This window comes from Camarhynchus parvulus, chromosome 7 (assembly GCF_901933205.1).
Source record: "Camarhynchus parvulus chromosome 7, STF_HiC, whole genome shotgun sequence".
NCBI classification, from domain to species: Eukaryota; Metazoa; Chordata; class Aves; order Passeriformes; family Thraupidae; genus Camarhynchus; species Camarhynchus parvulus.
The window spans coordinates 23,834,529-23,978,707 of record NC_044577.1 but is presented as its reverse complement, the minus strand read 5'-3'; the positions used below and the strand labels follow the sequence as shown (position 1 = coordinate 23,978,707).

The 144,179-nt window shown below is 44.7% G+C and overlaps 1 protein-coding gene across 12 annotated transcripts; it reads right to left on the bottom strand.

Moving 5' to 3' along the window:
* Nucleotides 1–54,747: 54,747 nt before the first annotated feature.
* On the bottom strand, nucleotides 54,748–143,497 carry BIN1 (bridging integrator 1). 12 transcript variants are annotated; one of them, XM_030951876.1, is made up of 19 exons: nucleotides 143,280–143,497; nucleotides 106,187–106,267; nucleotides 101,613–101,667; nucleotides 101,079–101,173; nucleotides 99,158–99,253; nucleotides 95,221–95,328; nucleotides 92,452–92,544; nucleotides 87,376–87,461; nucleotides 85,870–85,945; nucleotides 83,777–83,859; nucleotides 81,017–81,061; nucleotides 76,216–76,366; nucleotides 71,835–71,963; nucleotides 68,883–68,990; nucleotides 67,300–67,323; nucleotides 63,182–63,274; nucleotides 62,312–62,422; nucleotides 61,429–61,530; nucleotides 54,748–58,431 (listed from the first exon to the last, which is right to left on the bottom strand). In XM_030951876.1, the coding sequence occupies exons 1-19, from the start codon at nucleotides 143,361–143,363 to the stop codon at nucleotides 58,324–58,326; spliced, it is 1,728 nt and encodes a 575-aa protein (XP_030807736.1). In that variant the 5' UTR covers nucleotides 143,364–143,497; the 3' UTR covers nucleotides 54,748–58,323. The 12 variants fall into 12 exon arrangements, with proteins under 12 accessions (XP_030807736.1, XP_030807738.1, XP_030807737.1 ...); XM_030951878.1 differs by lacking the exon at nucleotides 92,452–92,544 and having other exon boundaries at nucleotides 143,280–143,496; XM_030951877.1 differs by lacking the exon at nucleotides 81,017–81,061 and having other exon boundaries at nucleotides 143,280–143,495.
* Nucleotides 143,498–144,179: the final 682 nt, after the last annotated feature.

Genomic DNA, 144,179 nt, shown 5'->3' with positions numbered 1-144,179 from the left:
AGGATAGAGTTGAACTCAGGCAGCAGGATGTGCCTGTGACCTGCCCTCAGTGTATCAACCTCTTCTGTACCAGACTGGCAAATCTCACTCACTGTCCTGAGATGGTTTGTGAGAACTGATAGGAGCAATCCTTTTCCACATCAACAGAGATTCCACAAAGCCAGGCAAGATGCACTGCATCTTACCTGCTGCTAACTCCAATTTTTAAACACCAGGTCCCCCCAAAAATAAAAAAAAATGTTTGAGACATTCTTGTTGATTTGATCCACACATGCCAGAGCAGCTGTGTGTGGGCACACCATGCCTCTCAGATCATTGCAAACTAATTAAGGGCTTTCTTCACCACGTGGGTAATTTTTATTCAAAATGCATTGATTCATTGAAGAATTTGGCTCAGACACAATAAATTCCTTACTCCTGGGTAAGGAGGCTGTTGTATATCTCAGCCTTGGCTTCTGATCCTTTCCACTAGAGTTTCAGTGTCTGATTATCCTCAGGTTGCATTACAAATTCTTGCTCTTAGACAAAGCTGTGCTAGAGAAGATAGACGAAAAGTGGGGTTTCTAGAGGGAATAGCAGCAATTATGTCTAATTTTTCAAAAGCTTTCTACATTCAAGGAAATCAGTTTTGAACTTCCCTGGAAGTCAAGCTTCCAAAAACCAAGGCCCAAGCTAATAAGAAAGATTAATACCACGTAATACTGAAAATTCCAATGGAATGTCATGTCATCTTGTCCAACTCCCTGCATAATGCAAATGAGATAATTCCATCTAGTACTTAGAGTGGCATCAAAGCACAGTGCCCAAAAGGCAGCTTGCCCTGATTTGACAACTTCAAAAGAAACCAAATCCATACAAGACTGAAAAATTCCCCTCTGTTATTTCAGAGAAAGATGGGAGATGTAGACTGAATTCAGCTTCATCCTATGCTTCAATTATTTGCTTGTCACACTTCACTGCTGCTCAGTTTAGCCAAGGGATTTGGCTAATTTCTTCCAGGAGGAGGAAGTCAAGGTCAACAGATTATTTATTTGCAAATATCCATAAAATCAACTGCCTCAAAGTGTGCTTATCTCCTTTTGTCCCTGTAAGAGGAGCTAATTTGCCTTCTTTCTTATTTTTACTAACATACAAGCACTAGAAATTAGACTAAAATGAAGAGCTAGACAAGACCTGTATATTTCTACAGCATCACCCATCTCTTGACCACTTCCATCTTGGACCCATACCAGTCACCTGGTTATTTTAACACAGAAACGTAAGAAGTTCTTCATCCAGACGGCAGCCTCACCTTACAGGGATCTAACTAGGAGTCCCAACGACTGTCCACATCTTCAGTTCTGAAGGGCAGTCATTTATACCAATGAGCTCAAGAACACAACATTCAGTTCCTTTACATTTTGCACATCCTAGCGAAATGCTTCATTCCTGAAGGCACACATTTCCTCAATTAAACGTGAAAGCTGTTCAAGCCCAAAGATGACCCTTAATTATGGCTTTGAATGCACTTGTTAGAATTACCTCCTTGCTCATCTTGGGAAAGTATAATAAGAAGTAACATGATAATATGCAGTGCTGCAGTTTTGGAGTAATTGCCTAGTATGCATGAACTCTGTGAGGCCTTTTCCAATTACATTTGTAGCTTGCTAATGTTTGGGGATTTTCCAGGATAAATTACGTTAATTGTGTTCCTTGGATCTGTTTTCCACAAAAAGCCCAATAAACAGCAAGAAGAGGGAGGGAGAGAATTAAGTGGCAGAGTTAATTAGATTAGGCTTGTGCTGTAGTGTAGCAGGAAGATTCCACTAAATCCTATAATAGGCCCTAATGAGGATTTTATCATGCTTGTTAAACGGGTCATTTAGTTGTGTGACGGGGCCGCTGAGTGCAATGCAAAAAAACTGGTTAATAAAAAAAAAAGTCTTTTAATTGCACACACAGGCAAAGCAGTGTCAAAAGAATCCAGCCAAATGGAATAGCCTCCAACCAAACACAGGAAAAGCTTTGCAGTTCCTGAAGTGGTGAACATGTACTGTGATTAGGCCACTTAATTTTCCTTGACTGACATAAAAATTAATGCTTCATGAGTGATTCACACTGGGGAACTTTAATAATCCAGATTTATCAAAATAGAAATTAGATTTTTCTTCTTTATTTGCTGTCTTGTTTTGTTGTTTGCTTTTTTTTTACAGAATGTACAAAAATGAATGTAGATCTGATTGTTGTTGAACCATCTGTACCTGTCCCTCTTGTTAGTGTTTGCAGAAATATCCATAACAGAGTCACTGACTGTTCTCACTAAGCTTTTTCCAGTGATGGGGTGAGACAATCTTAGCATTTTGTTTTCAGGCAGCAGACACCACACAGAAAAATGAGAGTCCTGGGAAATGCACTCCATAGGGAATTCTTCCTTTTCACTTTAATTTTTCATTCTAAGACAAAGGTCCTAGATGTCCTGCTTAGTACTGGGCACAAGAACCCATATATGCCCTGAATTTGCCAAGGGATGTGAACACCTATACTCTGTTGTTTTTCTGTTTTCTCACCCCTGAGACCAACTAAAAAACACTAACCTTAACCATGCAGACACACTTTGAGGCTATGTTTAATAAGCAAGAAGCAAATCTAGACAATCAGCTAAAAGAATGAAGGATACCATTTGATCCACCTGCTTGTCAAGGTTCACTAATTCAAAATGAGACTCATGATAGGAGCTTAAAGGCCTCCTGTCTCCTGGAAGCCTGTAAATGCTTGTTCACTACAAGCTGCTTTCTTGGGTGACCTGTGCCCTGCATGTCTTCAGAGGCAGAGTACATCTCATCCCTATGAGCTGGTAATTCAGCCCCAAGCTCACATAAACAATAAGGGAAGATGTCTCCTTTGTCTTTCTCTAGCCTTTGATTGCTCTTCCAATGATCCCAGAGATGTTCTCATGTGTTCATGACTTCCTTCAGCATTCAACTCAAGCAGCACATCAACTCCCCAGCTCACTGCCAGCCTGTCAGGGCTGCATCTCTGACACTTCCTTTCTTGTACTTGAAAACATCCATTTGTTTTCCCAAATGCCAGCAGGGTTTGATTTATATCAATCTCCGCGGCGTGTGGCAGGGACCAGGTGGTGACTGAGCAGAAGACCATCGTGGCTCCCACCAGTCCAGCAAGGGACAGCCATTACCCCGAGCAGCCCCTGGTGACAGAGCAGCTGCTGCACCTCCAGCACAGCTTGGTGGCACCCCAGAGGCACCAGTACAGGACAGCAGGTCATCCATAAACGCCTCTTCCAGCACCCCGTGCTCTGTGCCTCAACAGCCAGACATCTGCTGGGGAAAATGAACACAAGAAGTTCGACTCTTCCCTGCTTATTCATTCTACACCAGCAATTTTTCAGCTTCTTTCGGTTTGCAGGGGTCTAATGGCAGCATGTGAACCCCCCTGCAGGGATTCAAGCCAATCAACTGCTAATCAACTTTATTTTCTTAGTTCCCATTTCAGGAATGTTATATATGCTCTAGGAGACCCAGAACTAGCTACAGGTGGAATATTGCTGTCCTGATCACTTTCTAATAACATAACAAAGAAAATAAAAGTAAAAATACCTGTCCAATAAGACATGACAGTACCAGCCCACACACACTATTGGCATTGTAACTGTATATGTGTCTGAGCTTGTTTAAAAGTTTTATTTGTGACAAATAGAATCCTTATAGAGCAGCTACTAGAATTTGCTAAATTTATTGCAGCAGCTTTATCTTCCTTCCTGGAGTCCTTCTTACAACAACCCTGTGCCACAGAAGCTCCCCAAAACTATGTAAACATTAAGAAGCTTTCACTGCTTTGCAAGATTTATATCATCATTGTATTAAGTTCATATGTATCATTCTATTATCCTTTTTGTATGCTTAGTCTGTAAACACTGAATTCCCTTCTCTGTGTTTCTCCAGAGACAATGGAGACACTTGACACAATGGAGCCTGATCTATATCTGGATTTCCTCTGCACTACAACCATGAAAATGTTAAAATGATGTTATCTTTTAGAAGTAGTTGCATTGTGGGCCACTCTGGGGCATCTGAAGCTCTTACAGATAAGGTGACTCCTGGATAAATAAACTAGCACTGCAGTTTGGCTTCCTTGCTTCTTTTTCTTGAGTTTTCAGAGCTATGTTCAGCCATATTACTATGGGCCAATCCTCCTGTCCATCAAGATATCTGAACAACCACATCAATTAATGTGTAAAGTGATCCCTGTTGCTCACAACCAGGGTCCAATGTGCAACCTGTCAGTGATCCTCAAAAAGCTCCAGCTCCTTCCTGCTCACAGTCTATTTCCTCAGAGTCACATCAGCGAGCACAGGGATGCTGAAGACCTGGGTGAGATAGCAGGTTAAAATCACACTGGTGGTCAAAGTCACAGCAATGCCAACCAGACTAGTAGGCCAATGTGCTCTGAAAAGAGACTTGAGAGACTCTTACGTTCACCAGGGCCTGCTGAAATGGTTAAAGCCAAGCACAGGCTCTGTTGCCATATCAATAACCATGCTACATCTCTCATACTACAAGATACAGCTGCTTGTCATGGCTGGATAGCATTTTGCCCTTAATGTTTCATTGCATTTCACATTGCACAACTCAATCTGCTACTTCCAGCTTGCAGAATTAAGTTCACTTTACTGAATCAATTTGCCAAGGAAAGACTTCTGGTTTCCTTCATCTACTCGTCAAAATTATCTGTCTATGGGTGCACCCACATCTATGACAACATCCCTCAGATACACAGCTGTGACTAATAACACAGGAAAGACCAGGAAACACAAACTACCAATGTGACCTACAAAGAATATTCAAACAGTGGATGCCAAACTGCTTAGAAGGCAGGGGAGAAGATTTGGAAGTGGTATTCAGATAAGTCACCCAGGCAGAGAAAGCCTCTTGACTTTAGAACTAGCTCTGCTTTGAAAAGGAGACTGTTCACCCAACAGCTGCCCAACTCTGTGCTATAACATCCCCTTGAACTCATTAGAGCAAAAACAGTGGGTGTAAACGTCAGCAATGGAGATTTAAATTAGACATCAGGAGAATTAAGAACTAGGAAGCTGAGGCAAGTGTGATGACTCTTGCAGAAGGGTTTTATGAACCATGTAAAAAAAACATCATCCTAGAACAGCCTCTGGGGTGGAGGGATAGGATTAGATGATCTATTGAGTCTCTGCTATACATCTGGTATCTGTGATTTGACATGTTTCCTAACAATAGCTGGACAAGTAGGATGTACATTAAAGGAGTGTACTGCTTCACAGCAGAGCAGACTTCCCTTCCAATCAATGAGGCTCCCAGAGAGCAAAGTGCTGAAATAAACTCAAAATATTTTAATTGGCAACTTCCTTTGTTTAAACAATAAAGAAGTCATGTGGGTCACTTCTGTTGTGGAGCAGCACAGACTGTCTGTCAGGCACAGGCAAGACTTGTATAACAACGGGATGGAAAATGCTGGCTTTATGTTCTCTGCTATTATACTTGTGACCTGGACTTCTCCCTGTTCTTCCTTTTTTTTTCTCTCTCTCTCTTGTTTTTTTCCTCCTAATATCAAGCCCTGAAAACATCACAACTTGCCAAGTTCTCTTCCTACAGACAGCTGAAGCTGCTGATTGCAATCCCATCAGTAAAATGCAGACCTGCCCCTCATCTCTCCTGTACCATTCCTGTCTTTCCCTTGCAGTTAATGAAGTGTCTCACGCTGCGGAGGGAGTAGTTTGTGGGCCCAACTTTCACCAAGATACTTACAATGCTATGCTCACAGCAAGGAATTAGAGCCAAAGCTCTCTAAAAATCAAAGGAAGGAAGAACTACCCACTGTTTTATAACCTGGGCAGGCAGTGGGCTGCAGAGACAAAGTGTCTGGGGATGGCTCTGTTGCATGGATTGCTCTGGACGTTGCTGTCTCCCCCGAGACACTGTTTGTTTGCTTAGCCCCTGATGCAGCACAGCAAGCCCACGCTCCAAGATTCATCTCTTTGCTTTTTGTCAAAAGGTCAAGAACACTCTGTGGATACAGCATGGCTTTTTCTTGAGAGGCAGAAGAAATGTGCTTCCTAGGAAGAGCAAAATCCTTTGCCATGGGAGTGGTGTTGTGCAAGGAGCTGACCTGCCTTTCAGCTCTGTTGCTGGAGGCTGGGAAAGCTACACTTGTGATACCCAGCAAAGTGAGTGAGCTCCCTGATGTAGCACAACAGCCTGATCACACTCTTTGCTTCTCCAGACTTCAAGTTCCTGTGGTTTGGGAGTGCAAATGTTGTTTTTTCTCCAGAGTGTTGGGTTGGATTGGTTTGGAAGTCTATTTTTTCCAATAAAAAGTTGTACTGAATTAATCTTAAAACTGTGACCTGAATTAAACTGACTTGGGACACTTTCTAAAATTCCCCCAAAAAGTGATCATCAACTTGTAAGGGGAACAACTGCTCTTAGCCTGTCTGGAAAATCCAGTGGTGATGGAGGATGGATGTCTCACAGCAGCATTAGTTTTAGTTACAAGGAACCAGAATTGCTTTCAGACTTTTGTCCACTCAGTCTCACACAGGGAGTCACCTAGGAGAGGAAGAGGTGGGATAATTCCCAGGGATGAATAAATTTTGGATATGCCATGACAGCTCCCTATTTTTATGTTCAGTACTGGCTCCCAGGATCCTTGTCTGTCTCTGCTGATCCTGTCTGCCCCTGCACCTTCTACACAAGTCCAGAGTTTGTACAATATTTGGGCCCATGGCACTGCATCTTACTCAGTAAGAGTACTTATTTAAATACATAACTGAGGAAACTAAAATAAACCAAATTCTGAGGCCCCAGGTGCTCTGGAGATTAATACATGGCTATATTTATGTTAGCACCTGATTTCTCCTGAGATGGAAAACTGGCTCTCATCCCTGTCACAGCTGCCTCTGCTTTCTGTAGGGAGGATTGAAAGGGCCAAACCTCAAATAGGATTTCTAGATCCAGGCTTGCAAACAAAGCAAAACCAACAAACATATGGGATTTTGAAAAAAAAAATATAGAGGAATACTTAATTTCCATTTGCTTTCTATTGTGAAGGGTTCATTTCTAAGTCTTATCTCCAGCTATGAAAACTGAAAGTTATTCAGTCATCCCAAGGTTCACAGTTTAGCTACTTCCTAAGCACCTGTGAAAGGAGGCAAAGTAAAAGGTCATGTGTGCTGCACAGTAACCACACATGCAGAATTTCAAAGCACCTCTTCAGTCTCCATGGGAAATGCTTAGAAATCAACAAATTGCAACTGTTTGGAAATGCTTTTGCTTTCTAAAGCTGTGAGCACCTAATCTATCCTTGTGCTCTTACAGCCATCTACGTGCATGTTTCTGGCAAACACTTCTCAGGTTGAAAGTTTTAAAATCTAACTGGTTGAATGTAACAGAATTTTGTGCTGAAAGTGGCCCCAGCTGTGGAGAGAAAGAGGCAGAATCCTTGCATGCACCCAAGCTGGTGGGGAAAGGATGAATCTTTGCCTTGTGATCACCAGGTCCTAAATGCAGTATAAGAAAAGTGCTCCCAGCCCAAAAAGGCTTTTAATTCTCACTTCTTTCTGTTGGTGTGAATGAGATGTATGTCTCACCTGCCTTAGGCAGACCCTCAGTGCTAAATGTGGACAGCTATTTCCCCACAAACACTTCTGCCATCACATCTCAGCCAGGGCTCATCTGCTGTCCACATTGCTCAGCTGCATCTGCTGCTTCACACAGCTCTGCTCTCCAGAGGTGAACCACTGTTAATATATCCCATTGCTCCTAAAAACATTAATAAGAACACGCACACACATACAGAGAACTCAAGGAATTCATCATATTAATGGACAGCCCCTGAAGCACTGTAAATTCAAGCATATGAATTTCAACATCTTCAGGGGTTTTAATGGCATTTTTCCCTTCTGGTATCTAAGTGTTATAAAACTCTGGGCAAGTCAGGGAACCAGGGACTGAAACTGATTTGAAATAAAAGCAAAATGACTCAGGGGTTTAATTGTCCAGGCTGGGCAAAGTGAAAAAAGTAAATAAGCACTTTGTTATACATGATGGAAAACAAATTGGAGCAAGTCCAATGCTGCAAACTTTCTTCAGGCAAAATTTTCATCAGTTTCACTGGCAGGGGCAGGTATGAGTTCCCAGAGTGGGACTCAGTGACTGGAAATCATCAAAAGTCCCCAGAGCCACAGGGCATTTTTGAACATCAAACTGGAAACAGCCAGAAGGTGGGTGATTTTCAAAGCATTTCACCTATATAAATTTGGGGTTTTTAGAATATCTCCACCAGGGCAATAAAAAGTTTGATGTTGAAGTTGTGCCCCCTCAAATAACATGTAGAGTGGTGTGTGATGTGAAGAATACTGAATTTAGCACCCTACAGTGGGTTGAATAATTTTCATAAAGTACTTCCTTCATGAAAGAAAAGAGTCTGTTTTTTTTCTTTTAATTACAGGTGATATTTTTCACAGGAAAACTTTGTTTCCACTTGATGATCTATTTTTTTTTAGTCAAGAAGAGTCAAATAAGAGGATTTTAGCTTTGCGCTGACATTTCAAAAATGCCAAGAACATCAACATTTGTTCAGATCATAGGTGTCACTATTCATCAATCTGATAGTTCAGAACTGGGATTTTCCAGAGCAAAAGCATTCAACAAAAATTTTATTTTTATCACAGCCCAAAAACACGTTTTCAAAAACTTCTCCCAACCTCCAGATGAAATGACTGCATCCACCACTGGCTGGCCCTGTGTCTCAGAAGTCCCCAGAGTGCCTGGGAGGGGACGCTCCTGCCACAGCCCTCTCCCAGGCACTGGCACTGTGCAGTAGCACCCAATCCACCATGTCTGGGAACAGCACAACACCCTCCTAATGGCTCAACTCTCACCTGAGCTAAGAGCTCTACTCTGCTGAGATCAGGAGACTCACTTTGAGGATTCAGAGGCAATGTGCAACATGCCCTGCCTTTTATTACTGCAGATGGAGCAGCCAGCACAGCCCTATCCATGAGGCTCCCCAGCAATCTGCAGCCTTGACTGCTCCCTGATGCCACCAGGCTGCCACCTCTGCTTGCTTCTCCGCTCAGCTGAGCCCTGCTGCCCATCCACACAAAGGGATGGAGTCAGGAAAAGGGCCCTCCCTGTCTGGCAGTGCTCATCCACCTCTCCAAGGTGTGTGACAGCAGAGCAGACACTACACAACAGTCCATGGCAGTCAAGGAGGGGGTGCCTGGCATCAAGTTCTCCAAAACCACAGGGAAACTGCAGGAAGAGCAAGGAAGCAATTCCCAGTGTTGAACTGGGCAGGCAGAGGAGCTGGAAATTCACCTGGCTTTCCCACCCAACAGTTTCTCTCCCTTCTCCAGGGTGGCTGCACTGAGGACGAAGTACATGATTTCCCCCAGGCCCCTTCACGTGGTGAGGCTGAAAGCTCCTCTGGAATTGGCAGCACAGCTAAAATCTAATCAGGTGCTTCTGTGCAACAGACCCAGAAGCAATTGCAATCAAGCCAATTGCTGCATCTGATTACACATGAAAACCCTCGTGCCGCTAAGTGTTTTGCAGTGCTTAATAAAATGTGCTGGTCTTGCCTCAAATTGCATCAGGCAGGGCTGGCTTGGGGTTTTTTTTTAATATTAAGAATTATGTGAACAGAAAGAAAGAGGAAGAATAGGATGGAATTTGAAAAAGCAACCAGTGAAAGCAAGGTAAAAGAGGCTGAAAATACGCTCATTCCCTCATATGCCTTCATCATAGTGAAATGAGATCTTCAGGATGAACTTCATAGAAACCCCAGCAATCCCAGGTGCCCATAGCTCCTTTGCTGGCCTTGTGACAGATAGTCACCCTGGTTAATCAAAGGCAGTGGTCTAGTTCCCCAGAGAACAGTTTGGGTTTAAAACACTCAAAATCTTGGGTTTGGGGGCACAAACACAAACATCCCTGAAGAAAGGCACTACACAAGCCAAAACGAACAAAACCTGCAGTATTTGTACCACTTCTGTCTGAGTTTCTGTTTTCCCAATTTTCTAGCAATCGTCACAAAGACAGGACAAAAAATCTTAACTCTGAATTTTCCTTCTTAACCCATCGCTTAAAAGTCATGGATTTTGCAATTAGTACACCAGCACAGCCCATCCTATGTTCCCTAAGTCTTGATTTAAAGTGGGCCAACTGGAGACAGAAACTGCATGCCTGTGCAGACACTGGAGAAGTCTTGCCTGCACTGTGCTTAGTCTAAGTGGAAATTCACCATTTCACAGGCCCTGGGAGTCACACATCTCCTTCTCCAGCCAGTCCCACCATGTCCCCATGTCCCACACGTGCAATGCAGCACCACCATCATCCCAGTCAGTGTTCTCAGACCTGTTCTGACCATCAAAGTGCCATCCCTTGGCTCTCTGGGCACCCACTTCCACATCTGTGCAGCTCAGACTTGCTGCCTGGGCCAAGCACCTCCAGCAGTATATGGTTTCTCCTGAGTTCAAAGGAATGTATTTGCCAGACCCACAGAGTTTCAGCTGTTTCCAGGAAATCCCATAGTGAGGGAAGCCCCAAAGAGCCTGTTTGAACATTTGAGAGAAAAAAAGAGTGATGGAGAAGAGGGATTAATGAGCAAAATGACAGCCACACGCATTTTCTTTTATAACATAAATTTTCCCACTGTCAGTTATGGTCTAGGTGTGGCAGAGGAATTTATATTTCTGCAATAATGAGTAAAAGCTTGAAGCTGCCACAAATCCTGGAGCAATAGGCCACTCATCCCTGCTGCACTAAATTTCAGCTATGAAATCCAAAATTTCATAAAGAAGAGATACTCCCCCCTACCACTCTAGCAAAGGCAAAAAGGGAGCAAGGAGTTGCAGTGGGAAAAGAAAGCTCCAGGTCAACAGCGATTCCCACACACACCCAACCTCTGCCAATTGCAGCAGAGACTTGGCTCTGCTTCCTGGTTTTCAGCAAGGGGGCCATTGGTGCTGATGAATTAATAACCTCTGAAAGTCAAACTCATTTCTTGTGATCGCTGGTCAGGGTTTGGCAGAAGTGCTGCAGAAATCTCTGGCTTGAAATGGAACTGCCGCTGCAAGCTGGGACTTGGAGACACCAGTGCACATCTTCTTCCCTTGAGGAAAGACTGAGCTCAGCAGCCAAATTCCAGGGCAGAAAATAGTATCCTAGCACAACTGAAGAAATTAAAGTCATAAAATGTTTCATGATACAATAAAGAATACTGACAGCAGAGAATCATTAAAAACATTATTATTTTATCATAAGGCCAAGATAACCAATAGTCAGAAGCACTATCTTCCTCTTACAATAACTTGGCCTCCAGGAGTGAGAGGAAATCTGAATGCTCTTGCTCTTCCATGCAGTTCTGTAGGCTCACCATATCCAACTTGTCCCTCTGGATTCCTTGCAGAGGCCCCTGTGCCCTCCTTCAAAGTTCACCAAGATACTGAAGGGCGCTTCAGTGGTTTTGGAGTCGCTGTTGAAGTCCATTCCAACCCCAGAGCAAAAGCACCACGAGGGTTAATGCATCCTGAGTGCTGGAAAAAGCACTGCTTAAAACATTCAGCAGAAGGATGAGGCTGTGCATGCCTGCTCAGAGACTCACGTCAGGAATTAAGCCTGCAGTGCTCATTAATAATAATGGGAACTAAATGCTGTATTGCATGTGTCGTGATGGGAACTGACTCCTTCTGGTACAGCATGGAGCTGTCCTAAACAGATGATTTAATTAGTATGTTACAAGTATTGATTGTGGGAAAAAATATGAATTCAACAAATATTGCTAATGAGCTTCTCAACCCAGCAGTATGTCCTGCACACAAACCAGAAGCAGTTGCTAATTTAATAAATGCCATATCCTGATACTGACAGGAAAACCACTCTTAATGGCAAGACCAAAAATAATCTCTGCTTCCCTCAAATCTCTGTTTCAAGTCAGCATTTACAACTGGCCTTTCCATATTCTCATTTTACTGTGTAGGCTTCTCTTTTAAAAGATGTTACTTTTTTAAGCAAGCAGAAAAATGTCCATGTGAGGATTGGGAACAGGCTTCCTGAGAGGGGCCCAGGAGGTAGGTCTCTACTAATCATTGGACTAAAACCAAATATCTACATAATATTCTTTTTGCTCTGGTCTTTTCCTGCATAGAGTTGCTGTGAGCCTGCACAGACCCCTCTGCTAGATATGATGACCAGTTCAGACCCTATGTTATAATAATTTTTTCAGAGAAGTCCTTCTGCAACTCCTCCATTTCATGCTTGTAGTTTCCTTTCTTTCTGTGCTTATTCTCATTCTGCTTCTCATTTAAAGTCTTTGGGGGACTGAACTCTACTGGCTGCTCACTTCTGCTGGTGCAGCACAGGGGGATCAGCAGGATTTTAGCCATCATTCTCCAAAATCTGGCAGTGAAGTGCCCAGCAGGATTCCCATTTGGTCCACAGAATATAAGCAGTACCAGGTCCAACTGCAAGTCATCCTTTGCTATCCATCAGCCAGCCAGACCTGTCCCAGATAACCCTACATCTCTTGATTCAGATTTCTTCCTCCTGATGACTCCTTGCACTACTAGATTTTTGCATCCATCATGACTCAGCTGTTTGAGAGCTCCAAACTGGGAAAAAAAGGAAGGATTCTCTCCAATGAATTTGACCTTCACTTAATAGCTATTCATAAGTATATATATGAACAAAAATTTTCACCTGAATTGCCTGCATTTTTGCAAAAGAGAGATTCCCAAGCTTGTATATATGGTCATTAACTGATGCTTTCCCATCTGCTCTTTGCAGGGAATATGCAGGCTTGTTGATAATATTAGCTGTGGTAGTCAAGGGAAAAATCTCTGACTGTTGTGCATTAGCTTGGCTTTTCTCTGTTCTGGCAAGTTTGACTTATCATTAAACATCCCAGAAATGCCAGCTCTAAAAATCATTTCTACTTTGATATTATTTTCCACCTCTGAGAAATTGCTGCTCTCTTTTGGGGATTTGATTTTTATTAGAAACTTTTTTAAAGGCCAAAAAGCAAGAAATGCATCAACAAAATCAAATGACTCTACCTCCAACTCAAGAAGAGAGCCAAAACCCTTCCACATTTCAGCCACTTTTTTGATGCACGTTTTCCAATCCATCTCACTCTCTCCCTTCTTTATTACATAAGTGTATGAAAAAAAAATTGATTTTTTCTTCTAGTCCAAATTATTATCTGTTATGTTATATGAGAACTTAAGAACAGTCAGTCTGGGTTTAAAAAAACGTCCAGCCCAGTATGCTTCCACAGCACAGGAGGTCAAGCAAGCTTATACAAAACTTTCCCCCATGAGTCATTAGCAGTCATTAGCATTTTCTTTGTGTTGATTAACGCTTGCATGTAATAACTAATTACATATAGTTCACTAAGCTCAAATTCAGTGTTACTTTATGATGAGTAGCTGGTGCTAATCTATACTGGTGTTGAAAGAGCCAAGGGCCCTCTTCCCTGTTCCCATTTATTGAAATGCCAATCCATGTGCACTTACACAGAGATCCTGAGCAGATAACATTACTCACCATTTCCAACCTCCCCAGAGAAGTGTTTTCACTGCAAATGTTCCCAGCCTCGTATAACACTGAGTTGTTCTTGTCCAGCCATGTCTCCAGAGTGAGCTGCTCACTATCAGCCCTGTGCATCTGTAGGCCAGAATCACTCTCATGAATAAATAAGAAGGCATGATCAGTTATCAGGAGCATCAACATGCTGGAGAAGAAAGCTCACTAGGGGAGGGAAAAAGCTTTTATTACTTCTAGATGCCCTTTTGGTCTTATTAGAATGGAAACTGTGGGGCTAGAATGTGGAGATAAAGTGCTGGCAATGGTGGATTTTATTGGAAAAAAAACAATTATATATACACATTGTCAAGCTCCTGTTCCCACCTGGAAATCCTGTGTGGCCTTCAAGCCCTGTTCACAGAGTGTGGCAGCACCAGTTCCAGGAGGGGCTGTTAGCACAGGAATGTCCTCCCACCTTGGTTTGTTGAGGGCCTGGAGTACCACCAAGCCTGGATTTGGGTCCCAGGACTGCAGCCAGTTTGCCTCCTTTTAGCCAATCCAGTACAGAGCTGCCTCTGTCCCTCCTGCCTGCGCAGTGACCAATTCCACTGCACTCAGCTGGACTCCAGACAGAGAACGTGCTAAATAAGCTGCAAAGGATGTAGAGCCTGGCTTTGCATGTGTGTGTTATTCCTACCCACAGGCTGGAACAAACCTTCAAATTTTCCTATCAATTCAGATATTCCAATGCAAGAACTTCAGGCTCAATTGTTCTCTGCAAGCCTTTCCTACAGATCTAAATAAATAATTAAACTATACAACAATTAAGATGTGGAGACTCTGCAGAGACCAGTCCTGGATCATTGCTAAGAGTGCTTAATGATCCTTAAATTCATGAGGAAGAGAGAAGACCTCACTTCTCCCAAGAGCCCATTTTTGCCATTTGGATCAGGTCCAAAGAAAAATATGACAATTTTCTTTCAGGGAAATTTCTGCAGGTTTGAAATTCTGCAGAGAAAACACTGAGATGAAAGGTAGTTAAATGAGGTGTTTGGTTGGCTTTGTCTTTGGCTGAAATTTCTGATGTCTGATAGATTGTGAGTTCCGAAGCCTTTTCCCAAGTCTGGACAATAATAGCAGTGTAATCTTATGTGGACTCAACTGTCTAGCAAAAGCTGTGGTCATGCACTAACACTGAAAAATTCTCCTTAATCTCTTTCAGGTCTCTTCTTTTTACAAAATACATAGAAGCTGGTTATATTTGAGATCTCTACCCTCTGCCAAATTTGGGGACAATTCAATCCTCTTAAAAAATTGATTCAGGTAGAAGATGAGCACATATGCCTACATAGACACAGGAACTATGGTCACACAAGTCAAGGAGAGCACAACAGAGCATTGGTTGATCCAAGATTTTCCTTCAATGCTGATCAATGCCAGCTATTTGAGGAAACATATTGGAACATGACAAGCATTCAATGATATTTCAAGTATTTTTTCAGCCTCCAGGAAATCCTGTTAAAGGTTTTCCCAAACCAAAGGGAATACCTATTAAAGGATTTTTTTTCCCAATAAATTTGTTCACTTATATTTTACATGCATGGAAACTTCTAGCATCTACAGCAACTGCAGCAAGGAACTTCACAGCCTAAGGATGCATTTTGTGAAGATGACTTCCTTTGTTTTCTCTGAGACTGCACCATCACAGTTTCATGCCCCCATATTGAAAAAGGCATGGTGTTGTATTTCATTAGATTTAGAAAAAAAATTAAAAAAATAACCCTGATCTGTACAAGAAAGTACTTGGCCTGCAGGCTACTCCAGAGACCAGCATCAGCATGTCACTAGTCACATTAGATGTTCAAACACACACAAATCTGAAGGCTACTAATACTTATTTTACCCATCCCTCATGTCAAGGTTTCTGAAAAAAAAAAAGAAGAACTGAAACCCTGAAAAGAAAAAGTATAGAAATAAACGTTCTTAGTCCAAACTCTCTTTCTGCAAGCTATCCATCACACTGACAAACATCAAAGATATTTGATTCTGGCTTTGGAGACTTTTGTAAGCTCTTTTCCTATATAAGTAGCTGGGCCATTTTCTCTATGTACAATATATTAATATCATCCAGTGACTACTGCAATCAATGGAAGCCCTCCAGTTCAGCTCAAAATAGTTAATCAGGCTCCAAAAGCTGATCTTTGTTAATCTGCTTTGAAAACCTAAAAATCAAGGCTTATTTTCTCTTTTGAGACCTCTCAACATCTTGAAAAACTACTCAATCAGGCCCTCAGATTACATTATTTATTAATCTGCTTTGCAAACCTAAAATAGAGGAAAAAAATAAGATTATCAATGTCTCAAAGAATGATGAATGCAATTTTCACTGATCCTCTGTGTAGGAAAACTTAGGGCTGCTAATACTGAATATAGGTCAATAAATCATCCTAGTAAGAGTGACCTAATTAACACTCAAGCACTGATTTGAATGCATGAAGCTCATTATCTTCACTTGAGGTTCACTCTCATAGCAAATAAAAAAAATTAAAACTAAAAAACTCATGGAAAACTTTGTGGAAGCAAAGTTTCTGGACAAAATTAAAGGCAAATATTGCTTCTGGTTCCCAGTCTAAGATCCCTCCAGAACAAGAGGAGACAATAGGAAACACTTTCAATGAGTCTGGTGCAGCACCACTGATGACGATTCTGTTTGTCAAAGCACTCATTGTCTGTTTGAAAGGATCCCCAGAGCTCAAAGGACATAAAAGCAGAGTCTGTTGCAGTACCCAAATAGCACCTCTGCAGTGACCTATCCCCATGGAATACACAAGCCCAGGCCTGGCAGGCAGTATTCCAGCCCGCAAGGTCTTTGTCTGGAGGAATCAAATCCATTGCTCTGCCTCCCTGATTGAAGGCCAAAGAAATTTGTATCATCGCCTATGTACCTAAACCCAAAAATCCTTCCTTAAATTTTTGTAATGGCCCAAGACTAAACCTATATATTTTCCTTTTACAACCCCTTCTTCCCCAACACCAATCAGCTGGAATAAGAATTGTCTCATTACTTTAGACTAAAAGTTGAACAGTGAACAAGGGAATATACTATGGCAGATGAACAGAGTAGTATTTCTTCCGAGTATCACATGTCAATTGAGAAAGAAGAAAGCCTGCTCTCTGACAGACAAGGTGGATTCTCTCTGTGGTACAAATGCCCACCATTGCATCCCCAACTATGCATCAGACACAAGTAGCAATAACCCAAGCACAGACACTCACTTGGAAAGAACTGAGTAATTTGGAATAAACTAAGTGCAAGGTAGTTTAGACATACTTAATCTGGAAACTAGGAATTATTTCTAGTAGAGGAAGGAGACAATTTCTGGATAGATGAACAAGACAAATAGAGATTACTGGTTTTGAAGCTGAATGCTGATGTATGACAAAGATTATAGATTGCAAAAACTTAAGTTTCTGCAGCAGACTAGAGCTCTTCTGTAACCTGTAGTCCTGCCTTCACAATGTACTGCTGTGTATAAACTCATGTACTCTTATTCAGTCTTTGGAAAAGGTGTATGAAATTGGGAAATTGAATCCATTTATCTCATTAACTGAAAAAAACCCCTGAAGTGGAATCCCGTTCCACACAGCTCACTTGACTTAATTAACTAAAGCCTGAATCAGTGCTTGTTTGCAAATACTGTCATTCTAAATCAGGAGCCAGAACCAGCAATTGTTCCTTTTCAATTAGAGTCATTGAGGAGGGTACCATTTGATTAGCCTATGGCTTTATTGATTAATTTATCATTTCTTTGTTTGGTATAGATTTTGATTGATTTTCTGTGCTCTTTGCAAATGAGTAGGTTGTCATGGAATACAAAAGCACTACACACACAACCACCACCACAGCTCGCCCGTCTGTTGTTCTCCTGATGCTCTAGTCACTGAAACTGCCTCTTTTTGCTGTCCACCAGCTCTCACTCACAACAGCTGCTGTCTGAATTAATGATTGCCCCTGGGCTACAGCTTCCAAAAAAGTATAGTGTCCTTACTAGAGACACAACAGGACAGAAGAGCAGGTAGTCACAGTGCCCCTTCAGTATGAAATTAAGGTCTGTTTAGACACAGGTCTCATTGTAGCATGACACCAGATTGCTGCAGAGCTATGACATTTTTAGAAATTGCTGATGATGAGCAATAGTTAATATTTTAGGAATAAAGAAGAGATATGATGGCATTATAGGGCAAGACCATACCCATGTGGTCACACCAGCTTGTCCTGTTTGATTTTGGAATGGTAGAAACTCACACTGGCTCTGCAAAAGGAGCCTTGCCTCATGAGTGGATTATGTGTTACAGCCCCTCTATGGAAAATGGATTTGTTGAGACTTTTTAAGGTTTGATAGAAGGTTTAGTCCTTCTTAGGATCAAAAGATGTTACTCCGAAATCATAGCCAGTAGTATCAGATGGACACACAAACAGAAATGAGAGAACCTGTTAAATATAGAATATAGAATGAATATAATGAATAAATCTGAATATAGAATACATGAGCTATTGAAAGGAATTTGATCTTATTGATAAAGGTTCAACAGCTAAGGGACCTAGGTTTAGTTTGTGACTCTTCCTCCTGTGTCTTTAGGAAGTCAATTAATCGTTTGGGGCATATGTTCATCATCAGCAAAAACAGGTATTGCACTCTCACCTCCTGAAAATCATTGTCTTGAAGACAAGTACCTTAATGCTGTGTTCAGGCCCTCATGGATCCATTGTCCTGGTACTTTGTGTTTTCTGAACCAGCAAGTGTTGTTAAATTACTGTTCTGTCCACAACACTGCAAGAAATCAAATCCCAACAGAGAATAGCGAGTCTTTTGTTATCTCCTGCTGCACTATTGGAAAAATTAGAGGGGCTGTGCTAAGAAAAAAATTAAACTGACTGTTGACAAGAAACAAACTGGAACTACTAAGACCAATTAGAAAAAAATAACAAAAAAAAATTGGGGAAGGGGGAAAAACTACAGAATTAACCACTGTGCTTTTAACTGTGTGACAGAAGCAGTGTTCATTAGAGCAGTACCATTAGGAATTGAAAATGGGAATTCTGATTTTGTATATATGTGCCTATATGTACTTCCTATATGTATTCACATATTTATTCACATTTGTACATTAGGATCTCTTCAACTGACAGTCAGGAGTTCTTTAGCTGTCTCTGAAACATAGCTCACTGAGACAGAATGTACTATAAGATAATTTCTTACTAGCAGTGGTTTGAAAATATAGAACAACAGACAGCTTGAAGTGTACCTAATTCATCTGTGATGAAAAGCAGAACAAAGGCAGTATTTCCAGGGTATAGAAAGAGAAAGTATAAATGTGATGCAGATCAAGTGCCTGAACCTTTTTCCATTTACCCCCATAAAAGTTCAGTATTAAATTGAAAGGGTTATACTGAATTTTAACAGCATGGCATAGCCCTGTTCTATTGTTACTTCACTCAAACCTAATAGTAAGCAAACCACAGAGAAACAGAGAGGCACAACTCAGGGTTTCATCCCTGATTAAAAGACTTTGGAGCGTGACAGAAAACACAAAAGCTGCTGGGAAGTTGGATATCCAGATACCATCTTTTAGCGTTTGTCGTTTGGCAGGATTCTGATGTACCCAGGATGATACTTAGAAGCCAGGTGAGTCACCCTTCTAGCCCTTTTCAATAAAAGACTACACAGCAGTGAATGTTCTGTACTGCAGAAACAGAGAAAGTGGGATACTCCCCTTTTCACCTCATGAAATAAACTATCATGTTAACAATCCTGAAACATCGATCTGTGCTGCCTTGCATTGTAGAAACCCCACCAAAAACTAGTTAAGAGCCAAATACCATGCCATCTACTTCAAGATATGTTTCTAAAAGCACTTCATGCTTCTCTTGAGCTAATTCTGTGATCTCATGAAAATAAAGCATTCATCCTTACTCCCAGATACACAAAGGCAGAGGTAGGACCTAAGCAGCCCTTTTTGCCTGACTACTAAAATAGCTCTTTGCTTCCAGGTTTAGAACTGATTCACAACAGAAAAAGTCAGAAAGTCAACAAACACAATTAGATTCAAAGCACAGACAAGCAAATCTTCACTTCAGGCCACATCTCCAAACAGCAGCCAGTTGGCAGAGAGAAGCTCAGCAGGTTAGCCTTGTCCTCTCTGCCCACTTGCCAGAACAAATGGTGCTATTTCAATCTGCCATGGCTGCAGGCAAGAGATTAACTCTCAGGCTGATGAATTGAGAGCAGGACTAAATGGAGCAACCCAGTTTTTCCGTGGGGTTCTCTAATCACAATTCACCACCTAGTAGGAAGAAGTGTAATCTTAGGTTTTTGCAGCCTTTCTGCTGGGTAACATGATTATATTATAAAGCCATAATACAGTGTAATGCTGTATACCTTTATGGAGCCTGAGATGGCTGCAGCATTTTAGCAGCATTGTAATACAAAACCCAACCCACATTGCACACAGAATATATTTAGCCCCTGTTACAGAGAAATTAAGATAAGGCTAAGCTGATCAATAAAGAGTCTACAAAACCTCCCTGCAAAGATGCAATATAAGATGAGCTCAGGATTTGACAGAATCCAAAAGTGCAGGAGAGAAATCCTAAAATTAAAGAGAAATAAGGAGGAGTCATCATTTGTGAGGTGAAGAAAACTATATAGGTGGGCTTAAGGTTGACCAGGACATGGGCAAAGTGAAAAAGGATTTCCAACAGACTGAACTGAAGCTAGAAAAAAAAAGTTGTGGGAATGAGAGGAGAAGGCAGGTATTCAAAGAAAGGGACAGGAATGGTTGAAGTGTAGAGTCAGTAGAGAAAGCCTGAGAAAGCCAATAGAAGAGCAAGAGAAGAAGGATTGAAAAATTTAAAAAGAGACAGGGGAAGTGAATTCCAGTAGAAAAACAGAGAAGAGCTGAAAGAAACAAATAAATGGGTGCAAACAAAAGAACTTCTTTACATCCCAGGAGATGTGGTCCTTTGGGAAAGCCAAGGGAGCATGCTGGGGCTTTCACACCTTAGTTCCTTTTTGGTTCTGGCTTTCAAGAGGTTCTGCCTTTGCTTCATCCATAACCCTAGAGAAAAAAGTAGAAACAGGCATTAAGATGTTAGACATTTTTCCAGTTCATTTTCTCTGGGATAGAACTAGGACTGGAACATTTCTCTGGGACAGGAACATTTCTCTGGGACAGGACCATTGCTCCTCCTAGGGAGGAGCTTCTGACTATCCCAGTCCTCCGACTCAGAGATACCTCCTCCTTTCAAGAAGTCCAAACCCCACAGCCCCAGAGTTCTCTACGATGGAATGCATAGAGCTGGGTAGACCCACAACTCCTCAGATCTGCCTGCTTTGCCTTGTCTGTGATTATATCTCTTTGCCTGGCTCAGAGCAGCTGGCAGGAACAAGCCTGGTGGATATGTTCACATTACTCACTTTTCACCTCACCCCAAACCAAGCTCCTCGCACCCATCCATCAACATCCCCCAGCCTGGAGAGAGGGCAGAGATTCTTCTGTCTGCCTGTTAATAGCAAACAGCACTGGATGAGACGCCTGAACACTCCCTGGTGTTCAAAGGAAAGAATTCTCTCTGGCCTGTCTGACCACCTTTCTGCAGGTTGGCTTTCAGTCGACTTTCTGGCTGCCCTGCTGCGCAGTGCTCACAGAATGAATAAGCCTGTTCTTGCACACAGGTCTTTCATCTCTGTCTAGGCCAGCTGGAAATGAAAGACTGGGCCACAGCGTTCAGCTAAGGTTTCCAAAGCAATTGGCTTCCCATTCCCCATGGATAGACTGAGATTACACCTAGAAGCAGTAATTGCCACAAGTTTGCTATGATCAAGCCAAGGGACTACTGATACATATTCTCCAGCCCCTGCAGTATGTGCAGATTGTGTCTAGAGGCAAACTGCTACCAAATTTAAACCAAGGTCCCCAGACCACACAGCTAAAAGCCTTGTGGTTTTATAATTTATATTTCATACAGAAGCTCCTGAGGGAACAGAGCTGGTTTAATGCCTCCCACCAGCAGCATTCCATAAAGCATGAATGTCCCCCTTGGAAGTATCTCTCACCATCTCACTGCTAAGGGAGGACAAATAGACAGGCTGATGTAGATGTCTGCAGTCTGGGTGGCTAAATGAGCTCCAGTAACTGCAAAATGAACAAACAAAACAAACAAAACAAAACACCAGCAACAAAACCAAACAAATACCACAAACAAACAAAAAAATACACAAAATTCTTTGGAATTAACTCTTACAATCATTATAGTTCTGATTCCACTGGTCTTTACTGTAAGATTTTATCACAAGCCATTTTATAAAGAGGGGGTGGGAGTAAGAGGATTATTTTTGCTTTCATTTCCTTGCCCAAGAAAGGGATCTTTGAGGTGATCTAGAGTAAATGTTGAGGAGAGGGAACGTATATACGCGGAAGGGAATCTTCCACCTTGAGGACTAATCAAACCTCTGTAGAAATTCAGAAACTTTCCAAAAGCCTTTTCCAGTTTTTTGATCACTCCAGAAATCTTGTTTGCAGAAATACACTGCAAGTCTTATCTTTAAATTGGATTGTTATACAAGCTTTTCACTGCCTCTAAACAAAGAAAGATACAGTCCTGTGGCAGTGTGCAATGTACTCAATGTGAAATCTTTGAGCATTAGCAGAACTTGCTCTGCAAAGGCAGATCTTTTGGGAGCTCGTGGGACCACCTGAACTGTCAGTAACCTGGAGCAGCCTGGCAAAACACAGATTCACAATTGCTACTAAGATGGTTTATCACAGTTTTCTATTGAAAGTCTTATAAGCTCAACATACCCATTAGTATGAAAATTGGACTCACTCACATCTGCTCAAAATCAGGCTGGAGCCAAGTTGAAAAGGCATCCTGTGCATTATGCCTCTGCTTAGAAACCAACGCCTATTGGTAAAGTTCATCTTGCAATAGGAAAGAAATAAAAAGAGAAAAACTCCCTCCTCAAAGTCCCTACATGGCCTCTGCCAGTTACACAAACAGTAGCCCCTTCAAAGAGCAAAAAAGTTCATACCTTCTCCTAAGCCAATGCTCAAGAATTGTAGGCTTTAGTTCATATTTGCTTTTCTCTCCTGCATCTTTTTTACAGTTAACATATTAAAATCAGAACTGGAAATGTAACAAACATCTCTTCTCAAACAGAGCAGAGATTTGCGAATATTATCAAAGTCAGTTCATATATTCAAACAAGTCCCTTAAATTTTACTTGGATTATTTGGATCTTGTGTGTGCATCTATATCATCACACTTGAGACACAGGGCCTCACACTTGATTGTAATACTTTTAATGATTTGTCATGGGACCTGGCAGCAAAAAAAATCCTTGTTGTGGTAATTTAAACACCCTTTCCTTTGTTCTTATTCCTGTAACAACTTTATTCCTTACTTCCTACTAAACAAACACAGCCCAGAGATGTTATCCTTACACCAGGACATGGGAGTTTCCAATGCCTCTGAAGTGGCCACGGCCATGAGAAATTGGGAAAGGACTTGAGATAAAGAGGACAGAGACACATTCTTCTCTTTCAGAAGTGCAGTCTCAAGGCCTGGCACACAGCTCAGGTGCTCTGAGATGGGATGGAGCGCTACCAGGGCTTTAGAGGAAGGGGAGGGCTTTGAAATATCTGGGAAAGAAGCGCCTCTGCATTACCAGCGTCAAGCAGAGCACTGTTCTCAGCAGGCTGGTAATGAGATCACACCACATTGAAAGTCAATGAAGACTTTGAAGTTCTGACTTTACAAAGACAAACTGATTCTTACATTTTTTGCCTTATACAAGTAGCAGTTCTGGCAGACACCTGAAAAGAAATGGTAACTAGACGTAAATATAAACAATTACTGTGTTTTACCCCTGTGTTATCCCAGTGGTACTTGGCATTTTAGGAGTTTAAAGTTTAATTACATTTTTGCTTTTGGTACATTGGATAGCCATTCACCTATGAAGAAGAGCATCTGAGAGGGTTTCAAGCTCATTTAAAACACTCAGAAGCAAAAACTGCTGAAGCGTGTGAGGCTGGCTCTGTGTTTTGATGTGCTATAGAATAATGTATGGAATTATTTATACGTTCCCTAAGTGGTGCATTTTTCATTGTGCTTTCAGCTAACTTGCAAACTCCACTGGTCCCATCTCAGGAAAGCTCTCTCTCCACACTTGTTAATGCTTCAAGTAATATGCTGAATTTTTCCTTGCCCCATAGCACTATTGTGGGGAAGGAGATATTTGAAAGTCTGCTCAGATTGCAGTGTTACAAGAAAGGAGGAAAGAGATGATCGAGAACATTTCAGTCACTTCATTGCTCACAGAATTTCTTATTTATTCAGATTACCCACTCCCAGCTTCCTCCAATCACCTTGGTTTCTGATGCCTTTCCTGCTGTTACCTCACGAGACAGGAGCTGGGGACCCTTCATCTTGAATCTCTTTGAATTTATTCATCAGCAAGAACCTCCCATTACATGAAGCTCCAAAGGTCACGTCTACAAGGTCACAATGTGCTCCCCACAAAAATCCTGTCAGGGCAGGCTGTTTTGAGGGACAGAAATGGCCATGTGGAAGTCAGCTTTTGATCTTCACCAGGTGGGCAAGGAGCCAGGGGAATCACCAGAATCCCTGCAGAGGTTTCCTACTTGCCTGGTTACATCCTGAGTTCCACCACCCTCATGTGTTTGCCTCCTCCATCTCTCTCACGCTGTCCTGAACATCCTCCTGCTGCCAGGGGCATGGAGCCCCTGCTGTGCTCAGCTCCACCAGCCTGTGCTCCAGAGCAGGGGAATTGATTTTGCTAACACACGTTTGAAAACACAGCTTCTGCTGCTGTGGTAAATCAACACAGCACCACAGGATCGGAGCAATAAAACACGGAGCAAGCTGGGGGTCTATTTCCTCTGCCTGAAGGGTGCTCCATCATGCCAAGCTATGATTACTACAGCCCCACGCCAGCAATCTCCTCCATTTCTCAGGTCCAGTTTCAGTAGTTTGGTATAGGAGTGCATAGTTGTTTGTTTTAATCTAATCACTATTTATTTTCAGTTACCCAGGAAAATGAGAAAATTTTTCACAATACGCAAAGCCCTGGGTTTCTTTACCTCTGCCTCTGAGTGAGCTGGTTGCAGAAGGACCTGGCCACGCAGGCTCTGATTTGGGGAAAAGATAGAAAATGTGTTCGTGGGAAACAAAAATATAAAAACAGCATAAAGAAGCACAGGGAAATATATGATCAAAGAGAAAATGCTAAATAGATGGCCTAAAATTTCTTGTACATACATGTATACATATATGACTATATTTATATATGTAGTCGCTGTGTACTTATGTATAAAAATACGCATGTATGTATGGAAAATGCCTCCCTCATCACAGGTGGGCTTCTCTAGAAAACCCGTTGTTTTCATTCTAATCTGTGAGGGAAGTAGATAGCCTGGGGTGATTTTTTCAAAGAAAGAAGGGGGAGCATTTGATGACGATGACTCCTACACTGCCTCCTGCCTCTTTCAGTGAGGCTTTTTTCCTCACTCAAAGCTGTCCAAGGGATTCACACATGCACACATACACATATGCTTCTGTCTTCACTCAGATGCTTGAATGATTGTTCTGGCCAGCAGTTACCCTCTCAGTCACAGGGAAAGCTTGTCTTTCACCAGCAAACTTTGTGAGAAGCCTCTGGACTTCCTCACCATTGTTTCAGGTTTTGTTACTTTTTCTTATTTAGCTGCAGAAAATTGTTAAAGAGAAGATATCCAGCTCCCCACAGTGCCTTTCAAAATCATTTCAAATGTACCTTACTGGGCTGAGACAGCTGTTTTTATCTTCTTAGGGAAAAGAAAAAAAGAGAGAGAGAAAGACAGAGAAAGTTCTTTTGCTCTTTTTTTTTTTCCACTCTACAGACTCTCTTTTAAAAGGCACGTGTGTTTCCACTTCTGACCAAGGTTTCACAGCAGGAAGACAGCATCTCTCCTACCACCAGCAGCCTCCAAGCCTCACTCTGCTGCCTCTCCCTTCCACATGGAAAGGCTGCTGAGCTTAAGGCGTTACCTCTGTTTCCCTCTGCAGCAGTCTGTGACAAATCCCAGGCCAGCATCACACCACGTTGCTCCTTGTCACTGCAGAAGAGAGGTCACAAAGACACTTTCATTTCAGGACCACAAAGCCCAGTGCATCATGCACCAGGACCAGTTGTTGTTGACTCTTTGGGAACCTCTCTGGGAAGTCATGGTGCCTGTATCCTGATCCATACATCCCAACCCACACCATGACTCCATGTGCTCCTCAGAGCTGCTTCAGAGGAACAGCCAGGGTAGGGGGAGCACAGTGACCACCTGCACTCCCAAGGTGGACAGTCCTACCAGGTCCTGCCTCAAGGACCCACCAGGTAACAACAAAAAGTTTCTCACAGGAATTCCTTCCTTTGCAGAAGGAATCAGGTTGTCTGCAAGACGGAGTTGAGCGCAGGCCAGCTGGACAGGGCTGGATTAGACTGTGGCAGTACTCGGGCTGCTGAACCTGAAAACATTTACAGAACCAGGAATCTATCACCTCACACAGGGCTACCAGGTTGATGATCAAGCTGTCTCCCTGCTATCCAGCTTTCTTTTCTGAGGACTCACTTATCACTAGCACGGCATGTCCCCAGCTCACACCAGGGAGAAGAAACTCAATAATTATGGTTTCGTCAATTAACCTTTTGGACTCCAGCTCTAATGGGGCTACTGCTGACATCGAGGAAAGGGATAAGGGGTGTTGTGGGATCAAAGCTTGCTAAACCAAGGGCCAGATTAGCAGAATTTTAAGGCATTGGAAAATTATATCAAATATTATTTATAATCATAGCTGTTACAGAGCAGATCCAATGAAAAAAAAAGTCCTTTGACAAAAATAAAGGCAGCTACAAAATAACCTTTCTGAGGCAGTAGCATTCCCATGTAAGAGTCTGAAACCAAATCTATACTGCAATGAAATAGTTTTCTGCAAAACCATGCTGCAGTCCATTGGCTAGGTCATGCTCATGGGCTGAACTGTGACTCTGGGATCTAAAGGCATCAGTCACTTCTGTCAGAGCAGTGTTAGTAGTCATGAAGCAGGAACCAGGGTCTGATCTCTGCAAAGGGACATAGACAAGTTCAGTCAATATATTATTTGCTGTGTCTACACTGACAGCTGGATTGGACCCAAGCCCCCTGGCCACCTTCTGATTTACTGGACCCTTTTAGTAACTGCATTTCTGCTTTAGCTCAGTGGTGAGCCAGAATTAGCAAGTCCTGCTGAGATCCCCAAAGAAGGGTTGTGGTAGGTCAGAGCAGCTGTAGCCATGGGGAGAAAAGGCAGGCTTCTGTCAGCGTCCAGTCAGGGATTGTGGCAGCTCTGTGGGAACATTTTCCAAAGATAAACTCGGTAAACATCTCATTAAGAGCCTTTCCTGTTGGCCATCAGTGGATACTCACTTTCTTGTCTTCTCAGAGAAACTCCTGTACTGGATTGCCATAGGACCAACATCAAGTTCAGCTACGCCATTCCTGCTGAGACCTGTCTTGGTTCATCAAGTCAAAGCCAGCGTGGCCTTCCTGCAGGCTCTCACATCCTCCAGTTTGGAAAGAGACAGCACAGAGTCAAGGCAGCAAGAAAACAGATATGCCTTAGAAAGTCTTCCCCAAGCTTAAGTAAAATACAGCGAGCTGTGAACCCACCCAGGGGACACTCAGACTGAATCACACTCAAAGCTCAGGCTCAAAATCAGGCTGGAGCAGAACATCAGGTTGATGATCAGAACATTATTACACAGCAGCTGGGCTACAATAATTGTACTCCTCCTTAGCTTTGGTAACATCCCAGATAATACAGCATGGCTTATCCCCAGGAAAACGAAAGGTTACATCAAGCTGCTCCAGTCTCAGATTAAAAGCATGTGAGCAGAGGGGCAGTCAGCAGTGCCCACCTGCCTCCCAGTGACATACTGAGCCACCTTAATTTGGAAAATTGTCTAAGCCCCATATTTCATGGTATTTCTTTTAATATGCTGGAGGGTGTTTGTCATGTTAGGCTGTGTAGGTCAGGGCTGTTTAGTGGTCTGTTGTAGAGCACAGTTTGTTAAGGTTCCTGTGCAGGTGCTGGGGAAGATCACAAGCATTACCCATCATGACAGGGACACATGCACCTCTCCTCTCAGCCCATCTCACCAGCCTCTCCAATTGTACAGGAGTGATCCCTGTGCTGTTTTATACGTTTTGAAATCCATTAAGACTGACACTTATGCAAATGTAAGTGTCTCATCCTTATTAAAGGGGGTGTTTAACTCTGAGCTCTTATAAGAATATGTGTGTGCTGTGGCCATCCAGGAGCCTCCCACACCTTCTGCCTACTGAGACAAATGGGGCATTTTGAGCAGCCACCCACCTTCTTGCCTGTGAGACCATGAGCTGTTGGCACAGTGGGCTGAGGAAAGCCAGAGCCATACTGACACCGACGCAGCACAAATCCCTTCATCTGAAAAAAAAAAAAATCAAGCACAAGGAAAGGGCAGAAGAAGCCTGAAAAATTAACATAGGGCCACCTTCCCACCCCTGTCTTTTCATATGAGGAAAGGATGTTCTATCAGGACTGTAAATGGAGCCCCCAGTTGTGAGAGATGCTGAGATGTGCAATTTTCCTTCATGATAGTCATGGAAAGCAAGCTGTCATCCCTTTCCTGGAGTGATTTCCACTTACTTTGCCTACATGTGGCACTTAGGGACGTGGTTGGCAGTGTTAGGATAAAGACTGGACTTCCAACCTAAACTGTTCTATAGCTGTATTTGGTCACATTGCACTGTTCATTAAGAGATCTCAAAAACCTTTTTGAAAGATGGCTCCTGGCACTGACATCCTTGCAGAGAGGGCAAATTGAAGTGTATTGTGGTGAGGGACCTTGCCTGTGGTCCCAAGGATTAGGAGTGATTTGAGATGGTTTTGAAGCCTCAGATTAATTCAGGCTGCATAATCCAGGCTGGTACTAGATAGCTGCTGGCACTGTCAGATCTTGTTCCTGCAAGGAAATAATTATTTGATCATGAGATTTCTCATACACATATATCTGGCATGTACACATGGAATTAGTTATAACTGCTTCAATTCTAAGCCACATGAACTCATTAAAATTCATTCCAATTAATGCCAATGAGCCGAAAACAAACGCCACACCTGCAAGCCAGAGAGAAATCAGCAGTTACAATACTTTACATATGTCACCCTACCTTGGAAGTTTTGCTGGAGCTTTAATGTGCAGGCTGTGAATTGAAAATGAAAATTTCTCTGCTTAGACAGATCTTTACAGCTAAGGAGTTGAGGAGGTTAGGGAAGCCAGTGCACAATTAACCTCATTGGGGCACTCCACATGCAGCTGGTCCAGAACTACCTGCTTGCACAAGTTTGGAACTTTTTCCTTCATCTTACAGCCAAGGAAATTGCAGCACAGAAGGAAAGGCACAACAGCACTAGAATTGTTCCCTTGTGAGTCCCACCTCGAGGAAGAACATGCACACAGGTGTTGACCTGATCAGGGTTGAAGAGGCAGAGTCTGCAGTTCCACTAGCCCATGCTGCTTCATCAGGGAGTATCCTAGACAGGATTATCCTAGAAAATTGTCTGCCAAAAGCAGGGATGTGCTGGTGGTGAGAACAGCCTGACAAGCTGCTGAGGTCCAGCTGCAGCTGCCAGCCTCTGCCCCAGACCTCTATCAATCAATTACAGCCCTCGGGTAGGGAAGAGAGCTTGAAAGCACAAGAGCACACAGGTTATTCCCAACAGCCCAAAACATCACATCCTCTCCCAGCTCTGCCTTTGTGCTAGAGCAGATAGAGCTGAGTCCCCTCCACAAAACCATTTCCCTTCCAAGGGTGCTCCACAGCTCTAGAAAGGTTTGGGGACCTCACTTTAGCCTCATGCACAGGAACATGCAAATTGTAATGACAGCACCGTTTCTTTGTGTCACACAAAATCTAGGGTGATGCAGCTTCTGGGGTAGGAGACCAAAAAACAAAAATAAAAGATAGAAACTTCTGAAATCCATGTGAGCTATTTCCCATGTTTCTGTAATGCAGCAGCACTCCAGAGACACAGTGTGCCTTGCATTTTCTCCCTCTCCTATCTGCAGTGTTGATATTTGCTTTAATGATTTTTTTTTTACATTTCTTCTCTAGGTATTCACTGGGAATTGTCAGCATCTCTTTTTCCCTACCAAGAGTGAATGAACCACAAGTGCATTTTGTATTCAACTTAACAGACTGATTGACTTTAGACTAAGTTTCACTATTTCTCACCTGACTTTCATTACCTAGAATAAGATGGTAAGTCAACCTGAACTGAAAGTAATTAAGGGAGTTTTGGAAGGGGAGGGTAAAAAAATAAAAGAAGAAAAAAAAAATCATTCTCTCTTCAAACACATAATTGTACAGAAATAACAGAAAATGCAAATGACTTATAGATGTGCCAATCTGGCTCATTTGTTGTCACTTTGAAGATAGTAACTACAAAGGGCTAATATTTGTAATCTACTGATGCAGTAGTATTGCTAAAGTGTGGTATTTAGCATCTTCCAAAATCACCTCCTGGGGTGGTCTAAAAGTATCTGAAGGAAGCTCAGACATTCCCCAAAATATCAAATCAGGCAGGATATGGGATAGACTCACATGAGTTAACATTCCAGCTCTTGGACTTCACACAAAGTCAAGTAGAGCCCCTTTGCCAGCATGACTGGCTGCAAGCTCAAGGGTATATGGTTTTAAGAGCTCTGTTCAAGGCCAAAATATTTCAAATGTACCTTGTCCAAACTCGGATCTGCACATGAAAGGCATGATTTCTTGTGTAGCCATTACCAGTATTAGGAGCTTTCAGTATTGGTAGATTAAAAAAGGTATCTCAGAGATCTATAAGGGACATCACAGAATCATGTTAGAAATTATTTAAATGTATTCCAGCCTGCTTTGGACCCAAAAAAACCACCAAACAGACTCATAGGGACAACCTGAGAGCTGAGAATGACACTTTGTAGCTCTAACTACTTCATCCAATAAAATTTCTCTTTTCAACAAGTGCCATTAAAACACTGGTGGCAAACATTTGATGGCAAACCCGAAATTATTTTGGATAAGGATCAGGGAGAGGGCAGAGAGCCAGGCAAGGTACTCTTGTACTCTTTGCCTCTAACCCAATACACATTACACTCCTTCAAAAAATCACTCAATGGTGATTTCAGCCTAGATCTTATGCTGCTTGAACCACAGGAAGAGATAACAGGCTCCATACATGGGCCATCAGTCCCATTAACAGTGAGAGGAAGCAGCAAAGACAAGCGGCAATGAGAGCAAATCCCCAGGAATGAGGCAAGGACCAGCAGAGCAGGAGGAGGAATACATGGCACCAGCTTGTTCAAGTCCTTACCCCGAAGAGCTGATAAATGCCTGCCTTTGAATCACCTTTTGGTCACTCATCTAAATAATGCTTCCCACAGAGCAGAGGGCTCCAGTGAAACTAGAACGAATTTCTGACATGGAAGACTTTGTTCATCTCAGCAGTGCAACAAATGAATTAAAGATAAAAATTGGGCCAGGGCTTTACTTTGGGGCAGGTCAAAAGCACAAAGCACAGAGGTTTTCCTTTCCCCCAAACTTATAGGGTGGCTGCTGTGAGATGTCCATGAAAGCAGTGGATTTCTGGCCACAGTGTTTTACTCATGGTGCATGGACTGGAACCACACTGGATGCGTGTCCATAGTCTTTGGGGACTTTTGGATGAATGACCATGAAAAAATATTTTCTCTTATTTGCAGATAACTGTGCACTGCGGGGATTTATCCTCTAAACAAGATATTTATCCTCTGAATAAGCTTCTCTGTCACATTAAAAATAGTGAGACCACTTAAGACAAAGAGGAATTCAGCTTTGAGTAGCGTGTTTAAGCATCCAACGTCATGAAAGGGGATAATTTATGCATCAAATAAGGAGCTGTCCCTTTGTTCTGTGATGGTGAACAGTGTGAAATTCATCACTGATGCTGCCTCCCAGCAGAAACTGTAGGGAACATGGCTGTGAGTAGAGTGCCCTGGGTAGCTGGAGTCTGCAACTAGCATCCTCTACCAGTTTTCTGTCAGGCTGTGAGACTCCAGCATGTCCCTTGGAAATGTACAAGCAAGAATTTCCACAGATGAGAAACAGGCAGAGGACACAGGTGTAGAGCTGTCTGCTCACCTGGCTTGTTTATAGGCTCCAAGTCTGTGTTTGCTGCTGCTAACCTCATGCCTTCCTGACAGGTGAGGAAGAGTCTGAACCCCTCCCATGCTGCATCTTTCCTCAGTGCCTAAGAAGGAAACGTATCCAATGCCTTGCTTCATCAGGAATGTGTTTTCTTCCGAGTTTCAGCAGAAGAGCAAGATCAGATTTATCAAAGCTGCTGCAATATGGTAAGAGCCCTTTACCCTCATAGCACATCTGGCCTCCAGTGATAACAAAACCATTTATTAAAATTGAGTGTCTCACAATTAAATGGGAGGCCATTATTTAACTCAAGAAAACAAATAGTAATAATCTATCCTAAACCCTACCATACATACCAAATGTATCTATTTCTCTACCATCCATCATTAAAAGTCCTCCTGTCCTCAGGGTCTTTCTAGGGCACAGCTTAAGTTCCAGCTCACATGACAAAGAGCCTTTGGACAGCATGCCACAACACTGGGTGTCCTCTGTGCATTGACAGTGGCCACACAATCCTTTCTCACTACCTGCTAACTTCTAGTGGTGCCAGGTCCAGCTGAGCCAAATAGACATCAGCTGTTCATAGCAGTACTTCTGGAAGCAGTGGGGGTTGAAATTTTTAGCAAAGACTGTCCTTTCCTTCTATCTCTACCGCTGTCCTGTGGCCTAAAGAGGGAAAAAAAAAGCTTAATTCTTTTTTCATTAATTGTTTTTTAATTCACTTGATTCTCTGATCCTGTTCCAGTGCCTTTGCACAGACAGTGCTGTCTGTGCAGCAAAGGTAAGACCAGGAACAGCAAGAAAGGTTTGAATGCCTGACTCAATATCATCATGAATGCTTGACTTGGGAAATCAAACCTGAATGTTCCCACCTGTTTCTGAGATTTTAGCAACCCTTTTCGCTCTAATTGTTTCACTGATGACTGTAATTAAATCAAAGTATGACAATTGTCCCCAGCATTTATTTACCTGGAAGCTGACTGCTTGTGCTTTAGGCCCAAAGAAAGGCTGTTGTGCCCATCAGTTCCTTCAGTATTTAATTTTTTTTCTAGATATCACTCTTGATCTAATAAGAAAATCTATTATCCCCGTCTGCCAATTTTATCTCAAGTATTTATGGTGATTATGTTACTAGGGGTTGTAGAGTTACTTATCTGTCAATATATGCTCACTAATTTATATGTTCATAATATTTTTTTTCATTTACCTACAAGGCTGATTTTTCCGTTTTTCTTTTAAGATCTATTTAGCAATAGATCTTCTTTTATGACAATGTTTCCAAGCCAGGTTTGGTGCAGAACCAGAGATTCCTCCTCCTCATATTCCCTCTAAATTATGCAAGTGGAAGCACAGAACTGCTGCAGAACTACATTTATACAGCTGGTCCCACACACCTCCTGGTGGCTCCTACCTTCAGAGAGCTGACCTGAAGTCCAGCAGTGGGGAGAAACCCACCCCAGATCAGATCCTGCACTTCTGAGCAGGACAGACACAGCTGGCAGCCACAGAGGTCTCCTCACAGAGAGTTATCTTCATAAAGGACAACTTCAGAGTTAAATTCTGGGCTAAACAATTAAAAAAAAAAACAGGCTAAAAAAAAACAGGCTGGAAGCACAGCTGGGGTTAAAGGCAAAGGCAAGATAAGAATTCTGTGAGAATCTGGTAGGGACAAACACAAAGCCTTTAGGATAATAATGGAGGCTCTCCTACCAGATCTACCAGGGATCACCTATTTGACACTATGCAAATCTTATAGAATAAAATCCTGAAATATTAGGTTTATCAAGGTGTAGTCAAAAGGCCTTTCTTTTTTTTTTTTTTTTTTTTTTTACTTTTAGTGCTGTCTCTATCACACAAGAAACCCATGAGATCATAGGCCCTATACAGGCTTGAGCAGAGCCTCTAGCTGGAGTTGTACAGATTAGAAAATGTGTAAGGGAGGGGATATCACCCTTTAAGGGTGCCTGAATTGTGCTCATGCAGGGAAACAGCTCCTGGCTGCTGAGAGCTTTATCTTCCATTCAGCTCCTTCATGCTCCTGGGGAGCTGGTCACCCGTTCCCCACTTGTCCTATTTCACAGTCTGATGGCCAGTTTGGTTATTTTGGGAATGTTTCAGCACCCTTTCAGGTTCTTCCAGCTGAGATAAATAGAGAGAGACTTTAAAGAGAAAAAACAGTTCAACAAAAATTCTGTCCTCTTTATTTTTGTAAACACAAAAGCTCCCCAAACCTTTGATTTGGATTTGCTTTTAGAGGATGCTTGCATGTCTGCAAGGCACTGCTGGAACACCAGAGCTGAGCAGAATGGACCCACATGCTGGGCAATTACGCAGCTGCTAATTCCCACAGACAGAGCCGCCTCTGATCTGGAATGTGCGAGAAGGACAGGAGCTGCCAGCTGCTGTGGGCACATGTGGGAGCTTTGTTCCTGTAACTTCAGAGGAGCCATTTTATCTGGGCACCCCAGCAGCCAGCGAGTGGGGCAGCCCTGTCAAATGCAAACTAGCAATGAGCCATGCCTATGAAAGAGAGATATCATGAGAACCTGCCTTTGGGAATAATGAAAGGCTCGGGCAGGTTGCTGTGCTTGTGCAACCTACCCGGGGCCTGTCAGCTCTGATAACAATGGCAGCCATCAATTCCTGCAAAAATTGCAATAGCATGAATTGGAAATTGTGAAGAACCATTTAGGGTCGAAATGAGATTTTCTTCAGAATGCATTTGTCGGTGTGTTCCCATTCACTTGAAAAGCTCTGGACAGATCAGAACGAACGTGAAGTAGCCAGGGCTGGGGGGGTTTTTTGTTATTATTCCTTCTCCTCCTTACAAAGCAGTTTTAAATGCCAAGAGCTTTCACAAAACAACAGTGGTTTCATAGCTGCCAAAGGGCAATTTGAAAGTGAAAGGTATTCTCTTCAAATTACCTTGGAAAATGATACATGTTATGAAAGGGGTTTACTTTTTGGAGTGTTAAAGAGATACCAAAAATCCAATTTTATTGTCAGATTATGGAGGCAGGCAGTAGGGGACTGTGTAAAATTTCCAGATCTCCTCTTTAGATTCCACAGATGTCTATTTGCCTTTCACTGACACCTACAATGAGGTATCAGAAAGAACTGAAAGGAACAAAAGAGTTGTGGCTGTTTGGAAAATCAGTTTTCTTAGAATATTAACAAAAAGAGTCAGAGCTTACACAAATGTTACCTATTAATAGTGAGGAAAGAACTGCTTGAGACAGTGCTGGTCAAAATCCCTGGAGAGAGAGGAGCTACAAGAAATTTTTGTATTGGTTAAAGGAAGGTTGAGCCTGAAGAGGAAAATAAGTCTGTGACCCTCTTTATCAGCTTTAGATAACAGTATTTAGAATGCAGGTTTTTAATAGGGTTTTCTCCCCACACCCTTTGGTGCATGGAAAGGGGATTTTTGCCTTTTCATTTTTCTGAACAGCATGAGATCTATTATTCCCCAAGGGAAAGAGCAAATCAAGTCAGCCTCCAAAATGTATGTTTTCTACCTTGTAGAATGGATGGATGGAAAATAACAGCACAGGCCTTTGAAAAAGGGAAATTGGGTCTGAAATCTGAATAGGATGAACATAATTGCTGTGTTCAGTGCAGAGGAGAAGGCAAACCTCAGGATTGAATTTTGCCCCAAGATGAGAAGGGAAATATAAACCTGAGGATGGGCTCAGTCCTGCTACACAATAGACTCCTTTTGCTTATTAAGTCCCAGTTCTATTTTCCCTCTTTCTTGTTCTTGAATTGGTTTTTATCCTTTAGAAAAAGATGGATCAGAAGAAAAAGCTACTTTTTGAAGAGCCTAGCACACTTAGTTCCCAGATAGTAGATATTCCTTTCTCTGAAATCACAGAAGAATTCTTTTCTCTTCTGGTCCAGGCTGACCAGTGACAGCTCTGTCCCTGTGGGCAGAGATGATGCTCATGGATCCAAGCCCCAACACGACAGTAATGGATGATGCCCTCTGGCAGCTTCTAGGAGACAAATTCTAACTCAGCTAAGTCAGAGCAGTCAAATCCAGCTCCCACTGGAGTCAGGTGGTCCACACTGTGGTTTAAGTCCCTCAATAATCACCTAGGAGTCAGGTGAAGAGGTAAGACTGGTGAGAACTGGGAAGTCTTTTCCATCTCTGTTTCTTGAGAGCAGAAAGTGACAAGTTGCTTCCTCTTCCCAGAGAGTCCCTTTTCAGGTGGAACCAAATCAGATGGACCCTTCCCAGAGGACTGTCACCTGATTCTCCCAGCTGGGACCTTTTGCCTGTGCTAAGTCACAAGCCCCACTGGGAGCACTTTAAAGCTGGCATCTGTAAGCATACAGAATTTAAGATGCTCAAATATTTGCTTTGCATAACAGGCAAGGAGCCACAGCCTGGGTTAGTGCTGGCTCAGCCCAGAGGAAGCAGGGGCTGAAAGCATACTTACCTCTAACTTTCTCCTCCATCTGTGACCCTTAAAGGAACATCTGAAATACAGGAGCAGAGCTGGATTTGTGATTTCTTTGAGCTCCAAGATTTGCCTTTGAGGGAGAAAGATTGCAGCATGAGCTGCAACAGTGAAACACACTGTGTTCATACAATCCAGGGTATTGCAAAGAACCATCAGGAAGAGAAACAAGCTTCCAACAGCAACTCACTGCATTACTTCTAAGTTGTCCTTTCCTTGCCAACTAAGCTTCTACAAATTCAAGAGCATTCACTGGAGAATTCCTTTATGAATCAGAAAGGCCAAAAGAGAAAAAAAGGGGGGAAATTGTTTCACATTTCCCATTGTTGCTTGCTTTGCTATTGAGGCTTCAAAGCAGGCTTCCAAGCAGGTGGCAGATCTGTGTTTTCTGAGGCTGAAATGTACATGAGTGCACACACACTCTCACAAAATATCAGTCTCTATCTGCCAGCTCCAATGAGCTCTTTCTGCCTGTGTTTTTCAGAGAAGGCTGAAAACCATGTCCCCCAGCCCATGCTGTAGTGAGCTGTTATGCAGCTGAGATAACAGAGTCAGATTAAGGGGGAGTGAAAGCTTTCGGGGAGAATTTGCTACCTTAGAAAGATTTGTGAAGTTTACAAAACCAAACACACCAAAATCAGGAGCTTAGTCCTTTTAGAAAACAAGCCCTAATTTGTTTGTAAATAAAATCTGTGCATGTATGCATACACATGGACATCCTCCCACCACCAGAAGCTCTCATTGTACCTGCTCTTTGAAAGCCAAAATTTGTTACTTCATAACTGCTCCATAAAGTTTCTAAGGAGAAGCACAGCTTGCTTTGGGAATATGGCATTCATGATTCACATTAGGGGCCAAATTATTGCAGCTTTAGGGGCTAGGGGCATTGGGGGGCATTTCCTTGGGTGGAATATTGAAAGCAAGGCAGCTGACCATTTGTGGCAAGCATGGTTTACCAGGATCCTCACCCAGAGAGGGCCTGAGGGCTATTGTTCCTCTGGCTGGTTCTCAGCCTCCCTGACTGCTGCTCCCCACTGGCAGCTGCAACTGGAGCAGTTTTTTCCCTTCATATTTTATCCTCAGACTCTGCTTTTTCATTCTTACCATGTGTAGGCAACTGATGCTTTGCTTTACAGTGAATAACATGTTTTGCAGGTAGAGAAGACAGCCTGGGGGAAAGAGCAGTTGCTTTTTCAACCAGAGTCTTTGAGGAGCATTGGTTTGTAGCTGGTTAAAGCCTTGGGTACCCCCATCACAGGAAAGCCCAAAGACACCCAAACTGAAGAGCTGGATCTTGGTGACACCCACAATGAGTGGCCCTGGGCAGGAGCCAGGGTCCCCTGCTCGTGCCTCTCTGGTGGTACCTGCACACAGCAGTTCCCTTCCAAGACAAGCCTGGGCGTCCTGTGCCGTGCTTTGGTTGTCCCCTTCAGACCATGGAGTGATGCAAATTCTGCTTCCTTCTTCTGCCAGGGGATTTCTATTCATTTTCATCAATATCATAAACCATCTTTCAGTGATTCATTCCTGCTGGAACCAAAAGGTTTAACCCTTCCTCCTGCCCTTGCTTCCCCACCTGTCACCTGGGGTGGCACAGTGATAAAGAATGCATTAGAGCCTGGGACATGCTCACAAGCTAGCAGGATGCAGGAGAAGGCTGGCACATCTCATTTTGGCCAGCTAGGAAAGAAAAGCCTTAAAAACAGCTTGGGGCTCAGCATGTGCTTCCAGAACAGCAAGAGCATGTGCTACACTATTCACCCATCTTTGATATTCCACTTCTATCATCATCACAAAGAAGTAATCGATTAAAAATTAATATCCCAGCTCTGAGATAGCAGTATTACTTCCTAATAAGTTTCTTTCCAGCCGCTGCAAGGCAGTAAATCTGACATGGCATGGTCATAAGAGGAAACATATAATCCTTCACCCTCTTTTTAAATATCTACTCAAAATTCATCCCCATGCCTGTAGAAGTTTCCAGGCATAGGGAACGTTGTCCTTACTTCTTAAGCAATGTAAGGAGCAGTAGTTAACAACAGTTCATTGTAATATTTGTCTTGATGAAACCTTTTGCAGTATTTGGAAACATCATCATCATTAGAGACCTCTCTTCCCCCTGGGGTGTTTAAGCATCACCATCTACTCACTGTCCAACAATTATTTTTGTGTCAACTCCTGTCAGTCTTAGAAGGCTAAAGAGTGAGAAAGGTCTCATACTTTGAATTACTACTAGTAGGACCTCCGTTCAACCACTTTTCTTTAAAATTTCTTCTCCAGAATATTCATGACCCATAACACAGAATTTTATCCCATTACTTATCCCCTGTAAGGTCTTATTATTCTCACAACAAAAAGATGCTGGTAGCTGATACATTCCTGCCCCAAATCCTCATGCTAAGAGCTAGAGCAGGGGTATCATCTCTTATTAACCCAATACCTCCCCAAATCTAGCTTCTGCAGTGCTCAGGCTGAGTCATGTGTCCCACAGAGTCAATGCTCAGCATTCTCAGGCCATTTGCTAAGTACAAGCAGACTCTGTTCAAAGCAGGGTATTTCTAGGCAGAGAGGGGATTTAACAATCAAAGGAGGAAACAGCAGCAGTCAAAAGAAAAAAATATTGACTTGTCCATTGTGAGCTGAAAAGTCTAATAATAACCAATAAAGTTCCTCTTGTTTCCTCTACTCCCTGGCCTAAAATATGTCTGCTTTTCAGATTAACTCATTGCTACTCAGGCTCCCTGCCTTCATTCCTTTAATGTTTAACACAATATATTAAAGCAGAAAACAATGCCCTCAGCTCCATTTCAGGAAGCACTATGAAGTGAAGTATATCATAATCTGCTTCTTTATCTTTTCTCCAAGGGAATCTTTGCTCTCCTTCCCTCATAAACCTTCCTAGTAAACTGGTACTGCTGATTATCTCCTGCTCTCTGTTGGACTGGCTCTGCCATTTGTTTCTATTTAATGTGGGGGTTTTTTTGCTTTGACCTTGTTGTTCTGAAGTTCAGCCCCCAAAGTCCCAACAGCCAATAAACCCCACCAGAGCACTTGGGGTTTGGACTGGGCACATTGTGTGAAGTCTCTGAAGACACCTGCTGGAGACCTTCGCTCACCTCCAGCTTCTGGACAGAGAATGAGATGAGGGACCACACATGGGGACAGACCTGTCCCTTGCACAGTGTGTGCATACATCTGGTGAAATTGTCACAGACATCTTTTATGAAAAATCCTTTCCTTAGGATTTTTCCTCCTGAGAAGCTGAGAGGCCTCAGGAACAAAATGTAAACAATGATTGTCTGCTGCTGTGGAATGCAACAGGTGGATCTGTGATTGGCCCATGTTGGTTGTTTCTAATTAATGGCCAATCACAGTCAGCTGGCTGGGACAGAGGGTCTGGGCCACAAGCCTTTGTTATCATTCTTTCTTTTTCTATTCTTAGCTAGCCTTCTGATGAAATCCCTTCTTCTATTCTTTTAGTATAGTTTTAATATAATGTATATCATAAAATAATAAATCAAGCCTTCTGAAACATGGAGTCAGATCCTCGTCTCTTCCCTCATCCAAGAGCCCCTGTGAACACGGTCACAGTGAAATCCTTCCTCCAGCAGCTCAGCTTCCCCCAGGTGCTCCTGGCAGTGTCTGACAGCCCCAGGAGAAACTGGATTCCATTTCACTCTGGAAAGTGGCAAAGCTGAGAGCAAAGATGACCAAGGGCAGAGGGAGGATCCAGCCTCGCAGGTGGCAGCCAGGCTGCAGCACAGCAGCACAGCAGCACACAGAGCCCCTGTCTCTGAGCCCTCTGCCTAAACCACAGGGCTATTAAGCTAATAGGCATTAGTGTATGATTTTTCCCACGGGAGCATTTATTTCCTTGTGTGGTTAACTGCTTTGTCTTGTATTTCTCACTGTCATTGCTGTGTTGGCATTCTGCAAAACTTCTTACTTGCTGTTCTTTGCCCTTCTCTCATGGGTTTCTGTCTGCACTGGGATTGAGGCAGACTGAGGCTTCTTTCATCTCACCTGCTAAAGTAATGATGTTTGCCATGAGAGAGAGGATTTGATCAGGGAGAAGGAGGGGAAGGATTTAGAAGGAGAAAAACAGTGAAAAGAACACGAAGGAAAAGTAACTCAGGCTGAGAGAAGAGATTGAAAATATTGGTTGATTTGACATCTGATGCTTTGGAGAAATTCTTGGCCATATCTACTAAGCAGGAGGCTTTGTGCTCCCTTTCTGGCAGCAGCAGGAGAGACACAGCAGCAGAGACCTGTGCTGCAGACAGTCAACAAAATATCTCATCCTCCAAAAAAGCAACTGCTGTCCTTGTTCTTAGGGATAAAATGCCCTGCCTGGATTTTTTGGGGTTTGCAAATCCTGGAAAACTGAATTTGGCTCCATTGTACATATTGCTACTTCTCTTTATTTTTTGTGCTTTGCCTTTCCCTAGTTCCAGCCAAAGAGTCTCCATAGCCTCAGTAAAACACCCGTGCTGTTTATGCTTAGGGGAAGTGAACACAGGAACAGAAAGCAAGTCTTCTTTCTGATGGAGCTGTTTCCCTTAGGCAACTCAGGATTTGATTCCACACAGCCATGGAGATACAGAAACCAGATCTGGGGACAAGTGGAGATGTGTCCACCCCTGTGACCTGCCCTGCCCAAGCACTGCTGACACTGCTGTATCAGCACAACCAGCTCATGTATGGTTCAATTTACTTCTTCCCTGTACAAGGAGCAGATCCAAAACACAGCAAGGAGAAAGGAGCTGATGAGAGAAGCCCCCAGCTGGATGAGGAGAAGAAATAATGATTCAAACTCTAGCTAGCTGCCCTGGGCAGTACTAAAGCTCAGGGGAAGCCCTGATGCTGTCTAGAACAAGTGGAGATGCTTTGCTTCCCAATTCACCAAAGCTTCAAGGATATTTCAGGCCTTAAACCTGCCACTTCACCAGGATAGGATGTTACCTCTGAGGCTGGGAGGTATTCATCACCCTGAGTGATGAATAACAGAGAAGATATACACATGTACTCACCTGTATGCTGTGCCACCGAGCAGGATGCCTGTGACAGGACACCTCCCTGCCAGGGCTCCTGAAATTCTCCCCTGCAAAGCTGACAGAAAGACACTGTGAATAGCAGTGGGTGGATTTATGATTCATGTATAGACACATAAATGAATTTCTAAATCTCTTTATACTTCATGAGGGCTGCCTTGTTTCTGTCTGGGAGCCCCTGGACACATATACATGCTCTTAAGCACATGGGCCACAGGTTTCACCTAAAAAGCACAGAGCATCCACACAGCAGATATGTTGTCAAGGAAAAGGTAACAGTACAGCTTAGGTAACTTATGTCAGACTACACTTGAAATCCAGGCAAAACAGGGAAAATTCTAACATCAAACTGAACAATAAAATGCCTAGGAGAAAATGTAATGTCCCATTGCCTTTATATTTCTTTATACAGCTGTGTCTAATTAGGTAGGTGCATAGGTTATATGGGATAAATAGATTTGACAGATAACAAATTGCACAGGAATATAAATGAGACATATTGAGTAGGCAGATTTTACATCATAGATCAGCTGCTTGAAGCTCCTCAAACCCATGAAATTGTGTCAATCATCCCCAGGAGACAGGTCAGTGCTGAGAGCACAAATGAAACAGCAACCAGCACACACGAGGCTGTGTCTGTTCCAGATTCGTGTGCCACTGCTCCCTCTCAGGCAGATGATGTCGGGATGAAGAGCTGTCACTCAAAGGGGACACTTTCCTTTGGGACTAGACAGTGCTAACAATCAATGGGGTGGCATTTTTTAGTGCTCCTTTCCAGTACTTCCTACAGAGGTTACACGTTTTCCTTTCTACCACATACAGCAGAAATGTGTGCTTGGCACACGTGGTCACTTGAAATGCAAAAAATAGAGAAAATAGAAATAACCTTCTCTTTCTACATGGCAGTGATTTAATATTGCCAGATGTGAGCCCAAACTCAGGTTTGCCATAAAGCCACTTGAGTTCCAGCACAGTGTGACTGGAGAAAGAGAGATGTTACCAAACAGGGACTTTTCCAGAGTGCCCTTAATTAAACCCAGCATGGCAGGACACAGACGTCTGCAGTTTGCATCTGTGGACTATTTTGTATGAAACCCCCGATGCTCCTTCTGGGGATACAACTCCCCGTGTGTCAGCAAGAAAATGGAATAAGCGCGGGGAACAGTGCAAACCACAGGGCAACACTGCCACCCTGAGCTGCTCCTGCGGAGCTGCACGACAGCAAGGCAGCAAGGCGTTCAGGTGCCTAAGGCAATGGGATCTTTGTGCAGCCTGGTTTAGGCAGGAGCTCCCACAGCCATGAAGAAAGCTCTCAAACTGCTTTTGGCTTCAGCCAGACAAGCCATCAAAGCGGAATAGATGTATCTCATTCCTAAAGCCCAAGTAATATGTTAACCAGGCATGGCACCCATGGCTGTGCTGTCCTGATAAAAGCCTGTCAGGTGTCAGCTGTGACACCAATCCATCGGTCCAGATTCCCCGTGACAGAGCCATTGCTGAGCCTCCCAGCCTTCCTCACTGGGAGAAATGCTGCAGCTCAAATAAAACACAGCATGGAACGTTTGAAGGACAGAGACTTTGCTTGGCATCATGATATAAAGTCCCCCACCTGGACATTTATCTGCAAACTGCAGCAGTGTTTCAACCCTGACTGTAGGATCTCCTGACTCTCCCCACAGTGAAATTCCTCTTCTTCCAGGGCCACCCTTGAAGCATCCTTCCTTGTTCACAACCTGCCTCCTGCAACCTTCCAATGGCTGAGGGGTTGTGCTGCTCCCAGGGGACCTGGCCACCTCACAGGGACTCTGCTGCTTTCTCACAGGAGCTGAGCCACCTTGAAGGAAGAAATGAGCCCTTTGCATGAGCATGTCAGTAACACAGCAGCCCCCTGAAGTGTTGGTGGAGATACCCGGTCTGCAACGCTCTGTGCAGCACTCAGCATGCTGACTCTTTAACATCAGGCTGAATTTAGGAGAAAAAGGTATGCTGTTCTTTATAATGCACAGGTCAGTGCTATAAATCTGGCTTTTATAAGTGCCTGGTGTGATCAGTGCTTTCACAACCTTTCAGTGTGGCTATAACCAGTGCTGTGGCTTTCACTCACCACAGGGTGTTGCAAATGAAGTACTTTGGTCCAGCAGCCCAGGCACTTTTACATCACGAAAATTTGCTTTGTCACAGAGTCCATTAAGGGGAAATGGTGCTGTGCTGCAAAGCAAGTCTTCTGTACCCCTGTAAAATCACATCAATCTACCAGTCCCACTGCTGGGAGTGACTGCAAACAGGCTGAGGGAGTTCTGCAGAGAGCCAGGGCTATTAAGTGCTATTGACTGGACTTTAAAAAACACAGGGAGTTGCTGGTTCCTTTGAAGTCCATGTTAATAACTATAACACACACACCCCAACTCCTCATCAGAGAAGTTGGCCTTGTCTTCTATTTGCTGCTGAAAGATCTGCCCAGCTGCCATAATGCTCTGCCCTTCTCCATCTGATGGCTGGACCACAATCCTGGGTGTGATCCATCCTCAGACAACAGGACTTTTATGCTCTGAAGAGTGGCTGATACAACTTTCTGCCAATAGTAAGAAAGCAGAAAAGAAATAACAACTCTGGCAGCTGTAGGGCTTTATCCTAATTACAAAACTCTTTTCCCCAGCTGAGATGGGGCCTGTTATCTTTCTTCCATCCCATCCCATGGACCAGTGACACCTGCAAGGCAATTTCCAGCCACAGCAGGAGACAGGATGCAAGAAGCATGCTTCTTGCTGCGGCTCCACAGCCTCCATCCCACTCCAGGTTTTTTCCCCTAAACTCAGAGCCAGGCTGCAACACTGCAGGGCTGAGGTTTTTGTGAGCTATTTCTGCTGAAACAGCAATGCTTTTCCTCAGCAGAAACAGCTCCATGGTGGCAGGATCATAGCAAAAGCCCCAAATGCCACAGCAGCATATCCTACAAGAGCTGTAAAGAAATGGTTTGCAAGCAAGGACTCACCTCTGTCAAAGCCAGCTCCTGAGGCAGCCAGGACCCTGGCTGTAGTGGGAAAGCAAGATCTAAATGTCATAAGGAAGAATTGAGTCTGGAAGAAGCCATAAGAGGAGGGCATTACTTGTTCTCATACCCAACAGATGGTAGCCCATTGCCATGTAGTTTTGAGTTTGAAGAAGCAAAATCACAGTGCTGTCCCTAGTAGCATTGAAAGACACTTTGTCCCTTCTGCAATGGCTGTTATAAGAGACATCTTCCTTCCAGGCTGTCCCAAAAGGAAAATCAACCCCTAAGACATATCATGCTAGCCTACTGTGATACTGGGCTCTTGTGACAGGTTTCCTGCTGAGAAAACATGATGAGAAAACATGGAGATGAGAAGTCCATCTCATTCCATAGGAAGCCCAAGATGTTAGTGATTTCTGACAGAAACTGGACACAGTGGCCATCAAAACCTGTTCAGGGACTAAATAGGACATGGGGTGAGAGACCTATAAACCAGCCTCAGCTGCTGTGCTTTTAAGAGCCCAGAACTCCATGACCTCCTGTGGTTATGAAGAAGTCTGGGGCAAGGCAAGGACCAAAGCCAGTCCTCCTGAAGCCCATTGCAGCTCACCTTCCTATCCTGACCCACCTACCCTTATTTAGAGATGATCATCAATGTTCCAGAGGCAATCCTTTATCAATGGCAAGGACAGCAAATTACACATTTATCTTGTTTACTCTACCCTGGCATTGGGTATTTCTGTAGCTGCCAGCTCTCTGTGACCCGTGACCAACATTCTTGAAAATGGGATTTCTCAGAAGTGTCTTGGCACCTCTGAAAGCAACACACCCATGATTTCAGTAGGATGTAGGCATGGAGGCTTCTCAGTCAGTCCCCACAAATATTTATCTGAATCCTCCAGTACCTAAACACCATAGAAAATTCAGCCCAAACATCAGACTGCAGCCTTCCTCTACGATGTCTGAATAGTTGCATCATTGACATGAAAATGTGCAATTTCCCAGCTGACAGCTGCTTCCACTGCAGCAGTGCCTACGTTTGTGTGAGTGAGTATCAAAGGGGACAGCTCTTGTACATCATCACATTTGGCCAGAAGATAACTAAGCAGCTATCAAAGCTGAGACATGTAACAACACAGATAACAGGAGATGGTTTCAAAGGACAACACAAATCACCCTTTTTCCCCTCATTTTCTTTGCTTATTCTTCCTTTCTTTTTTTCCACTCAAGCAACTGCCTAGTGACTACTTCACATCTCAAGACAGGTGAAACAAGTGGAGCAGCTTTAGGAGTGCTGCTGCTGTGAGATGTTCTCTGGCTACCTGTCCTGCAGAGAAGGGCCACTGAAACATTGCTCTCTTTGCTGCTGTTGTGCCAATGTGTCCCTTCACCTTGAGCCATGGAAAGCCCAATTTTGTTTTCTGCAGCTCAAGATCTTTCTGCTCAGCAAGGGTGATGGCTGGCACCATCCCTTAGCACAAAACCAACCCCATGGTTTTAAAAACCAAGCTGGGTCTAGTCCTTCCTGGAAGGCTGTCATGGTTTGTTGAAGCATCCATGTCCCTAAGATGCAAAAACTGCTTGGATGAACATTACTGTGCAGAGGGAGGGGAGATGCAGGGATGGCTTCAGGAATGGCTGTGCACACATCCTCTGTTACACACACACACAGAGGCTGCAGCTCAGTTGCTACAGGCTCCCCAAAGAATGCTTCAGCCACAACAGCAAACACCTTAGGAGGTTAGGGCTTCTTCAAGCTACATTTAATTCCTTCACTTATAAACCTACACATTAATAAAAAGGGGGTATTGGAAGAACCATTCATCTCCCAGTGCAAGTGTCTCAAGAGAACATAAATGAGGCCTTGCAGGAGTTAAAGAGCACCAGAACAGCAGAAAGTTCAAGTGGAAATGAAAAAAAGTCATTACAGATTAAACTGGCTGTGTAAAGCCCCCAAAGCTTAGAATTAAAAGCTTTTAAAAAGCTTTGCATGGACTCACTGACTCATCAAAATTTAAAGGCAGAATTATTCCAAAGTAGATGCTGACAGACTTTTAACTCAATGATGGAGAAAGAAGTGGAACAGGAAAGGATTTTTAAAAATAAAGAAAAAAATTCCTTTAAAGCTCTGATAGACTTGAGCTGGTCAAGCTGCTGATAGCAGCGCTGCTGAGTGGCTGCAAAACCCATCTTCAGTGTGGAGCATGAGGCAAATGCACAGCTGGGAACTGCACAGGGAATTGCTGCAAAAGGCTTGAGCACACTGGATCCCTCACACTGCCCTCTTCCAAGGCAGGGATCAGATCACTCTGCCCTCTTCCAAGGCAGGGATCAGATCACTCTGCCCTCTTCCAAGGGAGGGATCAGATCACTCTGCCTTCTTCCAAGGCAGGGATCAGTTCACTCTGCCTTCTTCCCAGCAGCTCACCTCTCCAGGGCTCACAGCCACAATGCCTGAGGCAGAGGTCCCAGAAGCTCCTTAATCCAAAGGAGTTCATGCTGCATCCTGTGCTGTATCCACACCTGCATCCAGCAGTCACAGCACCAGGACTGCTGCTGGTTGTGACTCTGAACATTGGCTCTCAGCAATTTTCCCTGTCCTTTCATGCTCTTTAGCCTCATAACTGTGAGGAGTGCTGCATTTCTGGCCTGGATACATATTTCTTGAGATTCAGAAACAGAACTCAGAGAAACAGAAGTACAGACAACCCAACTTTAACACCTCAGAAACCTCCATAGGAAATTTTCTTTTGGGCATCTCGATTCCTATTGAAAAACTTGGGATTTAGCTTAGTCTTTTTCTGGATGTGTTAAGAAGATCACAACAGTTTCACTTTTTTTCCCCTTGAGTTTCTTAACACGCACTAAAACCTACAGGATTCCCTCCTGCTGCTGGAGATAAAAATGGTGCAAGCCCAGGGCTCTGCTTGGGAGTGCTCCATATCTAAGCTAAGTAAAACTGGTTTTCACTTCCACAATAACACTGTGTCATTAAAATCAGGAAACAGATGTTTAAAATAAATATTGAAAAGTTGGAACAGGAAAATACAGAAAACAGGAGTTCTGTGTTTGGCAGACTGGTATCATGCATCAGCTCACTGAAACTGAGATGTAACTTTTAATCCCAATTTGCTTTTAAGGCAAATCTGAAAGTCTCACACTCAGAAATAGAAAAATTTCTTTCTCAGAAATAGAACATCAAACTTTTGTTTTAATTCCAATCCACATTCATCCCTACATCACCTTCATCACCCAGAGCTTATTGTATCAAAACAATAATGGCAGAGGAAGACCCATTCCTGGATTTTGCCCAAATTTCCAGCATTAACAGGCAGTTCTTGAGAAAGCTGCAATTTCTACAAAAGGACTTGGAAAATACACACAGAGCTCTCTGAGTCTGCTGCTATGGCACCTTCGTGTAGCCCAGGTCCTTTGAATTGCACCTAACCCTGCTGCAGATCCCACAAGAAGCCCACATAAGATAATTCTGCTTATAAAGAGCATGAGTATCAAAATTAATCACAGTCAAGCAACAGGCCACAAGAATGAGGAAGTCAAAAACATAGTCTAATTCCAGGCAGAGAAGACTTTCCTGGCTGTCTCACACACTCATCAGGAAGCCATTTGTTTATTCATTATTATTATTATTATTTATGATAAATGAAGTGTGCTGTAAACCCAAGGCCGGAAGAAGCAGTGCAGCTGGAATAAGATGCTCCTCAGATGGCTGCTCTGGGGAGACTGAAATGTTTTTGCAGAGCTAATTGCCTCATAAATTGGTTTTATTCTCCTGGCTGAGGCTAATGTCTTCTTTTAAAGTTAATAAAAAGAACTCAATTTGCTGATTGTTCTGGACTGGTAGTAGCAAAAAGATCTGCTCAGGGACTCTGGAAGGGCCCAGACAATTCCTCAAAGCCATTGCAGCTTGGATGCTAAGTGGTGACAAGCAAGGTGTTCCCTGTCTGCTATTTAATCTGCTTTGCAGTGATGCTGTCACAGTGCGTGCCTTGGGTATCCCCAAAACCGTTTGAGGAGGAGAGATTATAACTGACAGCCTCCTGCAGCAGACTCCAGGGGCTGGGGATTGAGGGAACAGAGCAGGTGTTTGTGCCAGAGAGTGTGTTATCAGCAGGCATGATGTGAGCCCAGGCCCCAGCAGTGCTCCAAGGCACAGCCGCCCCGCGCAGGCTCCTCACACCACACCTTCCATGGCTCAGGGCCACCAGCCCCCGAACCCATCCCTTCCAATGCACCCCTCTGCAGGTCAAAGGCTGAGCAGCCCTGCACAGGTTTGTCAAATGGGGCCTGTAGAGTCACACCTGAAGCTGGCACACCCTGACAAGCCCCATCACAGGCAGGGCTGTGTCCTGCCCCACCACCCCAGAGCCTGGTGCATGTGGAACTGCACCAGCAGGAACATTTTTGCCCTGGTCAGGTAAGAAATGAGCTATTCCCAGCTCTGATGCTTACCTACCCCAACATCCAGAGTGAAGTGTGAGCCCCTCACAGCACATCCTCCCTGCCTTTCCATTTAGGAAGTAAAGGAAATCCCCATCCATGACCATGGCACGTGCAGTGCCTGGATGCTGCACGTGATCATTGCAGACACACCAGCTGCAGCCACCACGCCTATGGGACCTCTTTGATAATCTGAGGTAAATGAGAATGTCACAAACCTACAGCTTCTTACATGGACACACATTTCCCAGGAGTTAAGCAGGGACTGACTCTGGAAAATTTAGCTGAAAACTTCAGCAGAGATCCAAGGAGATGCTTAAAACTTGGTGCCCCTTGGCCCCTCATGCATTGAAAGGATCAAATCCTCTGCTAGTGCTGAGCACAGGGAATTCAGCTCTGATGCTGAGCTTAATTAAATAGAAATATGAAGTAAGAAAGAAGGGCTAATTAGATAGAAATGCAGAGTTAGAGGATGTGAATGCTGATTAACCTAATAATAGACAATGATGCTGTTAAAGGGAGTTAAATGGATTGCTTAATGGATGGAATGATCTATAGTATATAATATATAAAGTACTTAACAGTAAACATTTAATTACCTCTTCAGTTGCATTTTTCTTTACTGTGTGGAGAAAAAGTGCTTCATAAAAGAGTTATTGGATGGGAGTAATTTACAGTCCTGCAAAAACATCTGTATTGTATGGGAAAGAGCAACAGTTTGTCAGAGCCACAGTAGAAAGCCTGAGACAGAGTGAGCTGCCAGATAGGGCAGAACAAGGCAAACTAAATACCTGTCCTCCTGGTATGGTACATCACTGCCTCTGTGGGGCAAGAGGCACAGCCTGCCCTGATGTGCCTCCCCCTGGAAGGAGGGCTTAGGAAGCAGAAGATGGATGTGACACTTCAGGAGATGGCTCCAGGTGAAATTCACTGAGGATTTAGGAAAGTGACCACTTGCCACAGAGGAGCAAAGGCAGCTTCTGCTATGTGCTATGGGGAAAGTTCTTAGAGGGCTGGAAGCATCTCTGGTTTATGTGACCATTAAGTGCAATGCCGTGGCCCAGCCACTAAAACACTGTGACTGCTCCCAGCACAGATGAGCTTTCTTCAGTTTGAGTTTTTCCCAGATTTCCCCAGGGGAGCCAGCCAGAAGTCTGGCATACAGGAGATGTTTTCCAGACCTTTGGGATGTTTCATACTGATACAGAGACTCATGGATGTCACGAGTGCCTCCGTGTGGCCAGCTCCTTCCTAAAGCAGCATCGCCCTCAGCAGCAAATACAGCACTTTCTGCAAAATCAATAGTCAGGTCTCTCCTGGAGGCCTCTAATAGAGATGTACAGATGCAATCCTGGACATTAGAGAGGGGAAATCACTCCAGGAGGCTCTCACAGGTCTCTGAATTGGAGATAGGAGAAATTACAGTCTGTGGCACAGGGGTTTCTGTACCTGCTTCATTTCTGCTGTAATAGGCATCATTGTGACTGTCACAGAACGTGCCCTAAAGGGGCACATGATCATGTCCCTTTGGGACACAGGACAAGGCTTGCACTCCTTACTGGCAGCACAGCAGCAGTCTCAGTCCCATCACATTCATTTCACACCCTGGGCTGTATCACGTTGCTCAAATGATGAAAACATGTACAATTTAATTTCTATACCTTGCACTCCTGCTAGAGCTTTTCTTTCTTCTCTCTCATGGCTAAGCAGCTGGGAGAGAGGCAATCATTTGCACTTGGTGGAACTCAGCCCTCTCCCTGGCAGGGTCACTACTGGAGAGGATTGCCTCCTCATCACTTGGATTTCAAAAAGCAGCCTTGCTTTCATGTCCTCGTTACAGCACGGCTCTGTCATCTCCAATGCCTCATACAGCACAGGTGGCACCTGAATTTCTAAATATTAATTCCTGAGGAAGTGCTGAGACAAGCAGAGTACACGTGAAGTCAGCCTCAGTGAGAGGGAGCACAAGCAGGACGTAAGAGCAGTGCTAGGAAAAGGAAAGCTGATATTAGGTTGAGGTTGTGCCAGAGTTGCCTACCTGATTTTGATAACTAACAAGTTCCCTTACAGATCTATTCCCCCAGCATCCATAAAAACAATCTCACCCCAAACCTCTCAGCAGCACATCAGAACAGCTCACAGAGTCTGCCCATTGCCCCTGGCAGGGGGATATGCCTTGTCCGGCGGGAAGCGATGCCTGTTCCATTACCTGCACCACAGGGCCAAGGAGAGCAGCCTGGCCATTAACTGCCTGTGATGAGCTAATTAATCATGGGCACTTGCTGAATTCCTGTTCCTACACCATTATTAATGGCTCTGTGGATTGGGCTGCACAGCAGAGGCTCCTCCACGTGCTGAAGCAGCAATTCTGCTCTGCAAAGGGCACCAGCTTCACCCAGCCAGCAAACAGGAGAAATTGCTGAGTGCTGCCCCAAACTCTCATCTTCTCCTCCTCACCGTTGTGGACTGACTTCCAGCTGCCCACTGGGGCTCAAACTTCCTGTCACAGGGTCTTCCCAGGTGGCATGGGCTCCTACTGAAGGACAGCCCTGGTACCAGCTTGTCCCTAAATGTGGGCATGTCATGAGGTGACTGACACCAGTCACTGCCAGTTCAGTGCAGCACAGAATGCCCTGGCTTCCACCTTGTCACTCCCAGACACTCCAGCCTCACCTGGTGCCATATGTGTCTCCTCCATTTTACAGGCTTCCTTCTCCAGCTGTGTTGCCAGAGGGAAGCCCAGTCTTCCCTCAGTGTCATGGGGTCCACTGAGGTTGGACCAGGGCCCCTTGAGCCTGATCCTGCTCCAGATGTGCTGCCAGAGCTTATGTGGCCACAGCCTGCACATGGCCAATGACACCAACTGCTGCTTGTTTGGAGCAACAAAACATCACTGGGAATGAATTATGCAGCTGAGCAGAGACTCTGACAATGAATTCTTCACTGCTCCCACTCATCTCTCTTTTCCCCTCCTTCATATTCATATCTCCTTCCCCATTTCCTTCATATTTTTAGGTGATGGCAATGAAACTGTGCGAGGCAGGACAAGCAGAAGCATGAACAGAGCCTCTGGGTCTTGCTCCTGCCCTGAGCTCCCACCTGCAGCAGAGCTGGCCCAGCTCAGCCTCCCAGGAGCCACCACACCAAGGCAGAGCCCGAGTCACCAACTGCAGTGAGAGTTCCAGGGGCACAGCCTTGCTTGTGCCTCTTGCTCTCCCTGTTCCACAAGATGTGACTCTTGGCCATCCCAAGGCCATAGAGGTGAGAGGCTAAAAGGCATTAAACCCTCCAGGCTGTCTGGAAGCAAAGGAATGGTGCTGTCTGGAAGCAAAGGAATGGTGCAAGCACAGCTTAGACAGCTCCCTGAGCTGGCTCCAGGCTCGTGGAGCTTGTGCATCCTAAAGCAGTGGACTCTGGCAGTCCATCCATCAAAGTGTTCACTGGCACCAATTTACAGCTGTGCCAAGCCTGTGTGGAATCAGGCATCTGAGGGAGTGGCCCCAAAACCAGTCAGCTATGAACTGTGAATCCTTCTCACCCTGTCCCTCAATCCCTGTGGCTGCTGGGCACAAACACTCCCTTTCTACCTGCAAAGGGAATGTCCAATTTAAAGAGCAGAACCCAAAGCCAGCCTGGGAACTGAGCTCACACAGGTGTGGCAGCAGGCCAGAGGGAGCTGAGAAAAGTTTGGCCAGGTGGCACAGAGTGCCCTTGCAGTACCATAGTCCCACCAACAGACCTGCCTTAGACAATGAAGGTCACATCACTTTGGGGTCAGTAGCTAATAAAAAGGAAAGATCTCAAATCCTTCCTTACACTACCTTCATTTACTGTCACAATCAACTGGAACACAGATGGCTGCTACAAGAGCTGTAAGGACCTGCTGTTGTAAGGACCAGCATCACCTTCTCCATCCCATGTGATTGTAAGAACTCCCAATGTTAAAGGTGCCTGGACACCGAACATCTATGAAGCTACTCACCTCTGTGGGGAGAAAAATGTTCTGAATTGTTTCAGCTTCCAAATATAAAGGTAGGAAAAAATAGAGAGAAACTGACACAGGATTTAGGATGACACAAATTATATTTCTGAACATCACCAAGGAACAAGATGGGACAAATTCATCTAGTACTTGTGGAACTGGGTATCATAGCTCTAAATACAATGGGAATTGTTCAGCTTTGATTAAACAAAACAAAAATTAATTAAAAAACCACTCAACCCCCAAACATGTTTCAGGTCATTGTGATTAAACTCAGAGACTGAATTAACAGAAGGAAAAGAGATTGCTAATACACTGCCAAAGTCGTTCCCACTTAACTCAGCTAAATAGAAGCAAAAAGCCCAGGACTGCATCTGGCAAGTTTCAAGTAGGGACCTTCTACATGAAATGCAGACTAGGGTCACGATAGCAGAATAAGCTGCAGAAGGAGGTGAAGGAATTATAGCCATAGGACACATCAAAGCACAAGCTTATACAGACCAGTCTTAACAGCTGTAGTTTCTCCATTTAGTTTCATAAGAAAAAATTCCAAAAGAGCCTTTTATTCTTAGCCCCCATGTGTCAACTAGACCTGATGGTTTGTGAGGGCTGATGCCACAGTCCAGCTCCGGGCATCACCCAGGACTCCTTTCCATCAGTTGTGCAAAAAGGTGTGAACCAGAGCATGCAAGCAGAGAGGTGTCTGCACCAGTACCAGGTGTGACAGTACCTGTGTGGCAAGGAGTAGCTTCCCTTTGGTGGCCCAGAGAAGAAAAGCTCTTGCTTGTTTTCCTGGTATCAGCACTATCAAGCTGCGTTGTGTAGAATTTGCTGATGGACATGTTTGTGCATCTTCTGGCTTTGCACTTTTTGGCTGGTGGGACATGCCCCATGCTGCCATCATCCTCAAAGAGCATGGGAGAGGCTGGGAGGTGAGAGGAGCTGGAGAATGGGGCCAGTGCTGAAATCAGAGGTGCCTGTGTTAGATGCACACAGTCCTCCCTTGTCTGTGGGAGATCCATAGGTTTTCCTAGAAAGGGCTGAGAGACACCTCTGCCTCCTTCAGACAAGGACATTCACTGTTTTGGGGCACTGACTGCACAGCATCCAAATACCTGTGGCAGAGCATTGCATCTGTCTGGCACAGAGCAGGAAGCTCAGAACTCAGTGCCACTGGCAGGCAAGAAGCACCTGCTATCAGATTGAACATACATATCTTGGCCATTCATATTTTGTTCTCAGCCCTGCAGAGTTTCTCCCTGGAACTAAGAGGTGAAGGAGTCAGTGCATCAACCCAAAATAAAAAAGACAATGAGTCATCCCTCCATCCTCCTCCATCTCCTTAGCCTTGGGCCTTTTCCCTCCAAGAGGCTACTGCAAAACCTAATTTAACTGGCATCGCAGTTCCAGGGAGAATTTGGAGCCCTCACTCCTGTTCCAAGTCCCCTTTGACTTTGGGCTGTCTGCCTTGGCCAGTCTTAGGGTAGTGGGGCAGGAAAGGGTTCTGCAACAGTGAACAAAGCTTCAGGGATTGTGGCACAATTCACACAAAGCACTACCAGCTTTGAGCAGCTTGAAATGAACCTGCACAACCCCATTTACTGCCTCACCTCAACAGCCAAGCAAAACAAAGGTGATAAAAGCAGACAGCTGAGAATTCCCATGAAAAATAGCACAGAGCATGTGGGAGTCTCACCTGAAACACCATACTCTTCTTCCCCCTGGGACTTTTCCTTAATTCTATCAAATAGATATATTGCTGACATTGCTAAGATAGAAAAAGGGGTAAGAAACAATGCCTTATTTCTTTCTCATCAGTTCGGTAAATATTAATTCCCACTTCATACTAGGATTAGGCTCAAACTGAAGTATCATAAATCTGTAACCAAACTGAAGCCAACAGAGCAAGAATGACTTTTTAAGTCCAGCTACAAAACCAGTCAATGGCACGGGATGAGAGATACTTTTATTTTTCACCCAGTAGAACAATCAAGTGGAAGATTATTAAATGGGGAAAACAGCAGCTTTGATGGGCCAGATACCAAGTAATCCCTGAAATGTGTCCAGTGTATCTGTCAGTGGAGCAGAACTGGGCTTCTTTGGGTTCTCTTCAGTGGATATTTGCAAAAAAATACAGCTTAGAGTTAACTGAAACCAGTCATCAGATTAAGAAAAAAGGCAAAGGCAAAAAGACTATTAACATTAAAACATTTTCTTTCAGCATTTTCAAAACAGAAGGTTTCACATTTTTGCTTCAAAGCAACTTGTTACAGCCCAAGACATAACGTTTGTTAAAATGCAAGCCTAGAAATTAACGTTTCATTTTGGTATGAAAGGATTTGTTTGTTTGTTTCAATTTTTCCCTTTTTCATTCCACTGTGAAAATGGAAAAAAAAAATTGTCTCAGGTCACCCTTACATTTTTTCTCAGATTTTTCAGTTCAGCCTGCAAACTGAAAAACCAGAAGGGCACAGCCTACTTGAGAGTTTACTGTCCCTCTTTCTATTTGAATCAGATCTAAACCAAAGAAAAGGAGAAGTTCATTTCACCAGGTAATACCAACCAGAATCAAGGTATATAGGAGATGTAAAAACACTAAAAATGGGAGGAGCCATGGCTGTGTACAAGGGGCTGAACAACCCAGGAGACAGCTCTCCTGGCTCTAAAGAACACTGCCATCTACAAGTTTCCTGCTCTGCCATCCTACTTTCACATAAGGCAATTTATAAACTGTGGGTCTGATCCTGCATTTTCAGAACCTGACTGAGATGTGCTGACACCACTTATCTGTGAGCAATGCAAGATCCAGGTAACCCACCCTAACCTGCTCTAAGCCAGGGGGCTTGGGGGTTTTGGGGTCGGGGGAAGCAAATGGAGAGAGACACAACACTCTCCCACCAGCAACACTGGAGCATCACTCACGTGACCTGAAAACAACATCCCTTTTTTGCAAAGTGCTACCACTTCTGCAGGGACAATACAGTACTGGATAGTCGCTCTGCAAGCTCAATAAAGTGAAAAGGCCTTACAAGGATCTTTGTTGGGACAGTCATCTGGTTCAAGCACAGCAGAGGACAACAACAGCAAAAAAAAAACCCACAATAAATTAGGTATCAGCACAGCTTTCTAAATGGTCTAGAACAGTTACTACAAGACAAAAATCACAGCTCTGGTAACTTAGAATCTTGTCCTTTTTTTAAAAAAAAACAAAGCTATTATCCACAGGTTTTGCATAAAAATAAACATTTTAAGCTGACAGCATTATGTTAATTGGATCAACCTGCTTTTTTATATATATATAGTTCTATATATATTTAAATGTATATTTTTATATGAATAATCTTTAAAGGAGTAATGGGAGTCACAAATGCATAAAAATAGATATTCTGAAAAACAAAAAAGAGTAATAATAAAGACAACCCTGATGAAAAAGGAAAAAAAAGTCAAACAGGGCAGTATTCTAAAGCAACAGCTCACCATACCATAATCTGTGGAGTCCAGTCCTTCTGTATTGTGAGCAGTTACTCCTAAATACTATTGGGATTTCTAACAGTGATGCAAAATAAATTCTTGCACATTTTTTTCTTTTAAAAAGGAGAAGGGATTTGGGTGTATAGGACAGATTTAATGCCTGTTACATTGCTGTAAATAACCAGCATGGATCATCTCCCAAGCTGAAAGCAGGAGGAACTCCAACAATGCTTGCATCGATAAGAATATATTTGCTAATCAAAATCAGATCTGTTCCTCCAAATTTAGTTGTTGTGTTTGGTTTTTTTTTTTTAAACACAATTTTTGCCCTATGATATTTTTCTGTTGTTCTACAAATAATCCAAGCAGACTGGAAAAGGTGAGATTTTCAGTACTCTGTCAGCATTTGGTGCAGCTTTGACAAAAGCCGTCTCCTACCAGTTTGGAAGATTATTTCAGAGTGATCCTGAGCGTGGCATAACCTCACTGTTAAAAATCCCTTCAGGGCAAAACAATCATGGGGGAGGAGGGGAAGCTGTAAAAAATTAAAATAGCCTGACTTGCTTGCCAGCTGCATCAGTATTCAAGTAAAGTTTATAAAGTACCTTTGTGGGACTTTAGAGTCTTGGAGAGCCAGACTGGCTTATATTAACAAGTGTAATATGCACTTAGAATATGCCTTGTCATCTGCTTGTCTAAACTAAAAAAAAGAAAACAAAATTCAAAAACAAACAGAAGCAAAGGAAAGGTAAAGGAAAGGACTCAGCATCAGTATTAGACTGTAGTGTCTTCTTGACACTGACACTTTGATATTCTTGCCTTCCTTTCTAATGCATTACAATAGCATGAAGTCACACAGCCATTTTAAACAAGCATTTCAAGAGTCCAGTTTTCATAGAGGTTAACTTGATCATCAGCACAGCACTGGAGAAAGCTGATCCAACGATATTTCACTTACAGAACTCTTCAAAGGAAAATAAGAAATACAATTCCACAAAAAAACAACGCCAATGAAAAGCACAGAAAGTAATTTGTTTTTTATCAGTGTTTTCGCTTTGATATTCTTACAGAACAAAAAAAAATTCCCTTATCTCTGTCTTTAAAAGCAAATTTTCTAACCAGTAGATTTTAGAGCTATTTTCCATCTACATGAATCTAAGCTTTTCTGAAACCACCAATAGGTTTGGGTTTTTTTGGGGGGGTGAGGGATGGGGATGTGTGTACTAGAGGATTCCCTCTCCTAAATTTCAGACATCCAAATGGCATCCATTTGTTTTGTCTTGTTTCTCCTCTTGAATTTGTCCATTCCCCTTAGGTTTTCAAAGGCCAACACTACTGTGAGAATTTAGGTGTCCGCATTTGAAAGAACTTTGGACTGAGCACAGCTTCACACATTTCACCTTCAGCATGCCCTTTCCATGTAGTTTCTTCTCTCTTTACATGTATAAAATCACAGTTTATGTAACATTGTTTTAAAGGAAGAAAATAAAATACACACACACACATACATTGTAGTGGTGAACACTATACACTAAATTTTTTTTCAACAGCATAACAGAAAGTTTGGCCTACTGTAGGTTGAAAATGTAGGGAAGGCTGAACTTTTATGGTTGCCATGCAAGCCAGCTTCAAGACAAAACAGATTAACCCACCCAAGAGCAAATGCAGCTCCTACTTTCAAGCCATTCAACAAATACTGCCTTTCCAGGAATCAGACTGACATCTGACAATTCAGTCAATGCAGTACTTGGAGAACCTCACTGAGTTGCTTCTGCATCAGTCCTTTGAATCCAAATACTGTTTAAACCAAAGGGGAAGAGGGTATCTGAATTGCCTTATTATTATTAATATGTATATATTTCAATAATACTTTGAATTTCAATTAACTTTTGAAACCTTGCCCTTTGAGAAGAACACATCCTTTAAGTTGACTTTTTTTTCAGGCTTCTATTCCTTCGTAATTCTCTCTTCATTTCCTCTTGTTGTTCTTTTTCAGTTATCTACCAGAAAACTTGCTTTCTCCAGCAGAAACGCAGCTGGTGGGCTTGGACTTTCACTGCACCCGTTCTGTGAAATTCTCAGGGAAAACCCCTCGGCATTGGTCAAGTTCCTTATGCTGGATCCAGTCAGACTCCTTCACACCCATCAGCCATCCTTCATCCTGGAGGGGAAGACAGAGATCAGATGCTAAGGGACGGATGTGAGCAGGGATTTTTCTTACACATTGCAGGCCAAGGAGGTGTCAAGACATTACCAAAGCCATGCTCTTATTTGGCTTGGAGACAATCCAGGAGGAGTATGGGGGAGAAGGAAAAAATGCTGTTGTTTCCTTTTAAACAGAGAAAAGGCTACATCCCAGCAGAGTTCATACCAAAGCTCCTATCTGACCCACACTGTAAAAAATACAAGTGAACAGAAACATGTCATAATTTACACCCACTGAAACAGGAGAAATTCTGCCAAAAGAGTCTCCAGAGCTACAGGATGGGAATCACCTATCTCACCCTTCACAATGCAAACATGAGGGGTCTAGCATTCTCCATAGCCATAAAAGAGACAGGCACCTCCAGCGTGTAATTCACCCCATTCATCTCAGGCGCAAGTCTTTGGAAAGGATGAATCAGCTCCAGGAGGTGCTCATCCCTGCTCCAGTCAGGGCACCCAGATGACTGGCATTTTAGAGGTGGTTCAGGCATAATTAGTCTTATTTGCTGTGCTGAAATCCTGATATATGGGAACTGGGAGCTGAGGAACCCAACCCATCTTCCCAAAACTCAGCAGTCTGTTTGGTTTGATGCAAAGTGAGGTTAGCAAAACTCCCAAATTTTGGCTACATGTGATTTAGGTCTCTCAATAAGGTCTTCCCTACCCTCCAACCTATACATCTATAAACACAGATGAATTTTTACTCAGGCAAAAGGAACCTTGGTAGAACCTGCTCATGAGCAGAACCAGATTTCCCACCCTCTGCCTGCAGGTTATCTGGCATTGAGATTTCTGCTCCATCCTAGGCACGTGAGGGAGATATTCAAGATATCCAAGGTGGGAGGGCTGCACTGAGCTTGCAGCTCAGGTGTACAACCTCTCTATTCTCTGCATGCCTTGGAGCTGCCACAGTGGTAGCTGCCCTTCCACGCACATCGCCCACTCATTTGCAGTGGGGCAGTCGTGGGTTTAGAGTGCAGCATGAGGCACAGGAGCTGCACAGCCCCCAGAGCCTGCAGGCTCACTCAGCCCTGACTGCTGCATTAGACTGGAACATTCACGAGATGTCATGGGAATGACACGAGATGGGAGCCCATCTGCAGCAGCCAGCTGCAGGGCTGTGGAAGGATTGACATGCCATAAATCAGGAAGACAAACAACAAGGCAGAAGGCACTGGGCCCAAGTGTGTAGAAGGCAGCTCCCAGCTCACAGCACGTCAGGCACAAAAGCTCATCCTTTTGCACACAGTGCTGTGCCATAGAGCACACATGCATCACTCCCACCAACCACATCCTGCAATGAAGGGTCTCCTTGGCTGTAGGGATTAGACATGAGGATCCAGATGGGGCCTTAACAATTTTAAACCAGAATCACTTAAGTGCCAGCTTAGAAGTGTTGCTGCCCTCAACTCTTTCTTCTATCAAGAGAGATGAATCCAGGCCTGGGCACACCCACAAATTGAGACCTAAGCTGCAAAGTAGTGATGGGAATCAGTCCAGCATCCTAAGCTCCCTCCACTCACGTGCACCGTTCATGCACATGTTAACAGCCAGCAATTCCTGGCTGGGTATGGTTGAGGTTAGGGAAATGAGTTGTAGCAGAGGATACACTGTAGAAGGGTTAGAGGGCTTCAGTGCAGCTACAGAGTCATGTTAGCAACACTCGGAGCTCACCCTCTGCAGCTTGGAGAGTCTCGAGTTCATGGCTGTTGCACCCACATCCAGCTAAAGTGCAAACACAGGGCATTGAAAAACTCTGATCCAAAAACACCATCTGCTCCACAAATGCCATCTCCTACCACAGAAACTGGAGGAGCTGACACTCATTTCCCATCCAGAAAGCTTTCTGAGAAAGAAATGTTCACGAATGCTTGTGCAGGGCAGTCCCACCCAGTGGGGAGTCTCACCTCCAGAAGGAATCAGTGCCTGTTCCCCAAAAACGTCTCTTCCTTTAGCTGTGTGGGAACTGTTGGCATTTTATAGCTCCATTTCACAAGCATCAGCATGATCTGCCTCCATCATTCACAAAGCCAACAGCTGGGCCACAAAGAGGATCCACATTTTCTGAGTTAGTGAACTACATCACCTTCCCTTTACCCCTTGTGGAATCCAGATATTATCTGAACTTGGCCAAACACAAAGAGCTGATGACTGCTCAATCGATTTGAAGAATTCTCTTTCTTTTCCAAACAGCAACCTAGAGATGTGAGCATTAATTTTATAAACTCACCATCTCTCTCAGTCAAAGTAGTAAAATTGCTGTAGATTGTCAGCTGAGTTCCCTCAAACACAGAAAGTGAGGAGGACTTACTAAAGGCTTCTAGCTCAAATTAAAGAAAAACATGACCAAGTAAATTCAGGTTGAAGATGAGCAGAAAGACTTGTTCTCTGGAGCTGAGACCTGTTCTAGCCTTTGATTCTGCTGCCATCTCCTGACCAAACACAGTCATTTGGAAACAGCCACTGCTGTGCTGAAGGGCAAGACATCATCCACCAGCTGCTTTCTCAGAGCTCCAACATTTCTCAAAAGAGAAGAAAACATCATAAGGTATGAGTCACTTCTCTCAATGCCACAGTCCGTGCTGTAGTGGTCATAGGGAATATGGATCAAGTTTAGGGGCAGTGAGGAGGCAAACTATGGGCTCTGTTGGGCTCCCTGATCAAGAGAGCCACAGTATTGGCTCAAATGTTTTGATAGGGACAAGAACCCATGGCTACTCCACATGCTTTATGCAGGATAATGTCTCCACTTTCCAGGAACAAGCAGAGTCCTCCCCTCTGTTGCAAGAAGCCAATCTCAAAAGCTCAAGGACAACCAGCTCTCTTGCCAGCTCCCAGCCACAAACTAACGGCTCAGGATTCAGCCAGCCAACTGTTAGTGAAGAAAGAAGCAGCTCAGGAAGCCCCCTTGGCTCCACCTGGCCCATGCTCACACCCTGCCTCCCCCACTCACCTGCTCCTCAGGGTTCTCAAATGGAATCACAAGCACCACGTCCCCAGCCTTCAGCTGCAGCTCGTCAGTGTCGGTGGCCGTGTAATCATGCATGGCCTGGACCTGCAGGGACAGGAGAGCAGCACTTTAAGCACAACAGACTAAAATGCCACCTGAAACCACACTCAGTGTTATGAGCCTCCTGTCATTCTCCAGGATTTTGGCATTCTTTCAGTTTCAGCAGCACTCACAGAAAAAAATGGGAATGACTAAAGTAGGGAAGTGTTCCTATAGTAAGATGCTGTCAATTCCCACTTTCAGGGTATGATACATCTGTGCTTTCTGGCTACCACACTCCCCCTATGGATATTAAATTTGTGGGTTATCCTCACCCAAAATCATTCCTTCCTCCACACCTTTGCTGCAAGTGATCTTGGCATATTCAGAATACCCACCCAACTAGCCTGTCTAGTCCTATACTGTCTGTTAATTCTGACTTTCTAACTTCCCTGAACACAGAGTCCTCTGTTTCTGCTGGTGTTCCCAACTCTTCTCAATTTATCAACTTGCACCAAAGTTTAACTTTTCCTGTCAGGAGCACATTTTATCCACTATCCAGAGTCTGTGACTGACACCACCAAGATACAAAATACACCAGCAGAGAGAATGGATTTTGCTGCACAGTATAGCAAAACCTTTAGATGCTGATCTGCTTACATAATCCTTTGAAACATCTGGAACTGCATGAAGCTGCGCTGTTGGAGAGGAAGGTTTATCTCTTCTTCAACTTCTGTTCGGCCTTTCAGTGTGGCATAGCCCATGGCCATGAGTGAAACCAGTTAATGCCTTACAGAGGAGAAAAAACCCTCACCAGGAATTCAATGCCTCACAGCCACGCACTCACCTTGAACAGAAACCCTGGGGGCATGTCAGCTCTCTCAGATGAAGCACCTCCTTCCACAGTACCATTGACAGCTGCAGGGAAAGTTTCCACAACAACAGCAGGCAAAGAGCTCTGAGAGGCAGCGACAGCCAAGGAAGGGAAAAAAAGACATTGAGAAAAGAGAATCCAAAACTGAAGCTCCAAGTCCGCCCTGGAGGATCCAGACCCCAACCGTCCCATGGCTTCAGTGGGTTTTCCAAGGACACCCCAAGGGACAGCAGAGGCAGCAGTGAGAAGACAGGATTGGTGACTGCTGTCTTTCTCTGCCTAAGGCTGCAGAAAGGCAGGGATGAGTTGTAGGTTTCCTGAGACCATAATGCCCAGCATTTCCCGGTTGCTGTGGTCACAATGCAATCTCATAGAGCCCTCCTGGAACAGACAACTCAAATGTGACAGCCTGTAGGAACAAAGCTGCCATGAAATGGGACCTACTCCTGTCCCCTATAAAGGGCAGTAGTGTCACCAAACAGAGAGGAAGCCTGGATATTCAGGAGACACAGCCAGAGCCCAGAGGACGGGGTAGGTAAAGTAAATGACAAGCAAGAGGGAATACAGCTGACAACACAGCTTAGGACAGCGTGGGCTGACTTCATAACATGGGTGAAGGGACAATTCTTTTACTGAATGTTGCAGCAGAACTTCTCCCTAAGCATTACACAGATAAAATGCAACAACCAAGTCTGGTCCCTGAATAAGAGCATTATAACTCCTTTGGTGGCAGGGATGTGTTTTTCCAAGCAGCCACACAGCTCTTGTCCCAGTCCAGCCTCCCACGTGTGCTGTGTAACAGAGGGATGGAGGAAAGGGATTGCTGTCCCTTGAGGTGTTTACCGATCCTGAGTCAGCTTCAGTTTTAGACGCTTCAGCTCCAGCTGCTGCTTCTGATCCAGCTGCTTCAGCTCCTGCACGGGCTGCTTCTGCAGGCTGCAATACAAAAGTCATCCCAATGGAAAGTTACTCTCATTCCAGCTACACAAGTGCGCAGAAAAGTGCAGCCCAGCCTGCCCAAGTGCTCTGTGCCACTGCCTGAGCCATCTGCTGACTAACAGGTGAGACACTGCAGGGTCTGGCTGCATTTCTGTCTTCTTCTCTGCAACTCATGGAAAACACAACAAAGTCAGAAACCCTCAACTCCAGCCATGCAATAATTCAGAGGAAATCAATGAAACTCCAAAAATTCTATGTGCCTCCTTTCTCTTCACGATCTAAACTGCAGACCTACTTTACACACATACGGTATCTATTATTAGATCTAGATTGCTCACTTGTAAGAGAATACACGTTCTCTTGCATGCCAAAGAACAAGGATCTCTCCATAGTCTACTTCCAAGGATAACAATCACAGAATATTTAAGTACTCACCTACTCCCAGAAACAAAAGAGCATGGTAAGAATGTGTCCAGATACAGCATTTAGTCCAGACCCAGCACCAACATGACATTAGCACTGAATCAAACAGGACACTGTGCTAACTTTCACTCCCTTCAATTTCAGACAGGCCCAAAGACTTGTAAATTTGGATTCTTTCATGAATAGTCTATTACTAAGAATTTTCTATGAATATTCCAAATGGGGCGCATAGCACATTCGTGTTGATGGAAAGTTTCTACTTCACAAAAGCTGCCACCACAAAGGAAATCCAGTATCACCCACAAATCACTGCCTGACAAAAAAAGCCTGGGGACAGGGGTTTCTGTGCACAACAAAAGACCAACTAAACACCTATGAAAGACTTCCAGCAGTTCAAGTTTTTATTCTCCTGACTCCTTTATCTGGAGTCAGATTAACACTCTTTTTAACACAAAATTAAAGATATTCATTTGCCCCTCCCAGAAATTGCAACAATGCAAGAAGTACATTGGATCTGGTAGCACCGAGACTGCAAATCAGCCCCTTGGGAGACTGGCCAGGCAGCATCAGGGAAAACTCCCACCATTTGCCATTTTTAATACATGGGAATACCCAGCTTTAGCATGCCTATAGGCCTCATACATTTGATAAACACATGTTGTCCTGCTTCAGCTGGGATAGTCGATTTTCTTCCTAATAGCTGGTACAGTTTTGGATTTAGGATGAGAATAATGTTGCCAACACTGATGATGTAGTTGCTGTTGAGCAGTGCTCACACCAAGTCAAGGACTTTTCAGGTCCTCATGCTATCCTGCCAGCAAGGAGGCTGGAGGACAAAAGGACATGGGAGGAGACACAGCCAGAACAGCTGACCCCAACTGACCACAGGGATATCCCAAATGCCATCATGCTCAGTGTATAAACTAGGGGAAAAGCTGATCAGGCACCACTGCTCAGGAATAAGCTGGGCATCAGTCAGCTGGTGTTGAGCAACTGTTTTTCATTTACCTCACTTGGATTTTTTGGGGTTTCATGTATCTCTGTTATTTTTCTTTTCATTACAATTATTATTATTTTGTTTGAATTAAGATGGTCTCATCTCAATCCACAAGTTTTATTACTTTTATCCTTCCAACTTTCTCCTCCATCCCACCAATGGGAGGGAAATGAGTGAGTGGTTGTGTGGTGCTTCACTGCCAGTTGGAGTTAAATCAAGACACATGTACCCCTGTATACAATCATATTCAAAACAAGGTATTGTCCAGATTCCTTAATTTTGCAGTTCTCATAGTCCCAACCTTACCAAACCCCAGAGTAAAGCAATCACCATGGTAAACCTTGAATGTACCAGCTGGCTACTAGCCATGCACTAGCACAACATTCCAAGCAGCGTTCTAACAACAGCAGCAATAACAAAGAAATAAATCCTTGATTTAATAAAAAATCCATTACTTTACCTTCAGCTGCTCCAGTGGTGTCATCTAACACATGCTTTCCTCCCCTATCACATCCTTCCTCATGTCTCCCAATCACCATGTCCACAGGCCTATACTGCCAGAAGATATTATAGAGAGCAGAGCTGTTCCCATCCTACAGAGGATTCCCTCAGCAGCTTTGGTAGAGCTAAGGTAAATATATGCATATAAAATGCTACAAAGGATCCTCCTGTTTAATTGGATTCACTCCCAGGTTTTCATTTGGGTTCAGTGAAACTGGAACTGGGACAAATGCCAGGCCAGCTCTATCTGACCAAGCATAAGTTTTATATGGACAAGTGAAAAGGACCTCAAGGTGAGGGTTCAGGGTTTTTTTTCTTAAAGCAGCTAATTTGCAAAAATAGTATGGAACAATCAGAGAAACTGGATCTAAATTAATCCCCTGAATTTCAACAAAGGGCATTTTCACGTCAACTATTAATTTTTCTATTTTATATACCTGTAAGGCATATCCTCAGGCCTAAAAAAGCATTTACAGTCATGGAAAGATAGTACAGGGAGAAGAAGAACAGCTCACTGCTGTTACCAGGTTTAAAAGCTTTGCTTATTTCAACAGCAGCATCATGCACACCAAATGCACATTTCCCAGTCTGCAGAACTAAGCCAGCTCTGCTGCACTCAAGGTTTTATGCAATTGTTAACTTCATGCCCTATGGGACTAAGGAACCCCCAGAAAAGTCTCCTCAACAGCTAAGAACATTTATAACAAAAACACCTCAGAAGACTTCAAGAGGAAGATTCCCCAGCTTTAGGAAGCTCTGCTCTCTGTATATGGTATGCCAAGGTGAGAAATGGTACAGTGAGAACACCTTGACTAGTAGCATTTCCTGGTTGAGCAGATTCTCTTTTGGGTAAAACCAGTCTGCAGGATGAGAGAAGTGGTCAAAAAAACCTTTTACAGCCATGACTGTAAGCACAGCTCAATGAGATGCAGTCATACCTTGCCCCTGCCCATTCACCTGAAAGGAATGAGATTTATCCTAGCTAAACCAGTCTCCTCTTCCCTATGACAGATGGACAATGCACATACAGGGGAACAACAGATGTTAAACACTGACGGCTGATACAACACACAGGGGAAACCTTCTTCCTTGGGGAACCTTCTTCCTTGACATCACCCAAGCTCATGGGAAGGAGAGTGGGGGCACTGTGAGTCCTCAGGCCAGGGCTAGGTCGTGTCCTTCCAAGTATACCTATTCTAGGGGCTGATCTGGCCTTTGGGAATGGAAGGTTGGCAGGACTCAATTCCTCTGCATGAGCCAAGGCCATGAGCTTACTCAGTGAATACAACCAGTTCCAGCAGCAGGCCTGAGAACTCAGATCAAGCATTTTCTGTCCACACTGCTGGCTGCCAGTCCAGGGGGACTCAGAAGTAGTTGTGCTTGAAATATCTCTCTAATATAAGGGACTAATCTGCAGCAACCTGAGATCTGCCCAGACCACATATGTAGAGAGGGCATAAATGCGGATCAGGTTTTTGTTCAGATGCAGGGCATGTGCAGGGTGTCCCTGTCAGCAAGCTCCAAAGCTGAGGCAGATGCTAGGCAAGTCTTGGGCCTGCAGTTAACTTCCAGTGGAGACACAGGGTGAGCAAACTCACATCAGCCTTTCTGAGAACGATGGTCGATGAGCAGCAAACACCACAGACAATTCCAGATGAGGACATATCCAATGGTACAGGCAGTAATGATGATATATTTATGATGGCTGAGATATTTATGCATTGCACACGAGACCAACAGCACACAGAGAGTTCAGGAAATGTGTTGTGGAAAGTGAGGATGACGCCACAGGTGTTAAGTATGAGGTGAAGGTCACAGCATTATGCCAAGGGAAGGATGAGTGGGTTAGCAGGGAAAGGCAATGTGCATGTGCACTGGTAGAATGGTAAGTCTTAGAGTGCCAGACTGACTTGCAAACATGTGGTTGGCCCTGGGGCTTCATACAAGGTGCATAAATGGGTCCAGCAGCACAACGAGCAACTTTGGCTTGGGGTGTGCAGGAAGGAGAAGCAGTGAAGGAAAGGAGACAGGCATGTGAACAGAGCTGGCACTGGCATGTGAACAGACATGATGAGAGACAAAAGCTGTATGAATTTCTTACCTCCCATAAATCCCAAGGTAAAGACTAAGCATGTCAAAGAGCAACAAAAATAAAACATGTTTATACATGATTATTTCAGCAAGTACAAACATTACAGACACTGATCAGACTGAAGCAGACATACACATTCAACAGCACTTATCTCTGCATGTTTTGAAAATATCTGTTAGTACCTGAATTTATACATCCCTGGGAATAAAAGATCTTTAAGGTCCCTTCCAACCCCTTAACATTCTATGATTCTGAGGTGTCTTTGGATTAGTAGTAAAATACCTTAACCACTCTGCCATACTGTCCACCCTATAGGAAATCAATCTGACTGTTTTGATAACTAGGTAGTTTTCACTATTTTTGTGCTTTGGTTACCAGTAGAAATTATTGATTTTTGACTCTCTTTTAATGACTTCTGAAGCTAATAATAATTAGGTTAGAACACTAAATATGCTATTGCTGAGCACTTTTGAAAAACCCGCTTAGAGTAATATTTGTTGCTTACTGGAAGGCTAACAATTTCATTTTAAGTCAAATTTATACTTGTATCCTACGTAAATATAACCAATCATCTAAGTTCTAACTGATGATTCAGAAAAAAAAGGTGGTTTTTTTTTCAAAAAGGCTTATCCTGATATGCAGCTCGTCCTGAAGGCAAGGAGACACAAAATGCCCCTGTATCCATGTAAAATTCCAAAAAAGGATAGCTTTGCCATATTGGTGTGTATCCAATTATGATAACAACTAGTATCTTGCAGATACAGTATTTTAATTTAGGGGAATCAAATGCCTAATGTTTGATTGCTCTGACAAAAGAAGTCTTATTCCTACAAAAATCTGTGCCATACAGACCTACTTAACATGATGATAATGGAGATGTACTATAAACAACCCAATTATGTTAATTACAAATTTTAGTGGCATCCACAGGCAAAAAATAACCACTTCACATATATAAAATGGAAAACCTCAGTGAGGACAGCAACCATATTCAGGATGCACTGCAAAGCCTCCAGTCATGTAGACATAACATGAGGCACAGTCCACCTGCCTCTGACAGAGGACAGGACCAGGTACAGGCCAGAACAGAATTAGGCATCTTCCATTTTGATACCACGCTGTGACAGGCAGGAAGCCGCTTCTCAACTATGAATGCAGGCTGTGTAACACACAGAAAAAGAAGGGCTTCACATCACTTGAATATCCATTTACAGCCTTATTCACCTTAAGTAACTGCAGATTATCAAAGTGTCTGTTAATTAAAAATCCATTTGAGAGCAATTTATAGCAGGAGCACAGAGCTTAGGCTGAATTTCCATCTACAGAATAACAACTTTAATACATACAGCATACAGGGGATGCTGCTCTAGGGAGGGACATACATTAAGTGAATCATCAGAGCAAAGCCCAAGCATCCCGGAAACACCTAGTGCCTGACTGTGGCCAGGCCAGCAGCCACCTGATTCTTCCTGGACTTGCACACCCAGCAGAGAAGACCAAGGTCCCCATCCCCCCACAGCTCAGGTCCATGCTATTGTTCAGGTGGGTGAAAGTCAGTCATGAAGGGAGAAGGAACGGCGAGATGAACCAACCTGGGAGGCGGGTGTGGGGGTCTTCCCCACAGTGGCATCTGGTTTAATGGGATCAAAATCCAGATCCAACAGGCTGGCTCCCTCCTGGAAGGGCCCAGGGGCATCAAACTTGGCAGCAGTGAGGGAGAGAAGTAGTATGAGCATTAGACACATGCGTGTGCATGGTGGAGGGAGGGCGTGTGATATCCCGGAGCTGAGGCTGCAAGCGCAGAAGAAATGGTGGCAGCGCAAACACTGGATGTGAGTCCTGACTGCCTGGTGCCCACAACCACAGGCAGCTCACATGGGGCCCTGCAAACCAAATATGAGCTTTTTCCACAGCATTCATTCATCTTCCGACCTGGCCAAATGAGCTGACATGGCGCGAGCACCTGATCTGCTGTGGTCAAAGGGATCATGGCTACCAATGAGTGAGAAGGTCTGCTCCTCTATATGTATCTATTCCCCACAGCTCATCCAGCTGCCTTTACACTGACTGACCAACTTCCCCAGCTACATATAAGAGCTCCCATCCATGCAACCCATCTCAGGAACAAAAATCCAGGCAGAATACCACTGAAACTGCTGGAAGGGAAGTCTGAGAGACCTCAGAGCTAAGTCCCAAAGCTTATAATTTCCTCCTGCCTTCTGAGTCAGGAACACAAAATACGACAGCTCACCCTAGCTAAGGGATGTGAATCCCCCCCCCACTAAAAAATGCTGCTTCCAATAGTTTTCATTCCTAGGCGTCCCATAAACTTACACATGTAAGTCTTCTAAAAAGCATGCATTTGCAAAGCTTTGCTATTTTATTCAAAGTCATCAGAATAACTCCCTTTGAGTGAATAATGCTCTACCTTGAGACAATGATCCCACATTTGCTGATTACTATTAATAAGAAGTCTACAAAGGACATGAATAATTAGCATTTAAGACTGGACTATCACTTTGGTGGTTTAGATTTAATCTAACCACAAGATACTGCTTTCCACTCAGCTTCAGAGGAAGCTGCTGTCTCTGGGAAGTCAGGAAGATTTGCCCCCTGTTTCCTACAACCTCCCAGCTCACTGGCCCAACTGCTTCAGCTACCTTTTCAATAACAAAATGTGGCTGGTTGGTCTCCACCGTTACATGAAAATCCCACAATGGAAAAGCTTCTGGAAAGTAGCAAGTGACACCCTTTAATGTAAATCCTCTGAATACCACTGACATCACCATCATTTTTGCCTCTTCTAATTTTCTCTTACTCTCATTTTCTTACAGATTTTTCTCTGCCTTATGAAGATGCCTTTTTTGAGATCCAGGAGGATAAGGAACCAAGCTCTCTCATCTCACAATAACGAGCCCTGACCAGCATGCAAAAACCAACTATCATTCTAGTAATTCTAGTTTGTTCTTCCAGCACATCCAAGCCACCCATCAGAGAGGTTACAACCCCAATCTTTAGCTTTGTTTAGTAGTGAAACCCCAAAGGCTGCAGCCAGGGAATAGTCTTACCTGTCATTCAAGACTTGAATGCAAGGGCTAACACTCTTTGCCTTTACCCAAATCTCCCACAAGACAGCCATAGGAGCTAAGACATCTGACAGGAACAGCCCTGGGCAACATACAGAGTGCCAGGGGCTGCTGGGCCCTTGAAGTGAAGATTGTTCTGGAAACCAGAGTCCTCCCTCAGAACTCCCATCTGGTCAAAAGTCACAGCAGATCCCATCCTGGCTCAGAGCACTGATCAGGTGCAGAAGAATATGACTCAGGGCTGGCATTCACATGGAAATACATGATAGAGAGCATGGGGCAGACAGAGCTGTTCATTACAATACAGGAGAAGGAAGCACAGATGATAAAGAGTTGCTCAGCTGCCTGCAGTCCCCACCTTCCAGCAGTGATGTCAAATCATCTCTCCAACTCTGCAAGTTTTATCTACAGCAATTCCAAATCTAACATGGACTTCCTTCCCTCCCCACTTCATCTCTGCCCCACCGCATCTGGGTGGAAGGTGGCAAACCAGAGGCAATGGAGCAGTGTGAGGCAAAGAGAAATGAGGGAATGAGCCACAGATGAGCACTGATAGAGATAGGATTTGTACTTTAACAAGCATTTAGGGAATATATATATACACACATGTGTATATGCATATGTGTATATATGTATTTAAATAAAGTGGATGCAGGTATCTCATGATACAGCCAGAAATCTGGTCAGGCTCCTATATACATAAGGACTGCCATTCTCCTAGATCCAACAGAGAACTTCCCATCTGGGCAGCTTCTCTGGTAGTGACATAAATCAAAGGGCAAGTGAAGAGGAAAATCCATAATGTGAAAACTTTTTCCTTTTTCTGGGCTTCAGAAGGTGCCACTTGACAATACTGACTGACTGTGTCAGCAGACTTAACTAGAGGCACAGTCCTGCCCATCTAACTACATCAACTATCCTTTGCAAAGAGAACTTTGGCAATTCCTTTTGGCCTTTCCTGCGCAGACCTGGGCTTTAAACCACAAAGCCCATGGGTGAAGGCACAGAGGGCACAAAACTGTCTTCTCCAAGAAGTGGCAGAGATGCCAAGGTCAGCAGTTAGGGATGTACGTGAGCAGAAAAAACATGTTTCATCCACACTCAAGATCAGTGGCTTTAGAGAAAGCATAGCACACCATGGGATATGAAGGGAGTCATAATCCACATACACTGCTGCTGAACAAATGCAGCCATTACTTTCTGGTATCTTGACCAGGTGCATTTCTCCTATTCCTGCTATGAATGAAAGCTTTAAAAAGGGCAACCAGCTACTGCCTTTCAGGCACTCTCCTCTTTAAGTCAGCTCCTAAGTAATCCTTTGCCACCTAAGGTCCAATGCTGAGCTTGCTTTCCTCCTTCACCTGACCAGGTTTCATGGCTTGACACCTCCAAAGAGAAGAATGGTCTGAAGGAAGAGTGCAGAGGCAGAGAAAAATCAGGCAGGGCATAGCAGCTAACCTGCGAAGGGGTTGTCACACTTATCTCGGGGACAAAATTGTCATCAAACAGACTGATGATGTTCTCCTGCTTGATCTCCTTGGAGGGGGTGACTTTTGGAGGCGGAGGCACCGGAGGCCCTTTCCTCAACTGCATGCAAGTGAGCACACGGCCACAGCACAGACGGCGACACCCAAAAAAACCAAAGACAGGAACCAGGTTAGTCACAAAAACTGAAGGTGAGGCAAATCACAACCACTGGCACAGAGCAGGGTCCAATCAACTCCATCTGAAGAGAGAGGAGAAGGGGGGAAGGGCTGAACTGAAACAAAACAAAAATCAATAACCACACGCCTCCAGAGAAGGTTTGGCATCATTAGTTACACTTCAGCTATGGGCAAGTTTCCCTCTGCAGAGGAGAAGCGTAACACAGTTAATATGCATTGACAGGACATGCATACATAATTAAAGCATGTGCAACCTTCAAAAGAACCACTGGGAAGGGAGCAGATCAATTACTGAGAACATGATCCAACAGAACAGGCCAGCACTGCCTCCCTTTGCCATACTTACCATACCTTAGAGAATGAGAGAAGAGACTCCGTTTGTCCTACAATGGACAGGTGGCATTGACAGGACAGACTGATCTGCCCAGTTCTGGCTCCCTGGTGCACTGGTTTTCAGTGTGCTGTAAGAAAGGTCTGCAGGAGCTCTTGATGGCATCTCAGCTTTAGGCAAGAACAACTCAAACTCCTGAGAAGCCATGACTGCTGTGAGCCCAACTCTGCTCTCAGTTTCACCAGTGACCACTGACAGCAATGAAGTCATGTCTCTCAAATGGAGATCCCAGTGAATACATAAAACCACCCCACTCTGTAACTCTAACCCATTCTATTACCCCTCATCATGCTAATGATTCAGCCTGACACTGCATCTACAACCCCATGGAAGTCGAGATGGGCCCTGCTTAGATCAACCCATCCACATAACTTTTCATATTTTGCTGTGCACAAGGCTTAAAATTTCTAGATCAAATCAGACCTTGAGGACCTGCTGCTGTGTTGGAATAAACCAGCCATACAAGTTCCCAGCACCACAGCAATGCTTAGCAATGACAACTGAGCTCTACACAGGCTTTAATCAGATTTCTAAGGACATGCTCACTTTTCTACTGGATTAACCTACTTGAGAGAGTGTGATTGTGTATCAAAACACACTTTTTTTTTCCCCTGAATAGTTTGCTAGGGGAAATAATGGAAGCAAGTGTGTTCACTTCCAACTTTTCACTGTTTGCAGAAGGCAGTGTGTCCATATTTTCCTGAGAACAATTCCTTCCTGAAAACCCCCTGCCTTTCCAGTTGCAAGACGGGACCAGGAGCTTCAGGGAAATGCTGTTCTCAGAACAGATCCACCCTCTGCAGAAATGGAAGGCTCCAATTGCTAACTCTCAAGTCAAAAATATCACAGCTCTTTTACTATTTATTCCTCTGATATGGATAGTCAGCCTCCTTCATTTCAATGCAATAGTGTTTTGGAAATCACCACTTCCACACTATTCCAGCATTACTTCCAACAGCAGTCTAAAACCACATTTCAAAGACAAGATGATTGCATACTGATGTTGGGTTATACCCATAAATTCATCATGAACTAACAACAACTTTGTTGCCTAGAATAGAACAAATCCTCTAAAATCCTTCTGCTGACTTCAATCTCACAGAGCTTTATATACCCAAATTCTGCACAGTTGCACGGATTTCAAGTGTCTCATTACAGAGTTTCAGTGGTGTAACTGAGAGCAGAAGTCTGACCTTTTTAAGTTTCACAGATCCCCTCAAGTCTTGTGTCATCATCAAATTATTCTGCAGAGAGCTGAGAGCACTCACTTCTTGCAAAAGACAGAAATAAACTAGTTTTAAAAATTAAATGACAGCAAAAGAGTTTGAGGTTGTTTTGGGTTGTACAGAGAACAGTTCAAAATTTAGTTAGCATTTTATTTGATCACTCCTGGTCCTGTCTTTCTCTCCACAGCCTTTGCTCACACTCTGCATTGGTACTTCAGACGCAAAGAGGCCAGGGAATTGTTCTTGCTCATTGCTTTGTGCTCCATCGTCCCAAAGAGGGTGAGGCCCTTCAGCCTCCCCTGGAGGACCACGGCACAAATCACTTACCCATAGGTCAAAAGTAATGACACCTGTGAAGATTTCAGTGTTAAAGTCGGGCACTTTGCTGTTGAGAGAGCAGACACTTGCGTTCCCAGCTGCCTGGCAAGCTGACACACACTTGGTTTCTAGATTTTATCCACACAGACACCAGGCTCGGCTCTGAGTGTGAAACTCCTGCTCTGGAGCCAGCTCCATCTCTCAGCAGCTGCTGTGAATACAGAGTGGAGCTCTTCTCTTCCCGATGCCTGAGGGAATGAATTAAACACAGGTGGGAGAGAGCTGCCGGGCGGTGGCAGCATTGGCTGCAAATGTCATTTCAGTCTTTGTGGCTCATCCCAGCCAGGGCTGTGCTGGAATATCTCCTGTTTGTTCCTCAAGGGGTGCCTCCATTCCTGCGGGCAGGCAGGCAGCAAGTGAAGGAGAAAGCACTTGCAGGCTGGCAAAAACAAGGGTTGTGTGTGCTATTTAAAGGAAAGGGAAGAAACCACACTCAGCAAGATGAGTCCACAGGCAGGGTGAGTGAAGTCTGTTGTGAACAGCTTAATAAATCTCTAAAAGATTTCTTGTTCCAAATTTTAGTCAAGTTCTGGAAATCTCTGGGGGAAGAGGAAAAAAAAAAAGGAAACCTGCAACAGAAGGGCAATTTTGGATATCCTAGCTTCTCTCCCCCACACACACAGCCTACTCCAAAGGCCCTAACCAGGTTGGTGGTCAGGTTCTGCACTGCTGAGCTTTTCAGAGACCCTGGAGAGGTCCTGAAAAGACACTGCCAGGCATCCACACATCTCACAGGGCTGGAAAAGAAATTTCGCCACACATCCCCTTCCTGTCCCTCAATAATCCTAAAAATAAAATATGCAGCAGAGAGAACAATATAGTGAAAGGCTGTCTAGAAACAGGAGAAAAATTACCCCACAGGCTTGGATTTGGAATCACACTGCTATGCATGGGAACAGCAAAGAAGTTCTGGGTTGCACCCACCTCTTCAGAGGCAGTGGGTTTTCTTACCAGTTTGGCCAGAACCCCTATGAGCTTTAATTCTTCCTGGAAGATTTCTCCTAATGTCCCACTTACTGAGATACAAGGATTGGAACCCAACATAAATTTGGCCTAGTTACTAAGCTTTTCCCTGACTCAGCAACAGAGGGACAAGAGGATGGAGTAAATGTTTTATCTTCCCAAAGTAAAACACACAGATTATATGCGGAGTAGCTGTATCTACTGCTTTGAACATGCTGCTGGATATTTCCTATGTAAGGTTGGCCTAAGGAAGGCCATATGGAAGGTATCAGACTCCATACAATGGACTACCTTCTTCCTGGAACCCACCTAATTTCTTCCTAGCATAAAAATATAATCCTTCTTTTTTTTTTAGCATAATATTGTATCTTGATAATAAAGACAAACATCACCCAATGTACAGATGTTCTCCTTATAGTATTAAGCTTTTTTATTTTAACCTTTCTCAACTATAGAAGTTCTTGAGAAGAAACTGGACTACTCAACTCCACAGGTTAGTTCAAATGTAAAGAACAAACCACCTTGTCCAGCTACAACTCCATCCTCCCTGGATCTTCTTGGCCATCTGTCACAGACATTTCTTTTATGAAAAATCCTCTCTTAGGATTTTCCTGCTGAAGCTGAGAAGTTCAGCAACCAGACATAAACAATAAGTTATCTGCTTCTGTAGAATGCAGCAAGTCAGTTCTGGATTGGCCCAGATTGAGTGTTTAGAAATAATAGCCAATCGAGAACTGAGCACTCTGGGACACAGTCCGAGAGAGCAAAGTTTGTTATCATTCTTTACTTTCTATTCTTAAGTAGCTAGCAGCTTCTAGAAACTCTCCCTTTCTTTTTCTTTTTAGTATAGTTATAATAGATGTATATATCATAACTTAATAAATCAAGCCTTCTGATCATGGAGCCCATCTCGTCTCTTCTTCACCCCGAAAACCTTGTGGCCTACCGGCGACAGCCATCCTATCAGACAGCAAAAAGTATTACTGGCCTTCCCCCTGTGAAACCATTCAAAGACAGTTCTTATAATAGAAAGATGGCAAATAAGCAACTTGCATTCTTAGGGACTTTCTCAGGAACCAGTGGAAGAGAACAACCATCATGTGATATTCTGTGTGCTCAGTAGCAGGATGAGGTCTAAAAAAACAACTGATGGATGCCTTTAACCCACAGAGCTTGTGCCATCAGCAGAGACATGGTCAATGCCATGGGGACACTACCTGAGACGGTGACTTTGGGATGCTTGCCCCAGGTGCTTCCAAAGTGGACGGCTCCAGCTCATGGTTGGCAGTCTTGGTCTCAGGGCTGGTGATGGGAGATCCATCTGGTGGAGGCGAGGGGCTTTTATTTGCTTTCGCTGGGGTGCTGTCACTGAAGGAAGTGGAGAGAGAAAGGGGGAGACAGGGGGAGAGAGAGGGGAAGAAAGAGAGAGAAGTCTGAGCCAGGCCTAGGAGGAGCTGTGCTAACCAGCACATATCAGTGGCCTCCATTATCTCTTTGCTTCACTGCCCAGATACACAATGAAGACACTTGGAGCTCCTGAGAAGCATCTTTGCTGAGTCACTTGCAGTCCAACACACTGCAGCAGCATCACTTTGCAGCAGGCTACTCACTAAATGCCTACAGAACTTATATACTTGCCTCAAACACAGAAAAACAAAGACAGAACAACCAGGCATCCTTCATTTTTCCAGATTTTCATGTAAGTGCCTGATGTTAAATTATAGTCTTTAACACTGGGGAAGCAGCTGGGGAAAGGAGTTCAGTGCTACTCATTTAGTTTTAAATGCCACAGATTGGAATTTTTCTGTGTGGTAGTCTATGGACCTCTACATGGGTTATGACTAATAAATTCACAACACCTGAACTAAGGCTGCAATCACAGAGTATCTTATTCCTTGATGTGGTATGAACTGACTAAGCTAGTAGAGAGGCAAAGTAGCCAGAGGTTTCACAGATCACTCCAGACAGCAAAGGAACAGTGAGGTTCTGGCTAGTAATAGAGATTTCTCTATTATGAAAGGTCTCCCTAGTTGGTCTCTATTCCAAGACTGTTTCTGACACACAGTCAAGAGGGATTCTTCAGGAAATTAAGATGCAAGAAGCATATGCCAATGGCATTTGTTAGTTCACAGCTCGGACAGATTTGGGCAGATTTTTCAAAGGCATGGCAAGAGGCACGTGCCTTTCCCTACAGGCATGCCCTGGCCGGGTGTCAAGTCTCTGCTTCAAAATACAGAGTCATGAGACATTTAGCAAAAAGTTGGTTACCAGAGAATTTCAACTGGAAAATTCACTGCTGGGGGATATTTTGGCAGAAGTGATTACAGTTTGGCAAAACTATACACAGATGAAAATATAATATCACAGCATATTGCAAAAGGGCTGTGCAACCTCATCTACAGGGAGTGATATTTGACTCCAGTAAAAGTCACAGTTCCTGTGAAATTCAAGGCCTTGAGAGAAGCTGAAAGAAAGAGACCCTTTCCTACAACTTGAGACACCAAATCCTGGCATAGAGCCAGCACTAAAGCAAGGAGATCTGATTCTGCAGGGAGATGAAGTAATTACCTTGCTCTGTCCCAAAAGAGCCCAGAGCCTCAGACATGTACATCCACTCACACTTGGATGCCTGAGTTGTGGTGATCACTGGCCAACATGCATGATGGCCTCATTCCTAAACATTTGTTTGCAAGTGGGGGATAGCAAGAGGAAGAAGGGATAGCAAGGCATTTCAACAAACCTCCTCTTACAAGCAAGCATCTCACCCTGCTCAGCATTCCAGCTCTCAAGCTCCCCATCCCATTCCCTCTTCATTCACTTTGACCTCACCCATCCCCGCAACTTTCTCCCCCATATCCACACCCCACACACACATTTCCCCACAAAGCACTTTTTCTCAGGTCCACATGCAGGTTGGACACTTCTGATGACACTGATGCCAAGAGCACACCAACATGATGCAACAAACCCAATGACATTCTCTGCCAGCAGCTCTCAACCAGGGGCACACACACCAATGGAGAAAGAGGGACATGAAGAAGGAAAAGGGAGGAGGAGAGACTAAAGAACATGTATGCCAATTCCTGAAGCTCTTAAGTCTGATTGAACAGTGTCCTTCCTCAGAAGTTCCCAGAAATCACTTCAATACCTGGGGTCTGTAAAGAATTCTGAAAAAATTTACAAAGCTGTGCTACAGATTAAAAGTAGTAACGGTTGGAGGGTGAAGGTAAAGTTCTTATCTAAACAGGAGTCACCAGGAAAAGTCAAAGAACATCCTCTAATGCTAGATTTGGGGGGGGAAAAAGTACATGTTACCTCCCTTGGAGTTGAAAGCACTTCAGAGAAAATGGGGCACACAGTGATCTACATCTAGAGTGCCAGGACTTCCCAAATGCCCAGACTACACTGGGAATACTGGGACCAGCTGGCCTACCAAGACAAGGGTAGACTTTTCCTTCTAGGGACTTGAAAAGGCCAGTTCTGCCAGTGAGAAAGGAGTTCAGGCTTATTTTCTAAAGGCCGTGGAACAGTTTTGGAGTGACTTATTTCCAGTGCCTGGCAGTGACTTAATTTGGAGATATATTGGTAAAAGGCTCCTATGTGAGTCAGCTCCTGCAGGATAAGAGGAAGAATTGGGCTGTGAGGGCCCAACACTAAAGCCTTCATTAAGTCACTACTATTTACAGCTTGTTTGATGTGTTGGCCAGCCCCCCTAGGAAAATGCCAGCGCTAATTTTGGCTGAGTCTTTTTCAGCCCCCTGAGCGGCACCTTCATTCCTGCACTTGTTGCTTGTAACTTTGCTGAATTTAGCCAGTGCAACCAGCATCAAGTGAGATGGTCACCAGGATCCTCTGTCCTTCACACGTCCCCAGGGAGCACACACTGCCCACACAGAGCAGAGTCTTGTCTCCAGCTAACTGTTTGCTCCAGGAACCACAGGAAAAAGCCAGCGTGCAGGGACTTTACCAACTGACCAAATATGATCACCACAGTAAAAGCAAGCCAAAACCACAAGGTCACTGCTCTGTCTTTTTCCTTCCCATGAGCAAATGGGAAGTGATGCCAATTCCAGGAATATCAGGCAACGAAAGGAAAGGGGTGTCAACTTTCTTCTGCAAACAGAGAGCTGGAAAGAGAGCTGGGTCTAATACAGCTGAAGGGAAAGTCAAAATCACCCAGCCTCTTTTTAGTGCTGCTGAGCTCCCACACTCCAAGGTGCTGCCTCATTTGCTCTGGAAGGGCAGAGTAACATCTGCAGATTATTTCCCTTGCACTTGTAACAATCCTACCTCAGAGGATAAAACCTACTTTCCAATATGGTAAAAACAGATCAGTCACATCCTGCCAAGTTCTCAAGTTAAAAAAGAAAAAAAGGTTGGCATCTCAGTTAAGGCTCACACTGGGCCTTTTAGCCAAAGGTAATTAAATTTTTACCTCTAGGGCATACTGGAGAATTATTTGGAAATAAAAAAAAAATAAAATTAAAGGAGTAGGTGGGAGAAAGACGGAAAAAAGAACCTACATACCTAAACCTATGGTGGCACAAATGTACATTCTTACTGCAGATCAAATACTGACTGAGTTCCAGATCCTCTTTCTGTGCACTAGGGATTGCACATTTCTGTGACCCCAGCAGCTGCTCTGGCAGCACAAAACTCCAGCAGAGCCCAGGTCAGGCACCTTTACGGCCAGGTCAGTTGGACTTTACCAAGGCAGAGCAGGAGCCCATGGTGAGTAGAACTCACCAGGGGGAGATTTACTAGCGCTCCTTCTGTTGCATAATCCATCCACTCTCAGGGACTGGAGATATTAGACCTCCTGCCTGGTACAGATACAACACCAGTCCAACCAAGACCAGAGACAGACATCCAGAGAAGCACTCCAGTGAATCCTCCTTTGCCTACAGTAGAAAATCTCAGAATAGTAACAACACAATCTATTGCTTTATTACTTGTATTTGAAGACATAAATATCTAAGTTTGCCATCAGCTTCCTTGTGAAATTACCACTCTTCACTCTCCAACTTCTCACTTTACAAAGAATGCACAGCAGACACAAAGAGAAGGGCTGCATGACTTGCCCTAGTCAGTGGGAAACCAGATCAGGAAAAACAACGACCCCAATCCACCAGCACTTTCTTTTATTGCTGGCAGGACACCATCTTGATGATTATAATTTTTTTTTCTCCCTGTAAGGATCCCATGGAGGAAGTACCAACACAAAAAGTAATAAAAACAAAAATCAGAGGAATTTTCCATGTCATTATGCAGCAGTTCCCACTTTGCTCCAGAGCATGTTCTTGTCAGGGTCCTTGACCTACGGTAACTCCAGGCATTGTAGCAACCCAGATAATCAATGCCATCACTCTTTTAAAGGCAAGATGCAGACATTAGTCTTTATACAAGACAAGGGGCTTTCTATTTCTCCAGTCCTGCACAAAATTTTAAATGGATGGAGCAAGATAGTGAGGATTCTCAAGAACAGATCAAGTAAGGAGCAAAGCTGGAAGTATCCTTCTCCCACCTCATCTTTCTCCCAGTTCCAACAGGTAGATAGGATAGGACTTCTGAGGGTGAAAGACCTGCCTACTGGTTCTCCCTGGCTAGGCAGGGGATGAGAATGCAGCATTTCAGACCTGCTCAAAAGGACAAGCCCACTAGGTAAAACTAGAAGCTGTTAAACACCAAAATCAATTATATTTCCCATGGAAAACCCAGCACTGCATTTTCCATCACACAAAAACAACCGGACAGACAATGCCTGAGTTTTCACACTGCCTTCTTAGATAGGAAAAGAAGCAAGGATTCAAACCAGGCACACAAGCAGTTAATGGGATTATCCAGACACAGAGAGATCTCAGCAGGACCCAGCAGGCCACAAACACATCTTATCATGCACAGGACCCCTCTCCCACCACAGGGTTAACACGTGCCAGGCTGTTAGAGTCCAGCAACAGCCTCTCCAGTTTTAGGAGCTAAATGGAACACGTATCGAAATGCTGCTCTCCATACCAGTACCTGCTCATCTTTTTCCTCAGCCTGGCGAACAGTTTAGTTTTCTTTCTGTTGAGGATGGCACGCAAATCATTTCAGTTACAGGATGGCACAGTCAAACCAGGGAGGAAAAGTTAAGCTTCCAAGTACCCATTTAGCTGGTGCCACAAAACTCACTGTAATTAAGATGACAGGATCTCCTCTCTCTCTCTCTCTCACACACACATGAGTACACACATACACACTTCCCTTCATTACTAGAAAGCTATGGCCTGGTTTGGAGAAAGCAGAAGAAGGTTCTTTATGCCTGTTAAAGATATACATCTATATCTATATATATAAGCAAACTAGAACTTTCCCTGCACTTGGGAATATGGGGGCAGGGTGCAAATGGAGAAGAAGAAAAAGGAAACTGTACAGACCACCAGAGTACTGTAAATGTCCTTTCACAGCTCCTCACTGTCCCCTGTGAATATTGCTGCAAAAGAAATAAGCTCCCCATTCATCTTTTCTTATGTAGTCTGTGCAGTCTTATACATGGAACCTACTCAGCAGCTTTCCTACCATGTCTTTTTCCAGTGCCCAGTCACACCAGGATAATCCCACAGATCTCCTCGGTCTTCTAGGCATCTGAGCCCTGAACATTCCTAACTCTTTCAGAAGCAAATCCCAAACATAGGTCTGAGGTTCCCAGAAATACACCAGCTGTTCTGTGCTACTGTGCTACACTGCCAGCTCCAGATACATCAGCCACAGCAGTATTTCTGTAGGGCCTCACATGAATGCCACAATGATGTGCACAGATAACTGCCTCTCTTCTCACATCTCCTCATTCATTTCCTGCCATTGTATCAATCTCCAGTTCCCTTCCCAGTAGAAACAGGTTAGGGAAGCATCTGCTCCTACTGCAGACCACAATAAGCTGTCAGATGAGTGAGGGCTATTTCCTCCTGCACACTCTCACCCCAGCCCTGCACCACAATGAGAGGCCAGATGTGCAGCAGACACAGAAGTGCCTCACAGCATTTCCTGGTCACTGGAGAGCTGGCAAATCTTTGCTGTCTCCTCCTACAACACCCTGCTCCAGTGTGCTCAGGAGCAAGAGATTCACTCTGGGGCAGGTCTGGCTCCTCAGCTGAGATGCAGAGAGCAGGTGATGAAGCAGGGACAGGGGTCCCTGTGCAAGCACTCAGCTTTGGGTTTTGGGGCCATTTGGTCTCCTAGCCAGCCAAAGGGCACAGAACTGCAGCTGAGACTCCCATTACAGCCCCAGAGCAAGCTAGCAGGCTGGGGGGAGAGGGGGGCAGAAACCGTACAGACATGGGGCAGGAATTGTAAAAACAGGTAATTTGTTCATTGAAAGGTCTTTAAGGCCAGAAACTTTGCCACAACAGCAAGGAACATCTCTGGGCCAGGTTGCCACTGCTGCCTACAATCAGTTCCTCAAGGAATAGAGAAAGGAGGAAAAAGAAGCTGGGCAAAGCAATAGTACAGCCTTCATCTGTCCTGTTACCTCATCATCCTCCTCCAGGGACCCTGGAGGATGCTGCTAACAGAGACAACACGGCCAATGGCAGCAAGAGGATGGGCACCACAACCTCCTCACAAGGCTTCAGTCTGGTTGGGTTGTGATGATCAACAGACACCACATGGTAACTTGAGAATAAGACATTATTTTCACAAGTAGCATTCCAACAGGCATCACTGAAATCTGCTGTCAGCAATCCAGAATTCAGGGGCCAAAATTCAACTCAAACCTCCTCTTTTTTTTAGAGTTGGTAACCACCACACTGGAAGAATTTCTGGGAGAAGACATGCAAGTCATCTCTGGATAACTGCAACAGGTTAAACTGGGAGGAGACACAAGGGAGCACAGAGGTCTCAACAGCTGATCTATCCCTTCTAAACCAATGCACTCAGACCACAGCTTGCCCTTACTTCATGCTGACTTCACCACCTCCCTCCATCAACATAGCAGTTGAGGAGCTGGGCTGTGCTCCTGCTCACCCAGCACGTGGGATCAGCAGCAGCTGGAAGCCAGAGCCCAACACTATTTCATCACTTGTGCACTTGGATGGGAGCCAGTCAGCCCAATCCAGAGCCCAACCCCTCCCTCCCTTCTCAGTGCTAGGGAATGTGCAGACTTGCACTTAAACACACAGGACAGGACCCAGCTGAGGAAAGAAAACTGAAGGCCCAGAGGACACTCACTCCTTGCACACACACGGATTGAAGTGCTCTGAGTTCAGGAGGCTTCGTATTTGTGATGCTGCAACTACTTCCACAACACAGGAAGGAGAAACACACTGCAGCTGGGTACACAGGATGGGCATAAGGCTCTGGAAAAATGGTGATTCCAAGTCTGGAGAGTCAAAGAAGGGGCTGGGGAAATGGGCTCTTGGTGCTCAAGCTGCAGGTACATGGTGGGAGCTTTTGAGGGAAAGAACGGGACAGGTGCTGGGCAACTGGATCCAGAAGGAAGGGCAGCTCAGTAGCTGGAATTAGATTTTAAAAGCAGAGCTGAGAGTCAGTTGCCTAAATACCAGGACCTAGGGAATGTTCAGGCCTCCAGATGCTATCCTAGAAAGGTAAGAGGTATTGGATTGCATCATGTAGTGCCAAGTGCAATCTTGGGCACGGCTCTAGGAAGTCTCAGGAGGGCACTGGCAGGTGGGCAAATCACTTGCAACTGACAGCTTGGAGGTTTCAACACCCCTGGGCAGGTAGAGACATCCCTGTCCCACCTCCCCTGCTGAGGGAAAGCCACTCCCCACAGTTACTGACCTGGGCTGGGCTTTAACAGGGAAGGCATTGCCTGAGTACTGCTTGTCTAGACCCAGCAGGACATCGTGAAGATTTTGGTTCAACTGCAAAACACAAAAACAAAAGACATAGAAAGAGTGAGAAAGGAGCTCAGATGCCAGAAGAGAGCCTGGGCTGGCCTGCACAGACTGACCAAACACAAGCTTGTGGCAGGACATGCACAGCTCCTCAGCTATCCCAAGAGAGGACAACCCTAAATCTGTTTCCACTTCTCTGTGGGCTGTGCAGTGCTACAACACTTGAGCCATCAAAGAGCTGCTGGCATTTCTGGGAATGCTCTGTCTTCCTTACAGATCATCCTCTTTGCTTCCCTATCACCTGGGCCCACCAGTGTGCTGCCAGGTACCACTGCAGAAGCTGATTGACTGTTTACCTAAGATCTGTGTGCTACAGCTGGAGCTTCACTCAGGATTTGTAGCCAAAAGCTGCTTCTCAGGCCTGCTCACCAAAGCTTGGGACATGGCCATTTCCACTGTGGAGCCAAAGGCCTTCAGGTGAACAACCCTTCACTTCACCAGCTGCCTGGGCAGAACCTGGATGTCTTTGCAGAAATGCACTATTAGGGGTTAAACTCTCCCTGGCACTGAAGGCTGCAGCAGTCCCACCAGACACTCCTATGCTGGAACAGCCAATCCATGAACGAGACAAGATGCTGGATTTATCACTGGCAGGAGGAGGGATCCCATGAAATCAAGGTTGGAGGATTGTGCAGGCAACACCAGCAATTAATTGGATGCTGTAGCAGTAATAAGAAACAGATGATTCTTATGGAACCAAAGCAAAAGCCCTGCCCTCATACAAAATTCCTCAAGAAAGAAAATATCCTGACTAGAAAAATCATACAAGAAGAGAATTCCTGTCTAACAAGCATCTTTCCCATGTTTTGTTGCATGTGAGTTAGCAGCAACAAACCAGTAATTCTAACAATCCTCCCCATTCTTAACACTTAGTTCATTCCTCAGTGGAGAAGAGCAGGCTATTAACTGGAAAAGACCCCATAAAATGTCAGCAGGGCTCAAAATTGATGTGTTACACCAAGGCAGAGGGCCCCTGACTGCTGGGAATTGAAGGACTATAATGTTTCCTGTTGCTTAGTGGCTGTTTTGTTGTCAGGATGACATTAGGGAGCACAGGGAATATAAGGGTTTTCCAGCTGGGCTCTCACTCCTGCCTCAAGATTAGTGCAACGTTTACATTTTCAAGCAGCATACAGACCTAAGGAATTCAGGATTTCTCTAGCTCTTCACTGGAAGAACAAGAACATATCTGTAAATGGCAGTGGCAATGGGGGACTTTCCCACAGACTGGTCCTCAGGTCTCCTGTAGGTGCTGCCACACAGCACCAGGATCTTGCCAACCCTGCTTTCTGTTGTGATTCCCAGCTCAAGGCACACTGGGAGCCCATACAAGGCCCACGCTAAGTACTTAAATGCCTTATTTTGGGTCACAGGGCAGGAAAGAAGCCAAAGCAGAGAGGCACTGTGGAGGAGAGCCTTTTTGAGGGACTGGAGTGAGGCATGTCCCAGTGCAGACTCCCTGCTGGTTTTAACCCCACACCTGGTACAGTGAGGGTACACAGCAACTGGCTGCAGGCAGCAGAGGGGGAGGAAAACATACCAGGCTTAGCCTGGCCAGGTCATAGGTTACAGATGCACAATGCAGATGAACTAAAAATGGCAGCAAGGGATAGATCAAAGAGCGCCTTCCCTTTCCTCTGTGGATCTGGGTATGAGTGCTGTCAAGTGACATGAAATCCCCACTGCTGCCCATAGCCCTGTGGTCTCTTCCTTGTGCTCCATCCCTTTACATTACTGTGTCAGACTGCTTTTGTCCCAGGTGGCTCAGAAAAAAACACTAAGGGTTTGTACTATGCTCCAACATAGGCCATTTTCTCCAACTGTGTTTTAGCTTCAGGTTTTGGGGGTTTTAATTTGATTTTTGTTTGTTTGGATTTTTCTTTGGTTTTGTTTGTTTGTTTGCTGGATCTTGGGTTTTTTTTTTCTTTCATTAACAGTAAAGACAGAGTAAGTAGGATAAGCTGTTGGTTGCCTCACCTTGCTCATTTCTTTATGGAAGTTCTCTTCTAGGCCAGCTATACTCTGGAATGTGTTGACATAGAAACCAACACGACTGCCAAATGAAAAACAAGACAGAAGAACTTAATGGACACAATGCTCTCTCAAAATCTTTCAATTCTGCCCTTTTTGCTACCTCCCCACCCACCATTCCCATGCAAACTCAACTCAGATATGGTACATGTGAGAAGAGAGGGTGGCAAGGAAATGGAACAATGGAGCAAAGGCCAGGCACAGGACAAACATGTCCAGGGGGAAGAAGAGACTGAGTAGGATCTGAATTTATGCTGGCTAAAAGGGAGAGGGAGGTATAGGGTGGGGAGGGAAAAAAGAAATAAAAACCCAAAAGAAGGTTAAAAAAAAATAAAGCACCAGCAGTAGGAAGATGGGGGGAAAAAAAGGAGAGAGGCTGTGATGCAGACAGTGCTGGGAGAATTAGCAGGGGGATAGATATTAATTCATCCAGAAGTCCCTTAGCACCAGGGAATCAAAACCAGCATGAACTGTTTGCTTCAGGGGCAGAAAGAGTAAGGAAGCAAAGGATAATACAGGAAGCAACAGGGAAGCAGGAGGATCAGCTGGAAAGCAGGAGCCTGTGAAAACCTGTGGGGCCTAAAAATGCCAGCAGCTGCCTGACACCAGCCTGCCAACAGAGTGCTCCACCAGCACCCAACCGAGGGAGCAACAGCAGGAGGGAGAGGAGAGGCTGTCCCAGCCAGCAGCACCAGGGCTCTGCACAGGGAACCCCCAGATGCCTCTGTCCCTCCCAGCTCCTTCCCCAGCCAGGCCTGCAGGCTGCTGTGAGCACAAGTCCTGGCTCAGGCCGGTTGAAAAGGGAGTGAAGGCAGACATCAGCACTTTGCTTCTCCAGCCTGCTGCTGCCCACCTTCTCAATCCTCACAGAGCAGCACTGTCAGCCTGGACATGACCACTGCATTTAAAAATAAGAAACTGGGACACTGCTAAGAAGATTTTGCCAGTTTTCCACTGTGTCATCCCCATAAATCAGCTTCTGCTGCCCTGCAGTTCATCCCCTAAGCTAAATGTTGGGTCTTCACTTCACCTCTCTTCTCATCACCACAATCTCTGGCATGGCAAACCCATGGTCTCTCAGGTCTTTCAAGAAAGTCGAGCAGAGTTGGTAGGGTGCAATATAAAGACTATTCTGTGCAACTCTCTAATAACTCAGTGCAAAACAACACTAAATAAACTATTTAGTGCAATACAACAGTAGGGCAAAGGGATTAAGCAGACAAAGCAGAGAAATACAGTTTCTCTTTGTAGTAAAATCATGTTTTTCAGGAAAATCGTTAAGTAAAGCACAAGAGTGAACCGGTGGCCGGGAGGAAGCCTAGGACAGACAGAGACAATCCAAGAAAAAAAAAAAAGAGCAGACACCCAGTCTAGGCTAAAAAAAATTGTGATCCAAGAGCTTGGATATTCATTTCCTTCCAACCAGCCCTTGGGAAAACTTCCAGCACTCACCTATTCCATAGTGAAGGCAGTTCCTCCTGCAGATCAACATTCATCTCTTCAAACACCTTCTGAGCCTTTACCAACTCTTCTTCAGCCTTAGCAACAGAGAAGGGAGATTGTCAGCTCCAGCACAGCCAAACACCCTGCAGGGCTGGAACAGCTGTGACTCTTTTGACTTCTTTGGGAGACCAGGCAAAATTCTGGCATGAGGTAACCAGCATCCCAAATGAATCTCCCAGGAACCAGGGCTGCACCACACGTGACCCTTTAGGTTGAATGTGTTCCTCTTAGGTTCTCTCAATGGATTTCCTCATTTATACACACAGCAAGTAATTTAAACAATCACTAATGTGTTTCAAGTTCTTTAAATTTCCCTGACTTCAAAGACTGAAGGGAGTTGGTCAGGCAGTTCAGCCCCCAGCTTGGATACAGATGAAGGTATTAGGGGCCTCTGTCCCTTGCCAGATCTCAGAAAGAGTAGAAATCCATCCCAAATGGCTTTAGAGAAGAATCCTCCCTCTCGGGGACTCTGCTGAGGTCAGGTCATGCCAAAGCCCCATCTCCTTGAGGAAGAGACGAGATCTGCATCCTTGGCTGATACAGCTCTCCCACAAAGCTGACCAGAGAAGCAAGGAAGGGTATGCAAAACATGAGTTGTGCCAGAGGGAGGCCAGGCAGCAGGGCTTCAGCAGCACATCCTGGCTCCTGTGGTCTCACACAAGCGCAATCCCTGGCTGGCTGCTGGCCCCAACTCCAGAACAGATCTCCTTGTCCCAGATGAGAGTTTAAATTTGATCTGTTCATTGGACCCAGACACTGACAGATTCCAACACTGATGGACAATTCTGTCAGGTTTCAGCAATAAAAAGGATGCTCCTGGTTTCTGTTGCTGACTGCAGATACCAGCAACAAGCACATGCCCTTTCCTACACCTGTCCTAGGTCACCTCTTTCTCTTTTCAGTGCCCTGGCTTAAAGTTCTCTAATTAAAATGTTTCTATCTTGTAATGTTTCTATCCTGTATAGCAGCACAGCATTCTGCCATGCAGTGGGATGTAGAATGAAAAAAACCCTGCATGAGCAACTTGGAAGCTCAGCACAAGTGCCTATATATGTGACAACAGCAGGAATTGCACAACACCACAGGCCTCTGCAAAGAGCCCACAAGCTGTGGAAGCTGGATCTCCCTACCAGCCTGCAGTCAGATTCCTACACCTTCTATGAAATCGAATTTTATCTTCTTTGTGTCAGCTTAATTAAAGAAATCCAGCTTACTGCTCCTTAGTGACAGTTATATACAACAGGAATGATGGGAGAAAGGGCTTAAAAATATTTGGCAGTTCTGAATCCTGTTCTTCACAAGAATCACTCTCCATTTTATGGAGTAGGATCCTTTCACTCTCCATTTCTCTCCTGACTCAAGAGCAAACCACAGGAGCTCCTACTTTCCGGCTAGCTTCACCTGTCAAAAGGTTGCTCATTGCTGCCAGAGGCAAGGCTAAGGCTCTGTACTCAAGACCAGGGGGAAAATATTCCCCTGTAAAAGGGCACATCTGGGAGGTATTCAGAAATTAAGACCTGGTGAGGAACAGGCAAGGGGAGAAGGGGTCATGATGCTTCCACCCAGAAACCCCTGTTTCGCTGCTACACTCACTGAAAAACTCAACATTTCAAGAGGGTTTGCACAAAACAAACAAAAAGTCTTTTAAACAGACACATTTTATGCTGAATGAGAGACAATGATCACAAAGAGTCATTCTACCTTAAAACACCTTTATGAATGAATGTTACTAATGCAACCATTTTAAAGGGAGTAAAAAAATAAAAAAACAATAAGTCTACCCTTTGGCTTTATCTTATTCTAACTTCCAAACTCTACTGGAACCAGAATCAACTCAGGAGATGATGTGACATCATTGAATGCTGTTAGTTTTTCAGATGTGGTGAATATTAACATTAACATTCTTTCCCTCTCCCATTTACTTGTTTATAAGGCCAGAGAACCTGGAAGGCAAGGTGTGAACATTGTGACATCCCGAGGCAAAGGCAAAGCCAGGAACAGGCAACGTTCACTCTAAAGCAGTTGTAGGAATCAGGGATCCATCCAGCAGGGCTCAGCTAGTGCTCTCATCCCCAGCTAGAGCATTGAAATAATTCTTCAGCCCTTAGTCTGCCCAGGGATCTTCTCACCAGTGTGATTTCTTTTGCTTGGAAGCTGAAATCCTGGCACTTGATAGCCCTGACTTCTTCCAGCCAGAGCCAAAGCCAGACATCAGTCTGGTCACAAGCCCTTCTAGAGAAAAAATAGGAAACAGGATCTCAGAAAATCTCTCTCTCCTCTCTCTGCCTGAAAGGGAGAAGGTTTGAGCAGGAGGTGGACAAAAAATACTTTCCTGACCTTCCACCTAGCCAAAGCTCAGAGTGCCAAGCACAACAAGTCCAGTTGTGGCAGGGGACAATTTTCCCACACTGTTTCTGCTACTACCACACATCCCAGCCCTCCTGAGTGTCTGGTTATGTGCAGCCTGGTGCTTTCAGGCAGTCTGGTGACCATTTCACTTCAAAGACTATGTTGTGAACTGTGGTAATTAGGCATTGCTCAGTAAATAGTTTAGATATTCAAGAGGCAGGGATAAGGAAGGGAGCAGGAGGATTCCCTTCAGGTCCAAGCCCCACCAGTCCCAACCAGACCTGCCTCTCAGAAAGACTCAACTTGCTCACCTTTTCCTACAGACAGAGATACTGTTCTGTTATCACTGCAGCACCAAGGATGTTGCTTTTTAGTCTGCATTAAACATGTCAGCAGAGCTTAGTCAAAAGGCAAGGATGTGCTGTTCTAAGCCATTTTCCTCTTTGTTTCAAAAAGCACAGTCACTGGCATTTCTAACTGGGAGTGTGCAAGAGCAACTCCCACAGCAGACTTCACAAAAAATCCCCACTGTGTTGTTTTTGTTTTTATCTGCTAAAGGCCTAAAAGTCAGAAGTTTGCACACTGGAGGGAAGGACTTTGCTTTACAGTAGAAACACCAGATCTCACTGACCCCATTTTTGCATGGAGGCTGTAAGAGTATCAGGCAAGAAGAGACAGCAACACAGCTGCTGGTAAAAGGAGACCTTTTTAAGGCTTAACATTCTGAAGCTTCTCAATAAATCCAGCGTCATCAGCCCTCCTGGTTTTATCAAGAGGTTAATGAGATTTAGGGCTGTCATTAACACCTTCAGTCTTGAAATCACACAAGTGTAAAAACTGAAGCCTTTTTTTCCTGTCTACTAATGTTTGTGAAGGCAAGCTGGAAAACCTACAGGTTGAGAATAGAACTCATGTTCTTTGTTAAGGGTTTTTTTTTTTGTTGTTAGTCTCCAACCAAAAGTAAAACTAAAATAAAGAAAAAAAACAAAGAAAAAAACCCCAAATACTTACACAAAGAGAAACAAAAAATTAGGGTCGGCAATAGCATTACTTAGCAGAGGAATAAAAGGGAGTGTTTTGAAAATATCTGTGGTCACCGAATAGATTAATACCATGTACTGGGAGATTAACGCCCCCGCAGCACAGTGGCTGGAAAGATTACACAGTCCCTCGCACGTGCTGTAGGGCAAAGTGACCCAGTCAAATTATGGAGTGACTCTTGGTATCCTGTCTAAGATCCATGGGCAATGGATGAGGGGGCACTCACAGGAACTGCCTCTCTGGACAGTCTGTGCATGCTGCTATTATAGCAGTCATCACAGCCAAGCCCGAGAAAAGGAAAAATGCCCAAGAGCTGATTGATTTATTTATTTATTTGTGACTTGAGGAACTTCCCATACCTGTTTTCTAGTCCTCCAGAAAAACCACCAGTCAAACAGACCAGTCAAGAACCACAACTGTGCAGGTAGCTCCCAGCTGGGCCAGCAGAGGCACAGGAAAAGCCCCCAGGAGGCTGCCATGTGTCCTTCTCCTTTCAATCTAGAATGAATACATACTTCCTCCCTTTGCTCTGCATCCTAAGCAGGGCTGCTAACAGCTGTTCTTTTCCCAAGCTTTACTGATGTGGTAATGGAGTCTTTTCCCTGATCCAAAGTCATAAAGTGACTGTGAAAACCCAGGGGCTTCATAAGGTGAGAGGTGTTTCTAAACTGCAAATCATTCCATGGACAAGGAATGTGAAAACACAGGAGCATTTGAATGAGAACAGATGAGCTCACCAGGAACTTGTGAGGAGGTAACTGGTGCTCTCCCAGTCTGGGTAAGGATTTATTACCCCGTGCTCATTGAAAGCATTTTCTTCTCACTGACTGTCTTCTGACAACTCCCTCTTGTCCCTTAAGGTGTTCCAACTGAAACACTGATCGAGATTCCATCAGAAAGCCACACTTGTATACAAGTAGGATTGAAATTTTTCTTCCCTGCAGTTCCTCTGAGCTGCTCATGTCTCTCAAGATGCTATAACCTAAGTTCTGCCAGATGACACCACCTTGATCTCAGCCTATTCAAATATGTCACACAGGGTACAAATTGCCTGATCTGGGCCCATCTCTTGTCCTGTGCAGATCGAAATTGTATCTAAAAATGGCTCTTTTAAACCACAACAGCCAGGACAGTGCTCATTTGGGAATATCACAGGAGAATGTTGCAAGCTAACTCAGCAGCCACAGAAATCACAATGTTATTTTTTTGTGGCTTTAGTCAAGGACATGAATCAATAGGCCAATTTTTCAACATTTCCTTTTTTTTTTTTTCTGAAAGAGCAAAAATAAAAATTGACTGCTTCTCTTAGAGCAAAATGGAAGCAGTAATTGGAGGAGCTTTGTACTACATCACCCTCTGCCTCAGAGTTATTCCACAGCCTTTCTTCATCCACATTTCCTCTCAGGGGGAGAAAACAACAGCCCAGTATTAGCACACCTGACTAGAAATCAGTCGGGCAGGCACAGATTCATTCACTGGTCAGCAACTTCCCCGTGCCCACGGTGGCTAAGGAGTGTCAAGGACACACTGATCAGAGAGGACTAGAGTGAACGTTGCCTAGAGATTACTTGCAGGGTACAATCTAGAGCCCAAAATAGCACATGCAGGGTTAGAGCCAGGTAGATCAGCAGTCACCTGATTTCGGAGCAGATTAGTTTGTGCAACGAGGTGAGCTTGTAGCTTCCCTTGACACCACTGAGGCGCAGCTTTCTCAAGCAGCGAAACAGGCTGGGGGAGGGAGCATGTTTGAGTGGGAAAAAAAAGAAAAACAAATAAACAGAGAACAAGAGAGACACAAACATACATCTTTTAGGATAAAAAAAATTAAAATCACAACAGAGAGTGTATTTAGAGGCTGGGCCAAACCAGTATCACCAAGGCGAGAGAAAAAAAACAAACATCCCGGGACTGATCAGTTATGAATCCTTTGAAGCATGCCAAGTTTAGCAGTAATTAATGTTCCCATGTGGGCTGGATACTGCAGACCAGCCAGGCAGCTGTAAGAGCAACAGATACAGTTGTTAGTGACCTAGCACACAGACAACCCTACTCCAAGGCATGGCTGTGAAGTTGGAGCTCCTTAAAGAGAGGTCGGGATTAATTAACCATCATAATTATTTGCATGCAACAGCTGAAAGTCCACAGTGATTTATTTTAATAGCAGGATGTAAGTTTAGCAATAAGTGGCAGGGGTCCTGGGTGGGAAAAGAACATCCATATATTAGAGAAGAATAAAAGAGACCATGTAGTGCCAAAAAGTATTTGCACTGCTGTTTCTGTTACTATACCATGAAAGCTTAATCAAATCAGTTCCCACTTGTATCCTGTGGCAGAAACACGATTTCTCTCTCCTAGGGGTCTGTCATCACATTCCAAAGTAACTTACACTGGAACAACCCTACTGCAAAGGTCACAGGAGCACAACTGCAGGCACAGAAACAGAGAGGTGAACTACCTCCAGCAGCTGAGTGCACACTGAGCCCAGGCTGCTGCCCACAGCCCTGCAGAGCTGTGTGACTGCAAATGCCAGATCCCAGGCTGGGCAGTGAGAACTGCCCCCTTGGGAAGGCCATACACACATACCTCCCATCTTTGGGACTTGCTGCTCCCATCTTGGCAGGATCAGGACAGTGCAATGTGTCACATATTATCCTGTGCATGGGCTTATGGCCTGAATTCCAGAGGGTGGAAACATCTGATCCAGTGCAGGCTTTGGATAATGAGAAGAGTTTGGTCAGGTACTGAGACCCCTTCACAGGCTCATGAATAGAGCACCAACTCCTAACTCTCAATATTTCACTCTTCCAATTGCACTTTTTTCCATACCTGTTGTATCAACTTAGCTGAACATTTGGGGCAACAGTGAGTGCAGCAGTGATAAAGGCAGCCAACCTCTGCTGCAGAGCACCAGGTACCAACTTGAGTAGATCAACTCCTACAAAACCATTTGGCTTTATCTTATATTGCAGATCCCACTGGCATGCACCAATAAAATAACATGCCCCAGGGAAATTCTGCTCCTACCCCAAACACAATGAATTACTGCTTTGAACTGAAGGCACAACCAGCTGGGCCTCATGCCTTGCATACAGAATCAAGACTTGCTTTGCCACACAAGTGATGCAATGACACTTGGGCCATCAATCTCTCTCCCCTTTTGTCTGTCAAGGTTAATCACAGCGCATGCAGCGCACTGTAGATGACTGATGACTTGCAGGTTAACAATAAAAGCACTGTGGCCACTAAATGCACATTTTTCACTCAGAGTAGGGATACATCTTAATTTCTCCTACGCAGGAAAAACACCAGCATCTCTTACATAGCTCATATTCCCCCCTACCAGAAATAACCCTAAGCAAAAGATGACAACTCTTGTCAGCCTGGTTAAAAGATACAGATCCAGGGTTTTTCTTTCCTCTACTGCTTCTACCCTGAGGAGTCACAATTTACCATGGCCCACACTGAAGAGAATAAAAGATGTCTCCCCAGCCCTGGACTATTCTGTTTTGTCAAGAAGTGTCCTGTGAAGGGAAGCACATGGATTCAAATACACTTAGGGTACAAGAAGAATTCATAGCTCATTTTAGGGACAGTATTCAATCCATCCACCTACTCTAGAACAAAATTAGCACTATCACCTTTTTTTCTGCTACCTTAAAAAAATGTAAATTTTATTTTTAATTAAAATAAATCTCATTAAAAATAAAATCCTTCACTTGACTATTGGGCAAGCCCTGGATCAACCTGTTTAGAGGCAGGAAAGAAACCTGACAAGAAAAAATTCTTATTTTTCTGCTTTCAGCCATATTTATTATCCAGTAATTACGACCAACAGACAATAGAATGCATTCATCAAGTGAGCACAGAGTGCATTTCCATCGATGTACTTGTAATTCGCACTCCTAAGGCTCTCTCTCCTAGGACATCAGAGGGCTTCACAAACACAACCAACTTCAAGTAACACTGAAACATTCTTACCACTGCTCTAGGATGGGGAGAAAGTCCCAAGAAGCGGACAAACTGTAACATATTTCTGGAGCACTGCAAGATTTTGCTTCCCCAAGGGGCACACCAGCTTTTTAGTCAGAGGTTGTTGGTCCTGTGCATGTGACAAACCCATGCCCAAGCATTTGGCCACCAAGACATGAAGACTGATGATGGTGGACTGAACCAACCCAACAGAGGCCATCCTGCCTTCCAGGAAAACTAAACAAATGAGAAGGAAATACCTAGCAAAACCTCACCAGTTCACAACACCTCAATGCTCTTAAAGGTCCTTTCCACAATGAATGAATTCTATGAAAACACAATGAACAGGTACAGGTGAACTTAAAAGCTGCTCAGTTGGCAAATGCAGAGCTCCCAAAAAGAAAGGAAGGCAGCATATCCTCCTGATTCCTTTACCTTTGCAATTTTGGTTTCATCCTTCTTCTTTGCAGTTTGCAGGGCTTCAAAGTGGTGCCTGGCACTGTCGTAATCCACAAGCTTCCTTCCTCGCTTCGCGATACGAGACTAGAAAGATGGAGAGAAGAGTCACACCAATCTTCCCCAGCAGCCAAAACTGCAAAGCCTCCCAGGAAAAAAACCCTCCCAACTTCCAGAACGCCCCACACTCTGCCCACACAAGGACTCTCCCTGGATCCTCCACACAGGAGGAGGCCCTGGGAGCCACTGTGGCAAGCACCATTTCAGAGGGAGCACCTCAGGAGGAGAGAGGAGCCATCAAGGGGAGGTGAAGGGATCCAGCCAACAGGCCCCACCTCTGGGTGACATGTGTGTTTTCAGAACCTCAGCTCCACTGCTTCCTAAGCCCCACCATGTGCCTGCATCCTACATCCTTCATTTTTTTTTATTATTATCCTTCCTGAGGGCAGCAGCCTGTCTCTAACTAACCAGCTCACTAGTTAGTGTGAAAGCCTGAGAGATTAAGTTCAACAAAAGGCATTTCTGCTGCCAGCACAGCAAAAGCACTCATCCACATGCTCAGGATATGCCATGGACAGCCTTTTGGACCCTGTGACAGAAGCTGCAGACAGCAGTGACTGCCAAAGGCAGAGGTCTGCTGTCACCAGCATTCAAGCAAGGGAAGCGCAAGGGAAAACTTGCAGCACTGGGTCACCAACACACAACACTGAAGCCAAAACAAATACAAGGAGGGTGCTGACTGTGTACCAGACTTAGATTCATGAATGGAGTCCTGACAAATCCATGGTTGAGAATGCAGGACAGACAGTCAGGCCTGTGGCCTGATCCTGTGTCGAAGTGAGGAGCCTAAGGCTCTCTCTCAGCAGGGCTGCACTTTATTGAGGCTCTGGCCCACTGGGTTTCCCTGGTTTAGGAACCATCCATCCCCCAGTCCCCAGCCCCCCACACTGCCTGCAAACACCCCAGACTATCTGGGTTGGAGCACACACCTTCCCAGCCTCACCATAACACTTCCCCCTGGATCAAAGAGCCTGGACCAGCGTCAGTAATCAGCAGCCCAGAGACAGGCTGGATAACAGAGGGAAAAGCCATGGCAAAAAGCCAGGAGCATTTCTAATTAACCACAAAACCCAGGGACATAGTGCAGAACGAGGAACCGGCACTGGGATTTACTTGCAGAAGCAGAACCCCCTTCTCTGCTGCCTTGGCAGGGAGCTGTGGTTTCCTCTCCCCAGGCTCCTGCAGATACGCTGCAGAGCCACGCTCAGGGCTGATCTGTGCCAGAGCTGCTCACACACCTCCCACACACGCTGCTCTGCTCCTCCAGCAAACACTGCTGCAGCTCTGCGTGAGTCACAGCAGAGCTGCAGGGTCTCAGACATGCACACCCAAACTCTCCTCTAAATGCTCAGCTCACTCCAAGAAAAGAGTCACGAAGAAGCTGAGCCACCCCACAGCCGAGGTCACTAGGAGACACCTCCCAAATACCACACTGCCAGCCAGGAGACAAGGTATTGGAGGGGCTTCCAGCTGCACAGCAACCTGATCTGCAGGTTAATGCATCTTACAAACACAGCAGAGGAAACATGACCCCATCTGGGATTGAAGAAATACCACTTTGCCCCCAGGTCAGCCTGGTAGAGACAGCTGGAATTCTCCCCACCTCTGACACGGCCACACAGCCACAGTTTTCAGGCTACCCCACCAGGAAGTTGGATTCAATGTCACCCACCTTTCAAACAAAGTCACTGCTCCATGTTTATGCAGCTCCCAAACTTCTAACACCCACCCCCCTGTTTCCTACAGGAGTACAGGGAAATGCTGCAAGGTGCAGACACACAGGGTGAGAGCCCTCCTGGAGTAACCACTGAGCACACCACTGCCAGTGATGGCACACGATCCTTAGAAAGGCTCAGGGCTCCATTGTTTGACTCCAGGACAGCTGCAGGGACCCCCATCACCCAAATGTAACAGCTGAACTCCAGCAGACTTCACTACTTTGCAACAAATTCATCCTAATTTGAGCCTCCTTAAAAAAACAAACAAACAAACTCAAACCATCACAAAAAAATTTTGCCCTCCACACCCTTCTCTACTGATATTTTGTTTTACAGCTAGTAGAGCACCAGTTTTAGTGCTAGACAGAAAATCCCCAATTCCACAGCTATTCAGAACTTGGGCTGTAGTTTATCTTCTCTGGCCTCATGTAGAGACCTGTACTATTATTGTACATTGTGCAAAACCAACAAAAAACTCACTCAGAAATATTAAATGTTATGCAAGAAGAGTGCTACTCCAAGAAGTACAGACACTGACCTGCAAAGAAAGTTTAAAGTACTTTTTCAAGTTAGAGAAGATGGAGAGGTCTTGTTCAGGGGTTAACATCCAACACTGGATAAATTATTTTCTTTAACACACAAAATTCCTTACTAAAGGCATGCTCTGTTTTCGCATTCCTGCTGTGGATCCCTTTTCAAGTCCAAAAAATCCAAGGGAATTTTTACAGCCCCTCAAGTAAAGATTGATTGAGAACATGCTAGAATGTAACAAAAAAAGAACACATGCATGATCTAACTCATCACACATTTTAATTACTAATGCTATTAATAAAAACAGGCCTTTTCACAACAAAATTAAAATCATCTCTCTATTAATCAGCTTAATGCCAGAATTCCAGGAAAAGCAGAAAATTTCATTTTGTGGAAAACAAAAACCAGAAAACTAATACCACAACAACAAAAACCAACTCAAATATTCTGTAAGCTACATAAGACTGGAGCACTTTTTTTTCCTGCAAGTCTCAAGAACACTACTTCTTTATGTGAGGCCCAGCTATACTTCTGTACAGACACAGCAACGTTCAACAACTGATAAAATGTGATTTGGATCAAAGCAGCGCCAAAGCCTGAGTCCACAGCAAGCCCAAAGTAAGGCATCCTGCTGAGGAAGCAGCACAGGGTGCACTTTGACTGAAGCCCGTGGCATCACACCCCAGAGAGATCAGCCCTACAGCCTCCAGGGGGTGGAAAGCCACTGCCCTTCCCCACTCCAGACTTCCAGGGGCAGAAGAGGCTGGAAAAATGAAGCAAACCCAGGGAGTCCCAGGAGACAAGGACGCTGCTGTTCAGGGCTCATTTTACAAGCCTGTGACCTGCCCCCATCTGATACAGCACGATCCTCCTGAAGCAATAAATATTGACCAAGGTTTTAAGAGACATGTGCTGGGGAAAGCGCTGCTTTCACTGGAAAGGAGTCAAGCTGATATTTCCCATATGGTGATATCATTACTAGTGCTTCCGTATGGTGAAGACATTTCCTGCAAAACATCCAAATGAATAGAGAGGAGATAGTTGTGGGGGAAGGGAAGGTCACAGGCCAGCATTCAAACCCTGGTCCTTGGACACAATCTGTCCCAAAAAGACACCTATCCAGCACTCTCCCTTCCCTGAAAAAAGCTGGGTACAAGCACAGCAGGACCTCAAGGACTCACAGAAATTTGCCTTCCACACCAGCCCCTACTCATAAAGTACATTTGGCACTCACTGCTTCCTCCATGTTTTCTACTTACAAGGAAGTTATAAGACAAAAGGACCAAAAAGAGAGATTGAGATCTTCTGAGCTATTGCTGACACTGCCTCCCTGCACTCTGATGCAATAGGGAATTTCATGGATCCTCCTGTTTCACACTTACATTTTCTCTTCAGCATCTTTCCCTGGATTATTCACTCTTGTTTTAAGCCCAAAATTAGAACAAGACATTTTCAATTAACCCAGAGCTGCAGAGATCTTGGCTGCTTTTAAAGAAGACCTTGGACAAGCCCATCACACACTCTCCAAAAGCAGATATAAGAAATTGATCTTCAGAGCTTTTATCTGCTGCAAGTCTCTAGATCAAATAGTTGCAAGAGAATCTTACTTTAATATCTGGAAATTGGCCAAGGTATGTATCCATGGTCAGAAGTGCTTGATCCACCAGCTTCTGATGGAAATCTGTCCACAGGAGATCATTGTTCTGAAAAACAAAAGTAATGAGTTAACTATTAAGAACACAGGGCTCCACACTTCTGCTTTTCTCTGTGAGTGCTACAGCCAACAATCTTGGGCATTCAGAGCTCTTAAGAAACAGTAAGTTCTTTGGAAAACTAATGATAACAGAGATCCTGGCAGAAATGACAAAGCCTGATGCTGCTAATTCTGGTGACCTCTCCAAGGACAAAGTGCCTTTGAAGCCCTATCTTTCCCCTGCAATGTTAAACTCAAATCTGTACAATGGAAGGTGACTGCCAAGCTGGTTTTGCCTCCTTCTCCCAGCAGCTACAAAAAGGGACACCTGACACCACAAGGCACCATTTTCTGTTATTCATTACAATACAGCTTCCTGGAGAATCATGGACAACAGAAAGCTACACTATCAATCTTCAGCCCTCACACCTCCTGCCTCCATAGCTCAATGGAAGCCACAGCCAAGGCTTGGACCCTGAGCTGTGCCCACTTCATCCTTGACCTTAGCTCAGGCACAGCAACTTCGTATCAACACCTTGGATTAGGTGAAAATTACCCTCTCTCCTGTTTTTCCACATGAACAAAGGGTTTTGGCTAAAACATTCAGGAAATATTCCCGCTTCGCGCTTTTTATTTAGCAGGAATAATTCTCCTCTCTCACCTGTCTTTTCACAAGCAAAATATAAACCAGGAATTAAAGGGGATGGTGGGAAGCTGGAAATATTCTTGACAGACCCAAAGGGTAGCTACAGTTAGATCTCAGGATTCATGTCCCCTTTGATGTCTCTGGCTCGAATTTTCTAAAGGGTCAGTCTCTCAGAGGCACCACAGTGGCTCACAAAAAAACAAGGCCAACAGAGACTGTGAAGTCAAACCAGCTGCAATACAACTCCATTATTTACTGTAACAGTGCTCCCTAATGCAAAGTTTCCATGTTAATGAAAAAACTGACCTGGAAACGTTCAGATTTTATTTGAGTTACCTGTTTTGAAGTCATTATTTCCTGGACAAGATACAGATGTTATTTCAGGTGAGATTTTCTGCAGGGGAAAGAAGGAGAAGGAAAGACTCCTCCTCCTGGCTCTCCTGTTTACTCCTTCACCACTTCTCCAATGGCACAGACAGCTGCAGATAAGCCCAGTCCTGCAGCCTCATGGCAAATGAATCCAGAGAGCTGAACTGCCGCAGCTGCTGCTCAGCAGAACAGCTGAGCAAGAGAGCAGAGGCTGCTGCCTCCAGCTGGACCCACCCCAGGCACGGGCCAAGGGGACCCAAGCTGCCAAATGCCAGGCTGTGCCCTGAGCTCCGCAGAAAACACCTGGGCAAGCTGCACAGGCATCACCTCGCCAAGGGATGACAACACCAGCAGTGAGGGGTGACACATGGCTCAGCCAAACAAGGGAGCAACTGGAACAAGGCAGCTGGTGGTACAGCCATGAGGGGTTGTGGCAGCTACACAACTGGCTGCTCTGAGAGCTTTAGCCAAAGTTTTATCTGCCCCTTTCTCTTACACAGAACATAGGCAGTACACCCAGCTGGCCCTGCTGAGTTTCTCTTGGAATCCTCTGTCCCCATTTAGCCACTCTGGGGGGAACAAACAGCCTCTGGGTATAAGTGTACAGTTCTGTGTCATGTACAAGCATTTGGCAACAAACTCCTACAAAAATACAGGGCACATCCTTCCAGCCTTCATTTCTTCACAGTGCTGAGTTTGTCTCCAATTCTTCTGCAAAGTCATATGCCTGAAGAAACGTGGTGCACAGACATGGCTTCCAAAGCTCTTCTCTGCTGACAGAGCAAGTCTGGACATCCCCACATCCTGGACAAAGTCTTACCTCTGCTATTTTATTTGTGTCATCTCTCCCAGGCCAATCTGGCTCATAAACTTCCTGCAAACACTCTGTCAGCTTCTTGGAGGCCTCGTGCATAGCTAGGAAAGAAGAGGGAACTGTTCAGACAAAGAAGAAAATAATGTGTTCCTCACAGTTTAACCCTCGCCCTGAGGAACAGAGGCACAGGAGCATCACAAGAGATGCTGAGCTCTTACTTACTAAACGTCTGACCCTTGATGACACGGAGATGGAAGGTAAGCAGAGGGAGAAAGGAACCAAGGGTGCAGCTGCATCAAGCCCTTTGTGTCCCTCCTCCCCTAGAAGAACATGTGGAGGTCCATCTGCTAAGACATCACCACATGTTTGGCACCAAAGCACAACCCCGTTCCCAGCTGGTCCCAAAGGATTCTGAAAGATTCCTCCCCTAACAAAGCTGCAACTCATGCCTGGGGAAACAGCAGGGAGGGGAAGGCTGCAGAAACCTCACTGGGAGGCAAGCACTGGAGGGGAACAAACCTCAGCTGGTGCAGACCTTACCTTTGACAGAAGCCAAGTAAGTCCGGAGGTCCTTCTGCAGCCTCGTGCCTTCAGACTGCCAACGTAAGGAGATCACCAGTTATTCTCTCAGCTAAGGAGAGACTGTAAGAAGCACTCAAGCATTTCTAACTAAAGAAAACTGGTCTTGCAGACAGGCTACACACTAGTCCAGTGATCACATTAAACTTCAAGCCATCACGTTTTTTGTATTTTTCTGCTCTGTGTTCTAGGAACTTCTAGGACTTTTGCAGCAAATGTAATCATAACTCCTCTCCTCTTGTACTCTCTTTGGGTCAGTTCCCAATGCTTCCCCAGACCAGAAGACTTTATTTGTAAAACTGGCCAGCTTTTTCCAATCCCTCATTTCCTTTGCTGATGGCAGTAGGAAAAGAACAAATGTGAACTCATCCAGAACTTTCGAGGCATGGAAAACAATTCGGGCCATGCTGCTGGAAGCAGATGGATTTCTCACAAAGCTATGCTATCACTGCCACTTCCAACAGCTGGGCAGATTTAGCCTCTGCTTAGAGAGCACAGCTGCACTGGGAGCACAAAGGATCTCAGCATGAGCTCAGTTGAGACAAGAGGTGCCTGAGTGGTGGGAGAGCTGATGGGAAACATCTGCTTTTGAAGTCAGTAGCTCCAAGGCAGCTGTTGAAGATGTCCTGTGAGCTCCCAGTCTCTGGAGTTGGCTTCAGCTGTCAAAATTCATTATGCTGGGGTGCCCCCTCAATGGGGCACAAACTGGGAAGGAGGAAAATGACAGCAGGCTGTGAGGTGCAGTGGTCTCTTTTCTGCATTCTTGTTTTGCAGAAGATATACAAAGTCCCACCAATGGATACATTATCATCCTGCAGCTGTATAATTTTTAAGAATTACTAAATTTAAACTCACAATTTGGAGGTTATCAAAAACTATCAGCAGGGAAAGTCCTCTGCAGAACTTGCCCACTGCAATGTCTGGAGCAGTAACATTCAAAACTGTAGCATCTAAAATCAGAAGCCACTTCTAAAATTGTGTCCATGCTTGCCCTAATCCTGCCACAGCAGCAAATGACACAAGCCAAACTCAGAACTCTTCAAGTCTCAATACCCAGTTCCAAAGTCATGGAGACAAAAGTATCCTCTGAGCAGAAAACCAGCAGCACAATTAAATGTCTAGTCAATATTTTTAGATAGATCACCTGAAAAACCTACAAGGCAGGGCTGAAAACTGGAGCATGCAATTGCAGCACTGCAGAACCAGCCTTCTGTGCTCTCCAGGCATCCTCACCAGTGGTGCTGCATCCTGCAGCTGGAATGCTCTCAGTCACCTCTTGCTGATGTTTAAAACTCAGCTGTGCACATTTGACATCTGAGGGGGCAGGAGGTAATGTCCTGTTCCAGATTAGATTAATGTAAGGCTGGAAGAGCAGACTGTGTAATTACAGGGAGGGGAGGCACTGAAGCAACAGCTCCAGGTAAGCCCCCTCTCAGTAAAACTTTAGGACAGAACGCGAACAACTGGTGGGAAGCTCCACCCTGGGGTACCACAGGGAGGCTGTTAAGCTTGTTTTGCCACATAGGGCTGAAATGGAAACTGCTGGGTGTGAAGGGTTCTTGTCAGGGAAGAAACCCTCTCTCTGAGCTACTGACCGCAATGGGAACCTGCTCTGTGACAGCAAAGGTCCCCAGTGCCTGCCCTGCAGCAGGGGCTGTGCCCACCACAGCGTGGTGCAGGCAGAGGTGGCTGCAGCCCATGCCAGCAGCAGCTTCCCTCTCGTATGCTCGGTGTGAAAGGTGTAAACCAGCCCAGAACTTCCACACAAGGGGCAGCTCATGAAGCTTATCAAAACCCAGCAGCTCTGCCAGGCAGAAACAGACCTGGTGCCAGGTGTAAGAGCTGCCACCAGCCTCAGTGTCCCTCCAGTGAGTACTTCAGCACAGGGCAAGAGAAGCCAAAGCCTGGCACACCTCAGGCAGGGGCTGAGTTGCACCTTTACAGGAGGACTCTTGCTCCCAGGTCAGCATCTGGGACAGATCCTCGTGCCAAGGACTGAACACAAGTGACGCTGGGAAAGGGAAGGAGGAGGAAACCTTCAAATGGCCATTTGGGAAGGTTAACAGCCAAAGAATCTCCATGAGGGAGTAGTGAGGGGCAGTTCTGCTGCTTGTCAAGCCTTCAGGAGACACAGGCAAGCCCTGCACCTGCATGGCTGTGTCCAGCTCTTTTGCCACAAAGCAAATCCATCTGAGCCGAAATGTTCATACCATTCAGGGACCTCAGAGTGGTGCTCTTAAATGAACCTGATGGACAGAGAGTTAGGAAGTGCAATGCCCTCCCTTATGTCCACTCAGCCACTATTTGAGAGAACCACAAACACCTTGGTTGAAAATGATTAAGTCATTTTTTAGACCCGCACTCCATTCCTCAACAGACCACACACAGAAACATGTGTCAAAGTGGTCCAGCACAGTCATTAGAGTCAGAGGAGCCTCTAATCAGCCAGTGAACAAGGTCACTGCCTGCTCACACCCTGGCCAGCTCCACAAGAGAGCAGCGCTGTTCTGTCACCAGCCTGCAGCAAAAGTCAGCTTTCCTCCAGACTTCCACTCCCCACTGGAGCAGAGTTTGCAATGAAAGGTCACAGAAATCTCAAAGATAACTATACTACACACACCTTATACATATAAAAATATAAAGAAGTATGTATATATGTATATAAGGCAGATTTTTTTCTTCTCCTAGCCATCAGCTCTGGATATCCTAAGAATCCAGCTAACTCACACTCATAGTTTGCCCTGTAAAACAGGCATTGTCTGCATTTATTTTAGTAACAGGGAAACTGAAGGTCTAAGCAAAACCAGCAGACCCCAAGCAGCAAATGCAGAGCAGCCCCCAGCTTCTTTCATTAATTATTTGGGGAATTTAGTTCACAGTCTGCTCCACAAAACAGGAAAAAGAATTCAGATGTAAGGGATACAAGAGGCAGTGCTTCTTAACAGGCTCCTCACTGGAACTCATGGCTTTAGAAACGGAAAAAGCCACCCCAGAGAGTCACATCTAGAAATGTAGATTTGAAGTTTTTGTATTTCTCATTTATAAAGGTTATTTCTTAATTGATTAAAAATTATACCAAAAAAGTCACATCTGGTAATGTGATGTTGTCAGAAAGCACTCAAAATGTATTCTGCTGTGTACAAGAAAGTATCATCGCTGGACATGCTGCAGGCATGCTGCATGAACTTCTGGAGCAATAGCTGCTATTGCTGCCAAGAGAAGGAGCATTAGTGTCCAGGAATCTGCAATCAGCTCTGGTTACACATAAGTCAAAGCCAGACTGAAGGATTTTCATTACATTCAGCTGTGGCAAATCCCTGCTCAGCTGGTTTTGCGACACAACCACATCTGCTGGGTCTCAACAGACACGATGCAGCTGCCACTAACAGCTCTAGAAAAAAGGTCCTAAATGTGTCAAGCCACAAAAGAGTAACATTTATTCAGCACCACCTGAGCTTAGCTGTGGCACACATTTCCTGCCACAAAACAGAAGCAATGCTTCCCCCATCAACAAGCACCAGCAAAATCCACAAGGTAACTGGTGTTTTCCCTTCTGGGAGGCTGAAGGCTCTAGATAAAAAATAAAACACACCCAGCTGAAGATTGAAACCTACTGCTGTGGAAGTAGGAGGGTGGGGGAAAATTGCTGCACTGTTAAAATATTTCTGTGCCCTAAAATATTGGGGATGAGGCAGACACACAGAAGAATAATGACTCAGGCCTGACACAGTGATTGTGCAAGCATGGGGAGGAAGTCAGATTTAGGTCTTAGCCATGGAAGGATGTTCCCTTTTCACCATTTGCTTTCTTTGTCTCTTCTGCCCTACACTGTGCTTGGGAAACTGAAACTGCCTTGTTCCATTTTATTTTTTTATTTCTAATCTGTTTCCCAACCTATCCCTCGTTCAGGGACACAATGTTGCTCTTATATCTCTGCTTCCAGCAGAGCAGCAAAAATTACATTACAAAGCAGCTGCTAACTGAAGAAAGTGTTCTGCTCAAGCTATTTCTTTTTCTAAAACTGGGTCTAGAACAAGCATTATTTTTACTGATCTCTTCATTATTTTTACTGATCTCTTCACTCTCGTGATCAGCGACAGGACTGAGGAAACAGGATGAAGCTGAGGAGGGGAGATTTAGGTTGGGTATCAAGAAAAAGTTTTTCACCCTGAGGGTGGTTGGGCACTGGGACAGGCTCCTCAGGGAAGTGTTCACAGCACCAAGCCTGACAGAGCTCAGGAAGCCTCTGGACAATGCTCTTGGCACATGGTGTGACTCTTGGGGTGTCCTGCACAGGGACTCGGACTCATGATCCTGATGGACCTCAGCACGCTCTATGATTCTCCCACTGATTCCATGAAAGGGATCCTGGAAGTCACAATGTCACGTCTTGTAAGTGAGAAGTTATGAGTTATGGGTCACTTCAACAGGCCTGTGTCATTTTTTAATTTAATGGCCTTTAATTACATTGCAGCAGATGACTGGAGGCTAACACTGAAACCCAGGGTGCAATTACATATTGACAATTATCTTACCAGCTGTTTGTTGAAGTTTTGCACACACTGTTCAAACTGCTCATCTTTCGTTTCATCTGCTTTACCAAGCTTCTGAAGGACCTGCAGAGAGAGAGGAGAAAGGAGACTTTAAACACAGATATAAAAAGCAGAGAAAGAAACAGTTGCATGTTTTTGGTCCTGAGACCAAAGTTTAAAAATCACCCTTATTCTTCTGCTCAAGATTTTCAGAATATTTTTCCACACAGTCATAGTTTGAAAGCAGATTTAGAGATGAGTCAGGAAGAACTCGGACCCCTTACATTCTGCTGTACTACAGAGCATGGCTGAGGCTTCTCTTTCACTGATCTAATGTTGTTTTGCAGACAAGGCAACAGCAATCCAGTTATCTCCTGAACCAGCAAGACACAAACCACATCCCTAATATGCCTTTTGTTGTACAGTTACATTTTTCCTGATTTAACACTGGTGTCCAGTCCAGACAGGGTGGGGTTCTGCTCCCAGAACAGCTGGATTGGCCTCAAACACAGAGAGCTGTGCCGGGATCTCAGGGAGGGAGGGTGGCTGGAGCAGTGAAAGTCCCACCTTCTTTCCACCTTTTCTCACTCTGCACATGCTTGGCAAGGGCTGGCTGCTGAGAGCCACTGGGCACCTTATACCATTAATCTGTGTGACACCCAGGCCAAGTGTCACTTCTGAGAGTGTCAGCAGCCACCTCCCTGCACAGCACAGCTCCCCACAGCCTGTAAGAAATCCTTATCAGACTACTTCTCTTATCACCCTTCTCTCTTAGTTCCCTCTCCGTGCAGCTAAGTGGATTGCTCCCAGGCTTAGAACAAAGCAGCATTTCATGTTCTGGGCTGGCAGGTACATTCATCACAAGAGGTCTGGGCAAACCTGTGGAGGAGGGCAGCAGCTATTTGCCATGCCCCAAGCAACTCCAGCTGCAGGGAGACCGGGCTATACCCTGCAATTGGTTAAGGCTGATTATATCACCTCTCTGAATCAAAACTAAAACCTAACCATGCAAAAAAAAAAAAAAGGCAAAAAAAGCCTTGTCTCACAGGGACAGTGAAACCAGAGAAAAGCCCACCCAGCCCTCAGCCACAGGAGGTTTTGGTGAGCCACAGCTGAGCTAGAAAGGGAGCACCTCAACAAGAGAGGCAGCCCTGTGTGGAAAGGACACAAGTGCCCAAGAGGCAGAAAGCACTGGAAAGCTGGAGTGCCCCTTGCTCTGCTGAGCACAGCAGAACAGCCCTTTACCCACAGACCCCAGCTGTAAGTTCAGCCCCTTTTGGGGAAAAGGGGATTAAGGCAAAAAAAAGCAGGTCCCTGTTACTGACACCAGGTCTTCATGCAGACCATTAGTAACTGTGCCCAGACTGAGGGACTGCCAGAGAGCCATGACAGCCACCCAAACCAGTTTCCTCCAGCTGCCTTTGCTACCCATGGATCTTCTCAGAGAACACAGAGAGAATTTTTCCCCTGCAAGGCAGAGATCAGTCTTTCATGATTAGTCCCCAAAATGCAATTGAAAAGGATCATGCAACAGGATGTAGAATAGAATATTTTCAATTTGAAGTGACCTACAATAACAATTTAGTCCAACTGGCCATGCACCTACTGGCCCATTCTCATGGGTTTTTTATACTGTTGAAGTGGAGAACACCTGTTATGCCTATTTGGCTAATCTCAGTTTCTCTCTCCCCAATACATGAATGGATATTCCCATCTCACCCCTGACCACAGTAACTGACTATAGTGGAAGATGTGATAAATCAGTGCAGGCATTCAGCATCCAGCTCCTAAATCCCTTTATTTCAGCTGGGATTAAATGTCTAGGAGGGAATCACTGTTTCTCATCCTCCCTCTGTTCAACAGCTTGTCTTCACCTCCAGAAATTGCTGAGATATTCCAGTGTCAGCAAAAGGAGGGAAAAGGACACACAGACAGAGTGCCCTCTTTGTCACCAAGAGCTGAATCAAGGACCACCAGAATTTTGAGTACAACTTTCTACAGCTCAAATGCCAGCAACAAACACTGCAGCCACAAATGCCTAAGGTGCTTGGTAAATCTATCTACACAGCAGGATATAGACAGCATGAATATTCCCTTCTTCCTCACAAACCCATGGCATGTAAGAGCCTGCTGGAGAGAGAAGAGGCAACGTTGTTTGTACTGGCAGAGTCCTGTACACCAGACACCGGTGTCTCCTGTGCCCACCCACTCTAGCAAAGGGGAGCACATCCCACAGCAGCTCTGCTGCTGAGCTTACATCTTCCTCTGCCATGTCAGCAGGACAAGGATTCAGTATGGCCTCATCTTTCTCATCGAGTGGTATGGGCAACCTCCTCCAGATATTGCTCAGCTGCACTCCCCTAGGCTGGCAGATCTATGGAGCAGGGGTTTCCCACCTGCTGGATGACTTTCTAAGTGTCCAAAGAGCAGGCACACCAATAGCATCCATCACTGATGCAAGACGTAAATTCCAAAGATGAATTACGTTCTCCCTCAAAGTGCAGATCAATAGAATTACTGGAGATACAAAGGAAATTTTTACAAAGGGCAATGTCTGTCTGGCTATTCAAAAGATGTGATGCTTTCAGGCCTGGAGGGGAGGGAAGGAGAGCATTTAACTGGGAGGAATCTGGAGTATGTCACCAGGGTCAAAGACTCAGAACAGCCTCAGTGCTTCCTGCTGTAAAACACTGAGCAGCACTCACAGACTATTCATTATGGAGCCACATGCCTGCTCCCATCACATCCAAGGAGTTAATTTCCAGTTCTACAGCCCCTTGGGGAACATGCACACTTAGTCTGGGATCATCTGGCCAGCTGGGAAAATCTTGTTCCACTGTGCTGAGGTACTCTGCACAATTCCTGTAAAAGACGGGGCACTGCAAAGAGCTCTAACTCCCAGCCTATCTCTAAGGAAAAAGCTCCTGCTGTAACAGGAAAGCTCAGGTGAGGAGCAGCTCTGAATGAGAGAGGAAGAAGAAACCCTGTGTGATTCCACAGTGGTGACAAGGGATGGGTGAAACAGATGACTTGGGGATGCCTGCAGAGAAATAAAGCAAGGAAAACAAAATCAGGTACAAGAGAGAGCCTGTGAGAAATGAATCCCTGGCTACATAAAAAAAAAACCCTTTCTTGCTTCCTACACTACTCCCTATGTGGTAGATGAAGGCTTGTGCCCCATGTCTGCTGGCCCTATGGGCAAGCCCCAGCCATACAATGACCCCTTTTTTCACCTGCTATGGTGCAGCCGAGAGACAACAGCCCTGGCCTGCAGCAGGATAGTGATTATCTCCTCATAATGCTCTCCCTCATAGGCACATCTGCCCCACATGAGCAGCCCAGAGGTCAAACCCCAAGTCATCTGAGCAGCACAGAGACGGCGCCTCAACGCTGGCCCTCCAGCCTACTCCCAGCTCCCCCACCAAAGAGCTGTGCTGGCAAGTCACACTAACAAATCCCTCTGGACTCCCTGAACCAGGCAGGGATGGAGCAGCTGGCCCAGGGCGTGCTGCTGGCTGCAGACATGTCTGTGCTCACTGCTAATAACCCCTGAGCTCACAGGACAACTCCCCTCCCCAGGCTGGCACTGCCGTCATAGGTCAGGCTATTCCGGGTGAGCCGCGGCCGCTCCCTCCCTTCCCCTGCCACAGGTTGTAATCCTCCAGCTCACTGCAAAGCCAGATAAAGTTGGGATGGAAACTTCAGGCTCTTTGAGAGCTATTAATGGAGCAGATTTACCAGGGTAGGAGACAGGACTCCACCGCAGCTCCCAGATCTCAGGGCAGATCAGAGATGGTGTGATGTGTCAGCTGCTGTCTGGCGCAAACCACACCAGAAGCAGACATGGATCTGGCATTTCAGAGATTAAGCAGCAACCATGGCTTGGCTCCTTGGTCTGCCCTTGACCTCAGGAGTCCTGGCCCTGCATAAAGATAGGGACCATTGCAAGATGGTGCAAGATAGGGTGAAGGAGGGAATACTTTGTCTGAATCCCACAGAACACCTTGCAAAATGGATTTCAGAGGAGGCTCTAGTGTTGCTATGGGTTTCAGTCTTGATTTACTATGGCAGTAATATATTGATTTACTATGATTTATTGATTTACAGTGGCACAGACCAGCTACTGTAGAATGTCCAAAGAGAGCCAATCTCCAAATTCCACCCATGGAGCCTCAGTTTTTCCTGCATTTGAATAAACACAATAAGCAAAACAAGGAAACTCAAGAGTTCAACTGAAGTTTTAAAAGCAGTTTAAGAACCTAGAAGGCAAGATGCTATTAACAAATCAGTAAATAATCACATTCCTCTCATATCACACGTGTTTGTGAGCTGCTGTTGTGGACAGAACCATCTGCAGTAAATTCAGAATTGCTACACTTTGAGAAGTAACACAGAAGAAGTGAAAGGAAAATATGAAAACCCTCACACCAGAGGTGTGGCGTTTGCTAGCAATGGTCAGAGAAGGCATGAAATAGCCTTTGAAAACAGCAGCTGTTCCTGGCAAATTTGAACATTTGCTTTGGGCTATCCAAGTCGCAGGTTCTCCCCAAAGACCATTAGATTCACACAATGACTGATCATTACCTAAATACCACAACTTTTGTACAACTCAAAAGAAAGCACCTTATCTGGCTGCAGTTTACCCTTTTTTTCCCAGGTCTGTAGGGGTGGAAGCATTCCTGAAGGGCAAGCCCCACTCTGATCAGTACAGGGTATCCAGCGCTCTGCTTCAAGCACTGGGTGAGAAGGGAATGGAGATCTGGACATCAGCCCTGTGACCACCAGATTCTGACACAGAGCAGCAATCCCCAGTAAGGACAAACACTTGCTGGCAGTGCAGCAGCTGTCAGCACCAAGCAGCAGTATCAGCCCAACTAAAGTGCAATTCTGCTTTGCTCAAAAAAGCAACTGAAACCACATTTATGCTTTCTAATAAAGAAATATATGCCAGCTGCTTAATGCAGCCACAATCCTCAGTCAGCACTTTCCCTCACTCCCTTTTGAAATATGAATGCCACAACACAACAAAAGCCCTGAAACCCCAAATATTCTCAACACACCCCCATGAAGACTCATTATATGAGCCAATAACCTCGTAAAAGTCTACTTTGAATGGCATATGGGTCACCCAGGCCAAATACCAGTTTAGGGAGTGCAAGTGATAAGCAGGAAGACAATAAAATAAATGCATTTATTTTGTGGATCTCAAACAAAGCTAAATCTGGCTCTGAAACATATGCATTTAGAGTGGTCCAGCCCTGATGAAGGGGAAGTCATTAAGCTCACAGCCAGGGAACTTCAGCCCTAAGTCCACATCTTACTCCCCCCAGAGCATCAGAGAGGGGCAGCACTTACTGACATGGCCCCACTGCCCCTAAATCACTCCATGTCCTGACCTCCCCACCCCTTATCAAAAACACCTCTGACTGTTGCTGTGTCTGCCAACTCTAGTGCATAATCTCCAAGTACCAAATGGGCACTGAGCCAGTAACTACTGTGACTAATTTTGAATTGCAATAAATTGGCATGTGTCAATGGGTCAACCAGCAACAGAACAAACAGACCTTTGATGTCAGGCTGCTGCCTGTTATCCCATGGAAGACATTCTACTCAGAACAGGAGGAGAAGAAAATAGTGTCCAAGTCAGATGGAAAGCACAAAGCCATGTAACTTAATAAGGTACAAAAAGGAAGTTTCATAAGCTTTTTTAAGCCTCCTTTCTTCTGTGCCCAGATACAATGTGACTTGTTCACTGAAGTAGACTTGTGCTCATGGAATACTTGGGTTATTGCATTCAGATTTGGGCTGAAAAGCATGAGCAGCAGTGGGAATCTGCTCCCCCTCCAGCCCTCCCCAGGAGAAGGGCACGTCCTCCTGCCCTCCATGCCTGACTCCAGGCTGGTTTTGGGGACAGCCTGGCTTTCCTCATGCAAGCCTCACACAATTAAGTCTTTCTTTCAAACAACTGGACAAAAGAAGATGGGGGTGGAGAGGAAGAAACTCCAAACATATTAATGCTTAATTTTAAATTGAGGAAATTATTCCCATAGCCGAGCAATCACCAAGGCCCTTGGATCACCGGAAGATGGGAAAGGGCAATGTCAAACTTGGCACAGACAGAGCAGTTCTTGTTTGCTTCTTACTTGCTAACAAGGTTCAATAGATCCCACAAAGACAAGACATTGCCTCTGCTACAGGGCTAAGTGTTGGGAAATAAGGTTCCAATACTGCATTTTGTTAGCAACTTCCTGAATGACCTGGAAAAGCCATGTCTAATGTCACACTCATCCAGCTGTAAGGAGGAGTGTTTGGTCAGCATGTCACAGAGTCACCAAATTTATCTCTGGCATTTCCAGATGGTAAATGGGAAAGAGGAAGAGAGAGATGAGATGACCAGTTTTCAGTGTTTAGCTCAAGGCACGCTGAGTTTGATTTTCACAGGTGTCCCTACAGTTAAACTACATGAGAATTTGCATGCTTAGAGCCATATTGTAAAACAGAAATTACTAAAAAGACAATTTTCTGTACACATCCCCCAAAAATATGTTGCTAGTGGGGAATTTAAATCATTAGGATAGATTGTGTGAAAGTCCTATGCTAATGGAAGACTTTAAGGCAAGCATCTCAAGTGTGATTTAAGCCAGATTGATTCCACTCTACAAAGCGGTCAGACCATGTAAGGCCCTTCCAAAGCTATTCTTTCCCAAATCCAGAAGATGACAGCTTCAACAAAGGTCAATCACTCCATCTCCAAAGAAATCGATCAAAAAGATCTCATTCATTTCTCCATATGATACAAAGTGTGTGACTAGATGCTAACAAGTGTGACTGGATACTAACAACATGGCACAGCCAAAGAGACAGCCTGTATGTGTCAAAGAACCATCATCTTCCCTAAATAGCACTATATTAAAAAATTTCTGTAGGAGTCAGTCATGCTGCACTGCCTTGAAGGCTCATCTCAAGTATTTGCCTCTGACAGCTGTTAAACAGCAGCCTCACCATGACCTGCATCTTCAGGACACATCTCTCAAGTTTAACATGACTCAGTGTGGTCATATTGCCATGCCTTTCATGCTTCATCCTTCTCTCTCACTCTGTAGTCAATACAGGAAAAAAAAAAAAAAAAACCAAGTTCCAGTTTTCTCACTCAGAATTATTTCCTGGAAAACCTGCTTCCTCATAACGGGCTCAAGAGAAAGTTCATGGCAACAATTTTCACCAGGGTGAAGTCAGCATCCTAAAATACACAGGACATCGAGTGTCCTAAGACCATAGGTGACCACAATGAGAAGAATCAGGTCTAACCCCAGCTTTTGGACACTTCTCCCACAACTACCTCTGTGGGTTTAGTGGATCTCAGGCTCTTCCTGCACCTGGAGCTCAAGACGCTGTCCTCCATGCTATTGTTGGAGAACTCCTGACCTGCCTGGCTGGTCAAAATTACTATATCCACAGGTAGAACCCAGTGCCAAAGATAAAAAGCCCTCTTGGACATGGGGCCAGAATCCCAGTTAATCTTCTGCCCTAGGAAAAAGGCTAGGATGATTTTCATTTCCCTGCTTACCTCTTCTTCTCTTTCTACTGCTCTCAGAATCTGCAATATCACCTGCTGACCCCACTCTCTGTCTCAGCAAGACCAACATCCCTGAGGACCCACATTAAAAGCATCTTTTTTTTTGGACTAGAACCTACAACAGCTTCTCCCCAGGCCATTCCCACTCTACTGACAATACTCAGTTTTTGCCGAAGCAGGTACCAAACACTTTGTTTTCAACCTCTGGGCTGTGATCAAATCACTTACCTAAAATGGGCTTTGACATTTCCCTGCCTTAATGCCACTCCCATTCTGGGAAGCCTTGGCTATCTCCTAACACTGTCTCTAACCTTACAACGGTTTAAAAAAACGTTCATAGTCCTTTGCATTATTGCAAGGTTCACTGCTACTTCCCACAGAACTGGGCTAAGTATCTCAGTGGGATGGGTTGAGCCTTGACTTCCCAGAACACAGCAGTGGGACTTGCGCAGGTCAGAACTCTAAACCAAAAGGCACAGTAAGTTCTGTACCCCTAATCTGTGCTGATTCTAGTCTCATACAGACTCATTAAGGAAAAAGATAAAGATGACATTCAAGTGTACACAAAGCCCAGGGGTTCAGTCAATTTTTTGCGGCATCAGCTTTGGCAAAAAGCCTACAAATAACCAGCTCTTTGAAGAAATGGGCAAGCTGTACCCTGCACTCCTTTGCTTTTACTTCAGATAAGCACTTTCAGTGGGAAAAAAAATTGTTCATATTTCTCTTGAATGGCTCCAGTTGAGTTTTAAAGCAAAAAACAACAACAAAACAAACAAAAAAGTACAAACTTAAAACCAAAACCACAAACTCAAGAGCTCCCCAAAATCACAGATATATTTAAAAGCTCCACCCCAAGCTCATTATTCCATCTAAAGTGTTAATTGAAGTAATTTTTTAAAAAAAGAAAAGAAAAAAGCCACAAATAGAATTGCTCCCTTAACAGTAGTATGTCTTGCATTTTTTATTAGCTGTCCTAGGAAAAGTTTAAAATCTGCTTGCAAGGGTTTTTAAAACTGGCAGTGTAGGAGCCTTCTTTTATTCAAGACCCTAAAGTAACACCATCTCAGCAGTCAATTGTGAAAAGACATTTCTGAACAAATTAGCAGGTTTAAGTCATATGATCAGTCCCCAGATGTTCCTCCATCTAAGAACAGGTTGCCAAGCACAAGCTCTCTCCTTCCAGCAACAACTTCTGTGAGCACATCTGCATCAAGCAGATTTGCTCTGTTAGATGGACCCTGAACTTAGAGATCTCTAGAAGGAAGATAGCGTGAAGAGACTAAGTCAAGACCTCCTGGTTGGCCTGGCAGCAAATGCTTTAATCTCTGCAAAGGGCAGATCCAGAATGCTTTAGTTTTCTCCCAAGAGCACAGATCAAGGTGAAGGTCATTCACCACACCTGTATCAGGTACAATACAAATGACATTTCTTGATTGCACCATCTGGAGAGAAGAGGGTCCTTCCACATTTAACTGCCTACATCAGGTATGGATTTCCCAGCAGAGTGAAAGGAGATGCTGTCCCCATGCTACCAGTCACGTATGTTCCCACAGCAGGCAATGGCATGTGGAGTTCAGCTGCCCCTCTTCCCAAAGGATCACAGCTATGTCCTCAACATAGAGCTGTGCAGACTTCTCAAGTGTCTTTTTCTTTCATGGAAGAAGATATCAAGAGCTGCTGAGAGAGTCCAGCTCAGCTAACCTTAGCACAGGGCAGCAAGGGTGCTGAGGTTCTGTCACCAGCACCAAGACAGCAGGGACTGCTGAGTGTCTGCATCTTCAGAGTTTGGCACATGAAGCCAGAGTGGAAGAGGCACTTCAGGGTGCTTTTGCCTTTTTTGTTTTGCTGTTTTCTAAAGAGAGAGGGCTCCTTCATATGCTAAAGCAGCAGCAATTGTTTGCTAAATCCTTAAACACATGGGAAAGCATATTGTGCTCATAGTTATCAACTCAGTCACTTCTGTCCTTCACAGTCTGCAGTTCTCAGATATCCAGATCTGGTTCAAGCTCAGCAGCTTTTATTTTTGACAGCAGTCTCAGAGCTCAGTTACCAGCCTTGGACAAGATGGCTCTGCTCAGCTTCATGCTGGAAGGGTGTCGACAGATGCTGAATATATTATGAACAAGTGGACATGAACTGTCACTCCCTAAGGAGTAGAAAATGCCACACTGAGGAAATTTGGTCACTATAAATCAATTTGAGGGGGGTCTGTTAAAAGATCTTCAGATTGTTTTTATTCCTGCTGTGCACCATACATTATTCAACATTAAAACAGGTCCACGAAACAACACAGGAACAACAACTTAAAGCTACTACAAAGTACTTCAAGGAGAGCATTACACAGCTAGAAATGGTGCAAAACATCTCTTTATTTGATGAAGTGTGGTGGAAAGAAAAAGTATTTCCTCTTTTTTTTTTTTTTCTCCAAGCAAGGCAGTACCAATCATAGATATCCTTATAGGTAGATATCGTAGATATCTGTACTATTGATGTAGATATCTTTTCACTCACATCTTTATAGATGTCACATGAAATGTCTAGGGATTTTAGTACTATCCCATACATAGCTACTGAAATAACAAGATTCATCAACCAGCAGATCGCAGTATCTTTCATTCACAGGAGTGTTGATGGACCAACTCTTCTCTCTCTCCCTGGTAATCCATGCCCCAGAAAATCCCAAATCCAGGCAACCAGGATTGCTGATTACAGCATCAGCACAGCTGCAAAGCTTGGTCTGCTTAGTATCATCATTCATTGTATGCAACTTCAAGGCAGAAGGCCTTTCTTGTTCCAGATTTGTTTACAGTGGGATCCCAACACTGGAGCTTTACTCCTCAGAAGTGCTGCAGGGCTAATGCACAATCACACTAACAAGAATGAAACTGGACCATGTGTCCAGCTTAGCAAAGGGCAGAAAGGTTGCAAAGCACACATAACTGAAAATCCTCAAGTCTCCTACAGACAAAAGATGCAGCTCACTTCACAAATATCAAGTGACCATGGATAACACTGCTAGCACTGCTTACGTAGGTGTAGTTTTGCAAACTTGAAGTGCAAGGACTAAAAGAAGTGGAAACAGAGGATCGAGTTATGCATTAGCTCAGGACATTTCTGGCTCAGCCATTGCTGGACAAAAATCTGCTCCTCTCTCCCTGCGCTACCAGTTGCTTGACCATTCAAAGAGAACAGGCTTCCCCCCATAGTCCTCATCCTTCAAGGCCACCTCTGCTCTTTTGGTCTAGCCTGCTGTGGGAGGCCGGAGAATTTTTGTCTGGCAACAAGGCTCATTAACAGGAAACTCTTCTAAAAGAGTAACAGGGATGCAAGGCAAGAAATGAAATCTCAGCAGTCAGCTAAGACCACATGCTATTTCCAGATGGCTTATGGACATACACCCACAAAACATGTCATTAGCTGGGCACAGGTGGGGCCAAGGCTACCAGCCAACTCTAAGTTCAGCTTGCCCAGAAAACCCAAAACCACACAGTCACACTGACAGCCCCAGAGTTATGAATATTTACCACACACTTCAGGAGAGCAAACCCAAAGTGCCAAAATAGGTAACAACCTTTCAACACTCCAGTATCTCAAATGAGATTCTACAACAACTAGTCCATGAAAATACATGAAGGTTTAACACCTCCCTCTTTCACATTCAGCCATAGTTTGGAATTCCTGTTACATTTTCATTTGCAGAAGGCTTCCCCTGGTTTTTTATCTTATAAAGCACACACATGCAGACAAACACAAAATCACCACCTAAACTTAGACCAGAGAAGTTAACTCTGCTGTAAATGTCACCAGGTTTAAGCCTTGGCTGGGAGGAGAACAAGTTTGTGTTACTGTCAATCAAAACCAGGCAGAGACACATTGCTGTACCAAACACCATTGTCAGCTGTCTCCCCCAAAGCAAACACAGGGTCTATTCTCAGAATCTGAGAGACCTTGCTGTGGCCATTAATAACCAGGGAACTGTCAACAACCTGCAGTTCTCCCAAAGCCCAGCTCCACATGCCTCCTCTTGCTGTTACAGCCTCCCTTGGAAAGGCCAGAAATTTCCAGTGGATTCACAGAAAACAAGAAGGTTTTATATATGGATCAATGCAGCTGCAGGTTTGCAGAGCAGCACACGTGAGTGGACTGAGTCAAGCATGGGCTCAGTGCACCTGCATCATCGCTTGGGGGTGTCACAAAGAACCAGCATTGGCTCTGCACCATCCCAGTGACATCCTACTACACAGTGACACAGAGGCAGCCTGGCACTCACAATCTCTCATCTCTCCAAAAGGGCTCACTGAGAATAGAAGATTCTCTAGGAAAGCAGTAGATACTCAGTAACCTGGGAGCAAACCCCCTTGCTTTTATTTGATTCCAGCTTTGTGGCAGAGCTTGTGGACAAAACCAGGTCCACTCGTTTTGCATCTAGGATATGAGAGAGTGTAAAGAAGGGGATGTCTTGTTATACACTACAGACTTTAAATTTCCAATACAGACCTTTTAAAGCAGAGCAGAGACAGTACCTATAGAAAAAGTAGAGTAACCAGAGGGAAGATATGATTTGTGGCTTTCTGCATGGAGCAAAGCTAGGCAATACCTAAAGGAGAGGAGTTACATCCCTTCCCTTGGGCCCTAGGCATGGAACAGTCAGAGCCACCAGTGCCTGAGCAATCCCTGCCCAGCACATTACTTGTATTTCTGCTTATCCACTAAAAAAGCACCTGTAAGTCTACAAACATCATCACCATTCTTTCGATCCTCTGTCATAATTAAAATTATACAAATAAATCAGGGTCATAATGGTTGCTAAGACACCCACATGCCCAGTGATACCCCCCTGCTACTCTGCCCTGGCCTCCCTCTTGCTTGTGTTCTTCTGTTCACCATCTTCCCATGTTTTTTGTATGCATCTGGGGCCACAGTTCTAAATGGCACCAACTTTTGCAGGAGGAATCGAGCACACAGTTCTCACCCTTCCTGCACAGGTGACTTCACCCTCAGCACACTTTCAAAAGGTGTTTAAGGGGCCTCTTGGAAATTCAGGGGTCAGTCTGGGGTTCTCTGTTCACTCCCACAAAAAACGTGTAAATCAAAGTCCTTTGCAAACCTCTTGAGTTGCTACCATGAAGATCCAGAAAATTACTGTGCCCAGATAATAAGCAAAAGGGGAAAGATACAAGTTACAAAGAGGACAAGTTACCTTGCCACAAATTATTAACTGCAACTGCATTTTCATTATCAGCCTAAGATCTCGGCTTTTAAAATACAATTCTCATCACAGTATCTGATTAGCAAAAGGCATTTCTCATTTTAAAAAGATGGTATTAGCTTCATTTCAACACATGGAAAACTGCAGAACCATTTCAAAGAAAAATAGTCAAACAGGGAGGAAAAAAACCCCAAAAAATAAACCCACCACTCTTTCAATGTTTGTGTTTAATAAAGTTGAGAGTTCCCACAGAAAACACTTGTCACTGAAGACCTGATTTTGTCAAAAGTTTTCAGCCACAACATTTGCCATGGTAATGAAAATGTCTTCATACCAACCCAGATACAGAAGATTAAAGACCACCTGGCTTGTTCTGTGAGTCATTTGGTGCTAATCTTGTTATACAGGCTAACAATAAAATCATAATGTCTCTCTGGAGCCCGAAGGCCTCACTGACCTTCTGTGGTTAAAGCACACTTACTCCATTGCTAGCAGCACTCACAAAAGAAAGGCTGGAAATGCCTCTGTCTGCTTTTATCTCCTCTTGCCCAAGAGTTTATTTGTAAAGGGTTACCAGGAGCCAGCAAGCCCAGATACAACTCAAGCTGTCTCTCTATCACAGCAAGCCTATTTAACCACATCACTCCTGTTCAGATCTCATGCACATTCGCTGCTGCCCACCTTTGGTTATGCCACCACCAACTGCACAGCATTGTAAACCTCTAACATTCAACATGGCCTGCAAAAACACCATCAGGACATCTTTATGTCTAAAGTCACTTTTAGACATAAAGATGACTGAAAGATGACATAATCTTCTATGCCAAGATTCCTGTGTTTCACAAACTCTTTCTGGATTGCCTTTGAAGTACCAAGAGCCAGTCCCTTGAAACCCCACCTCACACACTTTAAGTCACACACAGAGAGCAGAGAAGCCCCTGCCAGTATCCAAGAGCATTCACGTCCTCTTACATTTAATATCCAACTTGTTGAATTGACATGCAATAGACACCCTTGCACTATGCTGGATGACCAGGAAGGATTCAAGCGCACAATCTGCTTAAGAAGTGGGACCAAAGAACCTCCTAACACATCTCCAGTCCTGGACTCACTCTGCAGCAGTACAGACACGAACATCCCAGCCTTGCAGCAACTCTGCCCTCAGAGCAAGGTGGCCAGGCTCCTTTTCTGTTCAGTGCTGGTTGTGCAATGCTGCTGCAAGACTCAGTGGCACTGTCAAAGAGACACAAAGAGCTGCCTGCACACACTGGAACAAGAGCAAACTCAGCACAGTCTACTTTCTAACTCACTTTGATGCATTACAACCCTGCCCAGTAACCAGCCAGGCTGTGCTCTGAGTTACTGTCACTACAGGTCACCACCACAGTGACAAAACCCCCAAGCTGTGACCTTCAGGTACATTTGTCACTGTAGGAGCACTTACACGCCAGCATTCCATTCAACTCATCCTGCTGCACAAAATTTACCATGAAAGCCAAATAAAAAGAAGGGACCAAACAAGTTTTTGTGCTTCTGTCTCACAGGATACATTTAAATGCTTTGCTACAACAAGCAGGACAAGTTATCTGTTCTAAAACCTGCCTCATTTAAACATTAACTGTCTCCAGACAGTCATGTACAACTTTGTGTAATGATCAGTCTCTTAAACAGCTTTTTGAAAAGCTTGTCCCTGGAACAGGGCCATGTTTGCATCTTTACTATAAAGTTAACATCTAAAGCATTTTTATTCCAGATAAGTACATGCAAGCAATTTTGCCCCTCTTAATCCCACACATGAAATACAACAGAGGCCTCTTCCACTTGCCCAGTTCCTTGCAGAAGATTTTATCCATAGGTAATGTAAGATTAACTTTTGTTTTGAAACAGACCTCCTTATCCAGGTTGTTCCCAAGCCTGCTTCTATTCTTGCTGCTGAAGTCAGGGAAGAGCAAGAACCAGCAAAAGAAGGGAACTAAGATTTCAGGGACTAGAGTGATTGAAGGTTTTGTTCACCTACTCAGAAAATGAAATTCCCAGAGAACAAACCCTGCAGAGGAGTCTAGATCTATGCTCAAGGGGAACAGGAAGGGCAAGGGTTCAATACATGAAATAAGGCAGAAACCACAAAAATGATCTGGCACTGTAGGAAGCACCAGAAAGCAGCCACGTGGGAGTTGCCATAGAAGTTACTCCTTCTCAGATTATCCATGAAAGCAATTGTCAGTCAGGATGTGAGATGAACAGTGACAGGCAGGCAAACACAGGCATCAGTCAAACAACTTCGACCATATATTACCAAAAATCATCCTTCTCAGAAGAGACAAGGGGACCAACGAGGGAGGCACTCAGTGCAAAGCCATGTCACTATTCTGGGAGCCAGATCTGAGCAGGCACCTTTGCTTTGCTCATGTTTGGATAGGAGTGTCCAGCTCTCACCAACATACTGTGCACCAACATAGTGGTTCAACACAGCATGGGTAGGGGTTGCCAGGGTTTACTTAAAAAGTACCCCAAAAATACAAAGAGCACATGAAAGGTACACTGTCATTCATCCAACTTCTTCAGAATGGGGAGAAAACCCCACTGAGTTTTCAGACCACTGCCTCAAATAATCTGTTACATCAGCCCAGGATTCCAGATACAGGAGACCATGTTAGGAAAAAAATAAATGCCTGAGCCCACTCTGCCACAGTCGTGCTAGATTGTGGGATGGTGGTTCAATTTTTTTTTTCCCAACTGTAAACAGCACAGGGAGTTAGACAGCAAGGCCAGAAGATACTGGGTTGAAATTACAGATCTGGCAATAAACACAAAAGAATGTCGCATGATTTTCAGCATGTGGTCCGCAGACTCCAAGGCCAATGAAGAACAACTATGGAAAGCAAGCTGTATATCTGGCATTTACAGAGAAGGCCAAATCCCTGGAAAACAAAATGAAGGCCCCATGACCCAAGAAAAGGTTTGAAGCCCTCCTCTAATTCATCTAGAACATGGATGAGACTTTTTTTCATGAGGTACATTCCTCTCCTGGTTTTAAGGGACCCTCCTTCAATACCACAGACACATTCTCATACAACTTAGCTATGGGGAGCCAGTACCTGGTGTGTCTGAAAAAGAACAAGCACCTCACTAAGACTAACACAACAAAATCTGCACCCATTATGAATAAAGACTTAAACCTGAAATGAGTGGGGTATGAAACAAAATAACCATACTGATAAGATTTCTCACTAAAAACCTTATAAAGGCTTCTCTCTTTTCTGTAATTCCCAAGCAGAAGTAAGGGGAACTAATACCTCTTTCTTGGTCTTTAAACACAGAGCCATGCCAGGCCTGCCAGTACATCTGCCAAGCCATGGATCCAGCAAGGCTCCTGCCCAGCCACACCAGTGTCAGGGCTGTGGTCCCTGCCCCTCAGCCCCGCGTGCTGCAGGCGTGCTGGCTCACACGAGCGTCCTTCCAGCACAGTCACACAGCCTCCTGGGCACCTCCTACACACTAATTTTGGCTCAGCATGGTTTTAATAAAAATGAGTCATGACAGCAACCAGCAAGCCTTCCATGGCTGCGGCTACCCACACTGGTAGCTCAGGAAAACAAAAATGGCATGTGCACAAATCTCTGTGCCTTCCTTCCACGAGGCAAGCGCCATCACCTGAATGCTTCTGCTGGCACCTGCAAGAATGAGGGTGGGCACTGGGGCTGCTGTCAGCAGCCACTCCATCCATTCCCCACCACACTGGACAATGCTGCAGACACCTGATGGGCACAGGACACGGTTACAAAACCTCCCTGCTGGATCCTATCCTGCCACAGGTTTCACTTCCCGCTCCTTAAACAGCTCTGCGTGACAACAGCCAAGCAAGCACAGGAACCAGAGTGCTCCCATGGAGGGGAACAGAAACCTGAGAAGGGAGGAGAACTCTCAGCAGGTGGGTGTTCCCCAGCTCATTCCCCAAGTCCCAGCCTGCTCCTCCAACACCTCTCCCCATCAACCACCACTTTACTTTCAGTGATGTGCAGCCTGCAGAGTTTCAATGGTGTCAAATGCTACTACTGAACACAGACAGGGTTTAGGAACAACTAAACCAAACCCCAAAACAAACACACAACTGAGATTAGCTGCATGAAGTATCTTTAAGAGTGAAGGTAGAAGAGAGAAGGGAACAACATCTGCTTGTCACTGTCCATTCACTGTTTGTTACCTGCTCCTGGCCACAAAGGGTCACATATTCACCCAATATCTCGCTTCCTCCTGTGCAAACCTCGACCTCACTCATGCCTTTTCTCCTCTCCCAGAATGACATAGGAAGCACTCTCTGGTCAGTGTGGGGACTCCAAGCTGAGACACACACACACACACCCCCAGGAGGCTCTGAGATCCCGCTGGAATCGCTGCAGGATGCCCCAGCGAGAGGCAAGTGCAGAGAAGCACGTCCATGCCCCGGGCTGCAGCTCCCAACAAAAGGAGCCTTTGTCCCCCGTGGTTTTTGCAGTACTGTGCCAGAATCAACAGGGATCGATTCCAGCAGCGCTAGGAAACAGGATGGGGCAGGAAAAAATAGGCTGGGCTGCTCCTACCTTCTGCTCACCTCTGAGTTGCACTGGGGGGGCTGCATATCAAAGGAGCCTGGCTTTTAAGAAGAGTACCATCCTAAAAACCTTCAGGCACTTGATATGAGACATAGGATCCATCTTCTGTAGACAGCTTAAATACACAAATCATTCAAAAGTACTGCCACCTAATCACTTCCAGGCAAGAGACCTGATGGTAGCAGTTTCCAGAGTCAAAGTTCTGCTTTAATTCATCTCCTGCAAGAAACAATAGGACCTTCCTTCGAAGTACATTTTCCAGCACAGATGGGCACAGCATCCCCTCCACCCTCATTTCCAGAATGGAACTATCCTGCTCAGGGGATAGACAGAAAATCTGCTTTGGACTGGAGAAATTCCCAAAGCACAGAGGAGTCTTTGCAGAGGCCACAGTTTCATGAACACTTAAAAGCTTTCCCAGGAAGGCCACTGAAAAAGCCTCATTTCCCACTCTCTCTCCTGCCTCTGTATCACTGTCCCTCCTTGTGCTTCCCCAAGAATGCAAGGGCTAAATGCTGAAACAGGATTGGCAAGCAAACCTCAACTCAAAATAGCAATACAGGTTGGGCTGAAAGTAACCACTGGTTTCAATGTCCCAGCCTGGCTCACAAGGGCTGGACTGAATTTCCAAGTAGCACTGCTGCACTTATGCCCTCCTGTAAATTGTTGGGCCATTGTTTTTGCTAAGTCACACCAGTGAGGGTGGATTTTGGGCTAAAGAACTAGAAAGGCTGGGCTGTTTCAGCAGCATGTCCCCTGTTTCTATCACTCTGGAAAACACCAAGCTTTAGACTTGCTAAACTTGTATAAACTTGTATTTCAACACTAAAAATTTCCCACCCATTCCTAAAGAGGGAGAATCACTGCCAAGCCTTTTTCTTTTTCAAGATAAGATGTCGAATTCCAGTCTCAGCATTTCAATTTTTTTTTAAACTCTTAATTATACAAGGGAGATGCTGATAAGTCAGACACAATTTGAGACAAACCCATTCAAATTCAGTGGTTTAGGAACTGGTTTAGTTTTATTGACTGAAAACTTTGGCTTTGCTCACCAAGAGTAATTTCCAAACCTCAATATTTACATACCTTCTATAACACTTGAAGTTCTCAGTGAGATTTGAGTGTTAAAAAAAAAAAAAGCAAATCTACTGTTCTAAGCAACACAGAGTATGACCCAAAATTATCATAAAACTGCAATGGCAAAGCTCCAAACCAACTTTACCATATATCTTCACAGTTCATGTAACTTCTGGGGTAGGTTTTGCTGTCCACTCAGGACAAACCTCCCAGGAAACTGAGTGCTGGGTTTCTGAGACTTCATTACTACCAGATTTTTAAAGAGATACCAGCTAAACTGTTACAAAATTACTTTTATATTTAAACTGTTTGTAAATTATGTAGCTTTTGGAGACAGTTTCTCAGGCTGATAAGACCACCCTGCCATTGTGGTAGCTACTCTCAGGAGGAACTTCAGAAAGCAGTTAAGAGCTTAAAATGACTGTATATCACCCAAATCACTAATTAAAATTTGAACGAAAGAAGAGCCAATGCACCTTGTAATGTCATTTCCTCAGTAAGAACCAGAGCCCCATTATTAAATGCAGGCTAGAATCAAAAAAGCAGCCCCATCTGGATTCTGGTCTGATTGCACAGCTGCCACAGGCAAAGGTTAAAGATGATGGGAAGAGGAAAAAAATAGAACAATGAGGCTATAGATCAACAACTAAATAGATGCTACACTGGAACACCAGAGATCCTGAAACAGAAGTCTTAACTTGGAAGAGGAAGGGTCACCTGTGTTTTGGCTGGTCTATGATTAGAGGACAGAAAGCTCTGAGGAGTTGTTTGACGCGACAGCTTCAGGTTTTCCAAGAGCAGGCAAACACAGTCAAAGCAGGGACACACTTTCTGACACCAAACAGAGCTGGGAGCACAGACAGGCTCCCAGGGTTTCCCTTGGAGCTCTCTGGGGAAAGCCCTTCTCAGTAGCTGAGGAGGGTATCCCCTCCTTAAGCACTTGGCTGTCTGCCGCCCGTGGAGATGGCTGGGGATTACCATGGGGGATTGGAAGGAAGGTGGGATTGGAAGCAGGAACTCAAACAATGCACAGCTGATGCAATCTAGGCCTTAGGTGCTTTGCTAAGCAGATGAAAGAAAGAAATAAATGCAGAATCAGAGCTGATCACCAATTTCTTGTGAAGGGGAGCATCCAGCTGCAGCTATTTTTTCCACATGCACCTGCAAGCAAGTGTAAAATGCTTGGACATCTTCCTCTGAAACAAACACAGAACCTTCTTCTGTATGAAAAGAAACAAGCACATCACACAACAGCACTGGTCCTGCCCCAGCGCAAGCACAGAATACTTTCTTTCTCATCTCTGACTTCAGAGCAGGGACACAAATAAACCAAAGATGCTCACTGAAAGCAGGCAGTCTGTCTCTGCCAATCTTCACCAGCACACACAGCACAAACCCAGAACATTTCTGCTGCAGGGAGCAGGGCAGCCTCCCCCTCAGCCTGCCAGGAGGAGAGCAGGCTACGTGCAAAGGCTCGGCACACACGTGCTCAAAGACTTTTTCACCCCAACACAGAACCACTTCCTCTTCATTATTTGAAGATTTCAGAATGAGACCTCCAGAGAACAACTCGGCCATAGCCGTACAAGGAGTACTCAACAGTGCTACAAAATAACCCTAAAGTACATGTAGGTCAATAATAAACAGTAATGTTTATTACAGAAGGAATGGAGAAACTGTCACAGTTCCCTTCAAACCCCGGACAATCTGCACTGAAAACTGCCTCTGTCACAGATGCACTGTTCAGTTTTGTACAAATCATGATGCCCTTCTGCATCATTACCTTTCCTTTCTGTCACAGTGGGGTGAGTATTCTCACACAGCCTCTGAGGAAGCACGATATAAAAAAATCAGGTGCTTAATTTAAGAATTCCAAGCCTTTTCCCTTACCACTGCTGGGGCCATTGTGTATGGCAGCACTACACTCTTGCGAGATAAGATTTCTGTCAGGTAGACAAGTCCAGATGGCTTCTTCAGCTACTGCTGAAGGAGATAAAGATGTTGAATATGCTCCTGGCTCTCTTTCGGCCTTCCAGGTTTTAAACACTGGGTAATGGTCAGGGAGGAACAAAAAACTGTTTACTTCTGCAACCTTGAGTCAGCTTTGCATGGGCTACATCTCAGCCACACAGGGGATTTCCTTCTAAAAAGCAAACACATCAAGTGGAAAAAAAAAAAGTGAAAACCAGTGTAAAGAGTTCAAAAGAACATTCCCAAGTAGTCATCCTCAAAGTGAGATTTCCTCCTTGGGCAAGACAGGATTGAAGCATCCAGGATCCAGGAGATATTGGTCCCGAGATATACTAACACAGGTAAATAAACTCAGCTGCTCCAAAACTCTTCTCTTTTTTTCCTGCACCCACATGTTCCTAGCAAGAACTATTTCTGAAGCCCAAAGAAATGAGATGCAGTGGTGCAACACGCCCCAAGGACAAAGCACAAGGACAGGGGAACTGACTGACCTCACATCATCTCCTCCTCCTCCTCTCCCCTGCAAGAGCCTCCTAGAGAAGTCACAGTTGATTGAACAAAGGATATCCTGACTTGTACCTTTCTTTTCTTTACAAAAATGGCAAAATCAATCCAAGCATGACTGATGACTAGAAGGAACACTAGAGAGAATGACAGCAACAAACAGAAAGCAGATCAATGGGTTTTAGTAGGAGCCAGACAGCAAAGGCAACAGAAAGCACTACACATGAATTTTCATCTCTCAGCCTGTCACCACAAAAACAGATTCTGTTTTCATATGTTTTCATCATGTTTCCAACCACTTGTTAACATCCCTGCTTATCCTGGCCACAGTTTCAGGATAACACTAAAAATCTGTCTGGGTTGGTACAGGCACATGGGGTTATGGTAGCAGGGCTACCACCACTACTGCAGACAATATCCTGTGAATAAAAGTATCACCAGAAGGTTACTATAGTCAGAAAACTAAGGAAGGCAGCAGCAGGAGGAAGAAATCAAAGAAGAGTTTGTTGTCTCAACACACAGCCTCTTTTCCACATTTTAGTCTCCCATCATCCAGAGACTCCTTACAGGGGAGTACTTGAAGCATGGCACAGGAGTCTGCACATTTTTCAGACCTCAGTTTCCCCTTTTGGCATCTTCCCCAATAGCTTCACCACAGACAAAATCTTAGGGATGGGAGGAAGGAACAGAGGGAACAGGTCAGGGAGGGAACAGGAAGGACTTGGGAATTATGAACAGCCCATCACTGATAACCATCCCTACAGTAACAGACCAGAGCAAATGAACAATGCTCTCTGCTTGAACAGCCTTCCTTCCAACACCAGCCCTACTTTTTTTAAAAAATACAGGGACATTACTCAAGTCTTTTGAGTTTCCATGTGGGAGGGAGCTGATTTTTACAGTACAGAGTCACGTCTTAGTGCCACAGATCCGCCAACAGCTCAAGGAAGAACAGAGGAGGAAACTCCAAAGGCAGCAGGTTCCAAACATGACAATTTCACCTCCAAAAACAAGCACCTGTTTTATCTGATGAGGGGAAAAAAACCTTTTTTTTTCTGTTCTCTATTCCATGAAACAAGGAATTAGTCATCCCTTAAAAAGGACACCTGGTTCCTCAGCACCAGGAGACAAAAAACCACAGGAATAATTATTTTTTTCTGGCCCCTTCAACCCTTTCCCCTACTCGTTCTGGCTAAAAATATCCATCAAGGCTTTTGATACCCTTCCATACCTACAGCATGACTGGCTTTGGGCCCTGGGCTCAAAGAATGTGCTGCAGGGCTCCTCCCTCAACACAGAGGTCAGCTGTCCCTTTCCTTCCCACTGCCCATCACTGCAGGTTCTCAAGGAGGGCCTCACTCCCAAGGGCTGCCACTCCACTGTCCCATCCTGGTTTTCATTAACAGCCCCATTCATGATGCTGAAACTCTAACTCACCCAGGCAGCCAGGCTGTGCTGCTGCTCCTTGCTGCCTGTGGGGCCCAGGATCTGTGTCTGCAGGGCTCTGAGGACAGGCACAGGGCACACTGCACAGGCAGCCTCTGCCAAGGGTAGCAGGGGGGTTAGGAACCTGTTCCAGAGCAGGACTTGGCCCCCACCAACACCCACTGCAGAGAAACAAGGCACACCACCACACTCTAGGGATTTCTTTGGCAGTCCCTTTCTTCCCTGTCCTTCTGAAGTAGCACTTTTCTAGATATAAGCTAGCACTAGCGCCATTTTCCCTAAAGCAAAAAGCCTCATTTCCCCCCTGGAAGCCCCACTCAGCCCTCACTCCCTCCTGGTCTTCATTACCCCTGGTGCAGCTGGACCCTGTTTTCCTGTTCAGCCCCCTAAAACACATTTGTTCCTTTTACACAATCAGATCCTCTTCTGTGACAAGGAGACCATTTCCATTCCCTTCCCCAAGCAGCCTGTGCCACTCCCACCACAGTGTGCTGCTCTGAGACACTGAGCACCAAAAGGTTTCTGAGGCCAGGTCCCTCCTTCAGCCCCTGCTGCCCACCACAGACACAGCAGCTCCTCACTGAGCCTGCCCACCCAGGGATGGCAGAGCATCCAACTGCTCCCATTTGGCATCCTGGACTCTGCTCCTTACACCATGGCAGAGGGCTGGAGCTAGGAAACATTGAGGTTTTAGAGCAATTCCAGTTTAGTTTCCAAGATTTGGCAGGGCAGAAAGATCTTTTATTTTTCTCCTGTTTTATTCCAGAAGACTTTACTGGGTGCCTCAAACATCACCACAACTCACTGGTGACAGTTTTAATGACACAGCTTCCCACACAGCACCTTACTATCTGTCCCCTCAAGTCCTTCAGGGCAGAGCAGTTCCCCAGAGCTGCCTTTTGGTTGACTTTTTCCCAAGCAGACTGCACTGTTTTGCCAACTAACAAGTCTGCCAGCTCAAATTCACCTCCTGAGCACCTCTCCCTTCTTTCCTCAAGTATCCATTAACTCCCATTAATCCACCCTCCTGGATAATCAGAGTAATGCTCTTTAAACAACACAGGGCAAAGCCACTCTCTGTCTGCAGGTTGTGTTAGAGGGCACGGTGACCCTGCAGGTAACATGGTTTGGAATATTATGCTCCAGAGCCTCCAAATAATCCATTTATGGAGAGGAGACCCCAGAACAGGACATGACTACTGCAGAAGAGGCACTTTTGCTGAGTCTCCTGGCACACTCAAATACACCTGCCTAAACAGCAACTTACTGCAGTCCTAAAACAAAGTGTTCCCTCCCCTCCTCCAACCACCCTGGACAACATCTCACCTAATTTAAGAGTGACATTGGATGAATCATTTCTGTCTGTATGAAAGAAAATCACCTTGAGAAGAGCTGGCAGCACGATTTCCCCCTTCTTTTCTGATAAATTGTCCAGGTCATCAGCATCCACACTGTACAGAATTGGTAAAAAGTCAGTACATGGGAACACCAAAGGAGAAGACACTGGGACTCTTCACCATCACAAAAATCTGCTTTTCTGACTCCCTGACCTTGGAGCAGGAACTGAAAAAAAGGCTTTGGCACCCATTGCAGGAGAAACCAAACTGGTGCACCATGAACCAGCAGAAATGGAAAGCTGCTGTTAGCACCTATCAAATACCTTGGAATTAAGGTGGCAGGGAACTGTAACATCATTTAATTCTCTCTTTTGTCCCAGGAAAAGAGCCAGTGAGATTTCATTAGTCGGTGAGCTGTATCCTCATCCCTCATTCCCCCTTGTGTGCAGTCACAGCCAGCTCACCACATGCATGAAGAGGCTGGAAGGAGGGCAGGTTTCTCACCCATTCCTGCCAGCCTGAGGAGCTCAGACTCAGTGAATTCAACAACAAGGATAAAGACAAAATTTTTCATCCAACAGTAAAAACTGATTTTTTGCTGCCTCTTAATATTACAAGCAAAGCAAATTAGGCTATGACATTAACATTAAGGATGTGGCTGCTTACATAAAAAACCCTCAAGTGACTTTCAGAAGGGACTGAGATGTAGCACTAACCTCTGAAACTGCTCCAACAAGAAGAAAAAGGCCAGTGCAAGTGGGAGACTGGCCCAACAGCACTGCAACAAAAAGCCAGCCTTGGAAATAGGTGAACATCAGTTGTCTGACCTAAACTGAAACCTGAGTAGAAGCAAAGATCTATCTTAAAAGCCTGTATTCACTGTTGTAAGAGAAAATTAATGCACCTTCTATATGTCTAATATCAGCCTTTATAAGGGTCCCTTTTCTCTAGAAAACAGCCATATTTACAGTTTAGGAAAAGACAAGAACGGATCTCCAGGATGCAAGTTATTTTCCTCAAAGCAATCTACAGCATATTTACAGAAAGATACAAATAAACCCCCGGTTTGCAAGCACTCTCTGCAATGGCCAATCAGTTAGAATGAAAGGTTCTTCTACCTACATAACCACAGGCCCAAACCAAGCATCTCCTCTCCCACGGAGGGTATTTAGAAACAAGACAAGCCTCGAGAGGGTGAGCTGGCTGGGGCCCCTGGTGTGTGTCTAGTACTGACACAAATCCTGACATTCCAGGATTTTTTTATATGAAGATTTTAGTCCCTTCACTATGTTTAACATTTTAGGTATTTTCTCCCTCCCTCTTCACCCCCAGTTTTTGCAGTTTAGCTCCATTTGTCAGTCAAGTCTAAATTAAGTGATGCTGCAGCAGGAGTGGGGCTGTGACAGACAGCCTGGAAAAGCAGTTCCCAGTCTCCCTGGCAGGATGCTTGGTCTCTGCACTCTCACTGAGGTACACTCACACACTGGCAATGCACCTCAGTGCCTGCCTAGCCCGAGGCCACCCAAGCACCTTCAAAAGCAGGTTCCTCTTCAAGGCTCCTCCTACATAGTTGATTTATCTTGTTACTCCTCTCTGTCTCATTTCTTTAGGTCATTTTGCACCCTGCAGCTACAGCCCAAGCACTGTGTTTGTACTCTAGCATGAATTCAAGGGTTGGTTTTCAGTTACAACCAACATTATATAACAAACTGAAAAAAAGAATTATTTCCTCCTTTTTTCTTTCTTAAATATATCTATGTTCCCACCCCCCATCCATCCCCAAATATTTGACTGATATGTCATGTTCCCTGCAGGTCTAACTCACTGTGTTATTTAGTGGACTTTTTTTCTCCCTTCTGTAAATGAACAAGCTTGCCTTGCTAAATAAAAGCTTATTATGAAAAAAAAAATATTGGGTTTTATTTATTTTTCTTTTCCTGTTCTTTACAGATTTTAATAGTTAAAAAGAAAACATAGATCTTTCCCTCTCCTATTCTTTACTCTTCACACTCCCTGTCCCCCCCACACCCCCCATTTATCTCTAAGGACATGAAAATGTCCTGCTTTTTCACCACCCAAGCTTTTGAGAATAAAAACAAATCCTAGCAAATGTGATTTAAACTTCACTTCCAATTTTTTCTTCATCGAACCCCCCCCCCCTTCAGTCAGGGGTTTCAGAGAGTCAAAATAGAAGCTAAAGAGAACATAAAATTAAGAGGTTGTGTGCTAGCTACAGGTCTAGTTGAGCTGAGCTGGGACAGGGCCAAAGCTCAGGCACCATCCCACTGCCCTGTAGTCCTGTGCATTGCTTGTCTTTTCCCTGTTCCCACACTTTTTGCTGCTCTCTAGTCCCCCATCCAGAACTTGCCATCAAAATCTACCTATGAGAGGAGAGATTTGAAAGAAAACCAGGTGAAGCAGCACAGCCAGAGGGCTGATAATGGAGCAGCAGAATGCAGAACAGAGGAGGAAAAGGTGCAGCCAGAGATGACACATCTCAGGGGCAGAGGTGGTTTGAGAGTGATGTGAAACAGCTGCCCCAGCAGGAGTAGCTGGGTCAGGTTAAACTTCAGTCTGTAAAGACAAGATTGTATTTAGGGCAGGCAGATGGAGACACAAAGAAAGTGCTCCAGCAGCAGAAGACAGGGCAGCAAGATAGCTATTCAGAAGTGGTCACTTCTCCCACCAGAACAAACCCAATGCCAGAAGCAGGCATCTGCCTCAAGAAGTGTGGGAGATTAGTAATATTAAGTGCTTAAGCCAGAGTTTTCAGACTTTGAATGCTTTAATCTTGACACCTTAAGCAGATGGCCCAGTTCCTGAAGTGCTGAAAACACAGCTCCACCAGAGGACACAGCTCTGTCAGGGTCAGCCTCAGTCTGTCATGTCTGGGGTGCACAAAGTGCACACAGGTACCACTCTACCATCACTATCACTGCCCCAGAGACAGACCAGTGCCCCCTCAGCTCCTGGGTGTGCTGGTGACACCTGGCCATCCTCACCACATGCTGTTGCATGCCCCATTCTTAACTTTGGGGACAAATTTTTTCTACTTGGTTTGCTCTTATTCAAAGCAGGCAGCTAAAAATACTGCATCCCTGAGTTCATGCTATTCAACAAAGCAGAAACTGGAGAGGATATGTATTTATCAATACCCTGAAAATAAAGGAGGAGGAAATTTCGGTCTCAAGAAAGCAGGTAAATTTCCATCCTCCCTTCTGTCTGCCCCAGCCTTAAGCAGACACCAAAGAGAGACCAAAAAAAGTGGCACAACTGTGGAGCTCCATCCTAGCTCTGTAGTTAATAAAGCCAAATGGCATCATTTAATTCAGCTGGCATCAATGTGACATTCCAGGCAACAGGACTTCAGCAACATCAATGTCTATTACTTGGGTAGGCATTTAACATAGCTTAATTAAACCCTATCTATAGCCAACAGTAACACTAGCAAGAGGAATAGATAATATAAATAGTGTTGTTTGCACAAATTCCCCTTCTCAATTCCTCTGCCTCCTCCTCTGCAACACTCATTTTAAATGCTGATACTTTTGCATGAGGTATTTTTACACAGGCCCTGATGCAGAATGAAGCAACCAAATCAGGAAAACATAAAAGGCATTTGAGGCCATGACTGAGCTGGAGAAAGAGATAGAGGAGCAGGTGCATGCTAGGAGGGAGGGGGCCACAGAGCTCTTACAAGGCCAAACAATGCCAGAGGGGGATTCCAGAAGGGACAGGCTGGATGCAGAGCCCTTAGAGGCCAGTACAGCTCCTTCACAGGTTCACGACCACCTTGCTGAACAACAATAAGAGTTTCCCAACTGCAGGACAGATTGGGAACACGAGGCACACACAGTGGGCACAGGAAAGACACAGGCATCTGGATCAGCTATTGCAATTCCCTGAGCTGGAAGGTGATAGCTGCAAGGATCAGCCATGGGGGATTCAGGAGCAGTGCCCTCCAGGGCCAGGCTGAGCCACAGAATGGGGTTTGTCCCATCAAAGTGGGAACATATGGATCCAGAGATGATCAGCTCCTGGTCCCTCCCTAGCAGCTTTTGAACAGCTCTTCTCCTTTTCACCCAAGAGGATTGCTTTTCCTTCAGCACAGCTGAAGGGCAAGGAACAGTAAATTAGAGAGCCAGGCTTGATAGGGCAAGTCCTCTGGCTGTGAATGAGTGCTAAATCCATCAGCTTCTTTGCCAGAGCACTTATTAACAATCTGGGCCACGCTGGTTTTGGAGAGGAAAATTGCCACAAAGCGCTCCCCAAAGAGCCTCCTCAAAAATGAAGGCCTCAGCTGGAGACTCAGGACTGCCAGCTCAGGATACTCCAGCTGAAACACCCCAGCTCCAAGTCACCTTCATCCAGCACGACAAAGCAGCTCTTGTAACCTACTGCATCCACAGCCTCACGGTAAGGGCATCCAGCCCTGATAACGCACACTTCCTCCCTGAAGTATTTATGGCCACCAAGGGTCATGGAATAAGGGGAGCAAAAGCCTCCAGCTTGGCAGAAAGTTCTAGTCTGGCAACTGACTCCAACATCCATTCACAGAGAAGTCCCAGACCATGAGCAATTGGGTGCAGCACACCATTCCAGCTCTGTGACTGATGGATAACGTCACCCCTCTGACCTTCTGACCCCCACCACAGTCAGGTGAACAAACCCTACTGCCCCAGCCCTGCACAAAAACTGCTCTTCCTCTCCAAAGAAAGACAATCTCTTTTACCACTTTCTTCAGCTATTTTCGCAAAAAATTTACTACTCAAAAACAATCCTGGCTTTTGCCTACAAAACCACCCATATCAAACTTCTGCAAAAGAATCCAAAAAACCTTTTACGTCTTTTGGAATACACTTTTACTGAAACAAACCAGAATCATCTTTATTAACTGAGACTGTCCAATATTTACATTGGAATTGTTTCAGAATAGGGAATGGCCTTTTTTGGCAATACATAATGCAATCACACTGCAGATGCTAACACATAATCATACTGACTGCTTGCATGATGTAGGAAACATTATCAGAGCGAGTACATCCTTTTAATAGCTCAAGTTTATTAATACACAATTAAGCTTGGCCTTTCACAATGGCTGCCCAGTCTAAACAGACAAAAAAAAATCCCTACTATCCCTCTACTGCAGAGGTCAGTTCAATACATTGAAGAATGGCCATTTCACTCCTCTGCTGAGGATACTGTACCTAAGGAGTGTTTCAGTCAGAAACCAAGTGTATTTCTCCATCTGAATGATTTTACACTCTCCTTGAGCACTGTTCCTCTTATGGAAGCTGCCATCTCTCTCAACAGAATTTTTCCAAAAACATATTTTCAAGCAACCTTTGAAATATGCTGTCCCTCAGTACAAATAACTCAAACCCCTTTTGTGCCTCATGTGTCAGACTCAACACTTGGACCAAGGGGTCACGTTGCACCCACAGTGGGGAAAGACAGTAGCCCTCCAACACAACACTTTACTGCCTGAAAATTCAAAATTAATGAGCTGAACATTTAAATCCCAGGAAAGGAATTTCCTGCATTTTTTAAAGCAGACTTTTTTTTTCCCCTCAAGGTTTTGTCCACTTTTTCCCCACAATGACTGTAGAAGCAGGAATAAGGAAATAAGGTTGGTCCTTGCACACTCAAGACTCACAGAGCTGGCAGGATCAAGACTTAAATAGTTCTATCAATTTACAGGAATGCTTAACTTTACCTACAAGGGTACTGGAGAGCTACAAGACCAGCATATCTGTTCAATAAAAAGATGCAGAGATCTACATTTTCTTCAAATGTCAGTCTTTATACCTCCTTGGTATAAGTTTGCATCTGTTGCTGGCACCATTCCAAGTAAATCCAATGGGAAGAATTGCTGTTTCACTCTGCAAATACCATCCAACTCAGTTCTGAGTCAGTTAAGTCACACATTATTGTTCCTGGCCTGATAAAATGTGCAATCAAGCCAAGTAGTACAAAGGAAAAAAAAAGTGTAAACACTTTTAGCTGTGTTTTCAAATAGTGTAGTTTCTGTACCATTGAAGTTCCCTTTCCATCCCTGCTGGCAAACAAGCATTCAGCTCTGTCTAATACAGTTCCAAAGCAGAGTATTAGCAATTGCCCAGTGAAAAATGCTTGCACTTCAGCTGTATCAACCTCTAATCTCCCTCCTGAAGAGCTAACTTTGAAACAACTGAGAAACTAATGTGGCTCTTAAAGTTTAACAAAAAGTTCTAAACCTATTTAAAATAAACAAACCAAATATGATCAATACAGAATTACAAAAAAAAAAAAAAACAACCAAAAAGATAATTTCAGAACAGGTTACCAGCTTTCTGAAACTGCCTGTCAAATCCTTGCAGAGAGGGCAGCACTCCTGCATATCAAGAGATTAAATAGAGCCCATGGTTTTCACAGAGGGATTAGTTGCTGTTAAGCACTGCTTTCTCCTTATTGCTGAAGTTTGCACTCTCCATCCTGCCTGGCAGCCTATATTAAGAACACATTGCCACCCAGACTTCTTCTTTCTTGTGAAGAATGGGACAGAAAGAAAGGCAACACTGTCTGGCTTTCAGGACTCTCCCAGCAGCACTTCTGTGGAAATGCTGACTTTCAGAAACTTCAACCTCTCAGCCACAGGTCTGAGTAAAGCCCACTCCAGCCCAGCCTAAACAGTAGAAAATTCAATGTTGCACGTGTGTACTAGCGGAGATCTGAGCAAACACAGAACCTATTCCTCATTTCATAAAGCTGCTTCACAGTGACTCTGTGAGACCTCTGTCTACGTCTGTGAATGCCCCAAGCTCTGGGTTCCAAGTTTGCCACAAAATGCAACTCCCTGCTCTGGCAAACCCTTCCTGAATGCAGGCTCCCAACATAACAAAGGAGAAACCCAGGAAAAAAAGGGAGAGAAAAAAGGAGAAAAAAAAAAATTAAACAACTGTCCAACTTCAGCAGGTTGAAGAATTTATATTCCCTTCTGTTCGTTCAGATCATAAATCTACAAATCTAAAGAGAACTACAAATCTACAGAGGTACTTTCTAAGTAGCAGCTAAGAAACAAAACTATGCAAGCAAGCTGGCATGATGAAAATATAACCCAAACAAAAAAAAATACTCATCAATCCTATTTCCTGCTAATAAATACACTTCAAGTTTTTCTCCAGGAATGTGGCACAGGACTTACCCTGCAGTACTTGCCAGCTTTGTGAAGATCAAATGGCTTCAGAGGCTAGGAAAGTGCCCAGGGAAACCTGAACAGTCTGAGGTTCACCAGCCACTTGGATGCACCTGCTGAGCAGACACCTGACAAGATTTTTTCATCCCCTGTGCCACTGCCAATAGCTCAGGCAAATTTGCAGGGGTTCCCCTCTCCCATTCTGATAGTATTAAGTACTCAACTAATACTATATTTAAAACTGATTTTAACTAGCAAGAAAATGGAAATTACTTTCTTCTCTCTCCCAACCCCTTCCTGTGAGAGATGTCCCCTTTTAGATCAGCAGAAGGGACATCAGAATGGCTCAGGTTTGGTGGCACTCATGCATTCAATATTGTAGTTGCTGGAGAAATCCAAGTAAACAGTTCCTCAAGAGAAGGCTAAAACAGCCTGAAGTCAGAATGGACCTTTTTGCACTATTCTACCTGCCAGCAGTGCTCCAGGGAGGCTTTATTAATATTTAATGTTTGTTCCCATCTCATTGCTCTGGGGTAGAGAATGCACAGTCTCCTGGCCAGCATTAATACAGTCTTACCCCATTAGAAGCTGCTGGTCTGCACACCCTGAACGGGCCAGCCCAGGTAGGGGCTGAGCTGTGGCCAGCTCAGGGTGACAGCCCTGCCTGCTCTGCTTGGCAAACTGAGTCTGGCTTTGTGAGCAGTCAGGGTGCCAGCACAGAACCTCTGGGAAGACAGGCTGACCCCTCTGTGCACAGGTAGGCAGCCAGGGCTGTAAGATGATCCTTGCAAAGCGGCAGAACTCACACCACGGGCAGCTCAGGGGTCTGGTCACCATCACAACAGCAGAAAAAAAATAGCCACTCTAACACCTGTTAACCTAAGGGACCCTCTTGTCATTCCAAGTGTTTCTAGGACCAGAGCTTTATCATACATTTGATCCCAAGCAACAGGGTCTTGTCTCTCTGTCTAGAGAGTCATGAACAAAGGAAAACTTGTGTTATTCCCAAAGGCCCTAGTCCAGTTAGATGCTGAACATCTCAGGCTGCACCCAGCTTTCCCCAATGGCTTGGCTACAGCCATGTGCAAAGAACAATCATGGTGTTGGAAAGAAAACAAACATCTGTGCCTGGAAATACAAACCCTGCCTAACAGCATGCAGGACAGAGGGAGAGGCCAGACAAGCTTTGATGTCACCCCCTGAGAGATGAGATCTGTAACACTCTGCATGGCCTAGAGCTTCTTTAAAAGTCCACAGAGAAAAAGATCTTCCAGATCCTGCTTCATAAACCTGATCTCACTGTTTGCAAGACTAGAACTTACAGGGAAGATAAAATGACAAGGAATAGGGTTGAGCCTTTTCCAATCAGAAAATTCATCCATCCATGAGATTCTGCTTCACATAAGAAATCTGTTGCCAATAGCCAGACAGAAGGGCACCTTCAGCACAGCGCTGTAAGTGCCCTGCCAGTCAAACCATTCCATGGGCAAGGAGACATGTGGAGCCTGGTTTCTTATTTCACCTCCTCCCTGTACCATGCAGATTATCTGATACCAGTAATATAGTCTGAGCTCATACTGGAATCATCTGAACATTAGGGGCATTAATTCAGATCTTCCTGCTGTATCCAGTGCCTGTTTTCCAGCAACCTTTAGGCATGAAGTACCTTTGAGACTCTACCCATCCCCTAAGCCCTGCATTCTTAAGAAAGCAAGCTAACAAAGTAAAAAGCCCCATCTTTGTCATCTGGGGAGTCCCTCAGAAAAAAAAAAAACACATCAATTTTCCTGCCAGATCAGTAGGCAAACAATACTTGTAGCTCTTCAGGCTATTTGTTCTTCACTGGCACAAGAAGGCAGACTGCCACCAAACCATCCTACCCAATGCAAAGGCAAGAAATAACCATAGAAGCTTTGCAGAGACAGAAGGATCCCAAAGGAAAACCAATAAAGAACTTCTCTCAAGTAGGTAGATGGGTTACTACTTCCCAATAAGAGAGCTTTCTGCATCTACCATTTACATAGAAAGGCTCCCTCCCCACCTGCAGAGTTTCTACAGAGCAGGGAGCCTCTGACAGGTGAATCCTGTAAACAGCTGTATTTAAATTTGCTTTAAGGTACTTGGGTATTGCTCACTAGTATGGACTCTCACCTGCTTCAACAGGGCTGAAATTTTATTCCAGGTGTTTCCTTCTGCAATGCTCCACCTCTTGGAGCTTGATTTAGAAGGACAAAAAATGTCTTATCAGGGCAAACTCAAAATGCAAACCATGCAAACCCAGTTCCACCCAAACCGCAACCTGTGAGACCAAGACTGCAGCGCAGCCTCCTTGGCCTGTGCAGCCAGAGGAGAGCAGAACTTTGCTCTGACAGATGGTTTAACCTGGGAAAACTTCAAACACATGTGGGTAAACGTCAGTGGAATTAACAAAGCCGAGAACAGGAAAACAAAGTGACATTTCATGGCAACAGGCAAGCCGGAGTCTGTGACTATAAACGGCAGTCTATGACCTAAATGTGACCCCCTAACACAAGGGAGTTGGGATTTCCAAACTAAGCTTTGCCAGGTCCCACGTGGAAAGCAAAGCCTTCCCCTTTGGTCGGGGATGGAGAGGGAGGAAAGGGGATGCCTTGGTTTGTTGCTATATCAGAAGAAACCCATGACAAAATACAACAGCCTGTTCATGTCACAGAACACAGACTCCTCATTTTGCCCAGCTTTGTAACAAAAAGAGAGTAAGAGACCACCACTACTACAGGATAAGAATTTCCCACACTCAGTCTAAGCAACAATAAGTTCATTCCTTTCTGCTCCTCTCCACATTAAAAAAAAGCTTACAAGGGAAAAAAGACTTTTTTTTTATTTTTTCTGATGTCAACTTCACAGTTCATCTCCTCAGACAAAGCTATCAACCTGTATGCAACTTAAATCAACAGTTGGTGCCCATATGGCCAGTACATCTTCCCACACTGAACCTCCACCTGACATGCAGAAGGAAAGCAAAGAGCCTGATCCTGTGACAAGGACACTGCCAGCCAAGCTACTAAACCCCAACTCTTTGCTCCCTGAGCTCAGCTCCCTGCTGGAACCACACAGAGTCACCCTCACCCCAGGATGGCATCAAGTCACCAAGATGCTGTTTGAATTTGCTCAAAGCAGAAACATGCACATGCAGATAGACACATCCAGAAACAGGACATTATTAGAGGAAAATGGGAATTGGGGAAACTGGGGAGATTTTTTAAAATATTCCAAAGTGTTAAGATAAAACACAAACTTTAACCAATATAGTGGATTACAGACATACAGAATAAAAAAGAAACTCCATAGCCTCACTGGAAGAGTTTAAAAGAGCTGCAAACACCAGGGTCCCTCTAAGACACCATGACAGTGGGGGCATTACATTTTTTACTCATGTTTAAGAAGTTTAGAATTATGAAAAGTCCAGAGCTCAACAGCTCAGTCCAAAAATTCTTCAGCTAAATTTAGGATTAATAGATCATGATTTCCAGTCTAAATATCCTAATTAGTTGAAAAAGGTGATATGAGTTAGAAACAGTTGCATGAGTTCCTTCTGCAAGGTGCGTTCCTCTGGATAGCAGCACCAACTTATTTGGTACATTTCACTGGACAATTGGCAAATTATTGCCCAGTATTGTACTTGAGGCTGCCTCTGAGTAGAGATGGAGGTTAAATGGGTGTCCATCCCCTTCGTAAAAAGCACAGTCGACCATTCCATCGTATATTTCCTGTGGGATTACTCGAGTGTCTTCCAAAAATAGCCAACAGTTTTGCTGAAAGGCTCAAAACAAACAGCACTTCTGAAGGAATATCTTACATAGTTTACATAATAGGCATCTCAGAAGGGAAAAAAGGATGTGTACAGTGTTTCAATGTGAATTCTGCACTGAACAAAAAGACATCATTCTTTGCTTAGCACAAGGCTGAAATTCACCAGGAAGAAAACTGCTGAGGTCAAAGCCTCAGGGCTCACGTTGACAGGGAGATATTCTCAAGGGAAGTACTTTTTTATCCTTGATTCAAATGAAAATACGATATGGAAAAGGAACAGTCAGCTTGTTTAAACCTCAAAAAGAAGAAGTTCGACCCTAGCCAAAATATATTCACAAAAAAATCTAACATTTTTAAGTTGTTAGCAGATCCACCTCTGCATGCTTGTGCTCACCGTTTTTTTAGATTATTTAACACCCGGTCCTTATCTCCTGACCCACAGTTCACCCTTCCTGCTAAACACAGTAACTCAGTTTATAACTAAATACCACAAGTGTAGAGTGTCATAACCACTGGTGCTTCCACATCACTTCCATTTCAGCTGTATCTCTCCTCACAACCTGAAAGCTAACACTGACATGTATTCCCCAGTGAAAGTCCGTCCTTTATGGGTAAAATACTGAATGCTTCACAAAAGAAGAACTGTTAGAGAGAATCCTGCAGCAGTATGAAGAAGCAAGTCAGATGAAGCTAGCAATGCCATTTTTTTCTTTTTTTTGAGAGCCCAGAGATTTAAGTTGTACTGTATGCATCAGGGTAGCAACAACTGAAGGATCTAAAATTTGTGTTAGCAAGTGCTTTGGGGTGGTTTTCCTTTTCTCCTTAGAGGAAAACAAGCTGTGCTTTTCTCTTCCCAGAGAGACAAACAACTGCTTTCAGATCGTGCAAATCACCTGCAATACACAGCTAACTCTCAATTATTATTGTCATTCCTAGGTCCACAAACACCACCAGAGAGTGAGCAAGGAAGTGAGCTAGATCAACAGCAGACAGAAATTTGTGGAAAATCCTGCTTAGGAAAAGAACCTGTGTGTGTTTGATAAGAGACAGGGCAGGGCTTGGCAGGACATGCTTGGTTCCAAGCTGCACCACTAAATATAATAACTCCATCAGCAGGCCCAGGAGCTCTACCACCTACCCTAATGTTAACTACAAATATGGTTGCCATCTGGTGGCTAACACAGAATGAAGTTTAGCATCTGTGATGAGTTCAAGGTGGACCAGATTCCCTGTCCTGTCCCCTCTGGAACAAAAGTGGGATAAAGAAAACCACAGATGTGGCCATGTTCACTCTTGTGTACAGAGTGAGCCAGGACTTTGCTGCAGTTCCATGCTGGATCCGGTAGTCATTGGGGAATTTTACAAGCAGTCAGACAAGTTCAAGGGATGCTCCTAGTCTCAGCAAGCGAGCTAAAAGTAGTGGATGCAGCATGGGCAACATTAAATAAAAGTGGTTTGGGCTGCCATTCTGATCCAGCAGCATTTTTGAGCAGTGTCAGAGATTGGTACAACGCTCAGGCCAGCACTGCATTTAATCCCAGCCCTTCTAGATTAAATCTAGCTGCTAAAGATAACTCCCAGGGAACACGAGCAGCAGTGGGCAGATCTGCTCGCCCGCCCTCCCTCAAAGATGCACCAGTCCTTATTCAGTCAATGTCATCTCACAGCAAACCACTGAAAACCAAGACGAGCGCGCCCGCAATAAAAGCAGCTGATCAATGTCCCTGCGTAAAACGCCCGATAATCCCGCCCCAGAGCGGGCAGCTGGCATCAGACGCAGCATGCCAGAGAGATGAACAGGAAAAGTATCCATTGCATATTCCTGGCACCTTCTGCCGGCACAGGGGTGGGCGGAGAGCAGCGAAAGGGCTCCCGGGATTCAGAAATCCCCCCCACCCCCAGCAGATCGGCACAATCTTTGGAGGCCGTGTGGCTGAACCACCATTCCAAAACGAGGAGCTCAAGGTCAGCACAGCGAGCAGCGACTGTCACGCGATGCTGGTGAAGATGAGGGGCGAGTGTCCGTCTCCTTTCCCTCCCCATCTTTGAGGTTACGCACTTAGCGCTACGGCAAAACACAGAGCCCCTCTCGAAAACGCTGCATAGAGCGCAGCCTAAATGCCACAAGGAAAGGTCTCCTCCTGGCGAAACAAAAAGCATCCGCGGATCCAGCCCGAGCGAGCGGCGCTCCCGCTGCCGGCCGGAGCCGATGCCATGTTTCCCCGAGCCCGCAGCGCTCCCGCGGGGACACCCGGCATCCTCGGGATGCCCAGAGGCCCCGGTTCCGCAGGCAGGGAAGACAGTGCCACCCCCCGCAGGCCCCCACTGCCAGACCCATCCCTGCTCCGGGCAGGGCTGTCATCCCCGCGGTCCCCGCTCCCAGCCCCGCATCCCGGGGATGCCCCCCTTCCCCGCTACCTTCTCCTGCGCCCGGGTCAGCTTCTTCTGCACGTTGCTGGCGATTTTCCCGGCCGTGACCCCCTTGCTGCCCAGCTCGGCCATCTTGCCTGCTCTTTTTAACGGGCTGCGAGCGACGGACCGGCAGGAAGGGGGGGAAAACCCGGCGGGCAGGCGATGGCCCCGGCCGTCACCGCCGCCGCCGCCCGCCCGCCGCCTTTTAAAGGGATAGCGCTGCCTTACAGGGACAGGCACGGGGGCAGGTTCGGGATGGATTTCCCCCACCCTGCCTCATCCAGGTCCCCGCGCTGCCCGTCCCAGAGGAAGCCAGCAGGGTGGGAAAGTCCGGGAAGCATCACAAGGGATTCGTCTTAGATAGTAAAATGAGTTTGCTGCCGTCTTTCATCCCGCAGCAAAACGCCACTCTTGTTTTAAGGGATCTGTGCCACTAATTGTTATCTCTGCTTGTCCAAATTCATAGGACAAAGGTATTTCCAAATTACTCCTGGATATTCACAAGCACAAAGGGAAATTTAATTCCTTAAGGAAGGGCACCTGGAAATTAATCAAACCCCTGATTTTAAAAGATGACATGAAATTTCAGAAGATTCCATCCTTTGATTTTGGAATTATTAAGGTTGGAAAAGACTCTCATGTAATTGAGTCCAGCCATTACCCCAGCATCAGTGCTCACCACTAAACCATGCCCCCAAGTGCCACATTCCCCCACTCTTTGAACACTTCCAGGGATGGTGATTTCACCATATCCCTGGGCAGCATATTCCAATGCCTGACCACCTTTTCAGTGAAAAACTTTTTCCCAATATCCAATCTAAACCTCCCACAGCACATCCTGAAGCCATGTCTGCTAGTTCTGTCACTTGTTACCTTGGAAAAGAGAACAATCCCTACCTTGCTACA

Bases quoted from the DNA above. Each gene is read 5' to 3' on its own strand.
- BIN1 (XM_030951876.1), bottom strand. From the start codon at position 143,363: ATGGCCGAGCTGGGCAGCAAGGGGGTCACGGCCGGGAAAATCGCCAGC. The intron at 87,462-92,451 runs GTGACTGCTGAT...TCTGTTGCTAAG, and splicing joins CTAATCTGCTCCGAAATCAG to GCTGAAGAAGAGTTGGTAAA. The intron at 68,991-71,834 runs GTTAGCTGCTAT...ACTGCTGCCAAG, and splicing joins GTGTGACAACCCCTTCGCAG to TTTGATGCCCCTGGGCCCTT.